This window comes from Trachypithecus francoisi, unplaced genomic scaffold, assembly GCF_009764315.1.
Source record: "Trachypithecus francoisi isolate TF-2019V2 unplaced genomic scaffold, Tfra_2.0 Lachesis_group8, whole genome shotgun sequence".
NCBI lineage: Eukaryota > Metazoa > Chordata > Mammalia > Primates > Cercopithecidae > Trachypithecus > Trachypithecus francoisi.
In genome coordinates, this window is record NW_022681473.1 from 54,435,721 (window position 1) to 54,552,418 (window position 116,698).

Here is a 116,698-nt window from a genome sequence, read left to right on the forward strand (position 1 = left end):
CCACCTCAAACTCTTGGCCTCAAGTAATCCACCTCAGTCCCCAAGTAGGACTGTAGGTGCACATCACGATGCTCAGCTAATTATCAATTTTTTGTAGAGATAGGGTCTTCCTATTTTGCCCAGGCTCGTCTGGAATTTCTGGCTTCAAGGAATCCTGCCTCGGCCTCCTAGAATGCTGGAATTATAGATTTGAGTCACCACATTCAGCCTGCTCAAGATTATTAAAGATTATCAGAGCCCAAATTACCAGCAGACTTGGAATTTTGGTTAGTTTCTGAAAGAAGGGAGATGGGATCAAATTGGCAGAGTAATAATTCAGGCTCAGAAGTGATAGATGGAGTAGGGGAGTAGGAGGCAGGGGTGGGGATGGCATTCTTCCCTCATTCATTCTTCAAAGCCAAGGGTACCCCAGAATGGTATTTGCCCCTAGTACAGTGACTTTGGAAACTTGGGGCCAATAAGCCAGGCAGTACACCAATGGCTACACTGTGTCCAGGAAAGGAAGCCTCATTTCACACTCAGAATGTTAGCCACTGGCCATACCCTGTCCAGGATTACATTTTTTCCTTCCCTCACAATCACTAGAGCAAACTATGATAAACAGAAGTGGCATCATACACAGAGAACAGGAAATAACAAGATGAGAACAAAATAAGGAACAATTGGCCAGGTGCGGTGGCTCACACCTGTAATCCCAGCACTTTGGGAGGCCGAAGTGGGTGGATCACAAGGTCGGGAGATCGAGACCATCCTGGCTAACATGGTGAAACCCCATCTCTACTAAAAATACAAAAAATTAGCTGGGCGTGGTGGCGGGTGCCCATAGTCCCAGCTACTTGGAAGGCTGAGGCAGGAGAATGGTGTGAACCTGGGAGGCAGAGCTTGCAGTGAGCCAAGATGGTGCCCCTGCGCTCCAGCCTGGGTGACAGAGCAAGACTTCGTCTCAAAAAAAAAAAAAAGAAACAACCAAATGCCCAAGGAAGACCAGTACCATGAAAGCATGACACCAGTCAACAAACAAAAAGCAAGTAGTTATCAGAGTAAACAGAGGAGGATCTTTGAAATGATAATTATTAATAATTAGTGCATCCTGGTGTGGTGTCAGGCATTCTTCTAAGCACCTCACACATTTTTTTAAAATTTAGTTTTGTATACAGAATATCCCCAGAGGAATAGGAGAGACTATTGTAATGATGAAAAAGAACCAGTTAAATAGATTGTTACCATTTTAAAAAATTATGCCAGGTGTGGTGGCTCATGCCTGTAATCCCAACATTTTGGGAGGCCAAGGTGGGTGGATCACTTGAGCTCCTGAGTTTGAGACCAGCCTGGGAAACATGGTGAAACCTCATCTCCACAAAAAATAACAAAAATTAGTTGGGGGTAGTGGTGCACACCTGCAGTCCCAGCTACTCAGGAGGCTGAGGTGGGAGGATGGCTTCAGCCCAAGAGGCAGAGGTTGCAGTGAGCTGAGATCATGCCATTGCACTCCAGCCTGGACATAGAACGAGACCTTGTCTCCAAAAAATCAATACAATACAATACAATGTAATTAAAACAGTGAAAGGTGGACTAAACAGTGAATGGACTTCTTCAATGAAGAGCAAGCTAGCAAAACTGGAACAGTAAGCTAAAGAGTTACTCCAGAATAACAAAGATAATCGTGGAGGGTGATTTCAGAGACACGTAAAATAAATGCAGGGATTCCAGTATCTCACAGTTCTAAAGAGAGAGACATGAGATAATTTTAGGGAGGAAATATTAAAGAAGTGATAGAAGAAAAGTCCATGGCTGGGCACAGCGGCTTACACCTGTAATCCCAGCACTTTGGGAAGCTGAGGCAGTAGGATTGCTTGAGCCCAGGAGTTTAAGACTAGCTTGGGCAACACAGTGAGACCCTGTCTCTATTTTTAAATATATATGTATTTTAAAATGTTATAAAGAAAATTTCCTGGTATTAACTGTAGTGTAATTTATAAGATTTATTTAATGTCATTTGCATCTAAAAAAGGAGCAAACATTATTTTAGTGCATCTTATTTTTGCCACGTTGCATCAAAAATTTCATCACTTCATGTGTTTCTAAATTGCATATTTATGTTTGCATAATTGTGCTTATTTTAAAATTTTATATATATATATATTTAATAGAGATGGGGTCTCAGTATGATGGGGTCTCACTGTATTCAAGACTGGTCAGTCTTGAACTCCTGGCTTCAAGCAGCCCTCCCACGTTGGCCTCCCAAAGTGCTAGGATTATAGGTGTGAGCTACTATGCCCAGCCTAAACTTTTTATTTTGAAATAAAGGTAGACTGGCTGGGTGTGGTGGCTCACGCCTGTAATCTTAGCACTTTGGGAGGCCGAGGTGGGCGGATCACCTGAGGTCAGGAGTTTGAGACCAACCTGGCCAACATGGCAAAAACCCCAGCTCTACTAAAAATAGAAAAATTAGCCAGGTGTGGAGGCGGCTACTCCCAGCTACTCAGGAGGCTGAGGCAGGATAATTGCTTGAATCCAGGAGGCAGAGGTTGCCATGAGCCAAGATCACACCATTGCACTCCAGCCTAGGAGACAGAGCAAGACTCCATCTCAAATAAAGTTAGACTTACAGAAAAGTACAAATACCTTCACATAGCGTCCCCTAATGTCAACGTCTTACATAATTATAGTATAATTATCAAAATTAATAAACGTAAGTACAATACCATTGGCTAAATAACAAATACACCTCATATAAATGAGGAGAGAAAAGTCAATGGAAATGCTTAACCTATATAGATAGAATAAAGTAGATGGGTAGCTACTACATCTTTATTTCTACAACTGGTCTTGTAAACTACAACATCCTTCATTATCTATTCCATCTTCATATTGCCAGCATCTGCAGCTGGTTAACAAACTTCCAGTTAAGAAGAACCATTCTTGGATTTTCTGTGTAGAACATGTCTCCCTTGGATAAAGAGTTCTACATAGGCAAAGCTCAAAGTTGTGAAAATAGAAAGCGAAACATTTTGTGAGTGCATCAGTGGGTATCATAGTGGGCAGTGTTTGTCTCAAGCCTGGGTTTCCCAGCAGATATAGATAAGGGAAAAACAGCGCTTTATGTTGGTTGCCGGTTCACAGCACATTGCTGTAGCACAGGAGTTGCCATACTTTTTTCTGTAAAGGACCAGATAATAAATATTCCAAGCTTTAAAGACACATGATTGATGTCTGTCATGTATCCTTTTTTGTTGTTATTGTTACAACCCTTAAAAAGTGTAAAAAAAATTCTTAAAAACTGTCCAAAAATAGGATTTAGGCCATATTTGCCCTCAGACTATAATTTGCTAATCTCTGCTATAGGGCAACATCCTAACTTTGCAAAGCATTCCTTCCCTGCTGGCAAACAAAAGACACATACACACAAATGTTCATTGCAGCACTGTTCACAGTAGCAAAGACATGGAATCAACCTAAATGCCCATCAATGACAGACTGGATAAAGAAAATGTGGTACATACATACCATGGAATAGTTTGTGGCCATAAAAAAGAACGAGATCATGTCTTTTGCAGGAACATGGATAGAGCTGGTGGCCGTTATTCTTAGTAAACTAATGCAGGAACAGAAACCAAATACTGCATGTTCCCATTTACAGGTGAGAGTTAAATGATGAGAACACATGGACATACAGAGAGGAACAACAGACACTGGGGCCTACTTGAGGATGGAAGGTGGGAGGAGGGAGATGAGCAGAAAAAATAACTATTTGCTTAGTATCCGGGTAACAAAATGGAACAGCTGGAACTGAGTCTTCAAAAAGTTGTTCAAGAGTTCTGAAGACCAGCTGCTTCTGGATGATGGAATGTACAGTAAGACCAGTGAATCTGTGAACATAGTATTCTGGGTCACCAAGGATTAACACTTGTGTCTGATAATCCCTTAAAGGTCAAGATGTTTCCTTTCCTCCTGAGCACAATTTTACTCTAGCAAATAGCTATATGTCCTTTTGATTGAAGTCTGAGAGAAAGATTTATCATACTTTTGATGTAATCACACAGTTCTTTCTCAAAGGTACATAGCATACTCTGTATTCTGAGTCTCTGAACTTCCCAGGAATAGAAATAGACGTGGGCTCTGACTTTTAGTAGTATCTCTAGTCAGGCTGTGTTTTCCTAACCTAGAGTTTGTTCATTTGCCCAAATCTTTAAGTCCTTTAGTGGTCTGCACATCTATTTCAGTACTAAAAACTATGATCAATTAGCAACCATCAAAGATCTCTGTAGGTCAAACCTTTCAATTACCACTCTTAGTAATTGTACAATGTTACTATGGCAGTTATGTTCTCCTGTCTGGCCTCTACCACCTCAGGATCCCTCACCATGACTGAAAGTAGAAAGCCCATTTCAAAGAAAAGAAAAAAGAACAAAAAGGAGAAAGTGGGGGGAAAGCCCATTTCAGTGCCAGCATATACAACCTTTATCCCCAGAGGACAGCCATTATAGTAATGTTCAGGGACACTTGCACTATACTCTCCAGTCTATTTATGTTATGGTGTGAAGATAATGTGCTCTAGATCCTTTGGGGGACACAGGGGTTGATGATCCAATACAAATAACAACCCATTTCAGGCTGGGCACAGTGGCTCACACCTGTAATCCAAGAACTTTGGGGAGGCCAAGGCAGGAGGATTGCTCTAGCCTAGGAGTTCAAGGTTGCAGTGAGCTATGATTGTGCCACTGCACTTCAGCCTGAGTAACAGAGCAAGGCTCTGTCTTGAAAAAACAACCCATTTCGAGTTTGTTTTCTTCTTTCTTCCTAAGCCTTTGGAGCTTATCTTCAGCATTATATCAAGAAATTTATTCAGCCCAGCAATCCCATTACTGGGTAGACACCCAGAAGAATATAAATCATTCTACCATGAAGATACATACACACAAATGTTCATTGCAGCACTGTTCACAATAGCAAAGACATGGAATCAACCTAAATGCCCATCAATGACAGACTGGATAAAGAAAATGTGGTACATACACACCATGGAATAGTATGTGGCTATAAAAAAGAATGAGATCATGTCTTTTGCAGGAACATGGATGGAGCTGGTGGCCATTATTCTTAGTAAACTAATGCAGGAACAGAAAACCAAATACTGCATGTTCCCACTTACAGGTGAGAGTTAAATGATGAGAACACATGGACACACAGAGAGGAACAACAGACAACTGGGGCCTACTTGAGGATGGAAGGTGGGAGGAGGGAGATGAGCAGAAAAAATAACTATTTGCTTAGTATCCGGGTAACAAAATAATCTGCACAACAAACCCATGACATGAGTGTACCCCTGGATCTAAAATAAAAGTTAAAATTTATTGGGGCATGCCAGGCGCAGTGGCTCATGCCTGTAATCCAGCACTTTGGGAGGTCGAGGCAGGCAGATCACCTGAGGTTTGGAGTTTGAGACCAGTCTGGACAACATGGAGAAACCCCATCTCTACTAAAAATACAGAAATTAGCTGAGTGTAGTAGTGCATGTCTATAATCCCAGCTGCTTGGGAGGCTGAGGCAGGAGAATCGCTCGAACCCAAGGGGCAGAGGTTGCAGTAAACTGAGACCGGCCACTGCACTCCAGCCTGGGTGACAGAGTGAGACTGTCTTAAGAAAAAAAAAAATTATTGCCAACTCAATCCTATTTGGTTTCAGTCACCAGTTGAGTCTAGTTTTTAATTAATCAACTAAGCATAACTAGAACACTTAAAGCTACCTGAACTAGTACCAGAATCTTAGATAAATGTTCTCATATCAATACATTCAGCCCAATCTAAAATTACGTTCCTTTTTCCTTGATCTTGCATCTTCAAGAGTGTATTTCTACATATATTCTCCAGCTTTTTGCCAATACAGTTTAGCAAAATCTTGCGATTCTTTTGGCATGTAATCCTTCTCTTCCCAAACTCACTTCATTGTTGGTCCTTTAGAGCAGCAGTCCCCAACATATTTGGCACCAGGGACTGGTTTCATGGAAGACAGTTTTTCCATGGACCAGTATGGGGGTTGGTGGGGAGGGGTGGGGTTGGGATGATTTAAGCTCATTACATTTATTGTACACTTTATTTCTATTATTATTACATTGTAATATATAAGGCAATAATTATACAACTCACCATAATGTAGAATCAGTGGAATCCCTGAGCTTGTTTTCTTACAACTAGATGGTCCCATCTGGGGGTGATGTTAGACAGTGACAGATCACCAGGCATTAGATTCTCATAAGGAGCATGGAACCTAGATCCCTTGCATGTGCAGTTCACAATAGGGTTTGTGCTCCTGTGAGAATCTAATGCCACTGCTCATCTGACAGGAGGCAGAGTTCAGGCGGTCATACAAGCAATGGGGAATGACTATAAATACAGATGAAGCTTCACTCACTCACCTGCCACTCACCTCCTGCTATGCAGCCTGGTCCTAACAGGCTAGGCACCTCTGCCTTACAGCATGTGAGGATCTGACTCAATGTACAGGTCTGGAGTTAGTTATAGGAGATAGGATAGAGAAGAGGAAAATTGCCATCCCTGTGCAAGATGAGACCTTTATTATCTATTATTGTGTGACACATTACCCAAAATTTAGCAACTGAAAATAACAAGCAACATCTCACACAGTTTCATTAGGTCAGGAATCTAGAATTGGCCTAGGTGGGTGATTCTGGCTCAGATTATCTCATAACATTGGTGTGAAGATGTCATCTGGGGCTTGACTGGGGTTGGAGGATCTGCTTTCAATATGGTTCACTCACATACTTGGCAAGTTTGTGCTGGGTCTTGGTAGCAGGCCTCAGTTCCATGCCATTTGAACTTCTCTGTAGTGTCTTTACAACATGGCATCTGGCTTTCTCTAGATCTAAGGCAGAAATGACAGTACCTTTTATGACCTAGCCTCAGAAGTCATACAACATCATGTCTGCAATATTCTGTAGGTTACACAGGTCAACGCTATTGAGTATTGGAGGAGGCTACATAAGGGCATTTAATACTAGAAAGTGGAGATCACTGGGGCCTTCTTGGAGACTGATTACTGAAGGATCACAATATGGTTTTTAATATGGCTTTTCTGTGTCCCCACCCATATCTCATCTTGAATTGTAGGGACCAGTTGGAAATAATTGAATCATGGGGGCAGTTTTCTCCATGCTGTTCTTGTGATAGTAAATTCTCACGAGATCGGATGGTTTTATAAGGGGCTTCTCCTTTCACTTGGCTCTCATTCTTCTCTCTCCTGCTGCCTGTGAAGAAGGATGTGTTTGCTTCGCCTTCCACCATGACTAAGTTTTCTGAGAGGTCCCCAGCCCTGCAGAACTCTGAGTCAATTAAACCTCTTTTCTTTATAAATTACCTAGTCTTGGGTATGTCCTTATAGCAGCATGAGAATGGACTAATAACAGTTTTCAACAAAGGCAAGACCAGCCTCATCAGAGGAGTAAACGGGCTGCTTCTGTAGGCATGGGACATTCAACAGATTTGGGGAGCATAGGATACCATTTTCATAGTCCTACTCTTTTTCAGTCACTGCCTGACTTCCACATCAGATATCAAGTAAAATCATTAATTCTACTTTGGTCATCATTCAGCATTCTGCTGAATCAGATTCTGCTTCTAATTTTTGGTGTTTTAGACTTGTGGCTTTAAGGGATTTTTTAGGGCAATCATGGAAAAATCCCTGGTTTTCTGAAGTGCTGAGTTAAAAATTTGAAATCTTGGGCCTATAATTTTCTTTAACTTTTCTAGCATAGTTAGAAGCAAGCAGCACAACCCCTGCCCTTATATTCCTTGTACCTTCCGTAATAGTCCCTCTCAGCAGCCAGTTGGTCCACCAAAACCTTGCCTTTTCCTTTTCAAATGTTAAAAAAAAATTATTTTTTTGGTTTTTTCAGATATAGTCTTGCTCTGTCACCCAGGCTAGAGAGCACTGGTGTGGTCATAGCTCACTGCAGCCTTCATGTCCTGTGCTTAAGCGATTCTCTTACCTCAGCCTCCTAAGTAGCTAAGACTATAGGCACATGCCACCACACCTGGCTAATTTTATTATTATTATTGTTTTGAGACAGAGTCTTGCTCTGTCGCCCAGACTGGAATGCATTGGCACAGTCTCAGCTCACTGCAACCTCTGCCTTCTGGGTTCAAGCAATTTTCCTGCCTCAACCTCCCAAGTAGCTGGTATTACAGGTGCATGCCACCATGCCCAGCTAATTTTTGTGTTTTCAGTAGAGACGGGGTTTCACCATGTTGACCAGCTGGTCTTGAACTCCTGGTCTCAAGCAATTCACCTGTCTCAGCCTCCCAAAGTGCTGGGATTACAGGCATGAGCCACCACACCAGGCCTATTATTATTTGTTTGTGCAGATGGGGGTCTCACTATGTTGCCCAAGATGGTCTCAAACTCCTGGCCTCAAGCACTTCTCCCACCTCAGCTTCCCAAAGCCCTGGACTACAGATGTAAACCACTTCACCCAGCCCCAAAGCCTTGACTTTAATAAACACTTCATTCCAGATGACCAGAGATGATCCTTTTTAAAAATATATATTTATTTATTTATTTATTTATTTATTTATTTTGAGATGGAGTTTTGCTCTTGTCACCCAGGCTGGAGTGCAATGGTGTGATCCCAGCTCATTGCAACCTCCTCCTCCCAGGTTCAAGCGATTCTCCTGCCTCAGCCTCCCAAGTAGCTGGGATTACAGGCGCACGCCACCATGCCCAGCTAATTTTTGTATTTTTAGTAGAGATGGGGTTTTGCCATGTTGGCCAGGCTGGTCCTAAACTCCTGACCTCATACAGTCTACCTGCTTGGCCTCCCAAAGTGCTGGGATTACAGGCGTGAGCCACCATACCTGGCCAAGTTTTCTCTAATAGTAACAAGCTCCTCACTGCCTTCAGATACAACTGGAAAGTTTATTGCTTACAACTTTTCTTATTTCTGCATCAATCCATGTTCAGTTGCATAACAGAGAATCTGGTCAAGTTTAAGCATAAAAGGATTTAAAGCAAGTAATTGAGTGTGTACAAAACTACTGAAAGGACTAGAGGAGCAAAGCTGTAGGTCCAACTCCTTGAAAAAACTTCCACCACTCACAACTCTCTACCATGATTAGAAAAGCTCCTACTGGACTGGCACAGTGGCTTACACCTGTAATCCCAAAACTTTGGGAGGCTGAGGCAGGAGGACCGCTTGAGCACAGGAGTTTGAGACCAGTCTGGGCAACATAGTGAGACCCCATCTCTAAAAAAAAAAAAAAAGAAAGAAAGAAAAAAAAAGCCAGGAGTGTTAGGGCACACCTGTCGTCCAAGCTACTCCAGTGGCTGAGGTGTAAGGACCACTTGAGCCTGGGAGGTTGAAGTTACCGTGCACTGTGATTGTGCTACTGCACTCCAGCCTGAGCCACAGAGTGAAACCCTATCTCGAAAGAAAGAGAAAAGAATAGCTCCTGCCACCATTGCTGTAGGATTCTGCTGCCATTTTTGCTTACCACACAACTTACTACCTCTTCTGCTGCTGCTCTTATAGGAAACTACTTGCTCCAGAATCATACAAATCACTTCTGCCAATCCACATAGCAAATTAGAGTCCATGCATCTTTCCCTCTCTCCTGACATGACTCGGTTCTGAATTCATTTCTCACAGGATGTATTGAACCAAATCATGGCAGGAATGCTAACTGAAAGGGATTCTGATAAATATCATTTGTTAGCTTTCCAGCTTCTGCAGATTAGAAAGGGATTGAGCATCAGTCCATAGCTCTCAAAACATTTTGTTCAGATCAAATATTGTACCATAGAATTGGTTAGTAGAATTGATTATATTAGATTGAGACTTCTTTTAAAACAGAGATAACATTTTATTCATATTTAGAATACCCAGCATTTACCAGTGCCTCCCTCAAATGCAATGCCACAAACACAATACTATTTATGAACTTGTATTAATATTTACTAAGAACCTTTATGCATGTAAGTAAAGACTCATCCTTGCATGATTCCCTTTTTCTGCCAGATGCTACTCGTTGCCTTCACTCAACCACTGCTGAAACTGAAATTTCCTCCGCATTATTTCTTATCACATCTTAGAAAACACCATCGTGATTGGAAAGATTAAGGATTTAGATATCAGACAAATTTGTGTTTGAATTTAGGCTTTTCCACTTACTAGCTATATAATCATGGGTAAGTTATTAATGCCTCTAAACCTTAGCCATACTATTAGGATAGTAATACTTAACCTCACGAAGTTGTGAGGATAATGTGAGATAGTGTATGAAAGTACCTGGCACATAGTAGACACTTTATAATATTATTAAAATGTCTTCCTCCACCTTATAAATATAATTTTGGAATTGGAAAGAATGTAAGAGTTTATCTAGTCCAGCTGCATAATACTAATAAGCTGAAAGCCAAAGGAGGTGAAGCTTCATGTCTCCCGTTTCTACCTGCTCCAGTTTATCTGGCTCATCTCTTATACATGTTGATATATTATGTCCTATATATTGGCACAGTTGCACCTCAGATCCCTGATAGAAGCTTATTTGAGTAGATTTTCTTATCTTCCCTCTGAGTGAGACTAAATGTGTATCTTCCCTGTTCCACTGGCTCAGAATAGCTTTCTTGTCTTGATCATTGTATCAAGGTCAACTCATTCCAATATGCTGAAAGGGAAGTTTTCATTCCAACATTCTGGAATCCAAGTGATATGGTTAGGCTTTGTGTTCCCACCTAAATCTCATCTTGAATTATAATCCCCATAATCCCCACATGTCAAGGGAGGAACCCAATGGGAGGTGGTTGGATCATGGGGGCAATCTTCCCCATGCTGTTCTTGTGATAGTGAGGAAGTTCTCAAGAGATGTGATGGTTTTATAAACATCTGGCATTTCCCCTGCTCACTCTTCTCTCTCCTGCTGCCATGCGAAGAAGGTCCTTGTTTTCTCTTCACCTTCCGCCATGATTATAAGTCCTGAGGCCTCCTCAGCCATGTGGAACTGTGAGTCAGTTAAACCTTTTTCCTTTATAAATTACCCAGTCTTGGGTAATATTCTTTATAGCAGTGTGAGAGAATGGACTAATACAGTGAATTGGTACCAAGAGTTTGGGGCACTGCTATAAATTACTTGAAAATTTGGAAGCGACTTTGGGACTGGGTAATAGGCAGATGTTGGAACAGTTTGGAGGGCTCAAAGGAAGACAGGAAGATGTGAGAAAGTTTGAAACTTCCTAGAGACTTGTTGAATGGTTTTGACCAAAATACTGATAATGATGTGGAAATGAAGTCCAGACTGAGGTGGTCTCAGATGGCGATGAGGAACTTCTTGGGAACTGGAGCAAAGGGTCACTCCTCCTATGCTTTAGCAAAGAGACTGCTGGCATTTTGCCACTGCCTTAGAGATCTGTGAAACTTTGAACTTGAGAGAGATGATGTAAGACATCTGGCAGAAGAAATTTCTAAGTAGCAAAGCATGCAAGAGGTGACCTGGTTGATTTTGAAAGTGTTCAGTCCTATACATTCACAAAGAGATAATTTGAAATTGGAACTTATTTTTAAAAGAGGATCATGCCTATAATCCCAGCACTTTGGGAGGCCAAGGCAGGCGGATCACTTGAGGTCAGGGGTTTGAGATCAGCCTGGCCAACATGGCGACACCCTGTCTCTATGAAAAATACAAAAATTAGCCAGGCATGGTGGTGGGTGCCTGTAATCCCAGCTACTACTCTGGAGGCTCAGGTGAATCACTTGAACTCAGGAGGTGGAGGTTGCAGTGAGCTGAGATCACGCCACTGCACTGTAGCTTGGGTGACAGAGTGAGACTCCATCTCAAAAAATAGAAAAGGGCAACAGAGTGTAAAAATGTGGAAAATTTGCAGCCTGACCATGTAGTAGAAAAGAAAAAACCATTTATGGGGAGGAATTCAAGCCAGCTGCAGAAATTTGCATGAGTAACAAGAAGCCAAATGTTAATAGCCAGGACTATGGGACAAATGTCTCCAGGACATGTCAGAGACCTTCATGGCAGCCCCTCCCATCACAGACCTGGAGGCCTAGGAGGGAAAAATGGTTTTGTGGGCCAGGCCCCACTGCTGCTCAATGTAGGCTTGGGACTTGGCACCCTGCGTCCTAGCTGTGGCTGAAAGGGGCCAAGGTACAGCTTGGGTCCTGGCTTCAGAGGGTGCAAGTGCCTAGTCTTGGCAGCTTCCATGTGGTGTTGGGCCTTCGGGTGCACAGAAAACAAGTGAGGTTTGGGAACCTCTGCCTAGATTTCAGAGGATACATGGAAATGCCCAAATGTCCAGGCAGAAATCTTCTGCAGGAGCAGAGCTCTCACAGAGAACCTCTGCTAGTACAGTGCGGAAGGGAAATGTGAAGTTGGATTTCTCATGTAGAGTTCCCATTGGGGCACTGTCTAATGGAGCTGTGAGAAGAGGGCCACCATCCTCCAGACAGGTGGCACCATTAGCCTGGAAAAGCCACAGACATTCAATGCCAGCCATGAAAGCAGCTAGGGTGGGGGCTATACCCTGCAAAGCCACAGGGGTAGGGCTGCCCAAGGCCATGGGAGCCCACCTTTTTCATCAGCATGACCTGGATGTGAGACATGGAGTCACAGGAGATCCTTTTGGAGCTTAAAGATTTAATGACTGCCCTGCTGGATTTCAGACTTGCATGGGGCCTGTAACCCCTTTGTTTTGGCCAATTTCTCCTATTTGAAATGGAAGCATTTATCCAATGCCTATACCCCCGTAGTATCTTGGAAGTAATTAACTTGCTTTTGATTTTATAGGCTACTAGGCAGAAGTGGCATGCCTTGTCTCAGATGGGACTTTGAACTTGGACTTTTGGTTTAATGCTGGAATGAGTTAAGACTTTGAGGTACTGTTGGGAAGACATGATTATGTTTTGAAATGTGAGAAAAAGACTTGGGAGGGACCAGGGGCGGAATGATATGGAGGCTTTGTGTTCCCACCCAAATCTCATATTGAATTGTAATCCCCATAATCCCCATGTGTCAAGGGAGGGACCTGGTGGGAGGTGATTGGATCATGGGGGTGGTTCCCCTGATGCTGTTCTTGTGATAGTGAATGAGTTCTCAGAAGATCTGATGGTTCTATAAGCATCTGGCATTTCCCTTGCTTACCCTTCTCTCTTGCTGCCATGTGAAGAAGGTCCTTGCTTTTTCTTCATCTTCCACCATGATTGTAAGTCTCCTGAAGCCTCGCCAGCCATGTAGAACTGTGAGTCAATTAATCTGTTTTCTTTATAAATTACTTAGTCTCAGGTAGTATCTTTATAGCAGTGTGAGAACGGACGAATACACAAAAACCCCCCTTCTAGACACTAGAATGTATAATCTTGGTGTCAACTATTTGTCTCATCATAGTTATAGATGAACCCATCTTTAGCTACTGAATCTCCCCTGTATTGCTGAACCTCCCTCTCCCATCAGCCAGTCCAAACAGGGAGGCAGTTTCTAATGCCTAATTTTAGATCTAAGTCTTGTACACTTAGGCCTGTCTTAGAATGTCATAATTCACCAATAAGTTCTAAAGTAGGACATCTCTAGCAAGACATCATTCCTTATTATTTCTGCCCATAGAAACTTCCTCTGCCTTCTTTAAGGCTTTATTCATTTATAGTCTCCTAAGAGACCTCTTTTTTTTTTTTATGTGTTTATACATTGTCTCTCCAACAAGACTATGACCTCTTTGGGGACAGTTACCCCATCTCCTACATTCTGTAGCCCTGTTGTGTATAACAATATTAATCAATCCATAAAAATAATTTTAAAAACCTGGATTCAGACCAAATCTTTCAAAATTTTCCCACTCTCTGGACAAAGGCCCAGAAAGAAAAAGAATAAAGTCCTTACCTTACTGAAATATTCAACCTATTTGAAGTCAAGCTACTCAAATCTTTTTGACTTTATGGTTCCATCTATTCCCACCCATCCTGAGTGTTTCTGATTTTTATCTTAGCTTTTGATTTCTTTTGACTGAGAGCTGCTCCTCTGCTCACCTTTAACTGCTCTTTCCACTCATAGTCATGGCACTTTGTACTTCCTCTTTCATAACACATCACATTTGGATTTATTTTTCACTATCTTTCTTCTTCCAAGGACTTTTAGTTACATGTAGGCAGAGACAATTTCTTCCTTCTTCATTAGTAGATATATCCCCAGCATCTTAGCATAATGCCTGGCACATAGTAGGCATTCAGTAAATATTTATTGAATAAATGAATAAGTCTGTGCCTGACCCCAAGTTATATTGTCTACATTTCTCCCTGGCCCATCTTTGTAAATAACAACATTTGTTTACCTATAGTGTATCTGAGATTTTTTTCAAAGTAAGTTTTATTAAAACGTAATGGATTCCAAAAGGAAGTTCAACAAAAAAAAGGAAAATTCAAATTTCAAAAATACAACTTTATTTAATAAAATTTATTTTTTTAAATATAGCTTTCTGTTCTGACATACTGATTAATGCCCAGGCTCATGATGTCTGTTCCACATCCTACTTGATGGTGTCACTCACCTAGTGTGTTCTTCCTTTCTCCCCTTTCTTCCCTGAGGTCTCAGCTATGTAAGTCCTGGGAGAAAATGCACATGAATTGGATAATGGGCCTTTTTTTTTTTTTTTTTTTGATGATCTGCTGTTCTTACTCTTCTCCTGGTGCCTATTAGCAGTTTATCTTTCTGTGTATCTATCTGTAGCAGTTGGACCAATGGAAATGGCAAGCATCTTTAGTCAATGAGGAAAAAAATTGTGTACTACTTTTGTCTAATCAGTGCCATTTCTTCCTAATTATCTCCCTTGGAGAGATTATTATGCCAAATTAAAAATTTTTTAAGTCAAGCTAAATTTAATATATCAATATATCACTCCACCTGCTAGTCTAGTCTCTGTTATAAAGGATTGGTTTGAAAGTGCATTAGTCTGTGCAGGCTGCTATAACAAAATACCATAAAACAGGTAGCTTTTAAAGTACAGTAATTTATTTTTGACAGTTTTGGAGGCTGGAAAATCCAAAATCAAAACACCAACAGGCTGTGCATGCAGCTCACGCCTATATCCCAGCACTTTGGGAGGCCGAGGTGGGTGGATCACTTGAGGTCAAGATTTGAGACCTGGCCAATATGGTGAAACCCCATCTCTACTAAAAATACAAAAAAATTAGCTGGGCATGGTGGTGGGTGCCTGTAATGCTAACTGCTCAGAAGGCTGAGGCAGGAGAGAATTGCTTGAACATGGGAGGTAGAGGTTGCAGTGAGCCAAGATCATACCACTGCACTCCAGCCTGGGCTACAGAGTGAGACTCCATCTCAAAAAAAAAAAAAAAAAAAAAAAAAACCGACAGATTCACTGTCTGATGAGGGCCCTTGTTCTGATACATAAATAGTGCCTTCTTGATGTACTCTCACATGGTAGAAGGAGCAAACAAGCACCTCGGGCCTCTTTCATAAGGGAACTAATCCCATTGATGAGGGTTCTGTCTTTAGGATTTAATTACCTCCCACTAAGGGCCCCCATTTCTTAATACGATCACCTTGGGGGTTAGAATTTCAACATATGAATTTAGGGGAGACACAAGCTTTCAGACCACAGCAGAGAGGTGTGTGTTTTTTGTTTCGTTTTTGTTTTTTCTTTTTTTATTTTTTAAGCCATATTCTTAGTTTGGGTGTGGTGGTGCGTACCTGTGGTCCTAGCTACTCAGGCGGCTGAGGAAGGAGGATCCCTTGAGCCCGAAAGTTTGAAGCTACAGTGAACTATGAACATGCCATTGCACTCCAACCTGAGTAACAGAGAAAGATGCTGTCTCTAAAAAATAATAATAAATAAAAAATAAAAATAATAGGCCATGTATATTGTTACTTGTCAGTACATTATTCCTTTGATCAAAAGGAACAAGGCTTTTTAGGAGCAGGATTTGATGGGTGGAGTTAGGGGGAAGGTTTAAAACTCTCTCAATTGAAGCATGGTGTGACCACAATCGATTTATCAATTTCTGAAGTTGGCCTTCTGGATCCATCTGTTCCCCACCCCCATCTCCCATGCCTGTTTTTGTCCTTGGCTTTTAATCTTTCTCTTCCTCCTTCTCATTTTCTTGGTCTCACTCTTGCTTACACTCTGCAATTTTTGCACAGCATAAAGGCACCCAGCCAGGGGTTTAAGATCTTCTGAAATCTACTGTACCATACCCACTAAACACGCTTTGGGTATTGGTGAGTGAGTTTGCCCCAATCTACAGGCTAGCAGAGGCCCTTCCTGATTCCTGGCTTACTATTAGCCCACTGTCACTTTATACATGTATAGTGACTCTCCAGCCTAGTGTGACACTCCCTGTTTTTGGTTCTTGGGTTGGGCAGGCATGAGCTCTGGTTAAATGTATTGTAGAATTATCCTGGAGTTACCCTGGGGCATTTTTCTGATTGACCTGAGATCATATAGGTGCTGATATAGCATATAGGCTCTATAACCCATACTGCCTAGTCTCAAATCCCAATTCTGTCATGTACTCATTTCTCTGTGCCTCAGCTTCCTTGTCTGTAAAGAGAGAACAGTAATATCAACCATCTCCTGTGGTGGTGTATACATATAAAACACTTAGAAAAGTATAAAATGTGGAACGCCCTTAGTGTTTATTGATTATGAGTTCACCCATGACCTTGTTGGAGAGAGACCCATGTCACTTCTACCACCCTAATAATTTAACAAATGTGTATTGAATGACCATAATGTATCACACACTATGCTGGGAAGAACATAGAGATGAAGCAAAAACTAATGCTGACTTCAATGAGCAACATTTGGTTTATAGATAGTAATGATGACAAAGGAGTAGCTGTTTATTTAAATAATCATTTATAGGCCAGATGAGGTGGCACACATCTGTAATCCCAGCACTTTGGGATGTTGAAGTGGGGGGATTGCTTGAGCCCTGGAGTTCAAGACCAGGCTGGGCAAAATAGCTAGATCCTATCTCTTAAAAAAAAAAAAAAAGTAGTTCTTTACTGTTGCCTCCATTGACTCTTGAATGCAAGAAAGAACACTTGCCCTTTGACTTCTAATGGTATCTTATATTCTTCTTCAAAAGATCATAAGCACATGCTGTAAACATTGATCATGATCATCTTTGTCTCTCTTAATCAGAGATTGTCAAAATTATATCTCCCTATTTTCCTGCATGCCTTATCTTTTTCCTAAATTCTCAGTTCTCCAAGTTCTCAAAAATCATAACTTCAGACCTTGAAATGATGACTCTGTTCCCTCCCCCCATCGAGCTTTTATATTTATATAAAATACATGTGTATACATAGGTAAAGATGGAGTCTTGCTATGTTGCCCAGGCTGGCCTCAAATTCCTGAGCTCAGGCCTTCCTCCAATCTTGGTATCCCTTTCAGTACAGGCATGAGCCCCTGCCCCCCTGCCCCTACTCTGGTTTTGTTTTGGTGGTTTGTCAGTATATATGTGTTTGCCTTTGGGCTATAAATAAATGTGGAAAGGTGAACTATAACCAGAAAGACATCACTGAATTTACCATTGAATGTCTTCATTTAAGTCCCTTTCTCAACAGTTGTTAGCCAGATCCAGCTGGATTTTATATCTGACTTGTGATCACAGTGAAAGAATGCAAAAAGGAAACAGAAACTTTTAAAATGTTCCGTCCAGAAAAGAATAAGAACACTGTCTAAAAAAACATGAAGTTCTAGTAAAAATGATGCTTGAGACAGAAAAAAGGATTTAAAAAGATACAGTGAATTAACTAAAAATAAAAGACAGTTTTTTGGTTTACCATTCTCCCCGCAAAACAGAGGGATATTTGTATATTTGTATATTCTCTGACAGGCACTTTCTCTTCTAAGGGAGGGAAGCAGTCACAGAGGCCCTAAGCTCCACTGTAGAAATGTGATAATGGAGATGTGCAGTGCTCTAGGGCCAAGATTAGTCTCTGAGACAGCATTGGGTGACATTGTTCTACCATAGTATTTTTGCTTTCTGTTTTGAGCTCCTTGTTGGTTCACAAATGTCCTCTTTTTCTCCACCTTTTATCTAATCAGTCACAATAAAATGTAACTGTCAACCAGAACAGTGTGTTTTTATAGCCAAATGTTTTGGAAAAACCCTCAAATTCTGTTTTCTCTCTGCTCTCATGCCAGCACAACCATCATCAATACAGAAGACTTCTGTGACCTCAAAATATGTGGGGATTTCTCCCTAGCAAGAAGCAAGCAATCAGTTTGGCAACAAACACCAACTGGATGTCTTCCAATTCAATTCCAACACTATCTACCTGGAAATAGTGTCTGATCCCACAGGGTAAGGGCTCAGCCCCCGCCAAGATTGTCCTCTTTCCCTCCTGCAACACTGCTAGATACCAGTCACAGGTCTGGGGCCTCTGGAACTTCTGACAACTGGCTTCAAGTTGGGGTTCCCACAATCCCTCTTTGGGTTCAGTTAATTTGCTACACACCAGTGACTCACAGAACTCAGGGAAACATGTTTACCAATTTATTTTATTACAAGGATACAGATGAAGAGATGCTCTCTTCATCTGGTTTTGTTTTGGTGGTTTGTCAGTATATATGTGTTTGCCTTTGGGCTATAAATAAATGTGGAAAGGTGAACTATAACCAGAAAGACATCACTGAATTTACCATTGAATGTCTTCATTTAAGTCCCTTTCTCAACAGTTGTTAGCCAGATCCAGCTGGATTTTATATCTGACTTGTGATCACAGTGATCCTTGTATTTTATTACAAGGATACAGATGAAGAGATGAAGGGTGAGGTATGGGGGAAGAGGCACAGAACTCCATGCCCTCCCTGGGCAAGCTGCCCTCCAGGAACTTGCATGTGTTCGGCTATCCAGAAGCTCTCTAAATCCAGTCCTCCTGGCTTTTTATAGAAGCTACATGACGTTAGCATTCCTTCCCCCAGGGTATGGGATGCGACCCTCTCTGGAATGGTGGTCTTATGACCCACAATCAGATCACCTGCCTTGGGGCAGGTGAAAGGAACGCTAGAGAAAGTCAGAGGCCTAACATACCAACATTGTAACAAAAGACTGTAACAAGGACTCTGGGAGTTATGAGCCAGGAATCATAGATGGAAACCTATACATATGTGTGTATTTATATCTACTACCACATCAAGGAAAGGCTTCATACACTGATATGAAACTGGAAATAAATAACAGAAGAAAACTTGGAAAATTCGCAAGTTTGTGGAATTAACACTCCTGAACAACCAGTGGGTCAAAGAAGAAATCAGAAATATCTTAAGACAAATGAAAATGGAAACACAACATACCAAAATTTATAGGATGTGGCCAGGTTGCAGTGGCTCACACCTGTAATCTCAGCACTTTGGGAGGCCAAGGCTGGCAAATCACTCGAGGTCAGGAGTTCAAGACCAGCCTGGCCAACATGGTGAAACCCCATCTCTACTAAAAATACAAAAATTAGCCAGGCGTGGTGGTGGGCACCTGTAGTCCCAGCTACTTGGGAGGCTGAGGTGGGAGAATTGCGTGAACCCAGGAGACAGAGCTTGCAGTGAGCCAAGATCATACCACTGCACTCCAGCCTGGGCAACAGAGCGGATCTATCACACACACACCACACACACACACACACACACATTTATGGGATGCAGCAAAAGGAGTTCAAGAGGGAAAGTGACAGCGACAAATACCTAATTAAGAAAAAGAAAGATCTCAAATAAATAATGTAACTTTCCATCTGAAGGAACTAGATATACAAGAACAAACTAAGTTTGCAGAGGAAAGGAAATAATACAGATTAGAGCGCAAGTAAAATAGAGACCAGAAAAACAATAGAAAAGATCAGTGAACTAAATTATTTTTTTGAAAAACAAAAATTGACAAAGCATTAGCTAGGCTAAGAAAGACAGGAGACTCAAATAACTATAAATGAAAGAGGAGACATTACAATGGGTACCACAGAAACACAAAGGATCATAAGAAACTACTGTGGACAATCACGTGCCAGCAAATTGGATAACCTAGAAGAAATGATTAAGTTCCTAGACATATACAACCTAGGAAGACTGAACCATGAAAAATAGAAAATCTGAATAGACCAATAATGAGTACGCAGTTTGAATCACTAATCAAAAATATTCAAACAAGGAATATTCTTTAAATGCTTGGTAGCATTCACCAGTGCAACCATGTGGTCCTGGACTGTTCTTTGATGAGAAACTTTTTACTACTGATTTGATCTCCTACCTGTTATTGGTCAATTCAGATTTTCTTTCTCTTCATAATTCAATTTTGGTAGGTTTTATGCATCAAGGAAATTATCCATTTCTTCCAGTTAATCCAATTTGTTGGTTATAATTGTTCAGAGTAGTCTCATGATCTTTTCTATTTCTGTTGCATCAATTGTAATGTCTCCTTTCTCATTTCTGAGTTTATTCGTGTCTTCTCTCTTTCTAAACCTGCTAGTCTAAAGGTTTATTGACTTTTTTAGCTTTTATAAAAGCCAACACTTAGTTTCATTGATCTTTTCTGTGCTTTTCTAGTGTCTATTTTGTTTACTTCTGCTCACTCTATGCTCTATTAAGAGATAAAGTATAAAGTCAAGGAAAGATCACTGGAATAAAAGTTTAAAAAAACAGATATGGGGCTGGGTATGGTGGGATTACACCTGTAATCCCAGCACTTTGGGAGGCTGAGGCGAGGAGTTCAAGACTAACCTGGGCAACATAGCTAGACCGTATCTCTTAAAAAAAAAAAGTTTTAAAAGTAGTCAGGCATGATAATATGTGCCTATAGTCCTAGCTACTTGGGAGGCTGAGGCCGGAGGATTCTTTGAGCCCAGGAGTTCAAGGTTGTAGTGAGCTATGATCACACCACTGCACTCCAGCCTGTGTAACAGAGCAAGGTCATGTCTCTAAAGAAAAAAAAAATAAAAGGGAAAGAAAAAGATACAGGTAAATTAGTTTCTCCAAACCTCAGTCATAAAATGGAAATAAGGATATTTCCCCTGTATACGGAAACATCCTTTAAAATGTAAACTTGAGCATTTTATAAATAATTACTAATGTATGAAACCTGTGCTCTGGACATGTGCTTTCTGCCCCTTGAAACAAGATGAAAAACTTGGTTTATTACACTTACGTTTCTCTATTCCAGTTAAATAATTTGCATTTTCTAGAACAGTGATTCTTTAACTGTGTTGTTTTAGCATTTTGATTACATTTGGTTATAAATTATTATTATTATTTTGAGATAGGGTCTCACTCTGTCACCCAGGCTGCTGGAGTGCAGTGGCGTGATCTCGGCTCACTGCAACCTCCACCTCCTGGGTTCAAGCAATTGTGCCTCAGCTTTCCAAGTAGGTGGATTACAACTTTTTTATTGCTAGTAGAGACAGGGTTTCATCATGTTGGCCAGGCTGGTCTCAAATTCCTGACCTCAAGTGATCCAGCTGCCTCAGCCTCCCAAAGTGCTGGGATTACAGGTATGAGCCAACATGCCCGGCTGGATTATATTATAAATAAATATTGTCACTAATAAAAATTATGAAGAAACAAAATTTGCAAAAGATTTTCTTTATTAATAAAAGTGGCCAGGCACAGTGGCTCACACCTTTAATCCCAGCACTTTGGGAGGCTGAGGCGGACAGATAACTTGAGCCCAGGAGTTCCAGATCAGCCTGACCAACACAATGAAACCCCATCTGTACTAAAAATACAAAACAATTAGCTGGGCGTGGTGGCATATGTCTGTAATCCCAGCTACTCAGGAGGCTGAGACAGGAGGATCGCTTGAAACTGGCAGAGGTTGCAGTGAGCCAAAATTGCACCACTCCACTCCAGGCTGGCCGACAAAACAAGACTTTGTCTCAATCAATCAGTCAATCGATGAGAGTGGATGCAATATTATCCCTATAATAATATTCTCAGTAACTTGCATTCATATATGCTTTATTACTTTGGCAAGAAAGGAACATTGGGAATTGCACATAACTTGAAGCCTGTTTATCTTAAGTTGCTGCCAGTAATCTTGGTCACCTTTCAGGAGTGTTACAGATGAACATCATCCATTCTGTAACTTTAATTTTTCTAAATTAAATGAATTATGAAATATAGTTGACCCTTGAACAATGTGGAGGTTAGGGGTCATCAACACATCCCTCACTGCACAGTCAAAAATCCACATATAACTTTTGGCTTCCCAAACACTTAACTACTAATAGCCTACTGTTGACTTTACTGATAAACCATCTATTAACACATATTTTGTATGTTATATGTATTATATGCTGTATTTTTAACAATAAAGTAAGCGAGAAAAAAGGAAATGGGCCGAGTGTGATAGCTCACACCTGCTACCCCAACACCTTGGGAGGCTAAGGCGGGAGGATTGCTTGAGGCCAGGAATTCGAGAACAGCCTGGGCAAAATAGTAAGACTCTGTCTCTTAAAAAAAAAAAAAAGGTTGGCCGGGCGCGGTGGCTCAAGCCTGTAATCCCAGCACTTGGGAGGCCGAGACGGGCGGATCACGAGGTCAGGAGATCGAGACCATCCTGGCTAACATGGTGAAACCCCGTCTCTACTAAAAATACAAAAAAAACTAGCCGGGCGAGGTGGCGGGCGCCTGTAGTCCCAGCTACTCGGGAGGCTGAGGCAGGAGAATGGCGTGAACCCGGGAGGCGGAGCTTGCAGTGAGCCGAGGTTGCGCCACTGCACTCCAGTCTGGGCGACAGAGCGAGACTCCGCCTCAAAAAAAAAAAAAAAAAAAAAAAAAAAAAAAAAAAGGTAAAAAAAAAATTATTTTTTGAAACAAGGTCTCGCTCTGTCGCCCAGGCTGGAGTACAGTGGCGCGATCTCACCACATGGCTCACCACAGCCTCAACCTCCCAGGCTCAAGTGATCCTCCCACCTCATCCTCCCAAGTAGCTGGGCCTACAGATGCACACCACTACACCCAGCTAATTTTTAATTTTTTTTTTCATAGAGACAGGGTCTCACTATGTTACTCAGGCTAGTCTTGAATTCCTGAGCTCAAGTGATCTTCCTGCCTTGGCTTTCCAAAGTGCTAGGATTACAGGTGTGAGTCACTCCTCCCAGCCAAAAAAAAAAAAAATTTAAGAAAATGTTATCAAGAAAATCATAAGGAAATGTATTTACTGTTCGCTAAGTGGAAGTGGATCATAATAAAAATCTTTATCCTTATAGTCATCACACTGAGTAGGCTAAGGTGGAGAAAGAAGAGGAGGGGTTGGTTTTGCTGTCAAGACCTCATTGGGGCTGTCTCAAGAGTAGCAGAGGTGGAAGAAAATCCACTTATTAGTGTACTTACGCAGTTCAAACCCATGTTGTTCGAGAGTCAACTGTACAGTGAACTAAAAGTGCTGGTTGTCCTCCCTTACTTAAGGCTCAAGTGTGTCTCTAGCCTATCTAATATAGAAAATTTTGCTCTGGAATGGTCCTTCTACTCCCAGGTTACAAGTCCAATAGCCAAAGGCATAAGTGATCTACATATTGATGAAGTCCAGTAAAATCACTTCAGTCATGCTGCTATTGCATGCTATTCATTTAAGAACTTTAAAAACTAAACACTATGTTTGACTTAGAAAAGAAAAATGGCAAAGGGAGAAATACTAGCAGGCAGGGTCTTGGTCTAGTTCATTATCCTGGCCTAACAACATGCATCATAAGTAAGGTGGTCACAGGACGTGGTTTGCCTGGTATAGTCCTGGTTTATGCTGGCTATCCCAATGTAATTATTAATAACACCCTCTTTCACCCCACACATAAAGTGCTTACTATTGTTTATCAATATATACCCTATTTCTAGCAGTGCACAGCATGTATTAGGTGCTCACTAAATATCTGTTAATGAATGAATGATGAGCTATATAAAAAGAGACTGGCCCGTTAGACAGAGTTCTGAGAATTTGGTTCTGTAATAAAACAGTAAAGAGACTGGCCCATTAAGTAGAGTTCTGAGAATTTAGTACTGCAGTAAAATAGTATGAGCACTGTAGGGTTGAATTAATGACTACCCCGAAAAGATATGCCCATGTCCTAATCCCTGTAATGTGGGAATATTACTTTATATAGCAAATAATGTAATTAAATTAAGGGTCTTAAGAGGAGGTGCTTAGCCTGGATTATCTGGGTACAATCACATGTATCCTTAGAGAGGCAGAGGGGGTTTGGGGATGCACAACACACACACACACAGAGAAAGGCAATGTGAAGACAGAGCAGAGAGATGTGGCCACAAGCCAAGGAACGTGCAACACACACACACACACACACACACACACACACACACACACAGAAAGGCAACGTGAAGACAGAGCAGAGAGGTGTGGCCACAAGCCAAGGCATGCCAACAGCCACCAGAAGCTACAAGAGGCAAGAGTTGGATTCTCCCCAGCACCTCCCTAGGAAGTGCACCTCTGCCAATGCCTTGATAGACTTCTGACCTCCAGAACTGTGAGAAAATTAATTTTGGTTGTTTTAAGCCACCAAGTTTGTGGCAATTTGTTATGGCAGCCAAAGGAAACTAATGCAAGCACCTTATTCATGCAAAAGTGATAAGAAAGGAATATTCCCATTATGGCTATTCATGTTGCTGTGGGGTGGGGGAGCTTGATGTATTCGGGAAAGTATGAGATGCTGCCACATATTAACGAATTGCATTAGAAAAGTCACCAAACTTTCGATTTCCCAATATATATAATGGGGGAAATAATACATCTCTACTTCCTCCAAATAGTTTGTAGTGAGACTTAAATTGAGATAATGTATATTCCTGTATTCAATAAATATTTAATTATGCCTAGTATATGCCAGGAACTATTCTAAGCTCTTTACCTCTTGCTATCCAATACATTCCCTATCCAGAAGCCAGTCATCTTTTTAATTTGAAGTTTTGTGTCTGTGTTTTTTTGTTTTGTTTTGTTTTTGAGACAGAGCTTTGCTCTGTTGCCCAGGCTGGAGTGCAGTGGTGCAACCTTGGCTCACTGCAACCTCCACCTCCCAGACTCAAGCAATTCTCGTGCCTCAGCCTCCCAAGTAGCTGGGATTACAGATGTGTGCCACCACACCCAGCTAATTTTTGTATTTTTTTAGTATAGATGGGGTTTTGCCATGTTGGCCAAGCTGGTCTCAAACTCCTGGCCTCAAGTGAGCTACCTGTCGCAGCCTCCCAAAGTGCTGGGATTACAGGCATGAGCTACTATGCCCTGCCAGAAGCCAGTCATCTTTTTAAAAAATCTATGGAATACAACATGACAGATAAAGTTTCTGCTGCCATTCAGCTTAACTTCCTAATGCAGTGAGCAGACAAGACACAAGAATGAATGCAAAAAATCATTTCAGATAGTAAGAAGGACTGTGCAAAAGACAAAAACAAACAGAAAAACTAAGAGGGGAAATACAATAAAGTGTCTAGAAGAGGACACAACATTACACAGGATGATCAGGGAAGGCTTTTCTAGAGAGGTGGCCATTCAAGCTGAAATCTAAATTGTACACACACAAAAAGCCATTCTGTAAAAAACTGGGATAAGAGCTTTTGGGCAGTGGAACTTAAAAAAGAAATAGCCATAGTTTTTGCATATTTGAGGAATAGAAAGCTTTGCATGAGCTTGACATGTTTGAAGAATAGAAAGGGGCCAGTGTGACTGAATAGAGATCAAAGGGAACATAGTAGGAGCTGAAGTCAGAGTGATAGTCAAGGGCCAGATCATGTAAGGTCATATAGGCCATGATGAGGAGTTTGGATTTTATTGTGGATATTATATATAGATCCATGATTAGAGGTTTTAAACATGGAAGTGGCATTATCTGATTTACATTTTTTAAAGATTACTGGTTCTGGGTAGAGAATGTATTGGAGAGCAAGAGATGAAGTTGAGGGACCAGTTCTAGGAGGCTATTGCAGTAATCCAGGCTAGGGAGAATGGTGGTTAGATTAAAGTGATAGCAATGTAGATCAAAAGAAGTGGACCAGTTTAAGATATATTTTGGAGACAGAGCCAACAGAACTTCTGATGGATTGAATACAGAAGATAAGGGACAGAAGAAGCAAGAAAGATTCCTATGTTTTTTACTTTAGTAACTGACAGTGGTGAACAATGGAGAAAAACTATCCTGAACATGTTAAACTTGAAATGCCTATTAGATATTCAGGGGGAAATTTCAGTAGGCAAGTCAATATAGATGATATATATCTATAGCTTGCATGGGGGAAAAGGTAGATAAGAGAGAGATGAATTTGGAAATGTTTATCATATAAATGGGATTTAAAGCCATAGGATTGATGAATTACCTCGGAGAAAAGTATTCAGAGGGAAGAGAAGACCCAGAATAAATCCTTGGTGGTAGGTCAATATTTATAGGTCAAACAGAGTAGGAGAATCCAGCAAAGACTGAGCTGAATTGGTAAAGGAGGCAATGAGGCAGTAGGAAATTCTACAGAAAAAAATAAATAAAATGGCAGCAGGATAATATGCAAATATTTTCTCAGCTTTTGTGTATGCAAAGAATTCTATTGGTAATGCAAGAGAAATACTTGATATCAAGAACCTTATGATTTTGGAAGGGAGGTAAAAATAAGCCCATAAAAACAATAAATCATGTAGCCTTCTAACTAATGATCTCCCTATCTCCAAATGTGCCCTCCCTTTTTTTTTTCTTTTTTTTTTTTTGAGACAGGGTGTCACTCTGTTGCCCAGACTGTAGCGCAGTGGCGTGATCACAGCTCACCGCAGCTTCGTCCTCCTAGGCTCAAGCGATTCTCCCACCTCAGCCTTCTGAGTGGCTGGGACCACAGGTGCACCACCACACCTGACTTATTTTTGTAGTTTTTTTTTATAGAGACAGGGTTCCACCATATTATCCAGGCTGGTCTCGAACTCCTGTGCTCAAGGAATCCACACACCTCATCCTCCCAAAGTGTTGAGATTACAGGCCTGAGCCACCACACCCCAGTTTAATCCATTCTACACAAACTGTAAGGATAGTTTTTCTAAAACAGTACATGGATCAATTAAAAATGATCAGCTTTACACTAAAACTGATCAGAGTTCTGATCAGTTCAAGAACTTTGTCTGTGTAGTCAAGTCCCAAATCATCATTCTGGCACTTAAGAATGGCCACAGCCTCATCTCCCTGTTATTCCCTTTATGAAAGCTTATGGCCTCTTTGGTTTAGCATTGATTCCACCCTTCCCTGTCTTTTATATAATTGGTGTATTTATCTTTTGTCTAGATTGTGAGATCCCTGGAAACAGACACATAAAAACTCAGTAACTTTATTTCTTTTTCTGCCAAGTGAACAAAGACCTCCAACTTTTAGTCACATGTAATACAGAACACTGGTATTGGTCATATCTCCATCTCTGAGCCACCTTTCCTCCCATGCAAGCTATAGATGCACATCATCTATTTTGAACTGCCTACTGAAATGTCCCTTTGAATATCTAATAGGCATTTCAAATTTAATATATTAAGAATACTTTTTCCTCCATTGTTTACTACCTGCCAGTTGCTTAAGGTCAAAATCTATGAATCATTCTTGAGTCTTCTCTCATCTTCCACATTAAATCCATCAGAAGTTTTACTGGCTTTATCTCCAAAATATATCTTAACAATGGAGCAAAATTTGAGTACCATAGAACCAGATTAGGGATAACTGTAGGAATGAAGGAGTGATACTCTAGGAATAGGAAAGTAGTCTGAAGCCAGATGATAAAGGTCCTTTTATGGCCAAACTAAGGAGTTCAGGTATTATTGTTACAAGAGAGCTATTGAGGTTTTTGAGTAGGGCACTTACATATTCATTCTGTACTTCAGGAATGAATCAGTAGAGGGGATAAATGAGGGTGCCCTCAAAATTGCAAGCAATGAAGTATTAGAACTGAATTTTTAGGGACAGCAATACCAGCCTAACTGGCTCCGTAAGAGAAGATTGGGTGTTTGGGAGAGGCAAAAAATAAGGCCAACAAAAAAGGTAGGGTAGGGACAGAATATAAAGGGCTTGAAAGCCAGGTAAACGCATATAAACTGGGATCCCTGGGTTCTAATACCTGTTCCCCTACTTGGAGAAAGTTCCCTTATCTTTTTGAAAACCCAGTTGCCTTTTCCCGGGGTTTGCTTCAGCTATAAATGCTCTGACCTGCTACAGTGGCTCTGAAACCTTGACTATACACTGGAATCACCCAGAGAGCTTTAAAAGCTATTGACGGCTAGATCTCACTACCAAAGACTCAGATTTATCTGGTCTCAGATGCAGCCTGGACACTGAGATATTTAAAAGTTCTCCAGGTGATTCTAATGTGCAGCCAGGGTTGAGATCAACTCATGTAGAAAATAGTGAAGCACTAAGATTCTTGAGCATGGTAATAATATGTTAAAGTTTAGTTTAGTTTTTTTTTTTCCCCCCCAAGACGGAGTCTTGTTCTGTTGCCCAGGCTGGAGTGCAATGGCATGATCTCAACTCACTGCAACCTCCACCTCCTGGGTTCAAGCGATTCTTCTGCCTCAGCCTCCCAAGTAGCTAGGATTACAGGTGTGCACCACAACATCCGGCTAATCTTTTGTATTTTTAGTAGAGACGGGGTTTCACTATGTTCACCAGGCTGATCTCGAACTCCTGACCTTGTAATCTGCCTGCCTCGGCCTTCCAAAGTGCTGGGATTACAGGCATGAGCCACTGCGCCTGGCTGAAAAAAGGTATTTGAATAAAGACTAACAGGAATATACAGACTAGTAGGCAAAGACTACAGAAGATCAACAAGAATTTTGCAATAATCTAGGAGAAAAGTTCAGTAAGGGCTGGATTAGCATACATACAATGATGTTGAAGGGAGGAAGATGACTGCAAGAAACATTTAGAGAGAGGTAGTACCAGGATTCAGTAGGTGATTGAATATTAAATCTGAGCAAAAGGAAAAAAAAATATGGTCAAGTTTCTAGCATAGAACAACAATAGGATCCTTAACAAAATTAAAGTAGTTGTGAAACAGCTGGTTAATCAATATTGTTGAGAATATGGAAACTAATATTAAATTCTAAGTCAGGGTCTAACCTATGTGCCTTACATACATTATCTCATTTAATCTTTACAACACCATATAAATACTATCATTCCCATTTTACAGATTTAGAAACTGAGGAAGAGTAATTAAATTATTTGCCCAAAGTTACACAGTAAGTGATAGAGAAGACATTTGATCTTAACTGGTTTAACTTTTCCTTATAGGAAGATGACCAGTTTACATATGGAATCTGTTGAATTTGAACAAACAACTCAAAAAAGCAAAATGGCTATAGAGGCCAGATGGGAACATAAATGAGTGAATCAAGTCAGATGCAACTTGGAGAAATCAAAACATCGAGAGGAGGCAGTTCTACTTAGTTATGCTTGAATGTTGCCCTTTGAGACTTTCAGGTCCAGTGTTGCCATATTTTAGTATTTTTCATGAAAAGATGGAAATCTGGATTTGTATGTAAAAATTTGTGTGAATATCAAATTCAAGTGTTTAAAACTACTGTGACCCAAACTATGGCTTCAAGTTTGCATCTCTGAGCAAAAGGCTGTTGGAAATTCAGACCTGGATGTAAAGTGAGAGATCTGGGCTGAAAGTATATGATTAGGGAATTCAAAAGCACAGAGAGGATGGTAGATGCTTCCAAAATAGTATGTGTTAGAATAATAACCAGCACTTGACATGATCAGTTAAAATAAGGCAAAAATATATGAGCTAACAAGTTAGGACTTAGAGAAAACTGATAAAATGGAAGTGGAAAACTAGCAGACTGAAGTGGGTATATTTAAAATTCAATTTTCAATGAACTAAAAGCTAAATTCCAGACAATGACTTTTTTTTTTTTTTAGATAGAATCTCGCTCTGTTGTCCAGGCTGGAGTGCAGTGGCATGATCATGGCTCACTTCAGCCTCGAACTCCAGGGCTCAAGCAATCCTACTGCCTCAGCCTCCCAAGTAGCTGGTACTACAGGCATGTGGGACACAGGCTAATTTTTGTATTTTTTGTAGAGACGGGTTTTCACCACGTTGTCCAGGATAGTCTCAAACTCCTGAGCTCAAGCATGAGCCACCGTGCCCAGCAATTTTTTTTTTTTTTTTTTTGAGACAGGGTCTCACTCAATTGCTCTGGCTGGAGTGCAGTGGCGTGATCACGGCTCATTGCAGCCTCCAAGTCCTGGGCTTAAGGGATTTGTCCATGTCAGCCTCCCAAGTAGCTGATACTACAAATGCATGTCATCACATCCGAATCTTTAACTTTTAAATTTTAGAGAAGGGGGGCGGGGGGTTCCCTATGTTGCCCAGATTGGTCTCCAACTCCTGGTCTCAAGGGATCCTTCCACCTTGGCCTCCCAAAGTGCTGTTGAATTTTCATATATCCATGACGTGATGGAAACATTTAGAAAGTTTCAATGTTTATTTCCCTCACTTAATAGATTTCAATTTGAAAAAAACTATTGTCTAGACTTCAAAGAGAATATTCACCTAGCCCTAAAAGCTGGATGTTCTCATAATTAAGACACTTAAAATTCAATAATTAAAAATGTTTTACCCTGGGCACAGTGGCTCATACCTGTAATCCCAGCACTCTGGAGTTTGAGACCAGTCTGGGCAACATGGTGAAACCCAGTCTCAACTAGAAATACAAAAATCAGCTGGGTGTGGTGGCACATGCTTGTAATTCCTGCTACTCAGGAGGCTGAGGCACGACAAATGCTTGAACCCAGGAAGTAGGGGCTGCAGTGAGCAGAGATCACGCTACTACACTCCAGCCTGGGCAACAAAGTGAGACTCTGTCTCAAAAAAAATTTTTTTTCCTAAAGGTTTTAATGTTTTATTTAATCTTTGCTAATTGTGAACCCTTCTGCAATGGGCTTTGCAGGTGTGATTTCAATCTGAAATCTTTCTATTTAAGTGACAGAAAGGTAATTGAAAAATTGTTTTATCAGTATTTTGACTCTTTCTACCTTAGGTTACTCCCTTCCAGGTCAATTTCTCACATAAACTCATATCTGCAAAGCCCATACCAAAAGGGTTCACAATTAGCAAAAATTAAATAAAATATTAAGTAAAACCTTTTTTTAAATTTTTAATTACTGAATTTTAAGTGTCTTAATTATAAGAACATCCGACTTTTAGGGCTAGGTGAATATTCTCTTTGAAGTCTAGACAATAGTTTTTGAATACTACTCTTCCTAGTAAACTAATGTATTCGTTCATCATCAGATATATGGAATGTAAACCTGTTATATAAAAATATCACATATACTAATGCATTTTTCCAAACCTTAAGGCCCTACAGAAATTATAAAGAAACATTATTCTGGTGTTATCATGAAGCTAGAAGGGTCCAAAAATTACAGTGAAACCTCTTGTATTTAAAACAAAACTTGCACCACCACCACCACCCCAAAAGTTTATTTTTTTTAGAATATCTCTTCCAAGTTTTAAAGTTCAAGTAAAATTGATTTAATAGCAATAAGTGTAGTAACAGTAAGGTGGGGAATGCTGACTTTATTCTATAGCAAAGATCTACAGATGCTGGAATTGTGTTAGAAACCTGTAGAGCCACACCACAGCCTTCTATTATCACATTTAAATGTCGTAGGAAAAACTGCAATTTTCCTGAAAATTGTATTAAGGACCAGGTGCTCTAATACCAAGAGCTGTTTTGACACATCAAAGGTTAAGTTTGGGTCTTTGAAAATCCTGCCTCTTACTGAACACTTTCTTTAAAAGTCATTCATGTTAAAACACACACATTCTTGCCTTTGACTATACACTGTGAAAGTACTACATGTTAAAATGGAGATGGGACATTTTTATTGTTTAAGTTTATGGAAGTATGACTCCATTTTAGTGTAGTTACAGTGTCGCAAACGATGGAATACGGTACCCATCAATACATTACCTGAGAAGTATACAAAGTTCAACTTGCTGGCTTTGAAAAGCCTAATCCTATTTCTTATGGTGGACCCTAAATAAAATGAAAATACACAACTGACAATGTTTAACGTGCACTTGAAAAACAGAACAAAACAAACCCAGGAGCCAGCAATTTGAAATCCTCCAAACACCCGCGGAAGTCTGACACACAGGGTGTTTTCCTCGGTGACCGCCAGCGGGACATTCCTATGGGAAAAGCTGCTTCTTGTGTCCGGTACAAAGAAAGACAATCAACCCCTTACTTTCATCCCTTTCTCATTCACTCTGCAGGGGGTGGGCCAATAAGGAACTAAATGAAGCTCTCCTTTCGCATCAGGGCGCACGTCTCGCCTCCTCCCCACTACGCTCTGGGTTCCCTAAGGCTGCCGAAGCCGAGGACCTGGAACTGGGTAGTGCCCCAGGCGCTGCGCCCGGGGGCGCCAGGCCTCAACCCAACGGGCCGGCCCCTGGAGAAGCCAGGCACGCGAGGGCAACCACAGCTCCAAGGGGCGCCAAGAAAAGCAATGCTCACTCGCCACGCACACGGCTCCGGGGAGGTAAGGGTGCGTTTTCTTCCCATATTCCCGGTGAGAAAACGAGGTCGGGAGAAAAGGGGATGATACAACTGGAGCATGGGATATCGACTCAGTGAACAAAGGGACTGGAACAAGAAGCAGCAGCCACACCAACGCAGACTCAAAAGGGCTCTCCGGCTTTACGCACGCAGCCCACATCTCGGCAGCGAAAGGAGCCCCTTACGCCACCGGCTCAGCCTCAGAGACTTCGCGAATATGGCTTTGCGCACTGCGGCGGGGCTGCGCCGCAACCGAGCTCAGCCCTGTGGCTCCTCCCCGTTGCCCTGCGCGGATTGGTGGCAGACGGCAACCGGGCCGCTGATTGGGCGGCGAAGGAGCCATTCGGGGCGGCTCTGGTGGGTTCGGCTGTCCCAAGAGTGATAAGTTCGGCTTCAGACACGCCTCAGAGCCAGCAGTGAGTCGGAGCTCTATGGAGGTGGCAGTGGGTACCGGGTGGCGGCTGCAGCAGTGACTCCTCTGAGCTGAGTTTCAGGCCGTCCCCGACTCCTTCCTTCCCCTTCCCTCCCCTTTTTTTTGTTTTCCGTTCCCCTTTCCCCTCCCTTCCCTATCCCCGACGACCGGATCCTGAGGAGGCAGCTGCGGTAGCAGCTGCTGAGTTCTTGGTGAAGGTGAGTGGAGCCGCCGCCGCCGCCGCCGAGTGGAGCGCTCTAAAATGGCCGCCGTCCCTGGCCGCTTCTTCTCGAGTGGTACAAAATGGCGGCCGCAGGCGGAGCCGGGTGGGGCGACCCTTTTTTAGCATTTCCTCTGCGTTTTAGGCACCTGGAAAGTCTTGGCCTTTGTTATCTCTTCCCGTTGCTGACGGAGTAAAAGGAAAACGTCAGTGTTGGCCAGACTGCCGTGCAGTCATGGCCGGATAGCTGACCCCTGCGGGGCCGAGGCTGTGGCGGACCGAGGCACGGGTGTGCTCGGCCGGCGAGGGAGCGCGGCTCGGACCGCGAGCGCCGAGGCGGGAGGCACGCGGGTCGGCAGGGAGGGCCCGGCCGTTGGCACGGGACCAGGGAACCGCAGGCGTCCCAGAGCCCGGCCTCCCGGCTGGGAGGTGTGTAGGGCCTGGAGTCGGCGGGGCTGCCCTTTGAGGGGAGGAAGAGAGAGAGAGATGATTTCTGCTCCTTTTGTCAGCGGAGGAGGCCGTGGCGGGGCGGTTGTCCCGGGGGGATTTATGGGGCAGGAGGGGGCCTGTTTGGAGGTGGCGGGTGGCCAGGAGGCCGCCTTCCTGCCTGGAGAACAAAGAGCTGGGCGCCGGGCCGGCGGGGGCGGCCTCAGCTGCTCCTCCCAGCCGAGCGACCCGCGGCCTCGCGGGGAGGTTGTCGGAAGCACTTCCCTTACTTGCGCCTGGGTGGGAGGAATGCTCCGCTCTTTTGTTCCCAGGAAGGGAAAAACGGGGCGGAGGTTCCTGCTGCCATGTTGTAGCCCAGGTCTTCCGCTTGCGAGTGCTAGCCCCGTACACCCGGCCCACTCTCGCGCGTCTTTCCACGAGCTCTCCACGGGGAGGAGGCGAAAGGGTGGACAGGGGAAAACTGCTGAAGAGCTTTCGGAGAGACCTCATGCAGTCGCTGGCCTCCTCGTCGAGGCAGTAAAAATTCCTAGGGCAGACATTTTCCACGTGATGTTGCTCGTGTCTATAGTTAGATTTTTCTATTGATATCAGTGCTCAGTTTTAAAGACAGTAGAATGTGGCTTTTTCAAAAGATTCGTTCTGAGCCGTTTGAAATACTCTTGTGTTCTACGAAGTCTCTTTGCATCCTTGAACACCGGGGAATTTCCAGGTGGCTCAACAAAATGTAATTGTCTATTTGTGTCTTGAGTACATCCTAGGTTAGTCTTACAGATCTGCAATGCAGTGACAGTGCCAGGATCTGAAATATGTTATAATTGAATGAAGGTTTATAGATCTGTATGTTAGTTAGCAGTGTCTAATTTTGGTGCTCTTTCTCGTTCCAGGTATTTCATTTCTCCCATCCCCTCCCTTCCCCACCCCATCTATTAATATTATTCTTTTGAAGATTCTTCGTTGTCAAGCCGCCAAAGTGGAGAGTGCGATTGCAGAAGGGGGTGCTTCTCGTTTCAGGTATGTCTAGATTGATTTTGGGGAATCCTTTTGAAAAGGCCAGTCCCAAAACTTAGATACCATAGCAAATAATTCCGACTTAATGGGTTGCAATTTTCATTTGAAAAGTTCTTAAGTTTTCATTGACAGCCTTCTAAGAACTGCCATCTGAAGAATAAAATGAAGTATTTGCCTTTCCTTTGGGTCCCAGTTTAGTGTTCATTTGTAGCATAACATACGAACACTAAAATACAGACCTGGCTACAGTCTGGGCAAAATAGCGAGACCCCCATCTCTACAAGAAAAGCAGACACAAAATAGATGGTTTATCCTTTTTGAGTGAGACATAGTTGGGATACAGTAAACAAAAAAGTTTTTTTCTTTTAAATAGTGCTTCTTCGGGCGGAGGAGGAAGTAGGGGTGCACCTCAGCACTATCCCAAGACTGCTGGCAACAGGTGTGGTAAACATATAAAAAAAACGGAGCTTTATTTAACAAATTAAGTTAAAAGTCTTTCTCATGTGATGGTGTAATTAAGGCAATAGCCATCAAGACTCCTAATCTTAAGGGGCATGGTTTCTGTTGGGTATCCTAAATATAGAATATCAGCTCTTGATTATTCCTTAGCCAAATTATCTAAATGAGTTGAGATTCTCAAACTTATTTTTTTTCTTATTCTGTGGGTTATTTTTACTAATGTTTTTTTCTGAAATCAGTAGCTATTATTCCTACTAATTGGTATTAGTAAAATGGTACACACGCAACATGGTCAGTAAAACATTAGAAAGTGTTAATTGGCAGCCGAACAACTTTGGGAGGCAAAGGTGGGAGGATCGCTTGAGCCCAGGAGTTTGAGATCAGCCTGGGCAACACAGCAAGACCCTATCTCTTTAAAAAAAAATGCTAATTTTCAAAATGTGGTTCCTGGATCCATAGCGTTGATACTGGGAATATATACTAGACATGCAAATTCTTAGGCCCCACCCCAAACCAATGAAAGCAGAAATTGGGTGGGCCCAGCAATCTGTCTTAACAAGCCCTTCAGGTGATTCTGATGCACACTACTGTTACAGAACCATTGATCTCCAGAGTTGGCTTTTTGGGAGGGGAAGTCGGGAAAGCCTAAATTACTTTTTGTATTTGAGAGAATTTATGATGTTTAACATTTGTTGTGTGAAAATAAGTGTTATTGCTGATTTTTATTAGCGAGTTCCTGGGGAAAACCCCAGGGCAAAACGCTCAGAAATGGATTCCTGCACGAAGCACTAGACGAGATGACAACTCCGCAGCAAACAACTCCGCAAACGAAAAAGAACGACATGATGCAATCTTCAGGAAAGTAAGAGGGTAAGTTGGAAGGTCTGTTAAGAGATGGGAAATAGTATGGATTAGCTGTGTTTGGTGTGTATGCTGTACTACTAAGAAGGCAAGGGTACCTTGAACTAGCCAGGCACTGTGGCTCACGCCTGTAATCCCAACACTTTGGGAGGCCAAGGTGGGCAGATCACTTGAGGTCAGGAGTTCAAGACCAGCCTGGCCAACGTGTTGAAACCCCATCTCTACTAAAAATACAAAAATTAGCCGAGTGTAGTGGCAGGCGCCTGTTGTTCCAGCTACTAAAGAGGCTGAGGCAGGAGAATCACTTGAATACCCTACACATGGAGGTTTCAGTGAGCCAAGATCACACCACTGCACTCCAGCCTGGGTGACGGAGCAAGACTGTCTCAAAAAAAAGAAAAATGTATCTTGAACGTCGTATTTTTGGTCCTAACGGTTGCTTTCAGCCATTGGATTGCAATCCATGATCCTGTTGTGCTAGCATTTGCCTTGGCTAAGGGAAGTGCTATGTTATTTAAGCCAGTGAAGCAGGGAATATAATGGTCTTAGTTCATGGTCTAGCCTTGATAATGAGATCTTTGCACTCTAACCTTGAGAAAGTGAGAAAGGATTCTTGTCAAACAGCTGGGAACCCCCCTATCTAATTCAAATCATTGTAATTAAAATAACAGGTTTATTTCAGCATTCTTTTGGTTTTAGATGAGTAAGAAAACATGTCTTGATTATTAAAGGGAGCAAGTGGAAGAAAAATCAGTATAATTTAAAAGCAGTTTTTCAATTCAAATTCTGTGTATTAGCTAACACTTAAAATGTAATTCCTTTTTCTCCAGCATACTAAATAAGCTTACTCCTGAAAAGTTTGACAAGCTATGCCTTGAGCTCCTCAATGTGGGTGTAGAGTCTAAACTCATCCTTAAAGGGGTCATATTGCTGGTAAGTTTTAAATATTGGCTTAACTCAAAAGGGAGAGGGAACTGTTTAACAAACTCAAGTTGTGTTTTTTTACACTTGGATTACTACTTAAAACCCTGAGTTGTGATTTTTGAATACTGATAGTGATTAGAAAGAACCACTGACTTCAGTAGCATTAGATTGAAGAGGTAAATGTTAATGCTATGCTTGAAGAGATAAATGGTGGTGCTTAGCAAGCTCTTTTGTGGAAAACACCATATTTTGGTCTTGGGAAATGCATTGTATGACAGTTTATGTAGACTTGAAAGTTTTGCTATCCATGCCATTTTCTGACTCCCTGGAGATGGATGTGACTAGATGAGAACTGTATAACTGGACATTTTTGGTACAGTGTAATAGCTAACATTTAGGTGGTTGTATTTTTCCTAAAGGAAGGGTTCTTGGAAGTAGTATTCGTATTTAGTTTAAGCAATGACATGTTCTGTAGATTGTGGACAAAGCCCTAGAAGAGCCAAAGTATAGCTCACTGTATGCTCAGCTATGTCTGCGATTGGCAGAAGATGCACCAAACTTTGATGGCCCAGCAGCAGAGGGTCAACCAGGACAGAAGCAAAGCACCGTAAGTGGTAGTTTTTGTTTGCTTGTTTTAAAGTTGACTTGAACAATTTCCTTAAGGCATGACAAATGTCTTTTTTCCCAGACATTCAGACGCCTCCTAATTTCCAAATTACAAGATGAATTTGAAAACCGAACTAGAAATGTTGATGGTAAGACTTAGAGTTGATACTAAGTAGTAGTGTATATTTTCCGCTTAATTCTGAATGTTGTCTTACTTCATTGTTACTTTTTTCAGTCTATGATAAGCGTGAAAATCCCCTCCTCCCCGAGGAGGAGGAACAGAGAGCCATTGCTAAGATCAAGATGTTGGGAAACATCAAATTCATTGGAGAGCTTGGCAAGCTTGATCTTATTCACGAATCTATCCTTCATAAGTGCATCAAAACAGTAAGTGTGATGGGGAAGTTAGGCTTAGGTGAATGTAGTCAATCATTATTTAGGGGAAATGAGTCAATTATTTATCTGAGAGGGAGGTTGACTAGTTAAATACAAATGGGCAACAAAATTTACCAAACACAGAAGAATAATTTGAAATATGTGGTGTTTGACAAAATGTAGGGTTAGAACTGATCAGGTTGGTAGAAAGCACTATACTAGATTCTGTAGGAACTGTGAATGAGTCAATGCAAACGTAAAGGGAAAGTACTATGCCTAAACCAGAGTAACTGTAAAATTGTGTCACCATGGCATTTTATTTTTGTAGCTTTTGGAAAAGAAGAAGAGAGTCCAACTCAAAGATATGGGAGAGGATTTGGAGTGCCTCTGTCAGATAATGAGGACAGTGGGACCTAGATTAGACCATGAACGAGCCAAGGTATGTGTGTAGCTGATGGAAGCAGTACAAGTAGTTTGTCTTTAAATCAAGCTATTTATTTTTGTGACATCATAGGGGATTGCCATATTTAGCCATTAACTGGGTTGTAATCTAGAAGTCTTAAAAGCTGTAAATTGAACACATTTGCTTCAGCTCTTCCAATGAATGTATTCTTCTCTTATCAGTCCTTAATGGATCAGTACTTTGCCCGAATGTGCTCCTTGATGTTAAGTAAGGAATTGCCAGCGAGGATTCGTTTCCTGCTGCAGGTAAAACTGGTTTCTTTAAATGTGTTGGTAAGCTGAGTTTTTGGTTTAGGAATATTGAAATATATTTTTCAATTAAAGGATACCGTAGAGTTGCGAGAACACCATTGGGTTCCTCGCAAGGCTTTTCTTGACAATGGACCAAAGACGATCAATCAAATCCGTCAAGATGCAGTAAAAGTAAGATTGGGTTTTGTTTTGTCACATAGACTTTGTGTTTGTAGAGTAGTATGGTATTCCTCCCTACCCACCCCGAACACTTGAGGGGTCTGTCTCATCTTAGTGGTGGAGCTTAATGTTTTTAGTGTCTTGTCTTCCATTTTTATTTTTTTATTTTTTGAGACGGAATTTCACACTGTCACCCAGGCTGGAGGGCAGTGGCACATTCTTGATTCACTGCAACCTCTGCCTCCCAGGTTCAAGCGATTCTCCTGCCTCAGCCTCCCCAGTAGCTGGGACTATAGGCGTGTGCCACCACAACCCACTAATTTTTTGTATTTTTAGTAGAGATGGTTCTACCAATGTTGGCCAGGCTTGTCTTGAACTCCTGACCTCATGCAAACCAAGGCTTGGGCCTCCCAAAGTGCTGGGATTACAGGTGTGAGCCACCATGCCCAGCCTTGTCTGCCATTTTTTGGAAGAAACTATTTACAGAAATAGCATAAATTACGGTTTAATATTCTAGGTTTCCCCCCCAGTTGCAAAAATTTTAGTTTTAAGTGAAATAGGGTCCAGAGACAAAAAGTGCTTATTCACTTCATTTCTAAAGGATCTAGGGGTGTTTATTCCTGCTCCTATGGCTCAAGGGATGAGAAGTGACTTCTTCCTGGAGGGACCGTTCATGCCACCCAGGATGAAAATAGATAGGGACCCACTTGGAGGACTTGCAGACATGTTTGGACAAATGCCAGGTAATTTTGAAAAAAACAATGGTTTCATTAAGCTGAAAAATCAGTGTAACTTTGTCAGTAGAGTTTTGAGAGTTGTCCATATATGTATTTTAAGGTAGCGGAATTGGTACTGGTCCAGGAGTTATCCAGGATAGATTTTCACCCACCATGGGACGTCATCGTTCAAATCAACTGTTCAATGGCCATGGGGGACACATCATGCCTCCCACACAGTCGCAGTTTGGAGAGATGGGAGGCAAGTTTATGAAAAGCCAGGTAAGTAATATTTGAGTGTTTAGGCAGTAAGTGTTAAATTCTGCAATATATGTGATTTCATTTGCTGTTAAAACATGAAAATATTTTAGGAGTGTGCATGTTTTCTAAACCATATCTGCAACATTTATTTCAAACTAAAATGTTTATCCTTAAGATTAGTAAAGTATTAGTAAAATGGCATCACTTTATTTGACAGGTTAGATTTTTATTCTTACCTGTTTCATCTTTTACTTTCTCTGAGCAGATTCAATTAACGTTCTTTTTGGCTTGGCTCATCCCTTTTGGTACTTGATTACCATAATTTGTGGACCCCTTTTTATCTAGAGTTTCTTTCTCTTCTGAAATAGGGGCTAAGCCAGCTCTACCATAACCAGAGTCAGGGACTCTTATCCCAGCTGCAAGGACAGTCGAAGGATATGCCACCTCGGTTTTCTAAGAAAGGACAGCTTAATGCAGATGAGGTACATTTGCCTATGTTATTTATATACCGTAGTTTGTCAATTCAGAAATTTATTGCCCGATGATTATAAAAAGACGCGTTATTAAGAGGACTTAATGCTGGAGTTCTTTACATTTTTCTCTCTTTTCTGTACTTACTTTTCTTTCTTTGAATGTCCAGCGTCCTGTGAGTGAAGATTATGAGATATGAGGGCAAGTCTGCTAAAGTCTATTAGTTAGAGCAAGGAAAATGGTTGTCAAGATATTGTGGTTTCTTTCTTTGTAAGTAGGGTGATTTAAGGATAAAACAAGGAATTTTCTAAACTGGTTAAATTTGCAGTTTTTTATTTGAATATTTTAGTCATGCTAATTCTAAGAGAATTCTCATAAATGTAAGATTTATAATAGTATCTTACTACTGTATGCATCATCAGATCTTTAATTTTTTTGTCAAAAATTAAACCTGTTAATGTGGAGTGCCTTCTTTAATTTTTTAAAAAGCTTAATGTTTCCCTAGATTCTGTCATGTTTGTATCGGATTTTAGATGTTGTATTTAATATGTTCACCAACTGCATGTTATTAATTTAGTTATATTTTGATTTGTTTTCAATTCCAGATTAGCCTGAGGCCTGCTCAGTCTTTCCTAATGAATAAAAATCAAGTGCCAAAGCTTCAGCCCCAGATAACTATGATTCCTCCTAGTGCACAACCACCACGCACTCAAACACCACCTCTGGGACAGGTACAGACCATAGTGTGATAGCATTTTCTGTTCCATTATTTTCTAAAGATGACTGAAGACTTTTTTTTTCTAAATTTAGTATGTTCTTCCCCCTAACTATATTCCTTCTTTTAAAAAATGTCTTGTCATTGCTTGTTTTTTAGACACCTCAGCTTGGTCTCAAAACTAATCCACCACTTATCCAGGAAAAGCCTGCCAAGACCAGCAAAAAGCCACCACCATCAAAGGAAGAACTACTTAAACTAACTGTAAGTTTCAAATATCCCATTTTAGTGTAATCAGCCTATATTTGAGATAGAGAAAACATTAAAGATACTTGTGTTCTTCACAGGAAACTGTTGTGACTGAATATCTAAATAGTGGAAATGCAAATGAGGCTGTCAATGGTGTAAGAGAAATGAGGGCTCCTAAACACTTTCTTCCTGAGATGTTAAGCAAAGTAATCATCCTGTCACTAGATAGAAGTGATGAAGATAAAGAAAAAGCAAGTTCTTTGATCAGTTTACTCAAACAGGAAGGGATAGCCACAAGTGACAACTTCATGCAGGTAGGACACTTTACTGATTGTGTGGTAAGAACTCTTACCACTCAAATTTGAGAACTGATAAACTGTTGTATATTTCTTCTAAGGCTTTCCTGAATGTATTGGACCAGTGTCCCAAACTGGAGGTTGACATCCCCTTGGTGAAATCATATTTAGCACAGTTTGCAGCTCGTGCCATCATTTCAGAGCTGGTGAGCATTTCAGAACTAGCTCAACCACTAGAAAGTGGCACCCATTTTCCTCTCTTCCTACTTTGTCTTCAGCAATTAGCTAAATTACAAGATCGAGAATGGTTAACAGAACTTTTTCAACAAAGCAAGGTCAATATGCAGAAAATGCTCCCAGGTAAGAGAATGCTGACTTGTTTGTTTTGTTTTTTTAATATTACATTTAGAGATTTTTAGTACCTCAAACGGATTTATGTAGGTCAGACGGTCTGATTGTCCTGCTCAGATAATGGTAAACATTACTGCATATCTTACCAGTAAAAAGATTTATGATTAAACTACTTTCATTTGATCCATATATTGAGTTTTTTCATTTGCTGGGTTGGTTCTCTATTCTACATGGATCTTGTATACTTGGGGACATCATTTGTGAAGTTCTGTTCTCTGGACAGGACAACTTGGTAAAATGAACTTTTAGATGATGCAAGTGGCTTTGTCTCTTCAGAAATTGATCAGAATAAGGACCGCATGTTGGAGATTTTGGAAGGAAAGGGACTGAGTTTCTTATTCCCACTCCTCAAACTGGAGAAGGAACTGTTGAAGCAAATAAAGTTGGATCCATCCCCTCAAACCATATATAAATGGATTAAAGATAACATCTCTCCCAAACTTCATGTAGATAAAGGATTTGTGAACATCTTAATGACTAGGTAAGACGAATGGTTTTCTACATGTAGTAATGTTTCATGTACTAGAAAAGAATGTCTACAAGGCAGGAGACTAAGCAAGAAAACTCACTGTTGGGTTCTAACAAGACCTCTTTCTGTCCAGCTTCTTACAGTACATTTCTAGTGAAGTAAACCCCCCCAGCGATGAAACAGATTCATCCTCTGCTCCTTCCAAAGAACAGTTAGAGCAGGAAAAACAACTACTTCTTTCTTTCAAGCCAGTAATGCAGAAATTTCTTCATGATCACGTTGATCTACAAGTCAGCGCCCTGTATGCTCTTCAGGTGCACTGCTATAACAGCAACTTCCCAAAAGGTGAAGGGACTTGTATCGGAGGAATGGTATGGGGCAAGTCTTAAACAGCACACTAAATAATGGGCTTACTACTTTTTAATTTTTTTTAAAGGCATGTTACTTCGCTTTTTTGTGCACTTCTATGATATGGAAATTATTGAAGAAGAAGCTTTCTTGGCTTGGAAAGAAGATATAACCCAAGAGTTTCCGGGAAAAGGCAAGGCTTTGTTCCAGGTAAGTCTTTTGTTAAAAATTTGGTCTGCTTATTTCATTTTGCTTGGTATTAACTTCAAGTTTAGAGCCTTTTTCAACTGAAATACAGGCGAGATAGTCCTAGTTAGTAGTTTGTCTTCACCCATACATTTCATTCTGCACTGTTTAAAGCTATGATTAAGTAAAGCTACACAGTGAATCAGTTCTAGTGGTGTATAAGATGTTAGAGGTAGCTAACAGATTTTTCAAGGAGTATAGCTACTTATATAGATGGGAGTGACTGTACAAGTTTCGATTTAAGCTTTTTAAAAAACGTCAGCAAAGAGGAAATTGTAGCTGGGCACGTGGCTTATGCCTGTAATCCTGGCACTTTTAAGAGGCCGAGGTGGGAGGATCACTTGAACTCAGGAGTTCAAGACCAGCCTGGGCAGCAGAGTTGAAACCCTGTCTTTAAAAAATACAAAAAATTAGCCAGACATGGTGACATGTTCCTATGGTCCTGGTCCCAGCTACTCGGGAGGATGTCTTGAGCCCAGGAGGCAGAGGTTGCAGTGAGCTGAGATTACAACACTGCACTCTGGCCTGGGCAACAGAGTAAGACTGTGTCTCAAAAAAAGAAAAGAACAGTTTAAATATATATTTATTTTTTAAAAAAGAAAAGATGCTTTTGATTTCTCACAATTTAATTGTGTCTTACTGAATGAAGTTGTAGCCCTAGGGGAGGAACATCAGGGCATTCTCAAATCACAGTGAATGCATTAATCACCTGAAGAGCAGTTTAAAAGTAGGTTCCAGGTCTAATCCCAGAGATTCTTGTTCAGTAGGTCTGTGTACAAAATCCAGGTGATTTTCATGCTACTAGTTTTCCAGGGGGCCCAGGCTTTGAGAAACATTGGTCCTACAGCGCATCTTACTACCTTTTTACTACTGATTATAAACTAGATTCATGAGGCTCATCCTTGCAGGATTATATCTAGCTCTGTGTTGTCCCAAATCTGGATAATAAACCACTGTTTGTATAACTTAATATACAAATTGTTGTAAGGATGTCCTTGTTTCATATTCTAAAACTGTAGTACCACCTAAAACTTTTTGGATGGATTTCCATTTATATTGTGAACTATTTTAAGTTACAAATCTTAATTTATAGGTGAATCAGTGGCTAACCTGGCTAGAAACTGCTGAAGAAGAAGAATCAGAGGAAGAAGCTGACTAAAGAACCAGCCAAAGCCTTAAATTGTGCAAAACATACTGTTGCTATGATGTAACTGCATTTGACCTAACCACTGCGAAAATTCATTCCGCTGTAATGTTTTCACAATATTTAAAGCAGAAGCACGTCAGTTAGGATTTTCTTCTGCATAAGGTTTTTTTGTAGTGTAATGTCTTAATCATAGTCTACCATCAAATATTTTAGGAGTATCTTTAATGTTTAGATAGTATATTAGCAGCATGCAATAATTACATCATAAGTTCTCAAGCAGAGGCAGTCTATTGCAAGGACCTTCTTTGCTGCCAGTTATCATAGGCTGTTTTAAGTTAGAAAACTGAATAGCAACACTGAATACTGTAGAAATGCACTTTGCTCAGTAATACTTGAGTTGTTGCAATATTTGATTATCCATTTGGTTGTTACAGAAAAATTCTTAACTGTAATTGATGGTTGTTGCCGTAATAGTATATTGCCTGTATTTCTACCTCTAGTAATGGGCTTTATGTGCTAGATTTTAATATCCTTGAGCCTGGGCAAGTGCACAAGTTTTTTTAAAAGAAACATGGTTTACTTGCACAAAACTGATCAGTTTTGAGAGATCGTTAATGCCCTTGAAGTGGTTTTTGTGGGTGTGAAACAAATGGTGAGAATTTGAATTGGTCCCTCCTATTATAGTATTGAAATTAAGTCTACTTAATTTATCAAGTCATGTTCATGCCCTGATTTTATATACTTGTATCTATCAATAAACATTGTGATACTTGATGTAGTGATGTGTGGCTGTAAATGGCATCGACAGTCTGGGAGAATAGTCAGCTTTGTTGTTGAGGTATAGGAGACCCACCTTAGTTTGACTTACGGACTTTCAAATGTTTGTTTTTCTGCTGTACAAGCCTGAGTTCCAGAAGGAAGTTTTAGACTCTTCATGATGAGACCCAAGATTTAATTAAGGTGGTTATTTTTCCTTTGCGTTACTAAAACCAATATAAATGATTTTTATAATCAAAGATTACAAGTCTCATGAATGTGGAGGAACATGGCTACACATAGCAACTACAATTTGGTGATATTTATCTTTTGTCAGACGGAAATACATGATGATGTCTGGATAAGCTTAGCTGTCCTGCAAGCATCATCCCAAGTAGCTGCCTCTGAATGTCCAGGAAGATCCCTGCTTCCTCTGGAAAAATCCCATCATCCCAATAAAATTGACTTTTGATTCAACTTAAACCTCTGCATGTTTTCCAAAAGCACATATAAAGGATTTCCCTCCAGCCCTGGAACATTCTGACAATCCTAGGGTTACTTCTAACATTGGCATGGATGGGGGCTCTTGAAGTGTGCTACTGGAGTTCTGGTTGATGTCAACACCGAAGAACAACCTGTTGGTGATGGGGGAGACCCTCAAGGCAGACCGTCACACTGCTGAACCCATGAGAACCTTGAAGTCAGAAGAGGCTGCCTGCACATGCTCCTACGGGTGGTGGGCAGAGCCAATCAATGTGTTTGTGTCTTACTTGGGCCAGGGAAGCTAAACCTTGCGTTACGGCAACAAGTCAAGCTTTTGGTGAGTACTTTGAGTACAGCAAAATTGAGGCTAAGCAGAGATTTGTATGAACCTACTTGAGATTTTAAAAGAGCTGTAAGTTGTTTCTCTGCCCAACTTTCCCCACCAAGGGGAGAAAACTAATTTTTAACCTAGCAAAAGGAGCAAGTGGTTAGGTGGATCAGCTATTCAATTCCTTGTATTGCTGGAATTTCCCCAATTCAGCCAGGGTATCAGACTAAAGGAAGTGTTAGAACTAAACTTGGGCCGGGTGCGGTGGCTTGCACCTGTAATCTATCACTTTAGGAGGCCACTTTGGGTGGATGACCTGAGGTTGGAGTTCGAGACCAGGCTGGCCAACATGGAGAAACCCTGTACTCTTCCAGAAAAATACAAAATTAGTCGGGCGTGGTGGTGCATGCCTGCAATCCCAGTGACTCGGGAGGCTGAGGCAGGAGAATCACTTGAACCTGGGAGGCGGAGGTTGCGATGAGTCAAGATGGCACCATTGCACTCCAGCTAAGCAACAAGAGCGAAACTCTGTCTCAATAAAAAAAGAACTAAACCCAGTGCGTAGTGGTTTGTTATTGCTTACAGAATCATGCTTTAATCTTCCCACCCCATATGTGTCAAGAGCTACTCAATAACCTGTAGAGAATGTATAATACTGCTGCTACCTTGTTCTAAAGACACCTAACAGTGTACTTTATAACCTACCATACTGTGAAACGGCAGTATTTGGATATAATTGGGATGTACCTTGCACAATGGCCAAGGTCTTTAGTATCAGCATGTAGTGACTAATTTTCATTCACTTCATGGTGACTTCAAAATAAGATTGCACATCTTTACTGCCCCCAATTTGTTTCCTTTATATACTGCAAAATTGAAAGTTGTCCAATTTTCCCCATTCTCAAGCCTCAATAGGGCTTCACTCCCCAGGTTCCCCACACCAAAATTTTCTCAGGGTCACCAGTAACTCCATATATCTAGTAGGTTTTGATCCTCCTGTAGGCAGCATTTGACAAGTTGGACTCATTCCTTGAAAGTGTTAACTTGTTCCCAGGACACCTCCTTTTTCTTGCTTTTCAGTTTCCAGTGGGAGATGCCTGATCTCAATACTTTCTCAGTTGCTGTCATACTCTGCATCCAGTCTAGCATCAATTCATGTTGATTGCATTCCAAACATTTTAGAAATTGAACAACTTGCTTCTTCAACCACCACCCTCATTTCTCACCTAGGTACCACAGTAGCCTGAACTGGCCTTCCTGCTTAGCCCTCGCCTCCATTTTGTCTTCTCAACACAGCACCACTTGGCTCTAAACCCACCAAATGGCTTCCCACCTAGTGGGATTTTTATGTCAAAATATTTAATTTGGTCTACATCGCCCTGCATCTGATTTCCTTACCCCTCTCCCCATCGTTGCCCCATGACCTGTTTCTCTGATCTAATTTCCTACTGCTGGCACTTAATCCTTCTGCTCCCACCACACTGGCCTTGCTGCTCCTAGGACATGCCAAGCATCTTCTTACCTTGGAAGTTTTATGTTCCTCCTTTCTTCTGGATAACTGGATGACTGGCTTTCTCCCCTTCCTCAGGTCTTGGCTCAAACGTCACTTTATTAGTAAAGTCCTCATTGTCAATTCTGATAACCTCTTGCAGATCATAAGGGGCAGGAAAAAAATTCACATATATTTTTAAAACTCTAAGCACATCCTCATCCCTCTTTTTGTATCTCCATGTCTCATTACATGATATACTGCATGTTTATATCTGATTCCTGCTAGAATGTGAACAGCATGAAGTATTTGCCAGTTTTTTTCACTGCTGCATTCCCAGTATCCAGAACAGTGCCCAGTAAACACTCAAATATTTGTTCAACCAAATCATGAATTAATAAAATTACCCTACATGGCAGGATGTGGACATAGAGGAAAGAAGTAGTGGAAAGACCTCAGACTCAAGTTGTAGATCGATCTAGGGTTAATCTCTACCACTTACAAGCAGGGTGATCTTAGGTAAGATTTTTTTTATCTGAGTCTTATTTTAGAAATTATTTTAGAAAATTTAGCTTGGGCAACGTGGGGAAACTCCGTGTCTACAAAAAAAAAAAAAGAAAGAAAGAAAACTTTGCTGGGTGTGGTGGCATACACCTGCAGTCCCAGCTACTCAGGAGGCTGAGGTGGGAGGATCACCTGAGGCCAGGAGGTCGAGGCTGCAGTGAGCCATGATCGCATCACTACACTCCAGCCTGGGCAACAAAGGGAGACCCTGTCTCGAATGAATGAATGAAAATGTGGCTAACATGCAGCTGTAGTTCCAGCTACTCTGAAGGCTGAGGTGGGAGGATTGCTTGAGCCCAAGAGTTTGCGGCTGCAGTGAACTATGATGGTGTCACTGCACTCCAGCCTGGGAGACAGAGCAAGACTCTGTCTCAAAAATTTAAAAAACAAAAACAAAATTAAAAAAACTGTACAGGGTTAATACTTAAGGATTGTCATGAGAGCTAGACAAGTTAACATGTGAAAGTCAATAGGGAGAGCATCCCATATAGCAGCCTAATAGATATGAATGTCACCCTCTCAGTAGCCTTTCTAAGATTCCTCCCTAGGAGAACTGCTTCCATCTTCTGAACTAACAAGATCACTGGCTAGATCTAATTGAAGGGTATAGCTCAGTCTTATTTGATCAATCAAAAGCATTCACCAGTTGACTTTCCTCTTCCCTACTTTGTTTTTCTCCCAGCTTCTCAGTCTCCTTTAAAAGCCCTCTTTGTCACCTGGTCCCTGAATGTCGCTGTTCTGCCTCCCTTCTTCAACACGGTCATTCACTTCTGAGGATCCGATTACCAGCTAACCGCTGATGACATCTGTATCTTGAGTCCAAACTCCTTTCCAGAATGTCAAACTCGCACATCCAACCAGCCCCTGGACAATTTTTCTGAATGTGCCACAAGCACTTCAAACTCAATATTCATCCCTAAACTCTTTCCTGCAAACCAACACTCCCTCCCTTTCTAACTCTGGAACCATAGCCTCATGCAAACCAAAAACGAGTCACTTTCTCACTAGCTTAAGAGACAATTTTCCAAGCAAAGCTCTCCAAGAATATGCAAGAGCCCTGGACGAGGAGACACCTGAGCACAGGGCAGAGAGTCGCGGACACAGGACATTGAAGTCCCACAGCCTGCCCCGCCCCGCAGCCCTGCCCTCGCCCGTCCTGACCCAGCAGGAGCGTAGGGCGCTGAGCTGGACCCAGGTCCCCAACCGATCAGCAACGCTGTCCCACAGCGCCCTCTGCCGGGCTGCCGGGAGACCACCCCTGGAAGGGGGGTGGGGTTGCAAGGCTCTGGCCGTTGTCCTGTACAGCCCACGCGGAGGCAAGACCGAGACCCACCGGTCACGCTCATGGAGAGGGAGAATGAGAATGTTGCCCTGGGTTTGGTCTGCTGTCAGCGTTGCATGACACGACGATGTGACTGGTAAATGAGCAATGGCTCCTCTAGAGGTGCTCTGGTCAGCTGCGCAGCACGCGGAACAGAGCAGAGCGCAGGCCCCAGCTTCCCCGGTCATCAGTTCTGGGAGCCTAGGCCAATCGCTGCACCTTCCCAGGCTCTATTGGACTTACCTGTGAAATTATCCTTGGTCTGCCTAGCTCTCCGGTGCGTTTCGAAGGGCCGCATCGCTAGGTATGGAACAGCAGTGATGGACAGCTGTGGAACTGTTCTACAAGCCCATGCGTCTCGCAAATATGTACTGAGTACATATTTGCCAGGGGCTACTCCAGGGCCAGAGATGTAACAGTAATGAGACAGTCTTCTTTTGGAACAAACTTTCTGGGTGATAGCAGAGAGACAGTAAATCAACACACGTACAGTGCCAGGCAGTAAAAAGTGCTGTATGTAGAGATGCAGAATAAGGGCTAGGGAGTAGAGTGAGTGCTGCTTGAAAGACGGGGTTCTGGCATGGCCTCAGGAGGAGGTGGCCTTTGAGCAAAGATCTAAGAGATGCCAGGGAATGAACTCCACAGCCATCTGGAGGAAGAGCATTCCTGGCAGAGGGGATGCCAAGCTGGAGGCCCTGAGATTGGGAACGCCCCTGGCCTGTCTGAGGAACAATCTGGCCAAGCAGAGGGCAAGGGGGTTTGAGGCTGGGGAGAAGGGCGCTGGTCAATGCAGAGAACTAGTCAGACCCAGTAAGGACTTTGGCTTTTATGCTGAGTGAGATGGGCCGTCTTTGGAGGATTGCTTTTTATCATTTGTTAGTATCAATCTTCATTAAGACCAGCCAGTGCCTGCACTGCATCCTGAGCTCTGCTAGGACATATTATGATTACTGTGACTAATGTTATGAGGAGTTGGCATATGTCAGGCTGCACCAAGTGTATCAGGGTAGTCATCCCAACATCCTTGAGGCAGGTGCTTCACTATCCCCGTTCACTATCCCCATATCTGAGCCCCAAACTGAGGCTCAGAGAAGCAAAGCACCTGCCCAAGATCTTTCATGTATTTGGCAAGTAGTTATGAACGCCTTTTCTGCATTGTATTAGGCTGTTTTCACACTGCTATAAAGAAATACCTGAGACTTGGTAATTTCTTTCTTTAAAAAAGAGATTTAATTGACTTACAGTTCCACATGTTTGGGGAGGCTTCAGGAAACTTGCAATCACAGGAGAAAGTGAAGGGGAAGCAGGCACGTTTCTCACAAGGCAACGAGAGAAAGAGTGTGAAGGAGGAACTGTCAAACACTTATAAAACCATCAGATCTCCTTGTGAGAACTCCCTATCATGAGAACAGCATGAGGGAAGCCGCCCCCAAGATTGAATCACCTCCCACCAGGTCCCTCCCTCGACACATGGGGATTATGGGGATTACAATTTGAGATGAAATGAGATTTGGGTGAGGACACAGAGCCACACCATATCATGCATGCTCTTTTTAAGTACTGGGCCACATATCTATTAAGTCATGGGGTGGTGATTCAAACCCTACACTGTAACTCAGGAGCCAGTGTTTATACCAGATATACCAAAATGCATGTTGGGGTGGGGGACAGAAACTGAGGAGAGAAAGTAAAGGGCCCGTTGCAGAGGCAATGAGCCCCTCATGCTTGGAAGTGTAACCAAGGTGGAATGAGCGCAGTGAGGGACAGGCACTTCTGAGGGTTGGGGCGTAGGACCTGAGGTGAGGAAGAATCAGCCCCTAATCCTTCTGTCATGGGTTGAATTATGTCCCCAGCCCCCAGAGATATATGCTGATGTCCTAACTCCAGGTACCAGTGAATGTGACCTTCCTATTTGGAAATAAAGGTCTTTGCAGATGTAATCAAGTCCTTAGAGGGGGCCCTAATCTGATATAATGGTGTCCTTATAATAAGAGAAGTGGCACACAGACATGCAGGGTGAACGCCACATGATGACAGGGGCAGAGATTGGAGTGATGCCTCTACAAGCTAAGGACTGCCAAAGTTTGCCAGCAATGCTAGCAGCTAGGAGACAGAAGTGGACAGATCCTCTCTAGAGCCTTCTGATGCTCTGCTGACACCTTGATTTTGGACTTCTAGTCTCCAGAACAATGAGAGAATACGTTTTTGTGGTTCAAGCCACCTCGTTTGTGCTACTTCATTACGGTAGTCCTAGGAAACTAATACATTGCCCCCAACCCCAGCACCATCACTTCCATCCAGGGCCACCGTGCCCTCCAGCTCTGTCCCTTCCTCTCTCCTCTCCAGAAACCACCAGCTGCTTCACAACTCAGCTGGGTGCAGAAAGGTGAGGGAAGGGCTTGGACGAGCTAGTAAATAAGATGAGTAAATGAATGAGCCGTGGAGCTCTATTTTGTGCTGAGAAAAATGCTTTGAAGAAAATTAGTAATCAACTTTAGTACTAAAAAATTAGAAAATAAGTCAAAAGAAAAGATATAAAGCTAAGCATATTAAAATTTTTCATAATTTGGGGTGAGGTGACTTTTCTTTTTCTTTTCTTTTCTTTTCTTTTCTTTTTTTTGAGACAGAGTCTCCCTCTTTCTTCTAGGCTGGAGTATAATGGCCTGACCTCGGCTGACTGAAACCTCCGCCTCCTAGGTTCAAGCAATTCTCCCTGCCTCAGCCTCCCGAGTAGCTGGGATTACAGGCACCCATCACAATGTCCAGCTAATTTTTGTATTTTTTAGTAGAGACGGGGTTTTGCCATGTTGGTCAGGTTGGTCTTGAACTCCTAACCTCAGGTGATCTGCCCGCCTCAGCCTCCCAAAGTGCTGGGATTACAGGCGTGAGTCACCGTGCCTGGACTAGGGTGAGGTGACTTTTCTAAGCATGTTACTTGGGGAAGTTCCAGATTCTGTGGGGCCTGAAGTTTATATTTGCCAGGTGGGGCGTGGGGGTGGGGGTGGGGCGGGCGTCTCTTTAGGAAAAAGGAAACAAAATCACAAATGAAAAATTAGGTGCAGCCTTGGAAGAGGCCCAGGCAAGTGAGGGACCCTGATGCCTAAGCTTTAACTTCATGGAACATCTATTTCTTTGTGAAAAAAATATACTTATCCAGAAACCATGAAGGGAAATGTTGACAGATTTGCCTATTAATCTGTTTGTCCCAAAATGTTATAAAGGATAAATTAAAATATTTGCCATGTGCACAATAAAGGGTTAACCACAAAAAGCTCTTTAAAAAAATCAGTGGGAAAAAAAGACTAACCTTTTTGAACTCTGACTATATTATTCTCAGAACAGTCTTGGGATGTAGACATTGTTATCCCAATTTAAACAGTAGGAAACTGAAGCTGAGGGGGATGGAGCCATTGTTCAAAGTCACATCATTTGTCAGAGGAAGAGCTAGGATTTAGAGTTCGAATAACTCTAAAGCCTGCATTTTTTCTATTACAGCAGTCAAAATTGGAGCTGATTTCCAAAGATGGGGGAAATAAAACAAAATGTGGCAACGTATAAATACCTGCAGGTTTTGTTTTGTTTTGCTTTTATTTTGTGTGGAGACAGGGTCACATTCTGTTGCTCAGGCTGGAGAGCAGTGGCACAATCTCAGCTTACTGAAGCCTCAACCTCTTGGGGTCAAATGATTCTCCCACCTCAGCCTCTCAAGTAGCTGGGACTATAGGTGGGCCACCATGCCTGGCTCATTTTTTGTAGAGACGGGGTCTTCCATGTTGCCCAGGGTGGTCTGGAACTCCTGGGTTCAAGTGATCCACCCCCCTCAGACTCCCAAAGTGCTGGGATTACAGGCGTGTTTCTCTGTGCCTGGCCAATACCTGCAGTTTTTATCCCCTTGAAAAGAAGCCTGACATTTTAGCTATAACAGTTTTCTTTTCCTTTTTTTTTTTTTTTTTTTTTTTGTAGAGAAACATCTTTACTATGTTGAGTCTTCCAATCCATGAACATGATAAATCTCTTTATTTAAGACTTTTTTTTTTTTTTGAGACAGGGTCTGACTTTGTCACCCAGGCTGTAGTGCAGTGGTGCCATCTCAGCTCACCACAACCTCTGCTTCCCAGGCTCAAGTGATCCTCCTGCCTCAGCCCCCAAGTAGCTGGGACTACAGGCACACGCCACCACATCTGGCTAATTTTTTGTATTCTTTGTAGAGATGGGATTTTGCCATGTTGCCCAGGCTGGTATTGAACTCCTGAGCTCAAGCGATCCTCCCACCTTGACCTCCCAAAGTGTTGGGATTACACGTGTGAGCCACTGTGCCAAGCCTGCGTCTTCTTTGATGTTTTTTTCATCATTGTGTAATTTTTAGAATACATATCTTATACATGTGTTGTTTGTTTTATTTATGTTTTTTACTTTTATTAGTTTTAATTGACACACGATAATTGCTTGACAATTTCCAATTACATGAGGCCCTGTCAATTACATTTGCTTGGACAACAATGTACAGTTTGGGGATGACACATTAACCTGAAGTGATCCCAATCAATAGCTAGTTTTTGATGTTTATAGAGGCCTTTGAGAGGCTTGGTGTGAAAGAAATTGAATACAGATTTAGTTGTTATTCCTGGGGACATGGTTGTAAAATCTCAAGAGTTTGCAAAAGTTATAAACAAGCATTTTAAAGCTTGTTTTAAAAAGTGGTACATTAGCCTGGGCACAGTGGCTTATGCCTGAAATCCCACTGCTTTGGGAGGCTGAGGCAGGAGAATCACTTGAAGTCAGGGGTTTGAGAGCAGCCTGGGCAACATGGTGAGACCCTGTCTCCCCAAAATTTTAAAAGTTAGACAGGCATAATGCTGTGTTCCTATGGTCCTAGCTGGTAGGGAGGGGAGGCAGGAGGATCGCTTGAGCCCAGGAGGTCGAAGCTGCAGTGAGCAATAATCTCACTACTGCACCCCAGCCTGGCTGACAGAGCGAGAACTTCTCTCACACAAAAAAGAAAGAGCCGTACATTAAATGAAGATGGGAAAAGCCCACTTACGGGACAGATGGGAAGGCCAGTTGTCCTAACGCGATGCAGATGAGTGCTGGCAGCTCAGGACAACACAATCAGCAACAGAGCCAAGGACTCTCAAGTCCTGGACCTCAAACAACATGATGGGTAGGAAGGCAACATTCTCCTAAAAACTGTTAGATGATTCCGAAAATGGCTCAAGTACAACAATGGACAAAGATTCTGTGATAAATTTGAGTGAAATTATTTTATGGAATATGAATGGAGGAAAGCACTTGTTCTCAACATTTTATGAATGTGTGATTTTACACACATTTTAAATTTAATAAGTATTATTAGTAGACACTGAACTATTTCATCTACATCCCCAAAGTTTATAAGTTTAAGTTAGTGAAAAATCTTTTGGGTGGAGAGAGAGAACCTTTACAGTGGGCATGGGGTCACGTTATATTCAGGACACCTTATACTTAGGCATCTATGATATTTGAAGCTCAAGACACAGCTATTGGCCGGGTGCGGTGGCTCACACCTGTAATCCCAGCACTTTGGGAGGCCGAGGGGGGTGGATCACCTGAGGTCAGGAGTCTGCGACCAGACTGGCCAACATGGCGAAATCTCATTTCTACTAAAAATACAAAAAATTAACTGGGCATCGTGCTCCCAGCTACTCAGGAGGCTGAGGCAAGAGAATCGCTTGAACCCAGGAGGCAGAGGTTGAGTGAGCCTAGAGCGTGCCATTGCACTCCAGCCTGGGCAACAGAGTGAGACTCCGTCTCAAAAAACAAACAAACAAAAAACCCCACAACTATTGCTTTATCTTTGGAAATGCTGAGCTGTAACCACCAAGTCACCAGTGCGTAGGGACAGCATTGTCTGACCACATTGCTCTAAAAAGGCAGCATCCATAACAACATGACCTGGAGAGACAAGGTCGCGTGCATGGGGCTTCCACTCCATGGCTGAGACACCTGGGCCCTGGAGAGGGGCACCCCGGCTTCCTGTCCCAGGAGTGACGCCTCTCCTGAAGTTTTACTGCCCCTCCCTCGTGCCTCCAGAAAAGGATCAGTGCATCACCCGAATGCAGGGAAGAGCATCCCCAGTGGCCCTACTCTGTGCCGTCAGAACTGGTTACTTGTCTTCCCAGGCTGCTTCAGCCCTGCCTCAGCCCACAGGAAGTCTAAGGGCCCCAGTATGGACCTGGACCTCATGCTGACTTCTCCATACACCTGCTAATGTCTCCCAATTCTCCCTCCCTCACCCCTCCCCAACCCTTCCTGCATACCCTCTGGGCCTCACGGTCTATCAGCAGGAAATTTCCCACATCCTCAGTCTCTTCTCTGGACAGTGCTGTCATCCTCTTGCTCTAAAGGAAACCTGGCTGTCCCGTGACATCATCACTTCCCCTGCTGCCTTTCGTCTCATGCCCAATGGCCTTGGCATGGCCAGTGTCTACTCTGCTTTCTGGCCACCTCTCCTTTCTTCTGAAGGCCCAGGTCCTTTAAAATTTGTGCCGTTCAACAAAAGCCAACATTGACAAATGGGATCTAATTAAACTAAAGAGCTTCTGCACAGCAAAAGAAACTACCATCAGAGTGAACAGGCAACCTACACAATGGGAGAAGATTTTTGCAATCTACTCATCTCACAAAGGGCTAATATCCAGAACCTACAAAGAACTCAAACAAATTTACAAGAAAAAAACAAACAACCCCATCAAAAAGTGTCAAAGGATATGAACAGACACTTCTCAAAAGAAGACATTCATACAGCCAACAGACACATGAAAAAATGCTCATCATCACTTGCCATCAGAGAAATGCAAATCAAAACCACAATGAGATAACATCTCACACCAGTTAGAATGGCAATCATTAAAAAATCAGGAAACAGGTGCTGGAGAGGATGTGGAGAAATAGGAACACTTTTACACTGTTGGTGGGACTGTAAACTAGTTCAACCACTGTGGAAAACAGTGTGGCGATTCCTCAAGGATCTAGAACTAGAAATACCATTTGACCCAGTCATCCCATTACTGGATATATACCCAAAGGATTATAAATCAGCTGCTATAGACACATGCACACATATGTTTATTGCAGCAGTATTCACAATAGCAAAGACTTGGAATCAACCCAAATGTCCATCTGTGACAGACTGGATTAAGAAAATGTGGCACATATACACCATGGAATACTATGCAGCCATAAAAAAGGATGAGCTCGTGTCCTTTGTAGGGACATGGATGCAGCTGGAAACCATCATTCTCAGCAAACTATTGCAAGAACAGAAAACCAAATACCGCATGCTCTCATTCATAGGTGGGAATTGAACAATGAGATCACTTGGACACAGGAAGGGGAACATCACACACCAGGTCCTGTTGTGGGGAGGGGGCAGGGAGGAGGGATAGCACTAGGAGATATACCTAATGCAAATGATGAGTTAATGGGTGCAGCACACCAACATGGCACATGTATACATATGTAACAAACCTGCATGTTGTGCACATGTACCCTAGAACTTAAAGTATAACCAAAAAAAAAAAAAAAATTGTGCCGTTGGACTTCACCACCTCCTCGGTATGCTCACCTTCCCGCTTTCCACCACAGCCGTTTCACATCGTGTCCTCCCTAAGCCTCCTCTCACTCATTCCTCCTTCCCCTGGTAACATCTGCTTCTCCACACCCCACCCCTAGCTGATGAAATTGCTTTGTCAGGCTTTTAAGCCTCAATGAAAGAAAAATTGAGGGTGTTCTCCCAGAAAGGGCACATTTGTAATGCTATACAACCTCCCGGCTCGAAGTGTAGTCTTTGGATTCGTTTCACCTGAAAGCCGGTTAGAAATGCAGAATGTCTGGTCTCACTCCTGACTCACTGAATCAGAAACTGTAGGTAATTAGCCCATTAAAATCTGACGAGCCCTGATATCCAACCTAATCTGCCCAGGCCCCATTGCTGACCACCAAGGACTGTACTGCCTTCCCAGCCACGGTGACCCTGGGCCTCAGCTTCCACTTCATTGAGAAGCAACTCCATCCCCTGTATCTTCCTACCATCTAAGCTACTGACTTGCCAGTAATTGCACTGACCCATGATTTCCTTTTGTGTGGATGAAGGGACTCAGCTCTTTGCAAAGGCCAACCCTTTCCTCATGCTCCAACCCCTTTGTCTAGAGCCAAATAACTATAAGGCATTTGTCATCCCTGCCACAGGAACAAGGGCCTACCAGCCACACCACGGCTGACATGGGGAGCACACTGTCAGCTCATGTGACTACTGAGAACTTCTGAGCTGCCTTGAATAGGAGTTTTTAACAAGATCAGCTGTTTGCAATATGAGATTCCAGAAGGGAGGGTCCCAAGTCTTCCTGGAGGATCAAAAGGGTGGGAACCCAAGTTCTGAAATTTCTATAATTTCAGAAATTATAGTGCATAGTGCATATAGTGCATAGTTCCCATGCCAGAGTTCAGCTAGAACCAACAAGAAGGTTGCAGGCTGTGGAAACAAGGTTTTAAATCCATTAAATGAGCCCCAGCATTTGTCCCTCACAGTTGCTTCTGGCCAAGGAATATGGTGGTGCTCCCTTCTCCCACCTCCTTGGCCTGATAGCTTTAGCTTCCACTCCAAGCTGGAAGCAGCAGGAGGTGAGATAATTAAGGAGCGTGTCTGCACCTAGGCACAGGCACACACATGCAGGCCAGGACAATCCGTAGTGGGCTAAGGCAGGAAATGAAGTCGCCACTTCTTTTCAGTTAAGGAAATCGGAGCAGCAGCTCCCATGGGAGATCAAAACAGTATTGTTTCAAAGAACAGTATTGTTTCAAAGCAGTTCAGAAGAGAACAAAGGTTTTGGCATTGATCTCCCTCTGGAGAAGATAATATCACATACATTCCACCCTGTCTGGGACTCAAGACAAACCTACACGTTCATTTATTGAGATTATGCTCAAGAGTAGTGATCTTTGAGTAGTCAGACGGACATTCAATGCCTTCACAATTGTCAAAATGAGAACAAAACCTGGTGGGCATGAGGACGATTTGTAAGAAACAGCAGCCTGACCATTTCCAGCCACGTGGAGAGTCTGGCAGTGCATCTGCTGTGGCCGCGTCTGTGAAGGGGACCTGGACTCATGCCACGTGCTACCACTGAGTGCAAGTGGAAACCTGAGTTCCACAAAATGAATTTGTTAAAACACATGCTAGAAGAGCAGGATGGAGCTGCCAGAGGCCTCAGAGCAGACAGTCCAATCCTTTCCACAGCCTCCATGTTTAGTTAATTCAGTTTTAAATTTATATTCAAAATATAAATTAGCATCCACTTCTTGCCAAACTTTATGATTGGCCCCTGGAAAAGAGATGGAAACACTATAAGCTCTGTCCTCAAGTTCATGGTCTGGTGGGAATAAATAGATCATTTCAACCAACACTAAGGGGTCACGCAGGGCAGAGGCAAGGAGCCTGACACCTCACTTTCTACGGTAACACACAATGATACCAATGTTCAAATTATGACCTACATCGTCAGAAGAGGGCTAAACCCCCTGACAGGTTTAAACACTTTGCTCAAACATAGCATATATGGGAAAGGAGAGGGGTACAACTGGGAAAGGGCACCCAGGAAGCCTCTGGTAGGGACATAGAGGTATTAATTTATATTTATTACATCATATACTCTTCTATACGCATGATAAAAAGCATGAATAAAACTGAGTCTTTCATAATACTGAACCTTCTGGTTGAACTGTAGCTCCTTTCAGCAATCCCCCCAGATGTCCAGATGTCCAGTTATAGGATACAATTATCTTTCCTTTTTTTTTTTTTTGGAGACAGAATCTCGCTCTGCTGCCTAGGGTAGACAGCAGTGGCAAGATCTCAGCTCATTGCAACCTCTGTCTCCTGGGTTCAAGTGATTCTCATGCCTCAGCCTCCTGAGTAGCTGGGATTACAGGTGTGCACCACCACGCTCTGCTAATTTTTGTATTTTTAGTAGAGATGGGGTTTCACTATGTTGGCCAGGCTGGTCTCGAACTCCTGAGCTCAGGTGATCCACCCACCTCAGCCTCTCAAAGTGCTGGGATTACAGGCGTGAACCACCGTGTCTGGCCTTTCCTTCTTGCTAAATCAGTTTGAAACAGCGTTTTCTGTGAATTGTCACCAAAACTTCCTAATTGTTATAGCATTTTCATAACTAACTTGACTATAGAACTCTTTTTTAAGGAGTATCTTTTGGAACTAGCATGTCCTGGAAAACACTCTGGGGAACGAACCCACGGGATCGAGGTCTGTTTAGGAGACAGAATTAAAAAGAAGGTAAATTCACAACTTGAGTGACTTCTGCAGAAGACACCTGAAAAGCCAGCCCCACATGCCTTGCTAATAAGTGTTCTCTTCACTATTTAGCTGTGGACTTCATGAACAAATATACTTGCCCTCCAGAGTATTAGAGTAGTGGCAACCCAGAATTGATCAGCTCTATCAAGGCGTATGCACAAAAATTGAGATATTTTCCAGAACTCACTGTTTTTAAAATGAAAAAAAAGTTATCAAAATACTTCTACTGTAAAGCAGAATAAAGAACAGCAAAAGGGGACAGTCACAGTGGCTCACGCCTGTAATCCCAGTACTTTGGGAAGCCTTGGCAGGTGGATCACATGAGGTCAGGAGTTCAAGGCCAGCCTGGCCAACATGGCGAAACCCCGTCTCTACTAAAAATACACAAATTAGCTGGGCATGATGGCATATGCCTGTAGTCCCAGCTACTCAGAAGGCTGAGGCAGGAGAATCGCTTTAACCTGGGAGGTGGAGGTTGGTGAGCCAAGATTGTGCCACTGCACTCCAGCCTGGGCGACAGAGTGAGACTCTGTCTCAAAAAAACAAAAACAAAAACAAAAAAAGACAAAACAAAAAAACAGCAAAAGACAAGAGCCAAATAAATATACTTCTTTATAATTTTTTTTTTAATTGTTTTTGCTGGGTGCGGTGGCTCATGCCTATAATCTCAGCACTTTGGGAGGCCGAGGTGGGCGGATCACTTGGGGTTGGGAGTTTGAGACCAGCCTGGTGTCTATAAGAAATTAGGCTTAAAATAGCAGAAAAGATTTTCAATTACTAGAAACACCTCAAGTGAATAATGCAGTTGAGGTAGAGACACCGTATTTAAAATTATTTGGGCTGGGCGCGGTGGCTCACATCTGTAACCCCGGCACTTTGGGAGGCTGAGCTGGGCGGATCGCCTGAGGTCAGGAGTTCAAAACCAGCCTGGCCTGCATGGCGAAACTCTGTCTCTATTAAAAATACAGAAATTAGCTAGACGTGGTGACCAGTGCCTGTAATCCCAGCTACTTGGGAGGCTGAGGCAGGAGAATCGCTTGAACCCAGTTAGGCGGAGGTTGCAGGGAGCCAAGCTCATACCACTGCACTCCAGCCTGGCATCAGAGCAAGACTCTGTCTCAAAAATAAATAAATAAATGAATAAAATAATTGAGAAAGCCCCCAGAATGTTAAAAGGATCATAAACAACCTATTTTATAGATAGGGATACTGAGGCGGAAAAGTGAAGCATTTTGTGACATCAAGTGAGTGTCAAAGTCAAACTAGGAGCCAGGGCAGCCTTCCTATCATTAGGGGCTGATCCAAAGTGAGAATCTCTGCCTCTAGCTGCAGTCTGATTTGCTCGGCCCAAATCGGAGGATGCACTGCAGTCTAGACGTATTTGACTTGCCTGTAGCACATACCCTTTCCTGGGCCCATAATGCCATTGCAGGAAGCGCTGCCACCAACCCATACTTCCTAACACACCCGAAAGACCAGAGCATCAGAAACTACCCCTGTGACAAAAGCTGCACTGATCTTAGGCTCCAAATTCCAGTTTGAGGAGATGATATTATTATCCCTTAAAAGGTCTTTCTTGCCTGTTTTGGCTAATGACACTCCCAGGGATGGAAATTGTTCATTAGTGGAACCAAAACAAGGGATACTTTAAAAGCTCCAGGAAAATCACATTTCCTGGAGATTCAAAATATTTTTCTCAAAGGGAACTAGGAAGAATTTTTTAAAGGATGACCTGTGAAAGAGTAACTGACCTAGTCCCCACTTAGGCTAAACGAGCCAGGCTTGATGAACAGTGCCAAATATTCAGAGCCAATTCAATCACATGCATAATTTTATTGGGAATTTACAGTGCATTCATCATTTAACTTACCTTAACTCATCATCCTCACAACATTCCTGAGTTGGGTATATAGTCTTTTGCTATAATGGGATAGTCTGCTTAAAAAGACTGTTAAGTAATTTCAGTGGGGAAGGAGTTTAAAGCTTCGGATTCAGAATAATGTTTTTTCTTGTGTAAATTTCAACAAAATTTATTTAATTAAATAGCTCTAATTGTGGTGCTTGGTCTAGTTCCAAATGAACATCAAAGACAATGCAAGTCTTATTCTCTAATTGTGACACTGAACTGAGGCTTTCAAGATTAACAGTGGAGAAATGGTTTGATTTAGATGAGGCACGTGGCCTATCTAGGGAAAGTAACTTGCCCAAAGTCACATGGCTGGTTAGTGTCATGAAGTGAGATTCCAGTCCTGGACTCCTGGGTTCCAGTATCTCTGCTCTCAGCTCTGTTACTCAGGCTGAGTGCAATGGTACAATCACGGTTCACTGTAACCTAGAACTCCTGGGCTCAAGCAGTCCTCTTGCCTCAGCCTCCCAAGTAGCTGGGACTATAGGTGCATACCACAGCGCCTGGCTAATTTTTAAATTTTTCTGTAGAGATTGGGCCTTGCTAGGTTGCTCAGGGAGGGTCTCAAACTCCTGGCCTCAAGCAATCTTCCTGCCTCAGCCTCCCAAAATGGTGGGATTACAGGCACAAGCCACTGCACTAGGCCCATTATCTATGCTGCCTGCTCCTACTGACACCAACTCCACTAAGAAATGGGAGACTGATCCTGAGGTACAGGCAGGAGCCCTGGCTCAGGCTGAGTCATCTCAGGACTCCTGTCCTTCAAGAAACCTTGTCTTCACTGCTTCCTCCAACCTCCTTTTTGCTCCCACAACCTGTGCAAACATCATTACCCTATTTCTCACGTCACACGGGCAATGAATTTATCTTTATTCAATTTCTAAAGACAAGAAGGGAACTTTATCTCTGCATTCTCACCTCAATGGCTAATATAGCACATTTAATAATACTTGTTGACTACAATAATTAAAGTTCTTACAAACTGCTACATAAAAATGTTACTCTTGTTAATTACTGAATTACTGAAAATAAAAATACATGCTGGTACCTTTGTTTTCTTGCACCTTTAAAATAAACACTCCACAAATCTGTAAGAATTATAAAAGTCTTGAGGCTTAATGTAGGATTTTTCAAATATTTGCATAATTTCTGCTAAACTGCCATGCACAAATATATCAAAACAAAAAAGACACAAAATTACCCATAAAAGTTGGTAAAAGAATTTATTACGTGGGCTTAGGTAGGTTTTTGCATTCTACTAACAGAAAAGCATTTTCCACACCTTATTCAACCTAACAAATTATATATTTGTGATTTTATCTACATCGCTGCAGTATTATACTATTGAAAACCTTCCTTTCAAATGTACTTTGGTGCAATTATACAGTAGATATCTCTGCTTTCAGAAAATAAAACATTCTCAGTCTAAACTCAAAACGGAATAAAGACATCAATACCAAGTTTGTGCACCACTTGGTAAAAGATTGCAATAAAAATCAAAAGAGTATGCTGCTTAACATATAAAGAAGATGAGCCATCTGCCACAGTTTCAGTCAAACCTTTGTAGGAATGATTTAGCATCTGGGTTTATTTTTACTGCAGTTTTCACATATGATAGGTGGAATTGTACCACAAAGAATAGTCTCATTTGTACAAGAGACTCAAATATTGGACTCTAGCACAGGAAATGTCTCTTGGGGCTTAGTAATATACAAACTGATAGAAAAGAAAATTGCCTTAAGAAAAATTTCACAATTGACTAAACATCGGAAACATTTTTATCACAGCTTTCATATATTAAAAAAGTTTCCTCCAGAGATGAAGCTTATTGATGAAATGAAACCTAGTCACTATCATCTGACCCATGTTCTGAGCCTCTATCTGAGGCCTCATTGTTGGATCCCTCTGGTTCTGATTCATTTCCAGAGCCTTGGCCAGAACCCTCATTGTCAGATCCTCTCTCTGATTCGCGGTCTGATTCGGCACTTGGAGAAGCTGGGCAAGAGTCGTTCTCAGAAACTCCTGAGTGGCTTCTCCCTGACTGCACAGATTCATTGTCAGACTGCTCAGAACCGGAGGGCCTTCTCTTTCTGGATGGCTGGTCACTGTCTGAGTCCTGATCTGACCGCTGTCTTCGTGGCCTCCGGGGACTGCCGGCCTCGCTGCCAGACTTGTTCTGGTTCTCATCAGAATCACTCTCTGATGAGGCATGTTTCTTTCGCTGTTCGTCCTCGTCTGAGTCACTGTTGCTGTTGCTGTTCCTGGGATGTCTGGCAAAGATGATCATTGGTTAGAAGCTGAGGATTCTGGCTAACTGGGGCCTTGATAAGCAGAGAATGTACTTTTAAAACATAAGGGCATTTAATATTCTATTTCTTGACCTAAGTAGTGGTTACACAGGTATCATTTTGTGATACTTGTTTTGTGTACTATTCTGTAAATGTATTTCACAATTCAAAAAGGTTTAAAAAGGAAAAAAAGATAAGGCACTTTAGCTATAAGTCAAAATATAAACCAGGATGGTGATTCACTGGGCACTTTTAATCAGAATGAAGCATTTCCCAATTTCATATATAAAATTATGAAAAGGAAGGGATACATTTGTTTATCTTTGTAAGCAAATTAACAGCAACAAAGATGAATCCAGGATCTCAACTGGTTTGAAGACTTTGAAGAATTAACCCTTTTCCAAAGGCAGAAAAGGGTTTCAAAGGATATTTCCCTGTCCTATTGCCATTGGTGCTAATAGGTACCTGAAGAGTGAGGTCATTATTCCTGTCCTAAGATTTGCTACTGCACTAGGTCTCCTCCACCATGACCAGACTTGCTCAAGATAGGGAACTGGGGCTAAAGGGGCCCTTTGTTTATTTGCCTTTGCTCCCAAGCTCTCCCCTCTACTTCTCAGTTGATATGTGAAAGGAAAGGGGAAGTCACGCTTATGCTTAGAATGGTGGCAGCACCCTCAGAGTCTTGGTCTCCTGGAGGCTCTGAGGAAAGACCATTCCCTTAACCACTGTGACCGCTCCTTTGGAGCAGACACACTTCTCTGGCACCTTCCTTAGTTCTGGTTTTCATGACAGATATTCCAGTAAAGGAATACTGAATCCCAGAGTTCGGTCTAGGAATGGTGAGGGAGGTGAAATATATTACTCTCTTTCTGTATACATATTAAAGACCTGTGGGTCTTCCCTGGGATCCAATTCACTCCATTCCATCTCGCCAAATAAGCAAACACACTTTATGATGGTCAGGACAAAGCTTAATTGATGCAAGTGGCTCAAACAAACTTGGCCTTGACTTCAGGTACAGATTTGGAAGCAGCTCAGCATCTCACAATGGACCTTTCTGCCAACACATTTAACAGTGCTCAGTCTTTGAAAACCATGTATTTCATTACACTGATCATGCACATCTCTAAACAGACCTGGATAACACCATGGGGACAAGGGCTAAACAGTGCTTTACAGAAAAACAATCCAGATGTGTCAGCCGGTGCCTTCAGAGAAAAAGGGAACTGCAAATCTTTTTTGTTTTTGTTTATTTTGTTTTTATAAAATTTCTGTAGTGATGGAGTCTCACTGTGTTGCCCAGGCTAGTCTCAAACTTCTGGCCTCAAGTGATCTTCCTGCCTCAGTCTCCCAAAGTGCTGGGATTATAGGCGTGAGCCACCTCACCTGGCCAGAACTGCAAATCTGGTTCTTTATAGATTACCACCCTATGAGTCCAATCCCCACCAGAAGCCTTAGCCTCCTCCACATGCTAACCTCTGCCTCAGGAATCCCAATTCTTCTAAGACTCAATTCAAACACCCTTTCTTTTAGAAAAAAACATCTCTTACAACTCCTACCACCACCCAAACTCAAGACTAGGTATGGTTCCTGGAGAGCAATAATGCAAATTCACATGATAACATCAATCCAACTATAATGTGGGGTTTTTTTGTTGTTGTTGTTGTTTTTGACAAGAGTCTCACTCTGTCGCCCAGACTGGAGTGCAGTGGTGCCATCAAGGCTTACTTCAACCTCTGCCTCCTGGTTTCAAGCGATTCTTGTCCCTCAACCTCCCTAGTAGCTGGGATTACAGGCACACACCACCATGCCTGGTTAACTTTTGTACTTTTAGTAGGGATGGGGTTTCGCCATGTTAGCCAGGCTGGTCTCAAACTCCTGGCCTCAGGTGATCCACCCACCTTGGCCTCTCAAAGCGCTGGGATTACAGGTGTGAGCCACTGCACCCAGTCTACAACATGGTTTTGGTTTATCTGTTCTTCGCCACTGCCTGAAGCAGAAATTCCTTGGAGAATTTATGGGCCTATCTTTTCTCTCTGTCTTACCAGCACTTACACTATCACACACTGGATGTTCAAATGTCTGTTGAACGAATAAATGAAAACAATGGCTACAGAAGAACACAGTGTAGTACAGTATTAAGAGACCTGGTTGAGAAATCCAAATGGGGGACAACTTGAGCTTGAGGGGCAAGTTTAGGACAAATGATTTTATGCTTCACTGGGTGGGCCATGAACTAAAGAAGAGTCTTGTGGAAGGAGTCTAGGATAAGTCCTCCACGGAGCAGGTACTGTTGACTTACCACTGCACAACAGGGGAGGAAACAGTCAAGAAATAGGCTATCGCTCAACATGGAGAAACCCTGTCTCTACTAAAAATACAAAATTAGCCAGGTGTGGTGGCGCATGCCTGTAAACCCAGCTACTCGGGAGGCTGAGGCAGGAGAATCACTTGGACCCAGGAGGTGGAGGTTGTGGTGAGCCAAGATCGTGCCATTGCACTCCAGCCTGGGCAACGAGAGCAAAATTCCATCTCAAAAATAAATAAATGAATAAACAAATAAATAAAAAGAAATAGCCCATCTCCATATGACCAGGACTTGGCTGCCTGTAACACTCTTAGTGTGTCAACAGTAGGGCAGCAAAATGACACATTTTATTTAGAAGGATGTCATCTAGGAAATTTCAGCTAACATCCATGAAGAAATGAGATTTCAAAAAAGGTTTTCTTCTTTGAGAGAAAAGATGTAGTAGGACAAAATGACAAGTTAAACTTTCTTCCAGCTCTCAGATTCTAAGAAGCTGGGGAGAAGACATTTCGGCACAGCAACACTCCCAGTTACCTATTTCCTCCAATTTTCAAGTCTGTCCCCACCCCTCTTATTATTTGTAAATAAAAAGAAAGAAAAGTATATTTTTCTAGTATAGACAGGTAGATTAGTAATCACTTTTGATTTATCTACATCATGAGAAGAATTTACAAAGATAAAATATCCTACCCTTCATCAGCAATTTTAAGTTTATCCTCATCCGAAGAGTCATCACTTGATGAAATTATGGCTTTGGATTTTATTTTTCCCTTCATTGATGAAGGCAGACGTTCTGGCTTGGGCTAAAGAATGTCAAACATAATAGATTTGTCAAGACCCTTACATTAGGCCATCTTGTTAAATTGGGTTTGCATTACAATGATACAATCAAACAGCCACTGATGAACTTTGAAAACAGCATTCGTGCTTGAGAAAGCTGCAAGGAAAGAATGTATTCTAGTGCAATCTTTCATGTCTACCAGGGGACAGAAAAACACAGTACTATAAACTTACAGCCTTTTTCTTCTCTGCTTTTGGTGGACGTCGTTTTTTCTGTTTGGGGCCATTTTCTGTTTCATCATCATCAGATCCTTCTTCTCCCTTCGGAAGTCTTAAATAGTGAACACCAAGAGAGAGTTTGTCAAGAGCCTACCTATAAAGTTGCAGACTACTTTGCCATTAAATTATTATTCATTCTGAATCCTCTTCTATATGGGTGCTGTCCTCAATCATACTGTACACTCCTCAAGGGCAGAAGATATAACTTACTCTTGCTGCACGTGGCTCAGAAATCTGTAAAACGATGTATTTATGCAATGTCTGCTGATTAATTTAGTCACTGCTGAGGTCTCATTAATTTGCATTTGAATCTTGCACTTGGTGGAGTGATAGAGAACATGAGAAAAGACACAGGCTCCTGACTTCAACATCTTTCCCCTCCTCTTCCTTCTTTCCCAACTACTGATTCCAGGCCTGCTACTAATATCCTCACCACAGCTTCAATTTCACAAGTCTGTGTCTTAATGAATTATCAGGTTCTTTCCCAAATACAGTCGGCCAAGGGTTGGGAAGGGCAGTCTAGATAAGATAGCTGAATGGAGGTTCCTGGACAGGACAGCACAATAAGAGAGGGACAAAGTAGCTTAGGAGGCACCTCCACATAAGAAATGGGTAGGGCATCCTTGATCTTAACAGCAGAGAACACTGAGTGGTTTTACAGGTGCTTTCACACACATTCACATCTTATACATTGAGCAAAAACCATGAGGTAGGCATTGCTGTTACCAACGACAGAGAGGAAACTGAAGCTTAGTGATTTTTCCAAGACTGCACATGCACAGTTAGTGTGGACACAATCCAGGTCTTATTCTAAATCACATGTTTTCCAATAAATATTTAGAGACACCAGAAAGGCAATTATGACTAACTTGTAGCTCTTAGAAGGAAAACTGTGGAGATGTATGGAAATCCCAGGTACTCACTGGATTTTGTACTGGGGTCTATCTTAGAATTAAAGTAGGAAGTGGGGGCACAAAAAGCTTCACTGTTTGGATCAAGTGTTCATAAATTCTAAACATCAAAAGATTCAGAAGGTAAAAGGTCTTTCACCACTTTTACGAGGTTACTTAAAACACATTAATGATGACATTACCTTCTCCTCTTTTTCTTCTTTCTCTCACCACCTTCCTCATCTTCACCTTCTTGTTCACTACCACTACCCTTTCTTCTCTTCTTCTTTTTGGATATAGGTAGGTCATCATCAGTGTCATCATTGACAAATTCATCAAACTCTCCTCCCTTCTTAGAACGCTAAAATCCAAACAAGCCTACAGTCAGTTATTTCCTGGTTGGTGGAATGTGGTTAGAATGCTAAGGTACAGAAAGGGGCCATATCCTATCAGTCATTTGACAATGAAGGATTTTTTTTTTTTTTTTTTTTGAGATGAAGTCTCACTCTTTTGCCCAGGTAGGAGTGCAGTGGGGCAATCTCGGCTCACTGCAACCTCTGCCTCTTGGGTTCAAGTGATTCTTGTGCCTCAGTCTCCCAAGTAGCTGGGATTACAGGCATGCATCACTATACCTGGCTAATTTCTGTACTTTTTAGTAGAGATATGGACCATGTTGGTCAAGCTGGTCTCAAACTCCTAACCTCAAGTGATCTGCCCACCTCGGCCTCCCAAAGTGCTAGGATTATAGGAATGAGTCACCGTGTCTGGCCCGAATGAAGGATCTTTTACTAAGTCACGTGGAAAAGGTTCTTGGCTAGGCCCATATTTTAAAGACTTCTAATTGAGATGAAAGTCTCAACCAGTTAAAACTTTGCAAAAATCAACTATTTAAAAGACAACTACAAGGTAAAATATACTTAGCTAACCTTGGAATGCATTGCTAAATACTGGATACCACTGAAATCATTCTCTCTGTTGGAAGACTGTCTCTTAACAAAAGAGGAAGTCAAAACTAGTAAGTACAGAAGGAATTTAACCAATTATCCTCATTTCTCAAAGTCAAAAGACAGAGACTGAGGTCACTCGTGCTAGCAGGAATTATATCTTACCCGTCCACCACCACCACCTCTTTTCTTCTCTTTTGTTGCTTCAGTCTCACCAGTAAATATAAGAATATTTTTGGTCTTCTCCACATACTGGGCCCGCTGTTCCAAAAGTTTCTTTTGCTCTTCCTTTTCTCTGAGACGTTTCTCTTCCTATGAGGAAAAATGGTAGAAAAGAAACACCACTGAAAATTTTCTTATGATGAAAAATTAATGGCTACCATCCTAAGTAGAGGACTTCTTTTTTTTTTTGAGACGGAGTCTCACTCTGTTGCCTGGACTGGAGTACAGTGGTGCAATCTTGGCTCACAGCAACCTTGGCCTCCTAGGTTCAAGTGATTCTTCTGCCTCAGTTTCCCAAGTAGCTGGGATTACAGGTGTGTGCCACCACTCCTGGCTAATTTTTGTATTTTTAGTAGAGACAGGGTTTCACTATGTTGGCCAGGCTAGTGTTGAACTCCTGACCTCAAGTGAGCTGCCCCCCACCCACCTCAGCCTCCCAAAGTGTTGTGATTAGAGGCATCGGCCACCACACCTGGCAGAGGACTTTTTTTTTAAACATACAAAGTGTATGCATGCACACAATTAATTCCAGTATAACTGTTCCAGTATAACAAGATACCTGTTCTTTAAGAAGTTTCTGCCTTAACAGTTCCTTTTCTTGCTCTTGCTTGGCCCGCAACTCCCGCTCTTCTTCATCTTGTTTGCGTGCCCGGGCCACATGGTACTGGGCCTGGCTCAGTAAGTCAGAACACTGCCTAGAACATTCCAGGTTTAGAGAAACATGAATGCAACTACTATATTGAAAAACTCAGCACATCTATTTTCCTTACACAAATTAAAAAATCTGAAGCAGGACCATTAGTTGATCTATGTGAAGTCTTTTTTTAAAAAAATGTTTCTTTTTTTTTTTTTGAGACGGAGTTTTGCTCTTGTTGCCCAGGCTAGAGTGCAATGGTGCCATCTTGGCTCACCGCAACCTCTGCCTCCCGGGTTCAAGCGATTCTCCTACCTCAGCCTCCTGAGTAGCTGGGATTACAGGTGTACACCACCACGCCTGGCTAATTTTGTATTTTTAGTAGAGACGGGGTTTCTCCATGTTGGTCACGCTGCCCTCGAACTCCTGACCTCAGGTGATCTGCCCACCTCGGCCTCCCAAAGTGCTGGGATTACAGGCGTGAGCCACTGCACCCAGTCAAAAAAAATAATTTATTTTTTGCATTACACATCCCACACTATACCAAAGTATGAAGTCTTAATTAGCAAAATTAACTTAGTTTATTATAAGCCAATACTGCCAACTATGTTAAGTTTCCAAACTATAAATGTCCTCTGAAAGCACAGCTAAAAAGATTTCCAACATTATCTTTCCATATAACTCAGAGTCGTGAATTTTATCTTGACTAGGCTGACACAGTTGACATAAGTAAAATAGAAAAGTATTTCCCCCACAACTTAAGTACTTGTTCTAAGGCAATTTGCCCAGTTCCCTGAAAGGAAAAAATCCTGGTAAAGATTAGAAAGTCCCCAAGAGAAGTGTGAAAGACTGACCTGTGGAAGGTCAGGAACCTCTGTTCCCTACTGTGTCACTTTACCAGCCCACGCAAATATCACTGCCTCACCCAAAGTCACCTTCCATAAATAGTAACATTACCTGGCTTCTGTAGCAGCAAGGGCCAAATCAAATCTCATTTTATCTCCCACTTTACTCAAATAACTGAAGTATCTAAATGAAATGAAAAAATACTTTACTTTAAAAAAAAGAGATTGTAATGAAATAAAGCCCTTAAAAAAATTAATCTGTTCTACAAAATCTGAGAATAGGTTTGCATATTAACTGATTTACACAAATTTATGCCACTCATTACATTTAATAGACACGTTCATCAAGATGGTCTAAGTTATATTTAATATTATCAGTAAATTCACAAATAACCACAAATCAATTCAAGCAACGACTATTTACTAAACATGAAATTTACTGAATATGTCAGGATGGAGGTTAGGGGGCTCAGGCCATGAAAGCACTTATAATTTACCAGGCAAGGCAAGAATTGTTAAATAAGAATACAAATAAAGTTGGACAAAACCTGAAGAGATGACAGGTTTTAATTTCACCACACACTGAATCACCATATAAATACTATATGGTTAAATAAATTTTGAGCTGAACGGAATAAAACTAGTAAGCATTATTTAAGAGGTAAAACCTGAATCCTAGTTCAATGAAAATCAACATCCCATTAAAAGACACATTGGTGTAAAATGGAAAACCAACGTTAAATGTCTAAAAAATTTCACATGTGTAAAATGCTGGGTCACATTACTGTCAGATTAATGAAAAATCTATGGCAAGTTTGCAAAGCTAGCCAGCCAGTCCTACAGGTTGAGCTACAAGATCCAAATCTGGCAGGATCCTGACTATAGTTTGGCACCACCTGGTGGCAGCAGCTGTCTGCTTTGGCTTAACTATTGCTGGAATGATTCCAATAGACCACCTTTAGAAGTAAGTGATCTTCAGCAGCTTGAGACAAATGGCTTTAAACAAATAAAGCATTTCAGACAAAATCGGGAGCGTTCAAGATGGTATGGTCATAGACCAAACAAAGCATTTAATAGGCTGTTTCTACAAAATCTTTACCTATGTGCAAGTTCCAGTTCTTTCACAGCATTAAGTACTTCCTTCAGATTACTTTTTTCATCTTTCAGGACAGAGGTAGCTAATCTTTGTAGGACCAAGGCCACATTAAACATAAGAACTGTATCACTGGGTGCCACATGTCTAGCCTGTGAATAAAAAATAAATATTTCATATGGTCAAGTGACATGAAAAGGATTTTAGACAGCAGAGTATTATTAAGTAGTAGGTATGTGAACATGCATAACAAAGAATTAAAAAATACAATGTAGCACAGAAATGGATGGGAATAATAGTCTCCTTTTTACCTTTAGCAAAGTCTGTTTGCATTCCTGTAACTTGCCACACTTGAAGAGGGCCCGTGCCAAATAGAGCACAACTTCAGTGTTTTGGTGCTTATAGAACTTTCTGAGGCAGTTTTCATACTACAAAAAAAGAAAAAAGTTAATTAAAACACAACAAAGAATACATGACATTTTCATTTTGTAGCAAAATGGCACTGCAATTTTAAAGCTCTGTAGAAAGGTATTTTACCCTTTGAATGGTTAATTTCAAAGAATACTTTGGGGAATGATTTTTGACATTCATCAGGATACATTTTGATAACATAAAAATCTGACCATTAGAAAAACTAGATGCTTGAAATGATTTCTTTCCATTTGAAATGTGGACCAACACTGAAAGAAGGGGTAAACAGATTGTAAAGCCTTTTTCATATTTTTAGCAATACTATCTAGAATCAGCTTATTGACCACTGATTAGAAGTCATATACCTGTGTCCTTTGGGTTTTACTGTCTATACCTTTCTTAACAATTGGCAGAACATACCTACTGGCAATGAGCACAAGGAGTCTTACAGTTCTGATTGTTAACTTCTTGGTAAAACCAATACAATACTAGTGTTAACTGTGACATGAACATAGCACTTTTTGACCACGGAATACCTCTTGTCATAAGTAAGACCTTTTTCATGAAAAATGATTAAGACAGGTTTTTCCCGAATATCCCTAGTAATTTGCATTTATAAAAGGCAACATTATTATTCAGGAGATCAGGAAGGCCAACCTCACAAAACACAGCCTCTGAAGCTACCATATACAATTTGGGTTCTGTGAGTTTCTGTGATTATCGACTTTCCAATACTGTGAATACTGATAATAACCCACCCATTTTAGAAAAAGGTAAACCACTTCTCAGAGCCTGGATTGCTCTTTTCTTCTACTTTTTGTAAGCTTTTCCTTTCTGACCATAATATATCCCAGAGAGCCGAAGATCCTTTTTACTTTTTAATGTTATGGATGCTGAGTATGACTTTTATTTCAAACTCAAGCACTCAACAAATGTAAGCATTAAAAAAATCCTACAGTCATTAAATCTTATCCCTGTTTTCTTTTTTCTTTTTTTTCCCCGAGACAGAGTCTTGCTTTGTCACCCAGGCTGGAGTGCAGTGGTACGATCTCGGCTTACTGCAACCTCCGCCTCCCTGGTTCAAGCAATTCTCCTGCTTCAGTTTCCCCAGTAGCTGGGATTACAGGCACGTGCTACCATGCCCAGCTAATTTTTGTATTTTTAGTAGACAGGGTTTCACCAAGTTGGCCAGGCTGGTCTTGAACTCCTGACCTCATCATCCATCCACCTCGACCACCTCGACCTCCCAAAGTGCTGGGATTACAGGTGTAAGCCACCATGCCTGGCCCGTTTTCTTTTAAATAAGTCATTTAACTTTTCTGAAACTCACAGTTCAGTTTCAGAAACTGAATATACAAATGAATATTAAATCCTACTACTTACTGGGTATTACTAATATGCTAGGCATGCTAGTGCCAAGTAGTTTTCATACTGGATCCTCCCACAATTCTATGAAGTTAGGGTACAATTATCTCCATTTTATAGATAGGAAAACTGGCTCACAAGGGATGTCCCTTGCCTGAGGCATGTAATTAATGGTGGAACCAGGACTCCCATCTCTGTCTGGATACCAAAGCCTGGCCTTAGCATTATATAATTATAAATCTCTAAATAGACACAATATCACAAGAGATAGCATGCAGTTCCATGACAGGGCCAGAATGGCTAAGAAAAGATCTGCTCAACAATGAACAAGATATAAAAATATCTTGAAAGAGAAGCTATTACCATCTGAACGGCGCTGATGTACTGCTTTTGCTCCACATAGATGTGTGCTAAGTTCAACCACACATCACTAATATCTGCTGTTGCCTCTCTTACTTGGGCAAATACATCACGAGCTTCACGAAAATATCCTTTGTGGGCCAAAACAGCTCCTAAAGATATAAAAAGGTTCACGCTTAAGAATTTTCTAATTGGAGCCAGAAAAACAACTAAAAATTATATTTTAAAACAACTACATTGATCACATTTTAAGAAAAATTCTGATTTACAAACATTCCTCTGAAAGTATTCATTTAAAACAAATTGTTATAGGTACTCAAGTTTTATAATTACCTATGCCATTGGCAGCATACAGATTCTTTGCATCATTTCTGAGTACTTGTTTGTAGATGGCCAGAGCACGATCTTGATGACGCTTTTCCTATAGAAACAAGCACTCTTAAAAAAGATTCAAACAAGAAAGTAGAGTATCAGTTTTGTTTAAAAGGACAAAAAGAGATAACCTTTTCTCGATCTCGGGTGGGCTGATGTAAAGTTTGGAGCCACACGTTGCCAAGGGCTAGCATAGAATAGGTGTCACTCTGTGTGGATGGCTGTTTTAATATCCTCTCAAACTTCTTCTGTCCAGGACCCCATTCTTGTTTTGCCAAATGAAGATTGCCAATCAAAGACCAAGCATCTGGATGATCCTGAAACACACATATATGAAGAAGGAAAATCTGCAGTTTAGTTTGAGAGAGATCAATCATCTTCCCACAACAGCTGATTACTGAAGAGGTTTACAAGCTATATTATGACAGTGGTTTTCTTTCTTTTGTTTCTTTTTTTTTTTTTTTGCATGGCAATCCAAATTTATTGAACTACTGATGCTAAGTTATACAAAATTACACCACTCTAATTAAGGCTTTCAGTTTACATTTGGCCACCTCAAAGTAGTTGTAACTTTAGGTTGGTCAATTTAAATACTGTGGCTCCCTGTTGGATAGACACACAATCTTTACATCCAAACATTAATGCATACAAAGCAACAAGGCATTGTTAAATAAAACAGCAATACTTACTGCAAATTAGGCCTTGTGACCAATTACATAATATTAAAATTACTTCCCCACATTCACATCCATAGTACTCGTCCACCATTTAAAATCTCAACCAAAACATTACACATGTGAAACCATCACTAACAGGCAAAAATACTAAACCTGTATATTTGGTATTGCAAATACACTTATGCATGAGCAAGCAAGGGATTCACAATGAGAATCTACAGCTGCAGAAGCCTGAAAATGATTTACAAAAATTGTTAAATCATTAAAAAATTGTTTGAAAATACACACTTCTTGTTGTAGACCCCCACATAACAGTGGTTTTCAAACTGAGAGTTGATACCCATTAGTGAGTTGTAAAATCAATTTAGTTAGTATTTAGTTATCTACATAGTAAATGCAACAGAATGGAATAAAGTAAAAATATCAGTGTGTCGTCCATTGGCAAAAGCAAATAATGATTTGTGAAACTTTCATTTCAGTTGTTTGTCTACATATACATTTGTGTGTACTAGGCTATGATGTGAAATCTATTTCTTTTTGTGGGCCCTCAAAACGTTTAGATGACCTCTATGGTTCCATCCAAAATCCTAAGATACTATGATTCTATAAAGTTCTCTCATATGATACTAACTAAACTGAAAGTGAAGTAAACTAGAGTAAACACAGGAGCCAGGTCACATTTGTTGAAGTGGAGTGAAGGGACAGGATGGGGGAAGGGAAGAAGGAACAAGGAAGACAATAGGAAAGATTTATACAAAAAACATGGTCCCTATTTATAACATGATTAATAATGCAACCTAATATATTCTTCAGTATCTAATGAGTGAATGAAAACAAAACAAAACAAAACAAAAAGATGACAAAACCAGGAAGATGTAGCCATTAAAAGGAAAAACTGATTTATGGGGAAGGAAAAGTGAAAATAATTATTTCTCAAACCTAAGAGTTAATATTACCAACCTGATTAATCTGAAGAGCTTCCTTAAACCAATCTGAAGCCTCATAAAAGTTTCCTTTGTCTCTAGCCATGGCTCCTAGGCGCAAATAGCCTGAAAACATATTTAAAAGTTTTTATATCCCAAATATTAGCTATAAAGTATCATAATTTTAAAGTCATACTTTTGAAACAAATTTTTTTCATTAATACAGCCATACAAGAAACATAAAAGTCCCAAAGGTCAATAATCAATCATTAATCCAACAAGTTAAAGAATAATTTTGTCACCAACTAGACTTACTGTCTGAAATCTAAGACTCATCTCTGCCACTCCACTCCCAATTCTAGTTCCCTGGTCTAAGTCCTTATCTCAAGCTAAGTTATTTAAAAAGCTTGGAACTGGCCCATTTCTAATTTCTCTCCAATGCACACCATTGTCAGTTACCTTTTTTAAAAAAAGGTGCTTGTAATATGGCAAAATAGTGAAAGTCTGATGAATAGGTATTACTACTTAGAAGACCTGGGCTCTAACGGGTTCTTCCATTAAATAACAGTGAAGTGCTACACAAATGTAAGTTGTTGTTTTCTCTAGGAAATGTCACTTCTCTCAAGATACCAATAATGGTTCACTACTGCCTATCAAATCAATTCATATTCAGTCTGGCATTCAACTGAAATCTTGCTTATTTTAAATCACTTTTGCATCCATAACAGCATGACAGGCACTAAGTTAATAGCTCCTGATATGCCGGGCACGGTGGCTCACGCCTGTAATCCCAGCACTTTGGGAGGCCTTGGTGGACAGATCACCTGAGGTCAGGAGTTCGAGATCACCCTGACCAATGTGGCAAAACCCCATCTCTACTAAAAATACAAAAATTAGTCAGGCGTGGTGGTGGGCCCCTGTAATCCCAATTACTCAGAAGGCTGAGGCAGGAGAATCGCACCAACCCGGGAGGCAGAGATTGCAGTAAGCCTAGACTGTGACATTGCACTCCAGCCTGGCTGACAGAGCAAGACTCCATCTCACACACACACACATACACACACACACACAAAGCTCCTGATTTACTAGAGTCAAAACATCATGCTTTAGGTTCTTTTTTTTTGAGACGGAGTCTTACTCTGTTACCCGGGCTGGAGTGCAGTGGCCAGATCTCAGCTCACTGCAAGCTCCACCTCCCAGGTTTACACCATTCTCCTGCCTCAGCCTCCTGAGTAGCTGGGACTACAGGTGCCTGCCACCTCGCCCGGCTAGTTTTTTGTATTTTTTTTAGTAGAGACGGGGTTTCACCGTGTTAGTCAGGATGGTCTCGATCTCCTGACCTCGTGATCCACCTATCTCAGCCTCCCAAAGTGCTAGGATTACAGGCTTGAGCCACCGCGCCCGGCCGCTTTAGGTTCTTTTTAAAGAAAGTATAAAAACAAAAACAAAACCCTTATACACACAAATAAAATTAAGTACCCTATGTAAATTATTATTATTTAAAATATAAAGATACGATCTCGCTATTGGGGTTGCTTAGGTTGGTCTCAAACTCCTGGACTCAAGCGATCCCCCTGCCTTGGCCTCCCAAAGTGCTGGGATTCCAGGCATGAGCCACTATGCCAGGCCTAAATTATTTTTTAATTAAAAGCTTTCCATATTTTACAATGTATAGGTTGCAAAACTCAAATTAGGACATTTTAGTAATAATTACTTCAAGGAAAAGCACTTCTCTTTCTCTATAAACATTGCAAAAATGTTCATATGAAATCAAAACAGGATGTTTCAAAGGTAAATGCATTATCAAATATGCCAAGGAGTTGTTAAAAGCCTAACAAAGGTAGTTGACCCACTGAAGATAGTGTAGTCATTGAAATATGGTCCAGTTGGTTTTAGTTGCTTATTTATAGCACAAATGTAAGTAAAGCTGCACCTTTGTTTTAAGGCCACAAATCTGCCCTGGAGAAATGGGGACATCAGAACCTTAAAAATTTCTGACTATCAAATCTAAATTTTTTTCAGGCTAAATTTTGGCTGCTTTTGTGGGAATGAAGGGATTTCATTACATAAAGAAGTTTAAAATCCTTACAGTCAACATAATTAGGATGTTCGCGTAAGATGTTTTTATACAGTTTTTCTGCTTCATGGAATTCACACATTGCCTCATATAGCCTGGCAAGGTTGTATGATGTGGTCACGGAAATGGCGTTATAGTAATGCTCATCATGTTCCGCTTCCGCTTTTGCACGGTCCAATGATGCCAAAAAATATTTCTATGAGAAAGAAAAATCACACTGTTAAAAGACTTAGTTTATACACTCTTTAAAAAGCCATGCATTCAACTTGATTCAGTATAAAAGAAGGAAATATTTCTATTTTCCTACCTTAGCCTCCCCTAGGTTTCCAAGTCTAAAATGGAGGGCACCCACATTATTGAGAATCTCTGGGGGGACATCGGCCTGCACTTTCTCCTGCAGGATTCGTGTTGCTGTTCCATAGGCTGAAAGGGCACCCTGTATTTTCATGATTGACAGAAAAAGGTATAAGTGGAAGAGAAACACTACACCAGGCTTACAAAAAACACATCATATGGGAGATTAAAAAGCATTACTCAAACACCTGTATATCAGTCTGTTCCAAGATTTGTGCCAATTCAATCCAAGCTTCAACATCATCGGGATACTGTTCCGTGACCTTCTTCAAATGGCCCTGGGATAAAAGAGATTGTTAAGCTGAAGTATTCCATGAATAGGTTGTCAAAATTAAAAGTGGGGGCTATTTAAGTTTGTTTAATAAGTCCATTTTTTGTTATCTAAACTGAAACAAGCTCAGCTAACAAAACTGTTTATATCATATTTCTACTAGCAATAATAGGAAATGAGAAATGGAAGTTTTGGGATAACTAACAGTAAACAGCTAAGACTTTAAAAAAAAGACGTACCTTGGCAATATCTCGTTTTTCTTGATCTTCTGAGGCAGCATACAGAGAGCCAAGAATTTTCATAGTTTCATAATTATTAGGATAAGCTTTCAAAACCTTCTCAAAGCATTGAGATGCATTTTCTTTGTCACCTCGATAAATATACATTTGTCCCAAACCAAAAAACGGGAGCACAAAAGAGGAAGAGGCAAACTGTGTGGCTTGATAATAGTACTGAAAAGCTTGGTCATAATCTTCCTAAAGAATGAAAATAAAACAAGACCAATATGAACAAAAGTATTGGAAAGACTTAAAACACCGTAAGTAAAAAGATTAGACATTTAGAGAAGTTAAAAAATTACCTGAACATGGAATGATCTAGCTAGCTGATAGCAGCTCTCTGCTTGCATAGCTTCCACTTCTGTATTATGGAATGCATGGAGGGCCAGATGCTGGACTTTACTATAATCCTGAACGAAGATCAGAAAGTCAACTGAGTGAACTCATAAGACTAGCTTGCATAGCTGTTTTATCTTAGACTAACATTTCATTTACCTGTAAGATACATTTCCATCTTCTCCATAAATAATTGCCTTTCAGTGCTATAACAGTTATAGCCTAATCAATAATTCACTATGAAAGGGTAGTATGTTTCTACAGCCAGAGAGTAAAGCACTGTGGTTAGTCTAAGGTCACATAGCTATTAACCACAGTGCTTTACTCTCTCTGGCTGTAGAAACATACGCTCCTTTCATAGTGAATTATTGACTTTAGACTATTAACTCTTCCTCAATTTACCCATCCACAAAATGGGAATAAGATTACCTACATCATAGAATTACTGGGAAGATTACATAAGTAAATTCATAAAATGCACTTTTTTTTTTTTGAGACAGGGTCTCACTCTGTCGCATAGGCTGTAGTGCAATGGTGCCACCATGGCTCACTGCAGCCACGACCTCCCAGGCTCAAGTGATCCTCCCACCTCAGCCTTCTGAGTAACTGAGACTACAGGTATGTGCCACCATGTCCAGCTAATTTTTAAAATTTTTTGTGGAGATGAGGTCTCACTATGTTGCCAGTGCTGGTCTTGAAATCCTGGGCTCAAGCAATCCTCCCACTTCAGGCTCTCAAAGTGCTGGGATTACAGGCGTGAGCCACTAATCTCAGTAGATTTAGTATTTTAAGAAACCTAAAATACCACTGCTTCTACAGAATTAGTGGCAACTTAAAAAATACAACATGATCAACATGCAAAATAAACAAAAACGTCAGTGACTCCTTGTTCCCTACATAGTATGTCCAAATTCTGATATTACACAAATGCTCCACTATCTGAATCCAAAGCACTGCCTACCATAAAAATATTATATACTATTTCATATATTTGTGTGTCTTTCCTTTTTCAACTCTCTAGTGACCTCTTCCTAAAAACCTAGTTCAAAAGCTCTGCAGCCTTGGTGAAAATTCACCTTAGCCACCTGACCACTTCCTCATTTCTCTACCATAAATGAGTAGATACCTTTATTTTTACACTTACATTTGTTTACATGGCTGCTTTTTCTATGAAACTAAACTCCTTGAGTACAGAAACCATGTTTTACTCATCTCCGCATCACCATCACAGTGTTGGGTACAGTATATAGGGGTCAATAAATATTAAGCAAATAAATGAATAAACAAACGTATGTACCCCCACGTAACTAATACAACAAACTCTATAATTTGGAGGGGGGGAAAAATCTGACATTTTCAAATTTCTTTCCAAGGTTAAAAAAGAAATAAAATATCGATTGCAGTATAGAAAAACAAAAATCAGAATTTAAAAATAAATGATTTCTACCTTTTTGAAGAAAAAGTGATTTGCCAAGTGGTTTAATACCATAGGGTTGCTAGGATCAATAGTATAGGCTCTGGAAAGAAGCTGGACGCCATTTTTAATGGAATCAGCCTAAAAGAAAACATTGCAACAAGGTGGAGTGAAAACAATACTAAATTAGCACTTTTCAAAGTTTTCTTCAGTCACAAGAAATAAGGTTATAAACCCTAAGATCAGACACTAAAACGGATTAGAAGCCTCTTATGATTTTTAAATATCTGTATTGCATTTGTAATTAAATCTCCCTTTTAATCCTTAATTTTTTTGTGTGTCACTTTTTTTTCCCTCTTTTTATTTTCTTGTTCAGTTCTTGCTTGAGACTTACCTACTTTATTAGTCCCTGCCCCTACTTCTCCCACAAAAAAGCCACCTTTGTTTTTATTTATTTATATTCATTTTTATTTTTTTTCAGACAGGATCTCATGTGTTGCCCAGGATGGAGTGCATTGGCACGAACACAGCTCACCGCAGCCTTGACCTGGGCTCAAACAACCCTCCCACTTTGATCTCCCAGAGTGTTGGGATTATAGGTGATAGCCACCATGTCTGGCCTTTACCACCTTTGGTTTTATTGATCCGAGTTGTTTTCTTCATGTGACTGATACTGGTGGATTACCCAACAGCCATTTTATCACTTATCCTAACAGAATCCAGATTTTGTAGCCTGTGAAAATCTTTTGAGTTTAGGAAGGAAAGTTCCCTTCCCTTCTTCCCCAGGCCTGGGAGATGAATCATGACTGACCTATACCAGTCCAGATAATCTATTCCTCTGGCCTAAGGTAGTGGTTCTCAACTGAGGATGAAGTCATGTTTGGTTATCACAACTGGAGGAATGCTACCGGCATTTAGTGGGTAGAGGCCAGGGATGCTGTTAAAATAAACATCCTACAATGGAAGGGACAGTTCCCCACAACAAAGAATTATCCCGCCCAAAATGTCAATAGTACTGAGGCTGAGAAACCTGGGCATCCCTGTTTTGGACAATTATACATAAAGGGAAGCATGATGGAGAGCTTCCGCCTCAATACAAGACAGGGCTTCTCTAAGAGAAAGCCTTTTTATCCTTTCCCTTTCCTCCCTCTTTATAAGATCAATGTAATAATGAGAAGCTGGAGATGCTGCAGCCATCTTGTGACTATGAGGTGACAGACATGATGAAGAAAGGCTGCACATTAAGGAAGGGAGGACAGAATTATATAAAATCATAGGTTTGACGATAAGGAGCTATCAAATTTGAGACCTTTGACAACCGGTTTAGTAAACAGTAAAAGCCCTTATGTTTAAGGCACTGAGACATGTTTTTTGTTACTTGCAGTGGAAGCATTCCAAACTGATATACAAGTCTACAACCCCTTATCTGAGATTCTGAAATCTAAATGCTCTAAAAAACAAGCTTTTTTTTTTTTTTTTGGTAATCTTGGAGCAAACTCATTTGGTGGCAATACTACCTGAATTATAACACTATCCTACTAGTGTGAACAGTCTATCATTTTGCCACACAAATAAAAGTTTGCTTTTGGGGTAGTGCCCCAATAACTGGGTATTATACATAACAAAGTACAGGTAGTACAGGTACCTTTCTGTAATCTGTAGTCTTAATTTCTAAGACACATCTGGCTCCAAGAGTTTTAGGTAAGAGGCTGTGGGCTTGACAAAGCAGTTAGAAGCTAGATACTTTTTTCACTTACATACCTCTTTATTGTTGAGTTCTAGAACAGCCAGTCCAACTAATGCTCCCACGCATTTGGAATTGAGTTCTAGGGCTCTGCTGAATGCCAGACGAGCTTTTTCCAGTTTGTTAAGTTTCACAAAGCAATGACCCATTCCTAAACGAACTTCCGCTATAAAATGAAGTCATTCAATCTGTTAAACTAGGGCATTTTTTAGGGTTCAATTACAAAAATTCTTAAACATTCTCTATTCGTGAGTTGCAAAATCCCCAAAATTAACCTCAGCATAACTACACTATAAAATCTTTTGATCTATCACAAACTTGGTTTCCTTGGAGGCTACATCATACCACGTTCCAACCCTCTCCCCTATCACCGACACATTTCTCACCACAGAACAGAATACTATAATACTGGTATTTTTCTTGTCTTCTAACAACGCTGCTAACCATATCTTCAATTTCTCATTACTGAAGAATGATTTTTTTTTTTTTTTTTTTTTTACTTCGAAAAAAACAGGGGAAAGCGCGAACGCAGTCCCCCACTACCACAAATTATGCAGTCGAGTTTCCCACATTTGGGGAAATCGCAGGGGTCAGCACATCCGGAGTGCAATGGATAAGCCTCGCCCTGGGAAAACCACCTTCGTGATCATGGTATCTCCCCTGCCAGGTAAGTATCTCCCTTACCTGGCAGGGGAGATACCATGATCATGAAGAATGATTTTTAAACAGAGAACAAAAGTTCCACTAAGACCTTAAATGTGACTGATTATGTGCACATACCATTGTTCCCTTCAGAGCTATGCTCACATGTGCTACCTCATTTCAAGACCATGCCAAAACACAAACAAGTTCCCATCTAAAGCCAATCGCCATACTGGTCACTAGATACCCTCTTATCTATTCAAGGATACTGCTCCAGCAACCCTCCCCTATTTTTTCTCTCTACTGGATCATTCATTCTCATCTATACATAAACATTCTCCCATCTTATAAAAATCCTCTCTTGAATATCTCTTTCCAGTTGTCAATCATGTCTGTTCTTCCTTTGATAGCAAAACTCCCAGAAAGATCTAGCTACGCTTGCTATGTGTAATTCCTTTCCCTCCATTTTCTCTTGAATACACTCCAGTGAAGCTTTCACCCCACTATTCCAGTAAAACTGCTTTTACCAAGGTCACTATGGATTTGTATGCTGCTAAATCCAATGATCACTTCTGTCCTTATTTTACTTGGCCTAACAACAGAATTTGACACTGTTGGTCATCATCTTCTGGAAACATTTTACATTTGCCTTTAAGGACAATGCACTCACCCTATTTTCCTCCTATACCTCTGGCTATTATCTTCTCAGTCTCCTTTGCAGATTCTTCCTTATTTTCTTTATCTCTTAATGTCAGAGTGCTCTAGGGCTCCACCTTCAGACCTCTTTTCTATTTGCACTCATTCACAGCTTTATACACTGTATGTTGATGATTTCAGCCCAGACCTCTTTCCTGAATTCCAGCCTTTCTGATCTCTTCATCAATTTTAAATAACGGGATTTGGAAAATATGATTAAGTATAGAGTTTACTGGGGTGCAAGGTTTGAGAACGGCCACTGGAAAAGTACTGACTCCAAATAAGTGATATCAGCGTTTTCCAAAGTGAAAAAGTTAAGGTTTTAATTATTTGGGGGAAACAGAGAAGTTCTAGCAGGATTATAACATTTTTAAATATAACACCAGGTGCATATGTTACAGCAATTTGATTGGTTACAAATTGCTATATTCTAAAAAGATTATTTTATTGCTCCATGTGAGGGGGGTCTTATTTGTGGCACCATTTGATCTTAATTATTTACAGCAAAAAAAAAGGCAGAAATTGCAACTGCATGCTATGTGACTCAGATTGTATAGCCACATTCTTCTCAAGGCTCAGGATAAAGCTCTAAAAGCTTTAAGTTTGAACTGTTTAATTTCACAACTTATATGTCTAAAAGGTATTTCAAACTTTTCATGTCTAAAACTAGTTCCACTTAAACTATTTCCCAAATGTAATAAAATATAACACTACTTTTCCAATTGCTTGTGCAAGGGAGTTATCTTTGACTCTTCCTCTCTGTCTCATACATCATATCTACTCCATCAGCTCTCCTTTCAAGATACATGTAGAATCTGACCACTTGTACCAACTCCACTATTACCTCCCTAGTGTGAGCCACAATCACCTCTGACCTGCCTGCCTGCAGATGCCTTCTTCCTGCTCTCCCTACTGCTGTCCTTGACCCCCTCCCCTTGAGCCCCACTCTAATCTCAACCCCAAAGCTCTAACAATCCTTTTAAATATAGGTCAGATCATGTCACTCCTCTGCCCAACACCCTCCAATGGCGTCCCGTCTCTGTCGGTGTAAAAGCTAAAGTCCTTACAATAATCTGTGATGCCCTATGTGATTAGTCAGTTCCTGGTTATAGTTTTGACCCTGTTTCTTACTACTTCTCACCCCCACTCTTTCTCCATTCCAGAAATAATGGCCTCCTTACTCTTCCTTAAACTTTCCTCTTTCCTCTGGACCTTTGTACCTTCTATGCTCTCTCTCTAGGAGTGGTCTTCTCCTATATATCTGCCTGGCTTCTAGTTGTTTTTTAGGTCTTCACACAAATGTTACTATCTCTGATGAGTTTCCTTGGTCATCCTTTCTAAGCAACTCCTGATGCTTCTCATACCCTTTTTCTGCTTTATTCTTCTCCTTAGCTCTTACTGGTAGCTTACGCATCATACATATTTTACTATTTATCTTGCCCACTGAAAACTGAATTCCATGAGGGTAGGAACTTTTGTCTCTTTGGTTAATTGCTACATTCTCAGGGTTTAGAACAGTGCCTGTCACATACTCAATAAAAATTTGCTACATGAATGACATTTTGGAAAGAAAAATAATATAGGGCAAAAAGATTATATTATAATCTACTATCCAGACTTTTTTTTTCTTGAGACAGGGTCTTGCTCTGTTGCCCAGGCTGGAGTGCCATGGCATGAACATGGCTCACTGCAGCCTCAAATGCCTAGGCTCAAGCAATCCTTCTGCCTTAGCCTCTTGTGTAGCTGTGACCACAAGCACTATCATGTGCAGCTGATTTCCTATAGAGACGGGGGTCTCACTTTGTTGTGCAGGCTGCTCTCAAATTCCTGGGCCCAACATGCAATCCTTCTACCTAAACCTCCCAAAGTGCTGAGATTACAGGTGTGAACCAGTGCACCCAGACCCTATCTATTTTTTTTCCCCTTGAGACAGGGTCTCGTTCTGTTGCCCAGGCTGGAATGCAATGGCACAATCATGGCTCACAGCAGCCTCAACTTCCCAGACTCAAGTGATCCTCCAGCCTCAGCCTCCTAAGGAGCTGGGACCACAGGTGTGTGCCACCATGCTGATGTAATTTTTCATTTTTTGTAGAGACAGGGTCTCACTACGTTGCCCAGGCTGGTCTCAAACTCCTGGGCTCAAGTGGTCCTCCTGCCTCAGCCTACCAAAGTGCTGGGATTATTGGCATGAGCCACTGCACCTGGCCTTACCATCCAGTTTTTGACTCAAACGTAGCACTAAAAAAAAAAAAAATCATGATTCTGATACTTCAATAATCTAACAATATCTTTTCATAACTAACTTCATAAGCAACTGACAAATCCTCAATGTTTTAAGCTGGGTCATACACAGTTTAGACATAAATTTTTCTCTTACCTGGACATCCTGGGTTAGTACGCAATGCTTTCTTATAGTAAGCAAGAGCTCCTCTGTAATCCTTCTTGTTGAAGGAAATGCAAGCTTTACCTGTAAAGATTTTTAAAAATAAACATAGTGTCTGATTAAAGGCCACAAGTCTATTATGCTTTACACTAACTTACCTAAGTTAAATACATCGCTCAGTAAGAAATACTTGAAAATAGTGAACAAAATTTCATATTAAAAATTCGTTTTTCATAAAAGTATATTAATTTGTCTAAAAATAAAACTTCCTGTTTTTATGTGAAATGTTATGAAGTTAGCAAACTAACATAGGAACAGACAACTGAATACCGCCTGTTTTCACTTATAAGTGGGAGCTAAATGATGAGAACACATGGACACACAGTGGTGAACAACACATACTGGGCCTTTTGGAGGGTGGAGGGTGGGAGGAGGAAGAGGATCAGGAAAAATAACTAATAGGTACTAGGCTCAATACCTAAGTGATGAAATAACCTGCACAACAAACCCCCATGACACAAGTCTATCTATGTAACAAACCTGCACTTGTACCCCTGAACTTAAAAAAAATTTTAAAAATGTTACAAAATAGTAATTGAAATAGCTTCAAGTTGACTAAGTAGAGACTGCTTATTGGCTCTTCAGAAGTGAATAACCAATTACTCTTTTTTGAAAAAATTATTTTTTGTAGAGATAGGGTCTTGCTATGTTGCCCCAGCTGGTCTTGAAATCCTGGTCTCGAACTCCTGGTCTCAAGTGATCCTCCTGCCTCAGTCTCTCAAACGGCTGGGATTACAGGTATAACAAGACAGGGTCTCAAAGCGCTGAAATCACACTGTGCCTGGCCTAAATAATAATTACTCTTAACTGGTATATATTTTATTTCTACAATTTCAACAATATTTGTTGTAGGTAATTTCATTTGTAACAACATAAAGCTCTTCTACTGTGCTGTCTAGCTGAGTTATTAAGAAGCTATTACAAAGAAATCTATTGTAGGCATATGCTGAAAACAATTGTTTCCTAGTATGTTGCCAAAGATCACTTACCAAGAAGGGCTGGAATATTATTTGGAGACTGATTGAGTACAAAATGAAACTGTGCATCAGCTTGATCCATTTTGTCACCCTCAAGGAGGCAAAAGCAGGCTCTTCCCAATAAATGGTTCTATAAAGTAATGTATTATCTTAGACTTTACCCCCATATACCATGAACGTGTAACACTAAAGTGAAAACCAAATAGCAAGGACGTGGAGCACAATGCAAATTCCCCTATCAAATGTAATGTGCTTAAGCTACTAACAAGCAATTCTTAATTACAAAATGAGAAATTATCCTGAAATGTAAGTCTTCTGCGCCAGTAACAATGACCAAAAGAAAAATTTTAATTCCTTAAAATATCTTTGAAATTCACCTGGAGATAATAAAATTACTGGAGCAAGTTTTATGTACTAAATTCACCCATATTACTTAAACAGTACAAAAACCAAAGCATTCCAATTTTAATGAGGAATCTTTCTTCTTTTTGACTCTATCAACCATGTTATTTGAAGAAAAACTCTTTCAAAAAATCTGCTCTCACACACATTTTGCTTTCATGTGCTTTTCCCCCCTTCATAAATGGAAAGAAATTTGACTTTATTTTTACCTGATCATACATAATAATTTTATCGGCCATTGTATACAATAAGGTGGCCTGTGTAATAAGATCCTTTTTATTGTCCTTATTTTTTTCTTTCCGAGCCTGTTGTACATAATACGCTGCCAATGTATCCAAGCAAGTCATCTGGTCTTTTTCATGGTCTCTATAGTCCAAATTGCCATCTATACGTGCTGCTTCCAACAATTTTACAAACTCTTCTGTTTTTCCTTGCTTGTAGTATTCCAGCTATAGGTAATGAAACAAATTAGAATCACTAAAGCATATGTCCATATAAAAAGTTGTACATAAATGTTTATAGCAACTTTTCTTGTAATAACAAAAAACTGGAAACAATCAAAATGTTGATTAACAGGTGAATGGATAAACAAGCTGTGGTGTATCCATAAAAAGGATACTATCCTACAATGAAAAGGAATGAACTATTAATACATGCTACAACATGGATAAATCTCAAAGTAATTATGCTGAACGAAAGTAATCAGACCAAAAAAAAGAGTACATATTGTGTGATCCTATTTATATAAAACTCTAGAAAACATAAAACAATCTCTAGTGTCAGAAAGCAGACCAGTCATTATCTGGCACAGGGATTAGGGGTGGGGTGGGGGGCTTGTGGGGAGTGGTACAGAGGACAGTTTTGGAAGGTGATGGATGTATTCATTAACCTTGATTGTGGTGATGGCTTCACAGGTATATACAGATGATAAAACTTATCAAATGGTAAATGTCAAATATGTGCAATTTATTATAAATCCATTAGACTTTAATAAAGCTGTTTAAAAAACTGGAATGACCCAAAATGTTCCCAATCTGCTACTTATCTAGCAATAGTTGATTTCTAACTAAAATTTTCAGACAAGTGGAGCCTAAGAGAGAAAACAATAGTAAAAGATATGAAGAATTCTAAATAGAAAACTTGGGTTCTGGTTCTAGATCTACCAAAAATTATCTGTGATTTGGGCCTGTTTAATAACTTCTCTAGGCATCTGTTTGACTTATAAATAATAAAAGAAATATCCACTAGGTGTGGTGGTATGCACCTGTAATCTACTACTTGGGATGCTGCAGTGGCAGGATGGCTTGAGCCCAGGAGTTTGAGTCTAGCCTGGGCAAAACAGAGAGACTCTGTCTCTATGTGGAATATCCACCATTTACTAACCACTGACCATTGGTCACATACCATGAAAGGAATTTCATATACATATTCTCTAATCTGTACAACCACTCTATGAGGTAGATGCTAACATCTCTATTATTTTAAATGCAGACATATGCTCAGAAGTTAGATCACTTGTTTAAGGTCACATAGCTAGTTAGCAGCCATGCCGAGACTTGATCTAATCCCAAAGCCTATATTCTTTTCCCTATAAAAATCTAGATCCCACAATGTTTCATTAATCTATTCTACTACAGGTGCCACACTAATCCTCCAATATTCTAATTTTTGTTTAAGTGCTGTTAAGGAAGGCATATGTACTTTAAAAAAAAAAAAAAAATATATATATATATATATATATACACACACACACACACACACACACCCCTAAATTACCATATGGTTTTAAAAAATGTGTGTGACAAGGAGGCTTGGTCTCCATGGAATAAGCAAACTTGGCACTTCAAGTCAAGAAGGCACTGCTTGTCACTGAAAATACTTCTCTGTAAATCCACATCCAAAAGGAAGAAACTCTTAGAGCAGTCCTAAGCATGGCATATAAGCCCAATTCCAGACCTATTTCTCTGATTCTTCAAGACAATATTAGGAGACTCTTCTGCATGTTTGTATGAAAGCAATGTGGCACATCTCCTTAGGAATAATGACTGTAACATTTATATTTCCTATTCCTATAAAAAGGAAACATCATTATGCAGCTGATGCTGGCGAGTAGAGGATATAGAATTTTAGGCTTTCTGACTGGATTTTCTTGAGAATCTCCAGTAAGATTCACATTGAAGGAGACTAAATAGGACAAAAAACGTAAGCCTGAGATAAACTTCACCCAAAAGAACTTCTGTGGGGTTTTCCTGGAGCCTAATCACTTTCTAAAATATTTTAAGGGAAATGTTTTATTGTTATAGGAAACAATGTTAAGCAGCAATGTTCACACAGAAGCACTTTCCTTTTTTTCAGCTTGTCTATAAACCATAAGCCAGCCTTTACTGAACAAGCACTAAATAATCACATATTCAATATAGAGTAGTACTTAAATGAATTTTGCCTTTACCAACATATACTAATTCACCAGTAGAGTAGCATATCACTTAGGAAAATGGCCTTATTGTTTCATACATTATTAACACAATTAATTTCCATACACATGGTATAATTAATCTATCATGCAGCCAAGCTGGCTATTACTATATCTGAAAACAGAAACTACATATTTTCCTAGTCAACAAATAAAAAATATTTGCTACATGAATACTGACCGCCAAAGCAATCCATATGTGCAGTTGTGTGTGTTCCTGTTTCAGAATACTGATAACTTCATCTCCCTCCGGTAACTGATCGAAGTCAAGTTCAATGACCTAAAATACAAAATGTAGGTCTTAACTCTTATTCCGCTTTAAAATTCAAATTTCACCTGTGCTGCTTTTCTTGAATATAATCAACATGCATATACATAGAGTACGTGTTCACTTTCAATACGGTTGAGCTAATACATGTTAATGTTTAAGGACTACATGACAAATAGGTAATACTATAATAAAGTAAGAGCACAGACCTGCTACAGTGATTGTCCCCAAATCACTGGAACTATAAAATGCTAGAAATGGTCTGCTTACTCAAAAATAACAAAACAAAATCCTACTTAACATAGAATCCAAGTAAAGTGCAGATAAGCACCCTAGAGACTCTCATGCCATAGGTCTGACTCCTTGAGATGCATGACCCTACAGGCCATGCAAAGTTGAATGCCACTGCACACATTAATCATGGAGGTGGCACCTGCGTGTAACAGACAGTCCTGACTGTAAGCACAAAAATAATAATAGGAAAATGTCCTGGAATTAGAGGCAATGACTACACAACTTTGCGAATACACTAAAAACCACTGAATTTTATACCTCAATATTACATCTCAAACAAAAAAATAAAAGTAAGAGTATAAGATATACAAGAAGACTGAACATCAAAGCTGAGAGCTTTACTCAGACAAGCCACAGGCCACCCATGAATGAGACATAGGTAAACGAGAGGAGGTTAAATTCTATCAGCACACAGGGGCGGCTAAATCTTGGGCTATCTCGCTGAAGGAGAGTTGATGTAGAGAACATAGTGCACCATGACAGACTCGAGTTTCTAAGGGAGAAGAGATGACCTCCTACATATTCCCAGGGAAAGATCTCCAGCTTGAGCAGCATATAAACCCCGGCAACATCAGAGCCCACCTCTGTAATCTGCGAGGTGTTTTACAATTTATCGGGTACTCTCACATCTCTGCTCCCGCGTGTTGGTTAGGAAACGAGTAGCGCACTGTCAAAAACGAATAGGCTGGAGAGGAACTTTCAAGAACTCCTTCTCCGAGTGGCCCTGAGGCTGCAGAGACGCGGTGCTCCCTGCCCGAGAGGGCACAGGGACTGAAGAAGAAGATGATCAGACCTTGGCCAGGGATTTTGATCAGGGCTCTTAGGGAAGGAGGATGCTTTCGCTTCAGAAACGAAGTCGAGTGAAGTCGGTGGGGGAGATCGTGCAAGTTCACGGCCCCCACCCGCCTCCATACACGACACTTACCTCGTCAGTGTCCCGGAGGGGAATCTCGATGGAGCCCCGCGACATGATGAGGTCAGAAGTGTCTCGCCCCGCCGCTTCGCAGCCGGTAGTCTCCGCTTCAGGCTAGTCCAGAGGTGAGTGACGGCTCCGGCTCTGGTCTTGACTGCCGCCCCGCGGCGCCGCCAGAGCTCTGGCTTCTCCTTCCCGTCAGCCGCTTAAACAACGAGCAGCCGACGGCGGACGGCCACTTCCGGCGACCCCGCCCCCTGTCCCGGAAGCACTCCCGCGGGAGCGTGCCCTACGCGAGCTCACCCTGTGGCTCCGGTGTTTCCCTTTTGGTGTTGGCAGTTCAGAAGCTTTCGTTCGCGTGTCAGCTGTAGGGCTGTAGGGTGTGACCCGAGAGGCTGCAGGACCTTCGGAACCATGTGGCGTTTGACTCTCCTCAGCGCTGGCTCGGCCCCAAATGAAAGCTTGGAAGGCGTAGCCGCTTGGTCCCGCGGTGGGCGGGGCCTCTGCGTGACGTGGACCTCTTGGGATGGGCCTGGCCAATCCTGTTGTCTTCCCAAGATTGTTGTGGATAATTCAGTCTTTCGTTCCGCAACCCAATCATTAGTTCATCTTTTGGTCCCCGTTGGGTGTAAGTCATACCTATGATACCTTTGTGACTAGTTTAAATAAAAAATTTACAATTAATTCGGTAATCATTGTGATAATTCACGTCTTTTTTTTTTTGGTTCTTCGAAGCATGTAAGAGGATCTAGTGTATTTGTGATTTAAATAAAATTGCAGAAGAGGCCGGGCGCCGTGGTTTACGCTTGTAATCCCAGCACTTTGGGAGGCCAAGGCGGGCGGATCATCTGAGGTCAGGAGTTCGAGACTAGCCTGACCAGCATGGTGAAACCCTGTCTCTACTAAAAATACAAAACTTAGCTCGGCGCGGTGGTGGGCGCCTGTAATCCCAGCTATCCGGGAGACTCAGGCAGGAGACTCGCTTGAACCCGGGAGGCGGAGGTTGCAGTGAGCCGGGTTCGCCCTACCGCACTCCAGACTGGGGACCGATCGAGACTCCACCTCAAAAAAAAAAAAATTATTTTTAGTAATCAATTTTATTTAACGTGATATATCCAAAATCTCATTTCAACATGTAATCAATATAAAAATTCAGATAATTTTTACATTTTTAATACTAAGTCTTGAAAATTCGGTATGTATTTCATATGTATACACTTGTCTCAGTTGCCTGATTTTAAGTGGAAATATTGGATCTGTGTTTAGATTTCATAAAGTTTGCAGTTGAAAAAATAGGTTCGCATAGTTTTTCCAAAATTTAAATTAATTAAAATTTTTTGAAATTAAATTCCTTAATTGGATTAGTCATATTTCAAGTGTTCCATAGCCACATGTGGTTAGTGAATACTGCATTGGATGGCATCAGACAGTATTTTCCAGAAATACTGTTTAATACATTTTAAAGTTTATAAAGCAAGCATTAAACAAAAGTACAAATAGTGGTGATTGTTATTCTCCATGCCCAAAAGCCTCCCTGATATTAAAAACTCTATTGATAGGTTTGGTTTTTCAGTTATTTGCATCCAAAGCATCATACCTAATAATGCATAGTGCCATGATTGAATAGTTGGGGCACTCAATTTAGAGTGGGATTTGGAGGAAGTGACATTAAGTTGCATCTGGGAAAATGAGTTTGACAGGTAAAGTATGTAGGAGAATGTGTACCAGAGGGGACAGCATGTTGGGGAAGAGCTTTGAGAACCTGCAAGAAGGTCATGTGACTAGAATGTAGAAAATGAGGGAGCGAGTGGCATAAATTGAAGTTGGTATAAGAAGTACCCAGACATGCTGGGCTTTATTCATATAAAGCAAAACTGACATCTTGTCCTGTGTCCAAAATGAGTAGGTGTACACATTATATCCCACAGGAAAAACAAAATACTTTGTGTTCTGAAATAAACCGTGAAAGAACAGTATCACACTATCTGTAGTCTCCAAAGTGAACAAAACTTTCAGCATTTCCCATATATTACTGACTCTCTTACAATTTAATTGCTGACTTTTGTAATGCTGCAGTTTGAAGATATGTGGGAGCTTGGGGTCATATGGCAGTCATATGAGAAAATTGCTGTTTTCCTACCATGAAGCAACTAACTGTAAACCTTGGTGTGTGTGCATTTGATGTATCAGTTCTTCTAAAGCCTAAATTCACTTGTATACTTTTGCAAGTGTTTTTGTAAGTAAACTTTTTTTTTCTAAATGCTTTTGTCCTTCAGAATTTCTTTTGACTTAGTATATATTAATGATTTGGGGTTTCATCTTACATGCAAAGTGATTGAAAGGTTTTAAGTGATGTGTATGTGTCAATGAGAGGGAGAAAGAATAAAAGAGAATTGATTTTGGCCAGGCGTGGTGGCTCATGCCTGTAATTCCAGCACTTTGGGAGGCCGAGGTGGGCCTATTGCATGAGCTTAAGAATTCAAGACCAGTCTGGGCAGCGTGGTGAAACTTCGTCTCTACTATAGATACAAAAATTAGCTGGGTGTGGTGGTGCACACCTGTAATCCCAGCTACTCAGGAGGCTGAGGCACGAGAATCGCTTGAACCCTGGAGGCGGAGGTTGCAGTGAGCCAAGATCATACCACTGCACTCCAGCCTGGGCGACAGAGCGAGACTCTATCTAAAAATTAAAAAAAAAAAGAATTGATTTTAAAAGATTGTTCTGACTACGTTGTGGAAGATGGATAGGAAAGTGTCTTGAGAGGATGTGGGCAGACCACTTAGGAAACTGCTGTCCAGGTCACAGATGATAAATAGGAACAGGTTTAAGACAGTGGAGGTGGAGAGAAGTAGATGGATTTAAGATTATCATCTATCTGTCTATCAGTCGTCTGTTGATACCTTAGTCACTAGGACTTGCCAATGTATTGGATATAGGCCAGGGTCACTGAAAAAGTAGTGTCAAGAAGGACATCCAGTTTCTGGCATGAACAACTGGGTGAATGATGTGTCATTTCCTAAAATAGGAAAGATTAGTGGAGGAGCACATTTGGGCAAGGGTAGACCACTAGTTCGATTTCACATGTGTTGTTTGTGCTGTCTCTGCAACAGCCAGATGCAGATTTCAGATAGTCAGTTATTGGATATACAGATCTGTGATTCAGAAGACAGTTTCTAACCTGGAGAAGTAAGTCTGAGAGCCATTGGCATAAAAATAAATTTTAAAACTGTGGTATTAAATTAGATTAGATAACCTAGAGAGAGAATGAAGAGTGACAAGAGAAGGGCCTAGTTCCCAGCCTGAGGAATTCTAGCACACAGAGGGCATGAAGAGGAAGGTGGCTTGCAAGGAATCAGCGAGGACAATGAAGAGAGAATCACCTACCAGGGGCCTGGCAACAATTGAGACTTAAATTACACTCTTGGTACAGGTTGCTACAAGCAACCTTTTGTTTTTCCCTAACTGTAGCAGACACTGATGAAATTAGATGTTTTAGAGCTGTAGAACCAGTTTTGGAGCGATTTCAAATATTTTATTTCAACTGGCATGATTGCATAACGTCCATTCACAAAACGCCATGCTCCATATTGAGCCTGAGTGCACTAGATCAAGGCAAAGCAATTAGTGTATTTGGCCACTGTGGGTTTTGTTGAGTACGTGTTCGAAATAGATTGCTAAGATTCTTAGTTTTATGTTGTTGATATTGCAGTTGGCTGTAATGTTGGTAAATATATACATTTAGCCAGTCTGAAGAGTAAGTTATTTTATATGTTGATAAAATATGCTAATTATTTAATTAATTTATTATTTTTGAGGCAGGGTCTCACTCTGTCATTCAGGATGGAGTATGGTGGCACGATCATAGCTCACTGCAGCCTCAAACTCCTGGGCTCAAGCAGTCTCCTGCTTCAGCCTCTCAAGTAGCTGGGGCTATAGGCGGACACCACCACATCTGGCAAAATATGCTAATTATTAAAAAGGAGTGAAGAAAGTTGATCTTAATAAGTGATATATACGTATAATTTGTTATATATAATTATATGTGTGTGTAGATATAGATATAGATATATTTAGACAGGGTCTCACTCTGTCACCCTGGAGGGCAGTGATGTGATCATGGCTCATTGCAGCCTTGACCTCCCTGGGCTCAGGTGATTCTCCAGCCTCTGCCTCCCAAAGTGCTGGAATTACAGGCATGAGCCACCACGCTCAACCTAAATAATATTTTAGATCTTAAGTTAGATATCTTTTAAATAGCAGGACACAAATCAAAGTGTTTTAAGTAGTTTGTATAAATTATTAAGAAACAATACGAAGCTATGTTAGTTTGCTGGGGCTAGGGCTGCCGTAACAAAGTACCACAGACTGGATGACTTAAACAACAGAAATGTATTTTCTGACAATTCTGTAGGTCGGAAGTGAGAGCTCTAGGCATTGGCAGGTTTGGTTCTCCTGAGGCTTCTTTCCCTGGCTCTTATATGGCCATATTCTCTCTGTGGCTTCACATGTTCTTCCCTCTCTATGAGTTGAAATCCTAATCTCCTCTTCCTATAAAAACTTCAGTCATTGAATTAGGGTTCACCCTAATGACTTTATTTTAATTTATGACCTCTCTAAAGATCCTGTCTCTAAATATAGTCACATTCTGAGGTACTGGGAGTTAGGACTTCCATAAATGAATTTTGAGGTGAACACAATACGGCCCATAACAGAAGCCTATCAGCAGGACACATCTCTGCAGCTGAATTATTTTTATTATTTTCCTTTTTAAAAAAATTTCAATAGTTTTGGGGGAACAGGTGTTTGTTGTTATGTGGATAAATTTTTTAGTGTTGATTCCTGAGATTTTGGAGCAACTGTCACCCAAGCAGTGTACACTGTACCCAATGTGTAGTCTTTTGTCCGTCACCCCTCCACCCTTCTCCCACCCCCGAGTCCCCAAAGCCCATCACATCATTCTTCTGCCTTTGTGTCCTCATAGCTTAGCTCCCACTTACAAGTGAGAACATATGACGTTTGGTTTTCCATTCCTGAGTTACTTCACTTAGAATAACGGTCTCCAACTCCACCCAGGTTGTCGTGAATGCCATTATTTCATTCCTTTTTACGGCTGAGTATCCCATGTTGTTGCAGCTGAATTTTTAAATTATACTTTTCCCTATTAATTATTAAAATAAGGTTTGTTTGTGAAGTATTAGGACAAATCATCATTAGGCAAAAGTTTTAGGGTTATAAGTTATCAGTACAGTTGCCTGGGCAGTTGTCTTAGAATACCCTGTGTCATAATTTCCTCTGGGGTTTCAGTAAATATTCACCTCCAAAACATCACTGTATTTTCAGGAATTTAAAATTACATAAAATGCTCCCTTAGGTAAGAACTGGAAATAAAGGTCAACACACCTAATTTGACTGTCAGTAAAACACTCTGATAGAAATCTTAGTTCTGGCAGGTTTGAATAACCAGAAAACCCTCCCGCTAAAAACACCTAGATTTGCCAGATTGAAACACACACACACACACACACAGCAAATGTCCTCATAAATGAATAGCTGAGCTATGTAATAATCTGAAGAACAGGCATGTAAGCCCATGCTAAGACTACCCAGGTAGTGGTGGCTGACAGCAGAATGTTCCATATTCCAGTGAATTGTGTCTTAATGTTCACACGGAAACAGAATTAGAGGCTTTGGGCTCACGTTGGAACCGCTAAAAGATTACACCCTAAGTAAAAGTGGGGGAACTAAAAAAAAAATCCCACCAACACATATGTTCTGGGGTATAAAAGTTATAGATGGTGCAATGGGGGAAGAGTCTCTCCTAAGCACTTAAAATCACAGGTCTGTATCTCAGGTGGGTTTGGTGTTTAACATTGTCTGCTTGGTCTGGGAATCTCCAAGGCAAGAGATTAGCATGGATATTATCCCTAAGTATGTGATACCTTTGGGATGTCTGAACAAGTTATTTTTTTCATTGATTTTACTTCCCCTAGTAGTAATTAAATAACAACACCTAACAGGTATGGAATATTTACTTGTGTCAGAATTGTACATACAGAAACTCATTTAATCCTCAGAACAACCCTATAACAGGGGCACTGTAATCTGTCAACACTGTAGATGACAAGGGTGGGAGTGAGGTTGGGCTGGGGTAGTCATATCTGTCTCCGAGGATTGGTGTGGAAAATCAGATGGGGTGTCAGGTGTTAGTTCAATGCGTATGTGTCATTGCTTTAGCAGCGGTCATTGCTTTGGAAGTGGTCACTACTCTATCTCTTGGAGTTTTCTCACTTCAGGTGGAACACAGACTCTCCAACTCTTCTCGTCCTCTCTTTCTTGTCCCCAGTGACAAGAAGCACATGATCTCTCCCCTCTTGTGTGTGTGTGTGTGTGTGTGTGTGTGTGTATTATTACTATTTCTTTTGGTGGAGACAGGGTCTTGCTATGTTGCCCAGGCTAGCCTCGAACCCCTGGTCTCAAGAAAAGCTCTTGGCTTCCCAAAGTTCTGGGATTACAGGTGTGAGCCAGTATACCCGGCTCCTCCCTCCTGAAGGATTTTATTATTGATCCTTATTGAAGGAAGGAAGGAAAGAAGATAGAACTTCAGGTAGGCCCTGAAAGATGGGTAGGATTTAAATAAGCAGAATCGTGGGAAGGATGTTTTATGCAGAAAGGATATCATGAGCAAAATCTTGACAAGAACACTCTTTAAGGCTAGCAACAAAAGCACATGTCATAGCATTAAAACTTACTGGTTATCTGACATCCGTTGTGTGTTCCATCTCCTCCAGGAAGCCTTCCTTGTTATCCTTCTACAAGGAACTCTCTCTTTTATATTTTTATCGTCTCCAAAGATAGCTTGGCATTGAACTATATTCAGCTTTGGAGAACAGTATATCACAGTATATTTACCCTTTTCTCTTTAAAATACATTGTTGTGTATGTGGTCCTGTCTTCCCTCTGCCTCTGTCCTTCTTGAAGAGATACTTTCCGAACACCCCCTCTCCCAGGGTAAGAATGCTGGAAAATGCTCATTACATAAATTTGGAGTTTTCTTGTATATATATTTAAAAAATGGAAACATAGTAAAGAACTTTGTTTCTAAAAGCAAATGTTGTGTGGAACCCCTATTAACCTCAATAGGGAAAGCTCCAGGTTCAAAAGGTCAAAGAGACCCAGAGCCAGCAAAGGAGACATGGGGTTTTATTAGGGCTCACATACAGAGGAGAGAGTCCAGTGGGCGGTGGACTGGGCAGGGGACCCGCCTTACCTACCCACATTTGGTCCAGTGGCGGCGGGAGGGACCGCATAACCACATGACCTAGTGAAGACAGTGGGCTGGGCAGGAAAACCATACTGCTTGCACACAGCATGCAGTTTATACAGCATTTTCACTTAATACTTTCCTGCTAACAACCTCCACCTGGCAACCTTCATTTACCCCAGAACTCAAGGCCTCAATCTCCTGTATAGCCTGTGTTCCATTGGATGGGCCACAGGCTCAGATGTTCCTCATTGACAAGGAAAGAATCTCCAGGTTGGCCATGCACGGATTCCCTAGCTCGGAAACACACACATTTCAGGTGTATCTACCATACAAAGTCATTCTAAGGTATGCTTAAGTTATTGCTACAGGTGCATTTACCCAACAAATGTACACATGGACTTTGCATGTTTCTTCTACTTTGTGTAGAAGAAACTTTCTGCTTAAATGTTTAAGTAAATATTTTGAAGATATTTTCAGGACCTTGAAAAGATTATTCTTCACATTCATTCCTAAAAGTTGTAAGAAGTATTTCAAATTAAAAACAAGATGGGTCATTTTGACCGAATGATCTTGGATTTTGTATATTAAAAGATCTTTATAAAATGGGTTTAGAACTGTTTTAAAATATTTTTTCCTGATTCTTTCTCTATCTTTATGTATGTTATAAACATACCGTGTTCTGGGAACTGTCAGGGCAGAGAAAAAAATTAACATGTACTCCAATGAGAATTATTTTTACTTATCCCTGGGGTGCTTTTATGCATAAAGACGTATACTGTAACCATTTAAGAAATTCTTTCCCGGCTGGGCGCTGTGGCTCATGCCTGTAATCCTAGCACTTTGGGAGGCCAAGGCGGGCAGATCACGAGGTCAGGAGATCGAGATCATCCTGGCTAACAAGGTGAAACCCCGTCTCTACTAAAAATACAAATAATTAGCCAGGCGTAGTGGCGTGTGCCTGTAGTCCTAGCTACTCGGGAGGCTGAGGCAGGAGAATGGTGTGAACCTGGGAAGTGGAGCTTGCAGTGAGCCGAGATTGTGCCACTGCACTCCAGCCTGGGCGACAGAGCAAGACTCGGTCTCAAAAAAAAAAGAAAAAAATTCTTTCCCAACTATCCTACCCACACTTGCTTCCTCAGTTAATGTGGAAAATAAATTTGACTGTGTAGTTTATGGTTGGCCACATTAGTGGCTAACACAGTGTAACCAAACTTAGTCAACTCATCAGTGTTATTGGTCTGAGGATGTGTCAAAGCCAGGTCACACTGACTTATCTACGCCACAGTGCAGACAGCTGGCGCACGTGAAGGCTATTTACAAAGGCAATTAAAAAAAGGCATTGGGATTAGCACTATTTTTAATTCCTTCTGTTTTATTTGAAAAAATTGTGTTCCAATGTTAATAGCATTTTAAAATAACTTTATTTTACAGTGGAATAAAGGGAGAACTTTTCAAGTGTTGGAGAGACTTTCTACTTTTTTGCTTTCAGCGATAGCACAGTCCCTTCAAGCAGTGCTTCTCAAATGTTTTAGGTAACAAGCATCACCTGGAGAGTTGACGCAGCTTTCTGGGCCCCACTCCCAGTTTCTGGTTCAGTAGGTATGGGGTAGAGTGGATAATTCGCTCTTCTCATAAGGTGCTGTCGATGCTGCTGGTTTGAGAACCGCAGCTTAGAGAGCCTGGGGATTAGAGAATCCTAGAGTGAGACCTTAGAGGGAGAAGTTATAATTTCTTGGATACTTACATTGTGCCAGGCACTGTGCAAATCTCCCCCCATACATTATGTCTAATCCATGCAACAGCCTTACAAGTTGGGAACGACTATTCCTATTTTATGGATCAAGGAACTGAAGCTCAGAATATTAATCAAGTTATCCAAGATCACAGAGCTAGGAAGTGGCAGAGACAGAATTTGAAGTGGGTTTTTTCCTATCTCCAGATCCAAGTTGTTTCCATAAAAGTACGCTTTATCAGGATTAAAGTTTATCTAGTCCCAGTTCCTTCCTCATGCGGGGAAAGCTTCTCTACCATCCCTGAACCAGGATTCCTCTGCTTCTGCTCAGATCCACCAGCAACAGGTACTCTCTACTTCATGAAGGATGCCTTGCTGGGGGACAGCTAGAGTGACCAACCATCTCTTGGCCCCATTTGCCTGTCCTAGCAGTTCTCCAAGATGGCACTTTCAATTTTAATACCAGGACAGTCCTGGGCAAACTGGGAATGTTTGGTCACTCTAGGGCAGCTCAAACCATTTCCGATTCTTTATAAAGAGCCAAGCCTTTCTTCCCATGGTTTTCCACTTCTGTTACAGTTTTCAGTAAAAGGGTCTTGCACATGACAGTCCTTCAGATGTTTGAAGACAGTACTCATTCTACCAGACTCTAGACTGCTTTTTTTTTGAGACAGTCTCACTCCATCACCCAGGCTGGAGTGCAGTGGTGCAATCTCGGCTTATTGCAACCTCTGCCTCCTGGGTTCAAGTGATTCTTTTGCCTCACCCTACCACATAGCTGGGACTACAGGTGTGTGCCACTATGTCTGGCTAATTTTTGTATTTTTAGTAGAGATAGGGTTTCACCATATTGGCCAGGCTGATCTCAAACTCCTGACCTCAGGTGATCCACCCGCCTCAGCCTCCCAAAGTGCTGGGATTACAGGCATGAGCCACGGCGCCCAGCCTCTAGACTTTTTATTCCCCTCAGCCTTTCCTCACATAACATCATTTATACAGTACTTATGATGTGTCAGGAACTCTTCTAAATGCTTTGTATATATATCTTAACTAATTTAATCCTCACAAGATTCCTGTGACATGGGTACTGTTATAGTCCACATTTTACAGATGAAGAAATGGAGGCACATGTTAGGTCAAACAGGGAAAGGTGGTTTTTTTTGTTTGTATTGTTTTTTAAATTTTAACTTTTTAACTTTTAGGTTCATGGGTACATGTGCAGATTTGTCATAGAGGTAAACTTGTGTTACAGGAGTTTGTTGTACAGCTTATTTCATCACCATAAGCCCAGTACCAAATAATTACTTTTCTGCTCCTCTCCCTCCTCCCACCCTCCACCCTCAAGTAGGCACCAGTGTGTGTTGGTCCCTTCTTTGTGTCCATGTGTTCTCATCATTTAGCTCCTGCTTATAAGTGAGAACATGGGGTATTTGTTTTTCTATTCCTGTGTGAGTTGGCTGAGGATAATAAAAGGAATTATTAACTGCTGAAAGGATTACTATACTACGTAAAGAAACTCTGCTCAGTACCCTAGGGCTGAGGCAGGGCACCGAAAGAAGCCAACCTTGGGAGTAATTCAGATCTCACTGGAGAAGGTGTGGTTCAGCCACCAAGAGCAGTGTCTGGTTAGGACAGGCTGGAGCTGGCTGGAGTTGCTGGACAAGCAGTTGGCCACCCCTAGAATGCAGGAAGACATGCAGGCCATCAGCATGTGGTGGCCTGGGTGGTCAGGGCACTGGTTTGGGCAGGAGGCCTTCAGAGCATGTGAGCCACACAGGGGCTGCACAGGGGCTCTGGTTTTTGCCGAGAGGGCTCTGGAAAGGTTGTAGCTAGGCCGAGCCACAGGGTTGCAGAGACACAGTGCTCTGCGTACCTGACTGGGGCAAAGTCACCATGTGTCCTCATGCTCACCCCACCAACCCTCAACCTTGGCAAAATGGCTGGAAGGTCTTTTCCTCCTTCGACGTCCCTCCAGCTTCCAACTGAGAAAGCTTAACATCATGCCCACTTTAAGGGAGGGACACTTAAAGGAAATCTGTTGCTTAGTGCAGCGCATACATTGAAAGGCTCATTCCGTGAGCTCAGAGGCAATAAATTGATACTGAACAATTGAGCACCAGGTTTTTAAAAAAAATTCAAGTCAAAAAATAATATAAATCCAAGGTAAAAATTTTCAAATCCTTTAACTTTACTTTAGAAAGATACAAAATGAAAACAGAGACTCAATTTTCTTTCCTCTCATCCAATTTTCTCTTCCTAAAAGCATACTTTTCTGTGATTCTTTCCAGAAAAAAGAATTGCATCTACCTACATTGTGAGTCAGTGTTATAATTTATACAAAGGGGATAATTTGTCCTCTACACCATGCTTTTTTTTTTTAATTTTTTTTGACAGTGTCTCACTCTGTCATCCAGACTGGAGTGCAGTGGTGCAATCACAACTCACTGCAGTTTTGAACTTCTGGGTTCAAGTGATCCTCCTGACTTGGTTTCTCAAGCAGCTGGGACTACAGGCGTGTGCTACGATACCTGGCTAAATTTTTTTGCAGAGAGGAAGGTGGGCAGATTCTTGCTCTGTCATCCAGGCTGGAGTGCAGTGACACAATCTCAGTCCACTGCAACCTCCATCTTCTGGGTTCAAGAGATTTTCATGCCTCAGCCTCTGGAGTAGCTGGGATAACAGGTGTGTGCCACCACACCTGTCTGATTTTTTGTATTTTTAGTAGAGATGGTGTTTCACTATGTTGGCCAGGCTGGTCTCAAACTCCTGACCTCATGATCCACCCGCCTTGGCCTCCCAAGTGCTGGGATTACAGGCGTGAGCTACCACACCGGCCCATTTTTTTTTTTTTTTTTTTTTTTTGTGATGGAGTCTCCCTCTGTTACCCAGTGATGTGAAGTGATCTTGGCTTACTGCAACCTTCCCATCCTGGGTTCAAGCAATTCTCCTGCCTCAGCCTCCTCAGTAGCTGGGACTACAGGCACATGCCTCCATGCCCAGCTAATTTTTTAATTTTTTTTGGTGGAGATGGGGTTTCACCATATTGGTCAGGCTGGTCTCAAACTCCTGACCTCAGGTGATCTGCCCACCTTGGCCTCCCAAGCTGCTGGGATTACAGGTGTGAGCCACTGCCTCACAACCCCACTTCTCAACCCTTCCATGGCTCCCACAGCACTTAGAATAGAGTCCAAACCCCTTTCCATTCTCATCGAGGCCCTGGCCCCTCTGGCTACCCTCCAGCTACAGCTACTACCTACCTCTATCACCTTTTCTGGGGCCTTCACGACAGCCTTCTTGCGCCTCTGTCTGGAAGACCCGCCCCAAACCCCTTATCCCTTGGATGTGACTCGTATTCATGCTTAAGTTGCCTCCTTATCTTCCCGGAAGCTTCCCCTTGTCTTAGTCTATCCCAGCATCTTACTAAGTTCCTTTATCATGATTCACGACTTTGTATTTGTGTATACAGAACAGTAAGTGCCATTTGGGCAGGGATAGTTTCTTTTTGTATCCTTAGTACCAACCCAGTGTCTAGCAAACAGTAGAGGTGCAGTAAACATATGACTCATAAATGAATGAATAAACCCTTTTAATCTTCACCCTGGTCCTGTGAGGTAGGGATTATAACCTCTGTTTTGCTTTTAAAAAAAATCGAGGACATGAGACTCAGAACGACTAGGTGACCGTTCACAAGTTCCAGCACACTGAGGAGTGATGGGTGGGTGAAAATATTGGTGAACCTATTCCAGCCTCCAGACCACAGAGGAACATGAAAAGGTTGGCCAAGAACCCCCGATGTTCTTGGTTACTGGTGAGCACCGGGGCTGTGTAGGCAAGGGCCCAGCAGAGGGCAGCAGAGGGCTGCACTGGACTGGGACCTGCCGGAAGGAGCAGGCCCTGGGCGGAGGAAAGGGTGGGCGGCCAGGCACTGGGCTGGGCCTTGGGGAGATGACCTTGTTTTGTCTAGTCCTTTGTAGGACTCTAGAGTGCGCTGATGGAGCGCTTGAGGCAACGTTCCTATTTGTGTTTACATGTGCCGATCCTCGCCACAGAGTATAAGGAAGCCGTCTTTCTTACCGTAGGGCCCTTGTTTCGAAGGTTTCTCAGTTTCTCCAAGGAGGCGGGAGGAGAGGACGGAGGGGGGGAGGTGACGGAGGGGGTGGGGGTGACGGAAGGCCCTGAGGTAGAATGGCGAGTACAAATGTGCAAATGGGATTTTTGGCCTCGGCTGCTAGGGGACAAACGTCCTAGGGTGGTGTCCAGCAGTTAGCGCCAGGAAGGGAGCTGGGAAGGCTCTGAGACAGCAAGGAGCAGGGTGGTGGAAGTAGGAGGTCATAATTGGCTCAGGGACATACATTGTCAGAAATGACTTTCTGGGTTTCTTATGCTCTCTAAATGGATTTCCTTTCTCTTCTCCTTTTTCGTTAGGAAAGTTGTTAAAATTTCCACCCTATCATCTCTGCTTAGGGGAAAAGGGATTTTGCTCATGAACTGGGGTGAGGGTGCGGGGATGGGGGAGCCCCTTGGGGGCCAGCAGGGTGGCAGCAGCAGAGTCAGAATGGAAGGCCCCAACAAGAATGATATAATGGACTTTGGGGACTGGCGGGAGTGGGGGAAAGTTGGGAGGGGAGTGAGGGATAAAAGACTACACACTGGGTACAGTGTACATTGCTGGGGGTACATTGCTGGGGTGACAGTGTCAGAAATCACCACTGATGAACTTATGCATGTAACCAAAACCACCTATACCTCAAAACCTATTGAAATAAAAATAAAATAAAATAAAAATTTAAAAAACAATGGAAGGCACACTTATTCCAGCATATGGTCTTCTCAGCTAATACAAACATACACACACACTTTACCATATATGCACAATCACACACAACATACACGCTTACACAGTCACATCATGTGCACAATACACTCTTATCCCCACAAGCACACACTTCACACACTGACGCATCACACATTCACACTGACACACACAACACGATCCACCTACACCCACACTGAAGAAGGGTCTTTGGGGTGAAGATCTGCAGCTGCCATTCCTGCAGTTGCTCTCCCTTCCACACCCCCATCCCATTGTGTAAAGCAGCAATGTGGTTTAAGTCTAGGATCAAACCAACTCTTAGTTTCAGGGGTCAGTTCCAATTGGCCTAAACCCATCAACATAATCCCTGCCTCCTTGGCATTCCCTTGGCCACTGCGATTGTTTTAGGGGTGGGCATACAACCACACTGAGCCCCCAGACATGAGTGAGGAAGTGCTGAGCCCTGGACGCTGTCAGCTGCCTTGTGCTACCTCAAGGAAAGACTGGTTTAGAAAAAGCCGACTGGGAGGCAGAGGTGAGAAATTTTCAGACAAGCAGAGTTGCAGCCCCCCAAATGCTGGGAGCTCTCAACAGCCTGTGCCAGAAGCCCACATTACCTCTAAACTTTAGATTTTGTGAACCCATACATTGTTTTGGTTGTTTAAGGCCTTCAAGTTTGGTTTTCCTTCCCTCCCTCCCTCCCTCTCTCCCTCCCTCCCTTCCTTCCATCTCACTGTGTCACCCAGACTGGAGTGCAGTGGTTATGATCATGGTTCCTATAGGCTCAAACTCACGGGCTCAAGCAATCCTCCCACCTCAGCTTCCTGAATAGCTAGGATTACAGGCAGGTGCCACTGCACCTGGCAATTTTCTGTTTCTTATACCTGAAAACCTCAGAATGGAACAACTGCTCCCAGAACTTTTTTACTGGAAAGCCCATGAGGGGTCCAGCCTCCTCTTTAAGGAGGACTTCTCCTTCCTCCCCCTCCTTTGTCCCCTTGGTCCTCAAAGTAACCACAATGCACCTGACATGGTTCTTGGAGCCTTATGCATATAACAGAGAAGAAGAAAATAGTATTTAAAACCATGGCCCACTGTAGCCACTTTGCCTTAAAAGGAAAGTGACACAACAGAAATCTGTAACAGATCTCTAAATGGATCGTGTTCCTTGCAGAGGCCAAGATGAGATTCCAGCCAATGTTTGGAGATTTCAAAGGGCAGGAAACCTTGGCTGACATGGTGGCACTCAAGGCACAGGATTATTATTTATATATGTAATATATTCAATTATGTCAGTATATATTATATATACTTAAATGTATTCATTTAATGAGTGAATTAAGCACCCTAAGAAGTGAGCATTACTTTCCCCATTTTACAGATTATAAATGAGGCTGAGACAGAATCACCCACTCAGCTACAAAGGGGTAGAACTGGACTTCCAAGCCAGGGCTTCTTGGCTCTGAAGTTTGTGGTTGCCCTTCCAGAACAGTATGCCATTTGCCACCCTCATAGCGGCCTCCTGAATGTGATTTGGTCTAGGTGGGCTTCTTGGGAAGGGAAGTGTTAAAGAGGTAGGAGGCAAGTTTTATTTGTATGTTTACTTAACTTTTCATGTTTATTTAAACTTTCTTGGGAGTGATGGAGGGGGAATGGGGAGAAGAGAGAAACTTTCTATTCTCTTCTGTGAGACAAGAGTCTCACTCTGTTGCCCAGACTGGAGTGCAGTGGTGTGATCTTGGCTCACAGCAACCTCCACCTCTGGGGTTCAAGTGATTCTTGTGCCTCGGCCTCCCAAGTAGCTGAGACTACAGGTGCATGCCACCACCCAGCTAATTTTGTATTTAGTAGAGATAGGGTTTTGCCATGTTGGCCAGGCTGGTCTCAAACTCCTGGGCTCAGGTCATCTGCCCACCTCTGCCTCCCAAAGTGCTGGGCTTACAGGCATGAGCCACTGTGCCTGGCAGAGAAACTCTTACACCAGGATTCTGATCACGGTAAGGAGAAGCCCAGTGGACCTTGGAAAGTCAAACTCTGCTGGGGAGGCAATGTGGCATAGTGCTGGGCACACAGGCTTAGAGCCCAGCTAGACTGAGTTCAAGTCCCAGGGCCATGATGTATTAACTGTGATCTCAGACAAGTTAGTCAACCTATTGAGACTTGAGTTTCATCCCTAAAAATGAGACCTACCTCCTAAGGTCTTTGAGTAAATCAAACCAAAAACCACAAGTAAAGCACTTAGCATAGTGCCTAGCATCCCTCAAATGATAGCTGTCATCATACACATTAAAATACATAGTGCTTGGCAGATTCGGAGGCATTCTAAAGTCCCTTGCTGGTAAACGTTGCCATGCTCATATACTACACTCATATAAACATTGCCATGCTCATATACTACACCATACTGAGAGGGCACGGGAAGGCAGCTCATGCACAGTGCTTTTCTGTGTTTTTGTCCCAAGCTGGTGGGAAGTGGGGTGGCCTTCGGTTTGGACTACCTCTGTCATTGGCTATTGGTATGAAAGAAGAAGGAGCTGCTTACTATACAAAAGACCAGTATCCTTCATGGAGACATGAGGACAGAGGGATTTAAATATATTTGGTTTTTCTTTGCCAGGAAGCCTGGCACAGAAGAGCTGGTTCTCAGAGATCCTGGTGCCCCCTCTGATATCTGGCTGAGAAATCAAGCTGGAGGTGGTAGGAAATCTGATCACCATGGTTGGCCAGGACCTGTTCAGAGACTGTCAAGGCTGGGATAGGAGTGTGGGTTAGGTCTGCCCTGGGAGCTGGCTAGAAGGAAGGTGAGGCAGGCAAGGCACTTGGGGCTTAGCATTAGAGGAGACACTCGCTCTCAGGTGCTGACCCTGCACTTGCATGAGCCAGGGAAGGAGTGTCTTCTTCAATTCTGTGCCCTGGGCACCCCCCTTGCCTCACTAGCTAGGGGGGCAGAAAGAGAGAGAGAGAGAGAGAGAGAGAATGCAAGGAAGATGAAAGTCATAGTCCTTTATAGCCTAATCTCAGAAGTGACACCCCATCACTTTAGTCTTATTATGTTAGAAGCAACTCATTCTGTACAGTACACACACGCACACACACACACGCACACATGAGGAGACATACCAGGATGTGACTGTAACTGCCTACTGGGTTCTCCTTGCCTGCTGCCCAGACAGAGCCAATTTATCAAGACAGGGAAATTGCAATAGAGAAAGAGTTTAACTCACACAGAGTCAGAGTCAGCTGTGTGGGAGACCAGAGTTTTGTTATTATTCAAAGCAGTCTCCCTGAAAACTAGAGGATCGGGGTTTTTAATGATAAGTTGCTGAGTAGGGGGTGGGGAAGTGGGGAGTGCCGATTGGTCAGGTGGGATATGAAATCAGGGAGTGGAAGCTGTCCTCTTGCACTGAGTCAGTTCCCGGGTAGGGGCCACGTGACTGGATGAGCCAGTTTATCAATCTGGGTGGTACCAGCTCATCCTCTGAATGCAGGGTCTGCAAAATATCCCAAGCACTGATCTTAGGCTTTACAGTAGTGATGTTAGCCCCAGGATGCAATTTGGGAAGATTCAGAATCTTACAGCCTCCAGCTGCATGACTCCTAAACCACAATTTTTAATCTTGTGGCGAATTTGTTAGTCCTGCAAAGGCAGTCTAGTCCCCAGGCAGGAAGGGGATTTGTTTGGGGAAAGGGCTGTTATCTTTATTTCAAAGTTAAACTATAAACTGACTTCCTCCCAAAGTTAGTTCAGCCTGTGCCCAGGAATGAACACGGACAGCTTGGAGGTTAGAAGCAAGACGGAGTCAGTTAGGTTAGATCTCTTTCACTGTGATAAATTTCTCAGTTGAAATTTTTGCAAAGGCAGTTTCATGAGTACCCAGATCATCAAGACCATTTCAGAAGTGGCCTACCACAGGAAGGGAGTAGAGGCAAACAATTGGGATTTACTAAGGTCTAAACATGTGTGAGAGCATCCCATAATTATCCCATTAGGTTCTTTTTTTTTTTTTTTTGAGGCGGAGTTTTACTCTTGTTGCCTAGGCTAGAGTGTAGTGGTGAGATCTCAGCTCACTGAAACCTCCACCTCCCCACCTCCCGGGTTGGGTTCAAGCAATTCTCCTGCCTCAGTCTCTCAAGTAGCTGGGATTACAGGTGTCCGCCACCACACCCAGCTAATTTTTGTAGTTTTAGTAGAGATGGGGTTTCACCATATTGGCCAGGCTGGTCTCGGACTCCTGACCTCAAATGATCTGCCCGCCTCGGCCTCCCAAAGTGTTGGGATTACAGGCATGAGCCACCGCGCCTGGCTCCATTAGGTTCTCATGTTAGGCTTGTGAGAAGACCGGCCTCTGTTATTCTCTACACAAAAGAACATTGAGGAAGGTTCTGAGGAATTGAAGCCCACTTGGGAGGCCCATATACATCTGAGGAAGACAAGTCTGAGTTCTGTGAGAAACTACAAGTGAGGGCCCTGAGGTTGGAGTTCAGAGATTAGTTAAGTTTGTAGCATGATTGGCAACTGACAGACAAGCTGACTTCAAACCCAAAGCCACTGCTTGAGTGGGGAAGGTGGAGACTCCCCTCTTGTGATGAAATGTGTGGGGGACAACAATAAGACTGCAGGACAGCTCCCCAGAGGCTGAGGTTGGGATTGGAGTTATGAAGCCACTGCATACGGATGTTCCTGAATTGTCCATGATGTTGGAAGAAACAGCCACAAGCTCCTACAAGAAGAAGTCCTCAGGCCGGGCGCGGTGGCTCAAGCCTGTAATCCCAGCACTTTGGGAGGCCGAGACGGGCGGATCACGAGGTCAGGAGATCGAGACCATCCTGGCTAACATGGTGAAACCCCGTCTCTACTAAAAAATACAAAAAACTAGCCGGGCGAGGTGGTGGGCGCCTGTAGTCCCAGCTACTCAGGAGGCTGAGGCAGGAGAATGGTGTGAACCCGGGAGGCGGAGCTTGCAGTGAGCTGAGATCCGGCCACTGCACTCCAGCCTGGGTGACAGAGCGAGACTCCGCCTCAAAAAAAAAAAAAAAAAAGAAGAAGTCCTCTGACAAGCTGCCTCTGTGCTTCAGTGGGCCTGCCAGCCCAGCAGAGTGTCACCCCGATGGCTGCCTCAGACAGAAGTTGGAAGACAAGGTGGGTCCTGAGATGATCAGGATAGTCAGAATAGGAGGAACTTGTGAATAGAGGACAGCAAAGTGGGGACCATGCAGAACATTTGGAATTTCTAGTAGATGGACCTATAAGCTAAGCTACCTTTCCTTAGCTTGTATGATTTCTGGAGTTTCCCCTACTGTCCTGGGATGCAGCTGTGTTGATGTGACTGGAGCAAAGGTCACATCCTCTGTATGGGCTGGGTGCGGTGGCTCATGTCTGTAATCCCAGTGCTTTGTGGGGGCCAAGGTGGGAGGATCACTTAAGCCCAGGGATTTCACACCAGACTGAGCAATATAATGAGACCCTATCTCTATAAGTAATTTAAAAATTAGCTGGGCATGATGGTGTGCACCTGTGGTCCCAGCTACTCAGGATTGCTTGAGCCTGAGAAATTGAGGCTGCAGTGAGCTGTGATCATGCTGCTGCACTCCAACCTGGGTGATAGAGCAAGACCCTGTCTCAAAAAAATAAAAAAAAATAAAAAAACCCCACAAAAAAACCTTATTCCCTGTAAGCCTTAGTTCCCATAGTTTTAATATGGTGATAAGGCCTACTCATCGTGTTATAGGAATTAAGAGATATAAGTTACTTCGTTTACAGTAGGTGCCTAATAAAAGCAAATTCTCTTCTCCCCTCCACCTTCTCCCTCTCTCCCCCCATTCGAAATGATATGGTGTGGTTTATCTGTACACAGTAGATTGACACTCAACTTTCTTTCTTTTTTTTTTTTTTTTTGAGACGGAGTCTCGCTCTGTTGCCCAGGCTGGAGTGCAGTGGCGGGATCTCAGCTCACTGCAAGCTCCGCCTCCCGGGTTTACGCCATTCTCCTGCCTCAGCCTCCCGAGTAGCTGGGACTACAGGCGCCCGCCACCTCGCCCAGCTAGTTATTTTTTGTATTTTTTAGTAGAGACGGGGTTTCACCGTGTTAGCCAGGATGGTCTCGATCCGTTGACCTCGTGATCCGCCCGTCTCGGCCTCCCAAAGTGCTGGGATTACACAGGCTTAGAGCCACCGCGCCCGGCCGACACTCAACTTTCATTCCCTCTGCCTTCCACTGAACTGTCTGGTATTGCAAAGGCTGGAAAGCTAAAAACTACATTTCCCAGACTCCCATGCGGTCAGGGGGTCCGAGGGCGTTAAGGCTCTGCGAATCAGATGCACTGTGGGAGATCTGGGCGGAAGCCAGGGAAGACCCTTGCCTGCTGCTCCCGCTGTTTTTTGCGGGCACTGCCGTGGGGGGACTGGCACTGGGGCCCTGTCACCGTCCTCATGACGTTGGGAGGCGAGGGGCATCTGTTCTGCTGGGAGCCGGGCCTGGTCAGAGGCGACCCAGCAGCCCCCTTATTGGCACGGGGCTCAGGTTTCATTTGGGAAGCCTTGCTGAAATCTCAAAGTCTCTTCTAAATCCCTCCTAGTAGTTTTGTAAGACACTTAATACCCTGTCATAAATCCTCTCTCGCTTAATCTGCCCAGAGTGGATTTTGTCTCTTCAGCTCACCAATATAAATGGTATGGAGAGATTTTTATTGCCGAATTCCTCTTGGAGCAATCACTCTGTGTGTGTTTTGGAAAGATGCCTTGATAAGGGCTTGCAACGAGAGTAGTTCCCCCCACTCACACACCCCTACCTCGCTGGAGTGGGCCCCAGCCCTGGGTGTCCTCTCACACTAAAGCTTTAGGAACTTTTTGAGTTGCTCCTGAAAAAGAGGGGAAAAGAGACAAAAGTATGGAGAGAAGGCAGAAGGACTCAGCAGATGGCGGAAGCGTGTATTATATGGCACTTTTCCAGGAGCCCCACCCCCACCCCCATTTTTCCACAAAGGCTGTGTAAATGCTTGCAGTGGCCAACTTTTTGTTGTGGAAACAAGTGAAGTGACTGAATTTTATGTTGGGGAGAACATACTATGGGGACAGAAGAGATGTGAGAGGAAGCCAGAGTTCTGAGAGGTAAAAAGAGCGGGAGACCACGAGTCCTCCCAGGGAACCAACAGAAATACTGGGGAGGGTGTTGGATCTCCAGTCCATGGGATTCAGAAGTCTGAGGCCATCTCACTTAGGTGCTGAGGAACAGAGGCCCTCGGCAGACAGCTGGGGTACACACAAATAGCAATTAGGGCTGAGTCCTTTGCCCTCTGCTGGGCTCTTTACCTCACAGCCTGATCTCTGTCTCCCTGAACTCAAAATACATAAGCTCCGCAGCCCTTCTAAACGTGGGTCACTTTCTCATCTATATTGATATGCATTTTGCTTATTGTTGTTTACCTTTTCTGTAAGACTGTCAGCTCCTGGAAGATAGAGGCTTGGATCTAATTCATCTTTCAGTCTTTAAAGTTATTACATGCAAGTGCTGTGTGTGTATGTGCCTTTGTGTATTTTTTCTGGGTAGAGTACCTACAACTTTAATCATATTCTCAAATGAGTCCAGAACCTAGAAAATGTTGAGAATATGCATGAGGAAGTCTTTTGGGGGATGTCTGGATATTGTTTCTTGACTTACATGCAAAGGAGAGTCATCTTTCAAACGTCAAATCCGTCATATCCTCAAGTTTGTCTTCCATTGAGGGTGTGCGCCCACTGAGATCTAAAGCTCATGGGCTATGCAGGAAACTTAGACTCAGTCTCTGGTTTCAAGATTCTGTCAGTTAGGGGTTCAGCCAAGCAATGCTTGTTTATAGCTTCTTCCCCAGGACGCCTTGCCCTGCATTCAGAGAGGTTTACAAGCCAAGCCGACACCAAGTGAGTCCCACTGTGGGTGGGATCCATGGCTGCCATGTGCTTTCCAGCCTGCTGTCTCTTCAGCTTGATAAATATTTATCAAGTGAATGTGGGGATGTCAGGCTCCAAAGAGTGTCTAGGGCAGTGTGTGGGTGTGTGTGGGGGTGGTGCTGGAGAGCGAGAGCCCCATGAAAGCTGGTATGTGATGGTGATGCCTTAAGACAAGAATGATAATAAAAACCCCATCATGAGTCTGTATCTCAGCAGCTCAGGGCTGGTGGGAGATGAGCTCCGTTCTAACCTGCACATCTCAGGCCAGAAACCATGGGCAAATGTCAGCAAAGCAAAGCTGGGTTCCTGACAACTGCTGAGTTTGTAAACTTTCCAAAGTTCCCATATTTATCTCTGAAATTAATCCAGTGCCACTTCTATTTGACTGACAGCATGGCATGTGGGTGTGTGGATGAGTTCAGTAAGGGAGACAATAAAAGACTGGAGGGGGCCAGATTAATTTTTGGTTGGCATTTTATGGGTTTTAACTTGGAGTAATTGGTTGTTAAAATGGAACTGTGTAACTCTCAGTTGCAACTGAGGCTTCAAAATCCCTGCGCTTTACAAGCTAAGATCACCTATGCCCCTCACACACTTAAGGATATAAGAGTTGAAGTAAAGGTGGCCAGGAGAAGCAGGTATTGGAGGAAGAATTCGATGAAAGCTGTCTGTGTGTTTTGAGTACCCCCCCAACCCTCCAACTCTAGAAGGGGTTCTGGAAGGTCTGAGAATTTTTTTTTTTTGGTGACAGAGTCTTCCTCTGTCATGCAGGCTGGAGTGCAGTAGCATGATCTCAGCTCACTGCAACCTCTACCTCTTGGGTTCAAGTGGTTCCTGCCTCAGCCTCCTGAGTAGCTGAGATTACGGGTGCATGCCACTACAATCAGCTAATTTTTGTATTTTTATTAGAGACGGGTTGGCCGTCTCTAATAAAATGTTGGCCAGGCTGGTCTCGATCCCCTGACCTCAAGTAATCGACCCGCCTCAGCCTCCCAAAGCACTGGGACTGCACCCCACCAGGTCTGAGCATTTCCTACTCTCAGAAAGCCACCCCACTACTCTGTACAACTGCCACCCCACAACCATGCCATACTAGCCACAATCTCATAGCAAAAGGATGTCCCACCCTTTCCCTGGACACCCATTAGTCAGGATCTGAACAGTGGGGTTGCTGCCACCTATGATGCCAAGACAGCACACACCTCCATGTCAGAGCTTGTCAGCAGAAAGAGCAAAAGGCATGAGAGCTAAGCTTTAGCACATCTTATTGGCAGGACCTAAATCCTCTTGGAAGGGTTGCCTGCAAGGAGAATGGGGGATGTAGTTTTCTTTCATGAGCCTCTGCAGTGCAGGAAGGATCACCAGGAGGAGGTGATCACCAGCATGGGTGCTGAGCATCAGTTCACCTTGGCTAACACACTCCTACTCATGCTCCAAGGCCCACGTCAAGGTCCGCACTGAGACTCCTCTCTCACTGTCACCTGCCCCCACCCCAGTAGAAAATTTCCTCACTGTGATCCCTGGTTTATTGTAATCCAGGTAACGTATCAGTCTCCTGTGTTAAGCTGAGAGTTTCTTGAGGGCAGGGATTTTGATTCATTTCTATGTCTCTAGCACCTCGTACCTGGCCAGATAAGTCATATCTGTAGTGGTTTTAAAACATGCCCAGAAATATTTTGATACTTTTTGTTTTTTTTTAAGTCTAGTCAAATGAAGCAGTGGAAGGAGAGAAGAAAAAAAGAAATCTGTAACTGGTTGTGATCAATTAGTTGTAAACATCACTGCATTCGGACCTGCCTATGTCTCTCTTCAAAAAGTAGAACCTAATTCCTCTTCCGTTGAGTATGGGCTAGACTTACTGACTCATTTCTAATGAATAGAATGTGATGGAAGTGATGCCTGACCCTGAGGCTGGTCATAAAAGATATGACTTGGTCTCTCTTGGATCACCAGCCCCAGGGGAAGCCAGCTGCCATGTTGTGAGGACACTCAAGCAGCCCTCTGGAGGGATCTATGTGTCAAGGAACTGAGGCCTCCTTTCCACAACCAGCGCTAACTTAAGAGGCATTTTCCTCTCCCAGGAGGGAACCTCTTTTCTCATCTAATGTGGGAGGGCACTCAAGTCTCTTGTCTTCTCTGATCCATTAATGTGGTTAAAAACCACAGCCTGTTGACTCATCCATCCTCTTTGTTTCCTATGAGTTGAGGCATGGTGGACAAAAGGAGAAGGAATCAAGGGTAGACAAAATAGAGCTGAGGCTGGGAGTTCCCTGTTCTCATCAGTGTTACTGGTTTTGGCTTGGCCAAGTTTGACTAATCTCACTGAGGAAGGTGAGGAAGGACACCTGCAGTTCAGAGCCCGCTCACCTCTCCTCATCAAAGAGAAGCTTGTGGTCCTGGTGAACCCCAGAGTCTCTGGCATGTATCACACCTGAGGAAGAAGAGCTCATCAAAGAGTAGCTTTGGCTGGGCATGGTGGCTCATGTCTGTGATCCTAGCACTTTGGGAGGCCAAGGCAGGAGGATTGCTTGAGCCCAGGAGTTTGAGACTAGCCTGGGCAACATAGCTAGACTGTGTCTCTACAAATAATTAAAAAATTAGCTGGGCATGATGGCATGTGCCTGTGGTCCCAGCTACTCAGCTGCAGTGAGCCATGTTTGCACCACTACACTCCAGCCTGGGTAACAGACCAAGACCCTGTCTCAAAAAAAAAAAAAAAAAAAAAGGCCATCTTCCAGGCCTGAACCACCCTAGTTGGCCTGCATGCAAGCAAGTGGTCTGGAAAGGCTGCACTCCACAGCAGAGAGAGAAGGGTTGTTACCCAGCAGTAATGCAAGAGCGTTTAATGCAGGCACGTTAAGCCCAGCTCTCCAAGCAACACATCCAACAAAAAGGCCCTCCTTTTCTCTGTTTCTTGAGGCAGCTGGGGATAACTGAGCAGCTGCCCTCAAGCAAACCAGCTGAGTGTAGAAATTTACTTCTTCAAGAAGGCAGGGCCTTGGCATTCCTTGACCTGCTTTTCTCATGCTGAAATCCTGTCTTTTTTATTCCTAATTACACAACTAATAAATTTTCATTATTAAAAAGTTTAAACAGTACAATTATATGGAGTAAAAACACAAATGTTCTTGACAACCTAACCCCCAGTCTCATTTCCTCCCTGCAGGTAACTATGGCTAACAGTTTGACATGTAGCCTGCCAGACCTCATGGATATAGTAGTATCACACATTATATGTTGCCCTGCAACCTGGCTGTTTTTTTCTTCTCTTCATCTTTTTTCATGTATGTACAGATCGAATTCACTCATTTTTCTGAGAGCTGTGAAATATATAGTAGTGTATGCAAGAGGAAGAACCTTCTGTAGAGTGAAGAGTGTGGGTGTTGAATGGGGAGTTCCGCTGAGCATCCAGAAGGGTTTGGATGGTGAGGGTTGGGGACAGAGTAATGGAGAGCTGAATTACTCTTTCCAACAGACGAGAGGGAATCTGGAGCTTCTGAAGCTCCCTGGAGTGGAGGAAGATTGGGGGAAGGAAGAGGTTGCTGACAAGATGGAATATGAGTGCCTTCCCCCAGTGACCCTCCTCACAGCCCTCACATCTTCAACAAGTTGACTAAATCAGTGAATGAACATATTCCCCACCTAATATCTCAAGGATGACTATAGCTCTTGGAACATTGTTTGTGAAATTGTTATTTCCAAGGTCTGTAAGAATTACGCTGCTACTTATG

At 42.0% G+C, this 116,698-nt stretch overlaps 3 protein-coding genes and 2 non-coding genes across 5 annotated transcripts; 2 read left to right on the forward strand and 3 right to left on the reverse strand.

The window, feature by feature from the left end:
- The first annotated feature begins 32,768 nt into the window (after window positions 1–32,768).
- On the forward strand, window positions 32,769–44,843 carry EIF4G2 (eukaryotic translation initiation factor 4 gamma 2). Its single transcript, XM_033207119.1, has 23 exons — window positions 32,769–32,908; window positions 33,171–33,181; window positions 34,515–34,641; window positions 35,012–35,077; window positions 35,827–35,967; window positions 36,789–36,891; window positions 37,358–37,489; window positions 37,571–37,637; window positions 37,724–37,875; window positions 38,192–38,302; window positions 38,488–38,571; window positions 38,650–38,748; window positions 39,338–39,479; window positions 39,574–39,734; window positions 40,082–40,195; window positions 40,790–40,915; window positions 41,059–41,163; window positions 41,247–41,462; window positions 41,546–41,804; window positions 42,132–42,336; window positions 42,458–42,669; window positions 42,761–42,882; window positions 44,012–44,843. Exons 1-23 carry the CDS (start codon window positions 32,769–32,771, stop codon window positions 44,075–44,077), a joined length of 2,961 nt encoding a protein of 986 aa, XP_033063010.1. The 3' UTR covers window positions 44,078–44,843.
- LOC117080374 (translation initiation factor IF-2-like) lies at window positions 33,090–34,508 on the reverse strand. Its single transcript, XM_033205365.1, has one exon. It carries the CDS (start codon window positions 34,117–34,119, stop codon window positions 33,391–33,393), a length of 729 nt encoding a protein of 242 aa, XP_033061256.1. The 5' UTR covers window positions 34,120–34,508; the 3' UTR covers window positions 33,090–33,390.
- Window positions 40,248–40,389, forward strand: LOC117081911. The gene has a single exon (XR_004436375.1). It is a non-coding gene; the product is annotated as a small nucleolar RNA SNORD97 (small nucleolar RNA).
- Window positions 44,844–62,461: 17,618 nt separating the features above from the next.
- CTR9 (CTR9 homolog, Paf1/RNA polymerase II complex component) lies at window positions 62,462–91,906 on the reverse strand. Its single transcript, XM_033204093.1, has 25 exons — window positions 91,243–91,906; window positions 89,937–90,035; window positions 87,492–87,731; window positions 86,893–87,010; window positions 85,838–85,927; window positions 82,140–82,288; window positions 80,412–80,519; window positions 78,931–79,038; window positions 78,590–78,826; window positions 78,268–78,357; window positions 78,033–78,161; window positions 77,738–77,921; window positions 75,686–75,774; window positions 74,180–74,365; window positions 74,010–74,097; window positions 73,680–73,828; window positions 71,852–71,968; window positions 71,547–71,692; window positions 70,560–70,631; window positions 69,528–69,663; window positions 68,912–69,058; window positions 68,006–68,163; window positions 66,868–66,964; window positions 66,544–66,656; window positions 62,462–63,527 (listed from the first exon to the last, which is right to left on the reverse strand). The coding sequence occupies exons 1-25, from the start codon at window positions 91,285–91,287 to the stop codon at window positions 63,101–63,103; spliced, it is 3,522 nt and encodes a 1,173-aa protein (XP_033059984.1). The 5' UTR covers window positions 91,288–91,906; the 3' UTR covers window positions 62,462–63,100.
- On the reverse strand, window positions 82,634–82,797 carry LOC117081912. Its single transcript, XR_004436376.1, has one exon. It is a non-coding gene; the product is annotated as a U1 spliceosomal RNA (small nuclear RNA).
- Window positions 91,907–116,698: the final 24,792 nt, after the last annotated feature.

Excerpts from the sequence above, each read along its gene's own strand:
- CTR9 (XM_033204093.1), bottom strand. The coding sequence starts at position 91,287 with ATGTCGCGGGGCTCCATCGAGATTCCCCTCCGGGACACTGACGAG. Across the intron at positions 90,036-91,242 it reads CCCTCCGGGACACTGACGAG|GTCATTGAACTTGACTTCGA; the intron begins GTAAGTGTCGTG and ends TTTGTATTTTAG. Across the intron at positions 87,011-87,491 it reads AAATTATTATGTATGATCAG|AACCATTTATTGGGAAGAGC; the intron begins GTAAAAATAAAG and ends ATTACTTTATAG.
- LOC117080374 (XM_033205365.1), bottom strand. The coding sequence starts at position 34,119 with ATGAGGTCTCTCCGAAAGCTCTTCAGCAGTTTTCCCCTGTCCACCCTT.
- EIF4G2 (XM_033207119.1), top strand. The coding sequence starts at position 32,769 with ATGGCTTTGCGCACTGCGGCGGGGCTGCGCCGCAACCGAGCTCAGCCC. Across the intron at positions 35,968-36,788 it reads ATCTTCAGGAAAGTAAGAGG|CATACTAAATAAGCTTACTC; the intron begins GTAAGTTGGAAG and ends CTTTTTCTCCAG. Across the intron at positions 37,490-37,570 it reads CAGGACAGAAGCAAAGCACC|ACATTCAGACGCCTCCTAAT; the intron begins GTAAGTGGTAGT and ends CTTTTTTCCCAG.